General features: G+C 39.9%; 4 protein-coding genes across 12 annotated transcripts; 2 read left to right on the top strand and 2 right to left on the bottom strand.

Annotated features, from left to right (window-relative positions):
• The first annotated feature begins 39,173 nt into the window (after positions 1 to 39,173).
• Positions 39,174 to 58,844, top strand: PDC (phosducin). The gene is made up of 4 exons (XM_080406465.1): positions 39,174 to 39,308; positions 55,330 to 55,413; positions 56,745 to 56,905; positions 57,584 to 58,844. Exons 2-4 carry the CDS (start codon positions 55,353 to 55,355, stop codon positions 58,109 to 58,111), a joined length of 750 nt encoding a protein of 249 aa, XP_080262591.1. The 5' UTR covers positions 39,174 to 39,308; positions 55,330 to 55,352; the 3' UTR covers positions 58,112 to 58,844.
• Positions 58,845 to 62,482: 3,638 nt separating this feature from the next.
• Positions 62,483 to 78,719, bottom strand: ODR4 (odr-4 GPCR localization factor homolog). 5 transcript variants are annotated; one of them, XM_080406463.1, is made up of 14 exons: positions 78,597 to 78,719; positions 76,806 to 76,940; positions 76,244 to 76,375; positions 75,770 to 75,865; positions 74,603 to 74,709; positions 73,883 to 73,919; positions 73,624 to 73,764; positions 72,905 to 73,000; positions 72,328 to 72,393; positions 70,903 to 71,031; positions 70,136 to 70,226; positions 69,124 to 69,309; positions 64,576 to 64,668; positions 62,483 to 63,507 (listed from the first exon to the last, which is right to left on the bottom strand). In XM_080406463.1, the coding sequence occupies exons 2-14, from the start codon at positions 76,902 to 76,904 to the stop codon at positions 63,440 to 63,442; spliced, it is 1,341 nt and encodes a 446-aa protein (XP_080262589.1). In that variant the 5' UTR covers positions 76,905 to 76,940; positions 78,597 to 78,719; the 3' UTR covers positions 62,483 to 63,439. The 5 variants fall into 5 exon arrangements, with proteins under 5 accessions (XP_080262589.1, XP_080262590.1, XP_080262588.1 ...); XM_080406464.1 differs by lacking the exon at positions 78,597 to 78,719 and adding an exon at positions 78,345 to 78,558; XM_080406462.1 differs by lacking the exon at positions 78,597 to 78,719 and adding an exon at positions 78,160 to 78,180.
• A 49-nt stretch (positions 78,720 to 78,768) lies between these two features.
• TPR (translocated promoter region, nuclear basket protein) lies at positions 78,769 to 121,434 on the top strand. 3 transcript variants are annotated; one of them, XM_080406447.1, is made up of 51 exons: positions 78,769 to 78,992; positions 80,582 to 80,686; positions 81,184 to 81,257; positions 82,609 to 82,705; positions 83,061 to 83,164; positions 83,876 to 84,040; positions 84,762 to 84,854; positions 84,978 to 85,058; positions 86,736 to 86,823; positions 87,341 to 87,481; positions 88,461 to 88,552; positions 89,362 to 89,559; positions 90,198 to 90,305; positions 90,829 to 91,055; positions 91,738 to 91,901; positions 92,225 to 92,364; positions 92,450 to 92,598; positions 92,902 to 93,064; positions 93,538 to 93,672; positions 94,438 to 94,578; positions 94,742 to 94,910; positions 95,405 to 95,571; positions 96,535 to 96,687; positions 97,394 to 97,510; positions 98,595 to 98,798; positions 98,889 to 99,073; positions 99,520 to 99,667; positions 100,063 to 100,200; positions 100,932 to 101,063; positions 101,324 to 101,454; positions 101,830 to 102,040; positions 102,411 to 102,557; positions 102,960 to 103,158; positions 103,890 to 104,095; positions 104,828 to 104,889; positions 105,836 to 106,044; positions 106,356 to 106,628; positions 107,445 to 107,593; positions 108,444 to 108,527; positions 110,239 to 110,439; positions 111,785 to 111,916; positions 112,460 to 112,550; positions 113,024 to 113,208; positions 114,018 to 114,086; positions 115,299 to 115,390; positions 116,018 to 116,124; positions 117,504 to 117,599; positions 117,790 to 117,946; positions 119,502 to 119,620; positions 120,168 to 120,266; positions 121,220 to 121,434. In XM_080406447.1, the coding sequence occupies exons 1-51, from the start codon at positions 78,842 to 78,844 to the stop codon at positions 121,273 to 121,275; spliced, it is 7,104 nt and encodes a 2,367-aa protein (XP_080262573.1). In that variant the 5' UTR covers positions 78,769 to 78,841; the 3' UTR covers positions 121,276 to 121,434. The 3 variants fall into 3 exon arrangements, with proteins under 3 accessions (XP_080262573.1, XP_080262572.1, XP_080262571.1); XM_080406446.1 differs by having other exon boundaries at positions 115,281 to 115,390; XM_080406445.1 differs by having other exon boundaries at positions 78,786 to 78,992; positions 115,296 to 115,390.
• Positions 121,435 to 121,441: 7 nt separating this feature from the next.
• On the bottom strand, positions 121,442 to 141,088 carry PRG4 (proteoglycan 4; the record flags this gene model as incomplete). 3 transcript variants are annotated; one of them, XM_080406448.1, is made up of 11 exons in its annotated part: positions 121,442 to 121,578; positions 122,560 to 122,685; positions 122,888 to 123,067; positions 123,933 to 124,089; positions 124,883 to 125,022; positions 125,344 to 125,430; positions 126,568 to 130,458; positions 132,510 to 132,629; positions 135,458 to 135,577; positions 137,918 to 138,040; positions 140,344 to 140,464. In XM_080406448.1, the coding sequence occupies 11 exons, from the start codon at positions 140,462 to 140,464 to the stop codon at positions 121,475 to 121,477; spliced, it is 5,169 nt and encodes a 1,722-aa protein (XP_080262574.1). In that variant the 3' UTR covers positions 121,442 to 121,474. The 3 variants fall into 3 exon arrangements, with proteins under 3 accessions (XP_080262574.1, XP_080262576.1, XP_080262575.1); XM_080406450.1 differs by lacking the exon at positions 137,918 to 138,040 and adding an exon at positions 141,021 to 141,088 and having other exon boundaries at positions 121,467 to 122,685; positions 135,458 to 135,574; positions 140,344 to 140,442; XM_080406449.1 differs by lacking the exon at positions 137,918 to 138,040 and having other exon boundaries at positions 121,467 to 122,685; positions 135,458 to 135,574.
• Positions 141,089 to 144,075: the final 2,987 nt, after the last annotated feature.

The raw sequence follows: 144,075 nt of genomic DNA, 5'->3' as shown, positions 1-144,075 counted from the left end.
AGCTACCAAAACTGCCAACATCCTCAGCCCTAAGTCTACAAATCACTTAATTGCTATAACAATATTAATGCCTGCAGTTGATTACAGTCCACTAACTAGCAATAACTTCACCTACAGCCTCTTACAGGCTTCAAACATAGCGACTATGAATGCTCCTAGCAAAGAAACAGATCCCCTCCTTCCGGACACAACCACAGACATGAAGAAGTCCCATGGTTTGGTTCAAGTGTTCAAAAAAAGTAATTGCACATTGTGAACTAAAAAAATGGGAACAGCATTTAGAGGCCAGGGGTATTATTCTAATTGCAACCATAATCATACAGAAATTTCCTATCATAGGTCCTGTAGCTGCTAATAAACCAGTTTCTGATGAGGGGCAAGCACAGATGAAATACAAAAACCAGCACAGAATCCAAAACAGACAGGATCTGCCAAAATTTTACGCTCCCGCTGCCCCAAGCTATGATCAATTTGATCCAAATAATTTGACAGATGCCAGTCCAACCTATTCTTAAAAACCTCAGCAACAGAGATGCCACATCCTTAGACCCATGCTTTGCTTTCATCAGAGAAAGGCACTGGAGTCTCCTGTTGGAAATTAAACCCTCAACTTCTTGCTCTATTGCCTGTGGCCAGGAAGAAACAGCTCATTCCCTTAATCCTGCAAGAGAATTTTTCAGACTAGAGGACATCTTTCCTCCAGACTGCAGAAGCCTGTCCCCCATAAAACACAACTTAAAACCAAGTGTATGGAACTGAGTCCGTAAAACATAGCTTAGGAAAGCAGGACTATAGTAACAGAAATCAGGATCCCCCATTTCCATTGAAAAAAGTTCTTGGTTCAAAAATTTTCCAAAGCAGGGTGTTAACTAAGCCTTTTTCCATTTTTCTTTGGTGATCAAAGGTCTCCAGACATTGCTCATTCCTGCCAACAACGTCTCCACTTTAACTGAGCCAGACCTTCTCAGGATCACTCAGACAAAACATCCTAAGCACCCCAAAGGGCCCTATCCACCAGTCAACACCTAACACAGCACTAGGCGACAGCCAAGAAGCCACTTTGGGAGACAGCTCAGGAAAGGGGCCGGCAGTGCCAGGGAAGGGGTCTGACAGCACCACCAGAGCCATGGACTTACCCCTCTACTCAGGGCTTCATAATCCTGTCTTCTTCTTTAACCTTTATCCCAGAAACACGTTACTTTGCAGATCTCAACCAACGGGCACACCTAGGATCAAACACAAACCAGGGCTGAAGCTCCAGGGCTGAGCTTAAATGGGCTGGGGTCACGGGCAGGGGTGAGGGAGGCCCCAGCTGAGGCCACCCAGCACCACGACACATGTCACCTGTGAACATACTTATTAGCTGTTAAACTCAGCTCTTACAGGTGTTTCCATCCTTCTCAATATGTGAGTTTTCTTAACTTAAATGTCCCATCTGTGTTAGCCGTTAAATACCCTATAAAATCTTTCTTTTCTTGAAAACATTTGCTGCACCCATAAACCTACTTTTAATTGTATTTGATTTGTCTATTAAAAATCTTCAATGTTATGCTTCAATCATAAAACAATAGTCACAGATGAAGAGCTACCCTTAAGTTGAAATGAAGCTTTCAGGAAACAGTTTCCATTTAAGAAATGTTTAAAAAAAGAGCACTGGGAACAGAAAACTTAATAACATGCTTTGCTGCACTGTTATTTACTGTGCTTGAGTCTCACAGGCAGCTTTACTGGCTGACTTGTCTTCAAAGTCTGAGCTAGTCTGAAGTGACCCCTCACTTCTAATGGGCTCATAAAACTTCAAGCCAGCAGGTTCATGTTCCATAAAAATCAATCTGCCTTTGAAGCACTGTAGGAGCATGTCGTCTTCTTTATCCTTCACCTGTGCTCGTGTCCCTGGCTGGCAGCATCCATCCTGATCATCTTGCTTGAACAGGTACTTTAAAAGCTCCTTTTGATGAGTGGAGGTCTGCAGCTCTAGTGAGACCCACAATAAATCACCTGCATGCAGTGGCTTTCCTTGGAGGAAATACTCCAAAGCAGTGATCAGCTCTGTTTTCCACAACTGCTGAGGCACGTAGTGGCACCAACGGAAATGTCGAAGCTGGTGGTCTGGGGGAGACCCTTAGGAGAAGGAGACCTTGGGAGGCCCCAGTGGGACTTCTCTGAACATAGCCTCAAAGCTAGGTCAGGTTGTGGTGAGCCTTCCCAGGTGAAGCTTTTAACATCTCCGTGGATGGAGACTGCATTGGTGTCCAGTGCTAAACTATTTTCTCTGTGAAAAACTTTTCCCTTATGCCCAGATTTTCCCTGTTGCTGTGTGTGCCTGTTGCCTTTTGCCATCATGCTCTACAGCCCTGAGGACAGCAAGGAGTTCTTCCGTATGTCCTCTCTGTGGCCCTCTGCACCCACTGTGAGCAGCTGGCACCCTTCTGAGATGCCTTCTGCTCCCTGATGGACGAGGGCTCCAGCCACAGCAAAGATCTGGGAGTGAAATGAACGAGACAAGAGGAATGTGCTGAGCTGCACTGGAAGAGACACTGGCAGCTATTACCATGCCAAGACAACGAAGAAATATTTTCCAAATTTTTTCTCTGTGTGTCATCTTTCCCTCCAAGACAGCCAGGGTGTTTTCCTACTCTTCTGAACCACCTACAAAGTTGGTGTCTCCAGTCACGCTCTGCCACATGGCTTACTCTAACCATGTCTTCCTCTGCCCTTTATACCTTTTTTCTATTTTCCTGAGCTTTCTCTGGCTTCACCCAGGAAATTTCTCTGAAGCATCAAGAAGCATGCTAACAAATGTGGGTCCACAGGTGTGCCCTCACTGCAGGGCACAACCACAAAGAAAGGCTCCAGACTTACTCAAAAAGTCTGTCTCCCACCTGAATCCAGCCTTTGACTTACACTGCTGACAAGTTTTTAATGTATCTTATGTGCCCTGCAGAGTGAACAGGCCTGGGTAGACTGGATTGGCAGTAGAGTCCAGACCAGTTACCTACATCCAACTGGACACCAGCAACAAGAATAGTTGGTACAGAGTCTTGATATAGTCTTAGAACCTACATTTTTTGTTACAAATCGCCTGGTGTTTTCAAGGTGTGTTTAAACCTGCTTTAAAAGCAGTTTTACTGAAATGCAAAAGGAAATTAGTCTTTAGCAGACAAAAAAGGTGGCTGCATCCTATATCTGGAACCAAGCAGTGGAGCAGCTAATACTTCCCAAGAGCATTGGGTCACCCTTGGTACAGTTCAATCCTCTTGCAACTATTTGTAACTCTTAATAATGTCCATCCAATGTGCCTGTTTTATCCAGAGCTCTGTATATGAGGCTGACTGCGTGTGTCTGAACCATTTGTTGAGGTAGTCCCACACAAGCTAAACAATGCCACAGGTATAAGAGGGACTTTCTGGAAACCGATGAGTCAAGGGGAGTTCATGTGCACGTATGGAAATGCAACTTCTGGGCAGTTTCTCAACTTCTATTAACAAAGCTCAGATAGGCCCCGATAAAATGGTGCCTCCAATGACCCTGCTAAAAAATATGCTGTCCGGTGACTGCTCAGTGCAGCACCTGCCCAACGGTGTTTGGGCTTGAATCCACTGAATGGCTGTGTTTGTCTTCTTTAGAGATCCATTTCTAGGAAAAAAAAAAAAAAAAAAAAAAAAGAAAAGACAGCAGGAAAATAAAACCTCTTTTGCACACATAAACCAAAGAGATAAGTCTTTCGCTCATTCTTGCACTAGTTCAGCACCAGTTTTCCCCTCTCATTTTTAAAATCAAAAACAATAAACTCCTTGAAACTCAGGTTTTGTTTAGCTTGATGAAACAACTAAGGAAACAAATTCATCATTAAAGCTGCAAAGCAGGGCTGGGCAGAATACTCATCTTCAAATATTTGAAGACTTAATTAGATAAACACTTGAATTACTTAAAAAAGGGATTAAAATTACGCTTCATAAGGAGAAGCAGAGGGGTCAAGCTGGAATATCAAATGATTCTTTAGCAATTTAATAAATATTTCACTTGTCTTTACTTCAGTGTTAGATTTACCTAAATTCAAGACAAACGTCATGATGACCCTGGAAATCAGTCGAGAAAATCAACAGGATGCTGGGAAAATACAGGTATCATCTAGCTGTGTACAGAAAGCCTGGGGGCCAAGACGCTAGCCCCAAAAAAAGTCTTGTGAACAGCGTGATCCAACATTTGGACTAGGTAGGCTCCAGAAAGGAAAGGGAAAATATTCCCTCCAATTAAATCTACATGTAAATTAGTTGATGTCAGTCCTGAAACTAAAACAACGCTGTATGCCGCAAGGCATGCAAAAGAGAGCAAGCTCAGAGACCAGGCACAGCGTCTGGATTGCCCCCAGTGAAATAGCTGCTAGATTAGAAGTAAAGCTGGCCGAAGAACGGGGATTTTGTCTCATGAAAATAATATGAGGTTTTGACATTCTTTGTGAACGTGCCTACACGTGTATGTGTGCATGTCCAGCTCGGTTTGCACATGTGCCGCGTCACGGCCCCCCGAAAAGGCAATGCACCCACAGCTGTGGGCACCTCCCAGTTGAGATGCTCCACTGGGTTGTTGGGAAGTTGCTCTTCCTTCCCACTGGGACTGGGGATATGAACCTCCTTCTCTTTTCTTTTACACAGCAAGGGAGCCAAATGCATCTTCCAGTTGCTGGGAATTGTATGTTATTGATTTTTTTTTTTTTCTATTTCTACATGAACTTGCCAGATCCTCCAGCCCAGAGGGTCCATCAGGAACCACACTGGCTCCTCCCTACCTATGCACATATTTCCTTTTGGAGGAAGGTTTTCCCATTCCTCCCCATCTGTTCATGGAGAAAGATGGTGCACAGTCCCAAAAATCTGGTCCAGCCCCTGCACACATTTGGGGAGTGGGGCTGGATCCCACCTGCCCCACAGGGAGCACGCAGAGTTATGGCCACCCCGTCGTGTGACCACAGGGCTCATCCCACTTTTGAGGCACTTCCTGAGGAAGCTGCAAAGGATCCATTTACGAGAATTGAGCACCATTGAAAAAAATATCCCCCAATTTTTTTTCTCCAAAAGCAATGTGCTGCCTGCTTAGCTGCACTCCACAAATATCTGCCCACCAACATGTGGACTAATAGGCAAAAAAGAGAAAGAGGAAATTCTCCAGGTTGCTTGAGTTGAGCGCAGTGATCACTGTGAAAAAAGTTAATTTCCTGAATGACAACAAAGCTTCCCATGCCTATGTTCTGAGAATTGGTTATGAAGAAAACCTTCCTCAGAAAGATTTCCAGAGCAGCACTGCATTCTGGAGAAGTGACGGTGAAGTTCAGAGGCATGTAAAAGTTTTGTGCTACACAACCTCCCTAAGACACTGAAAGCCAGGATTGCTTTCCTGGCCTTAATGCTGCTGTGCAGTGCAAACCCCCCAAAATCACTTCCTCTTCATTCCTCAGCTTCAAAGTTGCAGCATGGAGCAACACCAGACTTCCTTGTGACCCCGTGGGGACCTACACAGTGGTACCCCAGTGCCACTGCACCAAGCTGCATGGATGGAAACAGCTCTTGCATTTTCTGTAGGCCATGATGACATTCCAACATTCAGAAGATTTTAGCGAGGAGATAAAATGCAAAAGATTGGGTTTCCACACAAAAACTCGTTTGGAGTTGTTCACCTTGTGTTGCGGACTGTTCAAAATGCCAGGGGTGAACAGGTTAAACAAGGGGAACCCAACACAAGCTCCACAGCCAGGGCTGTTTCAGAAGAGTTTAATTATTTTTTGTGGTTTTCCCTCAAAATCCTCCATCTGAAGTGCAGATGATCTGCAATGGCTTTATCCTGCTTTGTCAGCCTCTTCTCCCAGAGTGAACAGTGCAGGATATTGCTCTGATTAAATCCATTCCACTTGGTATGAGCCTCTGGAGGTCATCACTGAAAGTATATCTTTCACTTCTACTTTCAGCCTTCTGGCTAGTTATTTAATGGATTTATTTAACTTACGTCTGTTTTTAACTGTAGCTCTACCTGACCTTGCTGGTGATGTTACCACATCATGGTGAAAACAAGGGTTTGCACTTGATGTAAGAATTGTAAAAGCAACGGTCCAAAAGCCAAAGGCTGGTGTTTCATTTATATAGCGCAAGGAATACAAACCCTCCTGTATCGCTCATCCATCGTTCCCAGTCATTGCCTCCAAGTTATGACATTGCCCAAACTCCCCATCACTGCAGCACTACAACTTGTGTGGTTTGTGTTGCCCAGAGGAACACACCTTATACAAAAAGGATTTTTCATTAGACTAATTAAAATTCTGAAAGTCAAATTGCAGCGTTCCTGTTTGTCCTGTTACAACGATGCCAACATAGCATCCCTTGTCCTGTGCTGGCTCTCCTCTGCCGGGGTCACCGAAGAGCCCAATAACCCCTTGCTGCCACTAGCTGTCGGCTGAGAAATACGGCCGTGTGACACTGCTGCATTGTGAAGCCAAGCAAAAGCTACCACAAAGCCAAGAGTGGTCACCTGGTCTATGGAAAAATGCTTCTGTAACAGAGCAAGCTGAAAGCAAGCTCTGGGTGGGACGTGGTGGACCTGGATGAGACGGAGAGGTCGGCCAGTGCTTAGCACGATGCCTGTTACCAGCAGAGGCAACTGCACGTTGAACTGGGCTATGAGAGCTCATAGGAACAGAAAGGTCTCTGCAGGAAATTCCTCGTTAAAAATTCTCTTACTGACTCGTTACGCAGGGCTGTAAAGGCCAGAGGGGAAAGGGGCTGAGGCTGTCCCTGTTAGGCTCCATCTGCAATCAACAGAGGTTCTAAGAATTGCTGTTTCAGAGAAAACACGTTGTTTTGCTCTTTCCAATTCACAATAACAAAGAGACCCATTAAATACAGGCATTATGTGGTTGGTTGGGTTTTCTGTTTTAAGATTTTATTATTTTTAACTTAATGATGCATGCTGAGTAGCGTGTGATGGCCCAGATCAGCCAAAGACACCAAGAGAAGCTCTTCAGATAGCAAAGACGCTCCAGCCTGTACTATTGGCTGCCTTCCTTTGTAAAACCTAACTAGATGAGAATGGACAGTCTTAAAACACATGATCATAATAATGAGAAAAACAACATTTCATTGCTGCCACCAACACATCACGCAGAAAATAAAAAATATGAACGTGAAGAATTAATATATTGAACTCCACCTTTTCAGTCTTACATGAGTTACCTAAAACTTTTTTCTTCCTTTGTAAATATTTTCTGCAGAGGAAAAATCCAAAATATTGTGATTTCACAGAGGGGGGAAAAAAAAAAAAAAAGAAAAATTGATCAAGACAGGTTTTAGCAAACCGATTATTTCAGTAAGAAATTCCTGGCTGGGTTTTGAGGTGGGATTGTTAGCAGCCCTTGCATTGCCCAGCTGGCAGGTGCACCCCGGTGCTTTGTGTGGCTGCCCCACGTCCTGCCCCGTGACGCCCTGTGCCACGGCCAACACGCCAGCCCTGGCTCATCAGTCTCGCCGGTGGTGACCATGGCCGGCAGGACAGCGCTGGCAGAGCGCAGGGCAGAGGCAAATTGCAGACCAGCCTGATCCCAGGCATCTTCCTTCCCACTCATCCACCCCCTTCACGGCCTCTCTCCCGCTGCTGACCATGTCCCTGCCTGGGCTGCCAGCCCTGCCAGCAAGCTGCGGGAGGGCAGGGTTAGCATCAGAGGCTATAATTAAACTTCAGAGCTCCGTGACACCACTCTCCAAGCATGTCCGACAAGAACACCGCCACGGGCCCTCCAGTGTGGAGCGGCTAGAGGCAGATGGGTATTTCTGATGGTGCCTCGGAGCGGGACCAGGCTGCGCGGCAGTGAGCCCTGCTGACGTACACAGCCCTTCAGCAAACCGCTGTCATTATGGGCTGCCGAGACTGTGAAGTCAGAGCAGCGCTGGGGGTGGGTGTTATTTTATTTATTTATCTTATTATTTTAGGGTGGTTTTTTTTCTCCTCAAACAGAGAGTGTGAGTCTGTCAGGGAACAAGGCGCATGGTTTTCAAGCAACCCAGTTTAGCCCAGGACATGCCTCAGAACAGTTTGATGTGCGAGGCCACTCACAATTGTAATTACGTTTCTTAAATTTATGTTTGTGTTCCTTGTGGCTCTCTGGTTCTTTCACACATCTTGGACCAGAGGGGCAGGTAGATGCAGCTCTCTGTATGCACAGCAGAAGGAAGGGGAATATAAATAGACATCAGAGCTGGGTTTTAGCATTTCTGATGTTTACCTGAAATACTAACAGGGGAAAAAAAGGTGTCTGTCATCACGTTTTGCTCATAAATGGCTCTTTTCTGGAGAGGGATGGCAGAGGAGTGAAACAGGTTCATGAAAACCAGCCCATGTATCGGTTTCTTCACTTTCTTCCACACCCCAAAGAAATGTTACGCATTGCCCTGTTTTTGGCCCATTTCTAGGTGTTCTGCGAGCGCGCACAGTTCATCTTGGCCAACCTGAATCAGCCAGGAAATCTTGTTGAAAAATACTTGTTCCCTCAAAGTCCTCGTTTCCCACGTTATGCTGGACAAACATCATCGCATCCTGGTGCTTCTCACACCATCCCCCTTCATGGCCCCAGCAACAAGGAGAAGCCTGTAAAAATGCAAATAAGGCCATCAGGAAAGAGAGTTTGTTTTCAGTTCATGTTTTGGGTGAAGTTTGCAGTTTAAATCTATGCAATTTCTTCCTCTTTTACATGCTACCCTGCTGAAATTCGGGAATCATAATGTGCAATCATTTCTAAGGGAGATAAATATCACACGTAAAGGCAGTGCTTTTTAGTAACTTCAGTGAAACAGAGGCAGGAAAGTAAGAAATCCATCTCAGTAATTAATTTCTAGATTGATACAGTCTAAATATCAGCCTAAGTACCCAGTGGTCTGAGGGGGTAGAGGTAACTGGGCAATTCAACACAAGAAATAAAGACTCCGCTGCAAATGCTCTCCCCCTCCGCACCATGCGGTCTGCAACCACTTGTACACACACCATGTAGTCAGCACATCATCATCATCATCCCACCATGAAGGTACTTTTCCCTGTATCCTTGTGGCCACACCGCGCTGTTTGGAAAGGCATGTGTGACAGCCAGGCACGCTGCGCTGCCTCTGGGCTGGCTGCACACGGGCTTCTCCGCATGGGGCACCGGCATTTCCCTCAAACCACAGGCTGGAGTCCAAGGGGACAATTGTGAAAACGTTTTGTCATCCCCAGCTCTGCCCCAGGCTGGGAATAGCTCGCATTACGGAATTCAAAGCGAGTGATGAAAAAAAAATCAGCAATAACATTTTATCATTCCTAGCAGGCAGGCTGGGTTTTCAGAGCAGCCTCCTGCCCCTAGCAGTCAAGGCTCAGACTGAGTAACTCCCATGACGGTTCCCCTCATCCCATTCGTGCTATTTTTGCCGGTCAGGTTGCCTGCAGGACACAGGCATCCTGGAGGACCAACCCAAGCACACAAACTAGCAGCTGCCATGCATTAACCAGTCTAGAGAGATGAAAAGGCTGATAATGAGACCAGAAGTTTTCTGCTTTTTTTTGTTGTTGTTTTTTTTCTGTTAACTTCTCTGGGGGACCATTCACTCTCTAGCAAGTAGCACAAAATGATCAGAGAAGACAGAAACCTCAGGATACCAAAAAGCCAGTTTCCTAGAAAACGGTTGAATGAGTATTTCCTTTTTTATATACTGGCCACAGAAGAGAAGTTGTCTGGACAACGTTTTAGGGAAAGAAATGCCTTGGACTACACAAGCCTCATAAGGTTTTGGATAGACTGTGCTACAGGGGCAGCACCATACTAGTTGGGAAGGTGTATTTTTCCACAGACACCAGTAATTCTGGCTGTGGTGTTCCACCTGCCCCCTCTTCTCCCTTCCCTTCCATACTTCAGCAATCCTTGTCTCTGCCTCATCCCCTGTCTTTCTCTCACTTGGGACACACCAGCTCTTGAACCGTCTCACCTCCTGGTGCCTTTCCCCAGCGCAGCCTGCATACGCATCCATTAAGTCAACTTAAAACTTAAACTAGCCCTGGAGCAGACTAAGAAATTTCAGAAATCCCTGTTCCTAGATGATCAGTCAAGAATCTGTAGCAAAAGAGCGAACTTGTTGCTATAATGACCTAATTCTGCATTTGCTCCTCTTGTGCCTATGGAACATGGTACAGATTTCCAGGACCAGCTTCAGGTAGATACCAGAGGTCCACCTGGGCAAGGAACATGGATGAAAGAAGCCCCTTGTGTCTCATAGGCGTATGTAGAAGGTGTATGTGTCTCAGACCCCAGCGCACTCCTCCCTACACAACTGTTCCTGTTCCCAAATGAACAGGCAAGCATATATGAACGCTGTTTACTTGGGGACACAGTAAGTCAGGCAAGTTGTGTCTCTGCTTTCCCTCCTTCCTCAAAAAAGGCTCTTGGCTTCTTGCCCATCTTCCCTATTTCTTTACGCTTTATGTTGATGTGTACAATGAGGGGGGTGAGGAGCTCCTTGATTTCACTGTTTCTGAGCAACTAAGAATGGCGTATTTCTGCCCCCAATATGAGCAAGAACCTATTAAATCAGATATATTTTAGTATTACTGTGGCAGAATCTGGTATCTGTCTCCTAGGGGAATGTTTTATTCTTATAGCCTTCCAACAATTTAACTGTTAAACATGAAAATGCCACTCCTGAATCATGCTGGAGTTGAGGCAAATAAACAATGTCTTACATAAAGTAAGAAAGTCCAGAGGGAAGCTAGCGTGAGTAGAAAGTAAACTTCCTTATTATTCAGCCCATCTTGCCTAACTTTTTAAGAAAACCTTAAGAACCGAAGCTAAAATGGCAGAATGATCTTATTTCCTGTTGAACGTTTACTCTGTCCAGCCACACAAGGGCTGTGTGCGGCTGAGCATCAACGCAGACCACTCCGGCTTGCAAAGCAGTGCTAACGCTTGGCCGTGGCTGCTTCACATCGCACAGGGAGGCACCTCGTGCATGTACAGCGCTCATTTGCATACAGCCATGTCAACAGCGATTTAATGGTGTCACCATTTTAACACCCTTTTCTTCTCTCCTACCAGAAAACTGAGTAACTCCTTTTTTTTTTTCTTCCCCCCCCCCCCCCCCCCCAGTGGGGTACATTGCTTGCACACACCTCAGCAAGCCATTAGAGCAAATCCACTTACCTAGCTTGCATCACTGCGTCAAGTGTGAGGCGTGAAAGTCTCTTTTCAAAGCCATTCAGCCTACATCTGCACACTGGCCTTCTCGCAGGCATGCACACGCCTGCAGGCACCCCCAGTGCAGACTGCCAAAAATAGACTGCAAACACATTTTGAGTGTCGCATGGCAGAGCTGGGTTAAAATCAGGAGCAGTAAGATTTTCCTCTAACTACAGGATCTGAGAGAAGCAGGGCTGGGGAGGTACTGTTCTGCTCCAAAGCCAGGTGCTACGTGTGGAGTGCCTGGAAGCATCTCACCTGTTGGGGATGGAACATCTCCCTGTCTCTGCTGAGCTTCCAGCAGCGCGCTTAGCCTCTAATTTGAGAAAGGAAAAATACAGTCTGGCATTCCACCCTTAAAATACAGCCCACTCATCTGTTATGCCAAAGCTAGTGTTTATAGTTTCCCTCAAAAAAGGTCAGCGAGTGCTCTGCAGCACTGCGCAGCGTGGGGCTGGCTGTCCACCGGGGATGTCAAAAAACTCACTAAAACGGGAACCAATTTCTACACAGAAGAACCATAATACTGTAACTCACAAAATCTGCCTCAAAGCTATGGATTTCCTCCTTCTGGTGTTAAGCAACGACAGAAGTCCTCTAGATCCCCCGTGACATCCTCTACAAGCTGGACACCCTGCTGAAGCCTGCAACTCACAGCCAAGGCAAACGAAGCCCTTGTGACGTAACCATCTTGAAAAGCTGCATTGAGGAGCAAATTTTCTAGCACCACTTGAAGAGCAGAACAGCCTTCCTGTACAACCATGGCTAGAAACGGACGGATCACAGGCTGTGTGCATGGTCTCACCGGCTAGCTGAAAAAAAAAAATATGTTTAATAGTAAAAACTTTACAATCTTGAATTTAAAGGGGTGAAAATGGCAACAGTAATTTGCTAGAACAGTTCAAAATTTCAGTTTGGAAAATGCAATTTGCCTTTCACTGTGACTAAAAAAAAATAAAATAATAAATTTGGATATACGTCTCCACAAGGCTCTCATCACTGTGCAAAAGATTCACTGCACATCATCATCCTCACTTTTCCCCTGTAGCAAGTTGAGACGTGCAGTCATCCCAGCCAGCGAGCCCAGAAAACGCTTCGCCACCAAAAGCTTTGGTCCGGGGCACTAGAATGCTTGAAGGTGAAGATCTACCTTGGATTGTCCGCAGATCAAATGAAACCTGGCCTTGGACTAGATAACAGAAGCTGTGGTAAGACCCCCACCACGCTTCCTACGGCATCTGTGTTTTGTTTGGATCATGACAGAGCTTATCCTCACATTCCCACACTCTTCTGGGGACAGAAATGGCACAGTCTGTCTATGCTGAAGTTTCCCAAATATTCCTCAGTTCCTGTAGACCCTTGCCCGCCACCATGCTGGGCCTTACAGCCAGCCCCCAGGATGCACGGTCATTTCCCATTTCACCTTGCTTGGAGAGTCCCTTTTCCACTAAATGTCATTTTTTTTTTTTCTTCAGTCTTAGCATCAATCAGGCCCTTTCACTTTGTGAAACAAAGCCAGGAGGGAAGGGCTCCCAGCCACAGCTCATCGTTTCCGACAACTGTTGACTGCTTTGGGGGTTCTTCGGTTCCTCTGGCAGAAAATCAGTGTAATTAAGTGTTAGCAGTTTGATGAGGAAACCTTTCCTCACACTGGAGGTGGGAGTCTTCACCAGCTTCTTTCTCTCACTTTTGACAAAGCACCAAAGTCACAACATAAAAAGCCTTGGAATTTTCCAACACTTCTGTTTCTTTTAAAGACAAAAAAAAAAAAAAAGAGCTTTTTAGGAAAAAATATTACTGTAGTCCCCAGACATTCAACACGCAGCTAGAGGAATAATTTTTATGCTTCGCTCCAGTGAACAGCTTGTGTCTCAATGGTGTTTTTGGAGGGAAAAGTATCACAGAAGATTAAATAGATATTAATTGAGATTAAATAGATATAGCTGTTGTAACACAGAAGACACAACCTTAACTTGCTGCCTCTTGGCTAGCTGACATCACATTTATTGAGGCAATTATGCTGGAAAAAGTGGCTGAGGGAGGGGGCTTGCTTTCTGCTTTCTTTGCTGGTTTTGGTTTGCTTGTTGGTTGGTTGTTTTTTTTTTAATGTTCTCACTTTGGAGGCATTTCCAGAGCTTTTTCTCAGCAACTGGGAATGGGTTCCCAAACCTTTGGAAAAGAAAACGTGGAGGAGGGCTTGCCTCATTCATGGATGCTGGGAGCAATTGTTCTTCACACGTGGTGGCTTTTGAAGACAACAGTCCACCTGAAGAAACCCAGGACTTTGCACTCCTGCTTGCCTCAACCCTCTTTCATCTCACAGGACCCACAACAGAGCAGCACAGAAAGCCAGGCTGTCACCAGCTCCTCAGCAGCAACAAGAAGAATTCCTGTGATATTTTGAAGAGCTCTCAGAAATACATCCCGTCTCTGGTTTCTCTTCTGCCTTTTGAAGTTCCTTTCCTCAGCCTGAAAATTCAAGTTCATGCCAAGTTCACTCTTTATTTCAACATACTGACCTCAAGCCAGGAAGCACAGCAGGAAGGATGGACAGTGCTAAAGCACCACGCCACTTTCACATTTCCCAGATTTGGTGCACAACTGTAAAGACGACTGCCTGCAGCCTCTGACACCCTTGCTATCATACACAACTTAATCTTCAACTGTAATCTTTGTATGAATTTGACGGAAGGTCCAACAAAAATTTGTTAATATGAACATACAAATAATTGGAACATGCCTCAAATTTCCCAGCAGTTCCAACAGAAATGCAACTCAGCAAAAGCAGTCTTTTCACCAAAATGTGCAAATCTTGGGGCGGGGAAATCAGTTCTGAGTTAGCATTTATGCTCAAAATAGCTTCCCCACCAGCGTTATCACTCAGAGCAGCAGCCAGCTCTTTGGCATTCTCCTGCCAGTCTAGCCCAAGCTTTCTATAGAAACTGTTCAAAATGTTTCTATAACTAAGCATTCTGTGAAGCAAGAATTTGTATACCTTTTATACCATGAATTTATACTTTCCATATTCCATGTAAGGTATGTAACCCATGGACTGTGCACTTGGCTTTTCTTTACTCCAGCCACTTCATCACAGTGTCACATTAGAAGTACAAATGACCCAAAAGGTAGAGCACATGTTTAGAATACAGAGATCTGACATTCAAGTCCATGTCTACATAATACAGGAAAACTCCAACAATGTTTGCTGCATCCCTAGATGGAAGATGAAATTTTTCGAATGCAGACACTTGCAAGGGGTGGGAAAATGGATACCGCTCTTCTGAATCTTTATGACCAGATACAGACAACTATAAAGATTCAGTTGCATCCTCCATCTGAAATACAACATACACAAACAACAAGCCTGAGAGAACAAAAACTTTCTACCCTCAGGTTGTATCTCAGTTGTTAATTAACACCATGCTTGCACCCAGGGACTCTGCCACATTGCAGCCTTTCCTATGCGATTCATTATCCCATATAATTGACAGTGTCTTTATGGTCCTTATTTCACCATAGAAGATCTGCTATCTTTAGTTGTGTATTGGCATGGACGGTGGTGAGACACTGGAGCATGTTGCCCACAGAAACTGTGGATGCCCAATCCCTGGAAGTGTCCAAGGGGCTTTGAGCAGTCTGGTCTAGTGGATGGTGTCCCTGCCCATGGCGGGGGGTTGGAACAAGATGATTTTCAAGCTCTTTTCCAACCCAAGCCATTCTATGATTCCATATGCTACCGATTGCAAATTTGGCTGTAGTTAATAGGCATGCAACTGTTTGTTGCTGGTGAAATGCAATGAGCTTCCACCTCCATCTATTGGTGGAGGAATTAAGAAAAATTATTTAAGTGAAATTTAAGAGCTGTCATAAATGCCCAGAAGGGCAGAACTCATAGCGAAGGAATACGAGATCATCTCAGCAAATAGCTCTGTAATTCTTCAAATTGATCAAAACTCTTATAATCAAAAAAAAATCATGAGAATTGCGGTTTGGTTTGAGGGAGAAAGGAGAGGAAAGGATGGCTCTTGGTTGGGTATTTAAGACCAAGCAAACATTTGTCTGAAGTTATACATCTCCAGATTTTACATGTAAAGGGTACGCCGATGAGTGGAACAGAGACATTTATCAGGGCAGAGAAAGCAAAAGGTAGCTACTGTGCTGAGCAGGAGGGGCTCCTGGAGGAAACTAGGGAAAAATATAGACTTTCTTTCTGGTTCTTCACCTGGTGTAATTAGGAAGCAGTGTCATTTGAGGTATTTGCAAGCAGCTAAACGGAACACTGGATTAGCTTCAAGTGTTTTTTGTTTTGCTTGGATATTCTTTTTCCCCATCTGAAACAGAAACTGTAATGAATCTAAGAAAAAGAAACCTTTGGGAAAGGTTTGCTCCAGCATCTGATAACTGAAAATTCAAAGTTTCTCATTAGCCAATATGTTACTCCTATTTTATAAAGGTGGAAGACAGGGAACAGAAGCATAAGAGCTCTTTTAAAAATTTTCACAAAGTCCCAAAGTGACAAAACGAAAGAGTTAATACAGCTAGGCAGAGACCCTAAAAATCCAGTGCCACCGTTGTGATGGCACATTCAATGATCTGAACATTTTCAGCAGTCCAAGCTGTTCAGTGACCACAAAGTACTTGTATTAAGCTTTGGAAAACTGCTGAGAAACATTTTTCAAAGACAATGAGGGGTTCACCCAAGGATGGAGCAGCAGATGTGAACAAAACCAAGTCCCACAGAAAACCAGCAGGTCGTTTCCCTGGGCTTCCCTAGGAACACAGCAGACAGTGGTCTTAGGGGAGCAAGAGAGACATACAGACTGACATAGCCACAGACTAGTTGTGACAGGCTGTTTTAAAAAGAACTATTCCACTAAGATTGTATTTTATAGATTAAAGGTGCATTTATTATTTATTAGTACTGAAAAAAGATCAAAGTCAGGCTGCATACCAACTGCACCTCAGCTGTGACATCCAGCACTCTGGGATGGTGCTGACCAAATTCATTTTCAGTGTGATTTAGAGTTCTAATTATAAAATCAGGTACCTTATAAACCGATAGTCTAGAGATTGCCTAGTTCTCATGCCAGATAAACTAAACTGCTTGAAGAAAAAAGGAAGGCCTGCCAGCAGTCAGTTTGGAGCGCCTGGCAAAACAGATTAGGCTTGGTACGGAGGTTTTAGATACCCCATCCCTGGAAACGTTCGAGGTCAGGTTGGACGGGGCTCTGAGCCACCTGGTCTAGTTGAAGATGTCCCTGCCCATGGGAAACCTTTAAAGGTCCCTTCCAACCCAGACCATTCTATGGTTCTGTGATTTTATGATTCTATGATGATTCTGTAGATCTTCTTATTCCTTTTCTAGAATACCCATTTCCACACCTGACACTTCTATCTCGCTCCTGAGGTGTCTGGGAGAGCACCAGACTCTTTGCTGCTCTCTGGTCACAGCGATCCATCATCGCAGAGGACAGCAGAGGCCACACCACAGAGAGAATGCCAGAGCTGACACACACCCATGTCCCGATACAGTCTTGTAGCATTTCTGGCTCTTTCTCCCTGCACAGACTTCAAGAGTACCAGCTCCCATTGCCACTCAAATAATTTTGTCCTCTGAAAGGTCTTACGTTGCATTTATCCTCCAAATACCCACCTGGAAGCAGCATTCTGCCCTTGACTTACTGACTTGATTTCATCACTATCCAACAACTCTGATTTTGCATATTCAAAGCAGAAGTTCACCCCAATGGAACTTAAAAGTTCTTCAGGGGAAACTACTGAAAGTAACTTCTTTGCAAAATGACCTGCCCAAGATTTAATCTTCCTCTATTACAATTACTTCTGTTTCATGAGAAAAAACTCATAAAATTGTTATAATTGATGCTAGCTCAAACCACACATTAATTAAGGAATGAAGGAATATTTCTATTAATACTGCTTTTGTAATGCAAAGTCTATCTCCTGAAATGAACTGCAAGCAACTAAAAATAGCAAAATGAAAAACCTTTGGGGCAAGTATTGCCTCTGAAGTATAAACAGCTTCAGATTTTTAGTCAGCACGCAAAATTGCTCTGTTCTAACCCCTTCTGTTTATAAGCAAGGAGCCAATAGAAAATAAAATTGTAATTAAAATCCTTGGAATTCATGCTGGCAAGCTATTTATTAATATAGTCATTTTTAGACGTTGAGTTAGCACAAGGATACCACTGTTCAAGCTTTATCACCGTATCTTTTAATTCTTCTGTTTGCATTTGGCTCTTCCAACCATTTCCAAACTTATAAGCTAGTGAGAATTGTTTTATTAGTGAAGCATTAAGGTGCCCACACAAATATTTTGCCTCAAAGAGTCTTTTTTTTTCCCCCATACTTCTGAAGAGTTTCTTTCCTAATTCACTTATTTTATGTGTGGCAATTACACAATTGCTTATGCAGTTTATTATTTTATTTTTCTTGGGATACTTCTAAGAATTACAGCCTTTTCCAATAAAGACTTTATTTTTCTTTTCCTTTCTATTAATAGATTTCCAACCAATTTGGATTCAATATACCCATATATTGTTAGCAAAGTGGAATCTTTTTCCAGCTGCAAATACTAGCTAGAAATGCATAACAGAAACGTAACTGCACAAATGAAAAGACAAAGTCATAAAATATAAAACTTTACATATCAGATAAAAATTAAGTTGAAGTGAAGGCTGCTATTCCAAAACTAGAGCTTTGTGTAAAAGATGTTACCCCAAAAGTAAGCAAAGCAAAAATTTAAAAAATAAATTAAATTAAATTTATTACAAGGAAATAAATAAATTTTAAGTCCATTTTAACATGAAATTCACATACGGTAAGACATAGAAAAAGAATAGATCTACTCAGCAATTCTACTTATGCCTGCGTTTGAGGCACAAAGCCTCAGTCCCAAACCTCACAGACATATATGAAGTCTTTTTCCACATTTTCCCCTCTTACGGTATCCTTCCAGGGCAGCTTTGTGTTGTTTTGGTGTACAGACTTCACCCTTCCTGGGAACAAGACATAAGGATGAAAATTTCTCTGAGAATTTTACAGATCACAGAAAAGAATTTTGGTTCATAAGGAATTATGGCTAGAAAATAACAATTTTTAAAATGTTTTAACACTTAAGTTAGGCAAAAGATTGTCATAAATTGAACAGGGAACTTGAACGATATCTTCATTATTCCACCAAAAAAATTGGCCTGATACCAGGAACAGAATTCCACAAAGGACTTGCTTTTCAATGTCTGAGCAAAGAAAAATGGGTTTTGCTATGAACATGTGGGAAACTGAGTAAACTCCGAAAGATGAAACGCTGCAATTTTGATCACAATACACTATCTCACTTAAAGAAAATGAGGTTTTCTCATCCCTGTTTCCCACAAAGAACTGCCTTAACTATGGAGCGAAATCAGCGTGACCACAGCACAGCGCACTTGGTCAGGATTAACTTCCTCTGATGAATAAGGTCAGAGTCAGTCCGTCCAAAACGCTTAAGCAATCAAAGGCAAAATATAAAATAAAAATCAAGAGACTATATTCACTTCTGCTGACTGTTATGTATAATTCATACTCAGTGCGTGAATGCATACTCAGTGTGTGAATTTACACATACTCAGCCCAGTGGGATCCCTACCTTGGAAAACCTGCCAGAAGGTTGACTCAAGAAAGAGATTTTGGCTTAGGAGAGTTAAAGAAGAAAATATCATTCTCTGCTCCTACCAGGTAAAACAATGAAACAAAGGACCTGTTTCAGCAGATTGTGTTAGGAAACACCCTTATCAAATCATATCAATAGGCCTTTAGACAATTTTAGGGTGATTAGTGGTAAAGGAAGTTGATTCTTAATTTCTTCTATTCTTCCGCTCTCAGTCTAATAGTGAGGCTGTTAGTAACTATCCAGCCTTCAGGTAAGTACTACCAACACATTTCCATCCATTTCAATGAAGCAGACAAGAAACGTGCTACCAAAGAAGAAAATTTGAAAACTTTACTTGCAGCATGCTCAAGATGCTATCGATACACTACATATACACATCATATAGCAATGGCAGAAATATATGTAAAAAATTATTCTACTGTTAAAAATATTCTATAATTTAACACAACCACAAATAGTTGTGGTTCAACTGAAAAACTTTTTTTCAGTTCATACCTGAAAAAAACAGCAGTAGGTGAATCAAAATTTGATGCAGGTTTTCTACACTTTACAAATGTGAATGGCATTTGGTGTTAAAGATTCACCATGAAACCAAAAGAGGAATAAAGGCAGCTGTAATGAAATGGACGTGCTCTGTGATGCCCTGGGACAGTCTGGGGTCAGAGTCCTGAGAAGCACACCATCTCCTCGCTTCTCTCTAAACTTCCATCAAAATCAGTTTCTGCCTGTCTGTAGGGAGCACATGAATAACCTACTGCTGAAAACTTATCAAAAAAATAGGGATGCTTCCAACGTTGTTCTCTCAGTGGTGTTTCTAGACAAAGTAAAGATGCTCAAGCTGGCCGCATTAGTGGCTGCTTCTCGGCGATGAGGTCTTTACCATATACACACAGAGGCCATAAGGAAGAGAGAGGAGCAACAGCGGGTGAAATACAGAGCAGCGAGGTTCATTTTGAGATACAGCGTCAGGAAACTGAGACAAGATTATATATGGATGGATTATGCCAGGAGGAGGCTTCTGCTCAGGCGAGCTGGTACCTGTGGGTCACCAGATCTTAAGGACGAGGTAGATTTACTGGCTCTACAAGGGGAATCCACCTGGTATAGGTGTCCAAGACACCTACAAGCAAAATACCTACCACAAACAGTAGCAGAGCAACATCCATTGTGCACAGTGGCTCTCTTAACACCTGAAAAAAGTATCTATAATAAGATAGGCATTAAAGTAAGTATTTGGGGAAACACGTTTACAACCAGAGTAGCATAAATGCCCTTTGCAACCTTTCCTCGCTGAAAAATATAACTGGAGTAATTTCGTCTGGTATTAAAACGGGATTTGCTACGTTTCAGGGAAGGAATTAGAGTATAAATCCTTTTAAGTTACACAGGAGATGGACATGGAATTCATCACACTGCTTTATTCATGTCTTCTCCCACATTCCCTCTCTTTCTAGTTCTTCCAATTTAAGTTTCACATTCAAATAACTGCAATTATGGAACAATACAATCACAGGGTGAGGGCGTGTTCTGTCTTTAAACAAGGGCGAAAAAGAAGGATCATTCAAAATCAAATAAACTTATGCAAGCAATTAGTGCGAATTCCTATAATCTGGGATTATTTCTCTTTGTTACTATTCAGCTGCAACAGGCTAGTCAGAACAGGAATTTTCCTTTTTACTGGTGTTTTTCAAGGTGTCTGTACGGACAGCCGAAAACTTATCACAGTTACCAAAGCTGTGTTAGGATTTTAAGAACAATTTAAATTTGTTAAACTGGCTGAAGTTTAGACAGAACCAATCTTAAAACCAGCAAGGTGGCCATTTTACTAGTTCTCTTGTGCAAAGTTGAGTGGAGATTAAAAGAATTCCAAGACATGACATCTGAGGCAGACTGAAATTATTAGGAGAAACAGATTTATGTTCAACTTATTTCCATAATAGCAAACAGCCCTCTGGCTGACATTTCAGAAGATTCAGTCCATAGTCTCAAATTCCTTTGACTTGGAGACATATTTTAGGAAACAAAGAGTGATTAAACCCAGGTTTCCCGTGCGAGTGGGATCCATTCAATCACGACTGCAGCGCCACAATTTCCAGGCATGGGCCACTCAGCTCAGAAACACTGCCTCGATGGCTTACTCACCTTGGGTAAAACATCAGGGGGCAATATGGTCTGGACAGCCGATGCAGAGCTGTACACCTACAAGATCCCGTGAAGATGCCACCATGCTGTCGGTTTCCCTTGCCTGGCACGCAGGAAGGGGCAGCAGCACACCTCCAGGGCCGCTGCGCATCACCCACACACCAGTACCCAGACAAACCGCCAGTTCGTGTAACTGGGGATCTTTCAGCCTCAGAGCTGAAAGCTGGGAGCTAGAAGAGGGTACAGCTATGCCTGTGCCATGTTTTCTGAATCAGGTACAGACACCCCAGCAGCAATGAAGAATGACCATTTCGTTTGGTTTCAGACATGACGCTTTAGCCCTCGATAAGGTAATTAAACGTGAGCCCTGGCAGTTCAGTATTTGTTTGGAAGTGTTCCATTAGTGAGAGTCGTTTTGAATAGGTTACACTCATAACGCATAAAATACATGAAAACAGAACAAAAAGGTAACAAAAGGGAACCCAGCACCTTGAGCTTAAAATGCCGTTTGCTGAAGGCGTTGCTATAAGCTGTGATGGAGGTCGTGTCTCAGGTTAGGAACACGGTGAAGAGAACAGAAGCACCTGCATCATGCCTATGATTCTTCTGATGACAGCTGTGATGATTGATGGAGCTTGCTCAGCCTGCCTTGGCTACCCCCCCCCCCCCCCAAACAAAAAAGAGGTTCAACGTCAAAAGGAATAAATAAATGTTATTAATAACTTAAATTTTATTAAGGTATAGCTCACCTAGCTACGTTTAAAGCTAGGACAAAAGTCAGACCTGGAAGTCCTAAGGGACTTCTATTAGCCATTAAGGCTCACTTTGCAAAAGCCAGAAAGTGACAAGCCACAGGAGACAACTAGGAAGCATCGGAGGTTGTCCAGTTACATCCCTGTGGGACTAACAAGAGTAGGACTTGGAACTGCAACACATCTCTCCAGGCAGTCAGAAATTTGATCACGGAAACGTTAAGGCACACATGGATTAAAATCAGTTGCATCAAACATTTTAAAAGATATTTCCCCCTGCCTCTCCATCAGTAACCCTTCCGCTATCACATATTTAGAGATACCTTTTTCTAATAACATCACTTGTCAGATAAGTTATAGAGCAAAATGAGCAACAGTAAAACATTTATTAGAACTATGCTGAACAGGGAACAGACTATCTACTGTGCCACAGTAAGACAGATGAGTTGGACAGAGCGGTCCATACATAAACACCAAAGATCACATTAACTCTATTTTATTAATCACTACTACAGTAAAATTCACCTCCTCGTTATGTTCTTTTCTGTCTCTGGCTGTTAAGGAGTTCAAAGCTATCCTCTTTAAAACCTGTTAATGGTCACCACCTGGCTTGCTCACACTAGACTCTAGAAAATTTTGAAAGATACTTTACATCATATCACCCTACTAATTCCAAGAAGTCAAATGAAGACTTTTAGAGAAGACTCTAAAAATGAGTCATCAGGTTTGGGTCCATCATCGTTGTTTCCAGTCAAAACATTTCAGAAGGAAATTACAGCAGCCAAGGTAATCAAGCACGGAGCTCTCGGGGTGGGTATTTTGACACCTTAAATTTCACCATGGAAATTTGTTCTGCTTGAATGAATCAGTAACCTGGAAAAAAACCAAAATGAGTAAAAAAAAACTACAATAGGTGGTGATTCATTTTTTTACTGTCCAGTGGCTACGTGCATTCATAACATGCTGAAGGACCCACTGGGAAAAAGAACACTGCAGCTAGCAAGGGCAAGAACCCTCAACTAGCATATGCATCAGCAAACGTGTGACACATCCACTGGGCTTCAGAGTTCCATCGTTGAAGTGGTGCTTTGACAACATAGTGATGAGTACAGTAGGAAAATAAGGGGACAAAGGAAAAAAAGAATATCTGAAGAAGTCATCTTTTCACCACAGGAATCTCTTCCTAGGCATTAGCCAATATGTTTTACTCCTCAGGATGATGTTAAATTTTAAACATGGTGAATAACCGCGTCTAGAGTTTTTGCAAGCCCCCATTTGGCACTTAATATGGCAAAATCTTTCATTTCAAGCCTGGAACAGAGTACAGGTAGACATTAACTTATCACCGTGGAGAAACCTTGTGCTGGCCAGCAAGACACAAGGAAGCGAAGAGGCGTGCTGTCAGTAGGGACGGCATGGCTCCCTAATGGCATCAACGTCCAAAGCAAAAGGATTTACCATTTTCCCTAACAATACCAATGATATTGTACTAGGGAAGGAGAATTCAGAGAATCACTTTTGTCAGAGACAAGTAATCATTCTACATGTGCTTTGCTTGTACCATTTTGAACCCACATATTCTAAAGTGCTTACTATTGCAACAGAGCCTGGTTGTTTTGTATCATGACATGAAAATACAGATCACACCTTTACCACACGACATAATACAACAGCAGTCAGCAATCAGGTCTTGCAAACATCCGCCTGCCAAAACATCCAAGGTAATTGCATCAATCACTGGCTCCATATAAACAAGTTCATGGTTGGTGGTAGCGTGGGCTGACGACTGTCATGAATTAGTTTGCTTATGAGACAGTGTCTCAGTCTACAGACGACAGCCACATCTCCTGCAAATCTGCAGAGTTTCACTGATCTCATCAAAACTCCATCTATTTTGGGCTGAACTGGACCTGCAACCAGACGCATGCAGCGCAGGGACAGGTGGTGCTCACAGGGTAACCAGATGTGCCTGTTCAGTCACGTAACACAACTCACCACATTGTGCTATAACTTAAGCCAGTTACCAGCGATGCCAGGGGCTGCCAGAGATCACCGCAAGCAGCCAGTGTTCCCTTGCAGCATCACTCTCCCTACCTGTTGCCAAGATGGAAAGAGAATGGAGGAGGAAGAAGATGTCTTTTTAAAGTGTTTGCTCTGCTTTCAGTTGCTCATAAAACTGATATTTTTATTACATCTGGAAAGAGCAAGCTACATTCATTTCACCTTAAGCCTTCATTTCCCTTTCAACCTCCTTTGAGGTACTTGCATCATCTGCACAGTATTTCCTTATTAGCTACCTTTCACTGGCTACCTAGAAGTCCTATTGCTTCTAAGGATTATCTCTCTGCAGCACAAAGTCATTGATATTTGTCTTGAGATAAAAAATTATCACTTTTTCATCTAAACCAAAAGTTCACACTTTTCTCTCTCCATGTAGTTCCTTCAGCACATCGTTTGCAGGCTCTCAGCACACCCGATCCAGTGTGATGCTGATAGCTCCTGTTCAGCTGATACGCTCTTCACTAGTCCTTTGAGCGTAACTGTGAAAGTAGCTGAATCCTGACTTTCCTCTTGCTCCTGTTAGAAGTGCAGTAAAGGAGCAGTATGACATTAAACCCCCACCTCCCTGGTCTTCTCCATTCAGAGCACCCCAGCATGGCTATATAATATTTTACATATCCAGCTTCTCCTTCACACACGCAAATACCCATGCATATCCTGGCGAGACATCTCTGAATGTATTTACTTTACTTAGGATACTCTGGAGTTCAGCTGTACCTCGTGAATCACTATTTATTATACGAGATCGATGATGTATAGCATTAAGCATGTTACTCTCTCATCTAGCAGCTGATGACAACGAACTTTTAATTCATCCATTTGATTACGTACACCAGGATTTCTCAGAGGAGGCTAAGGGAGTTAGGTGGTGAGATCAGTGGATTTTGATAAGAGACTCAGCACCAATAATACACACACATACTCTTTGGTATGCCCTAACCAGACATTTTACAAACAAATTCCTATCGCTTATGTCATAGGCTTCACATGACAGCTACATAGATCATACAGAGCACAGAAGTTTAAAAAGGCAGCTCCTCCTAATATCTAAATCTCGAGGTGGCCAGCGGCCAACTTTTCCTAACCAAGACAGTGTCAGATGAAAGGCTACCAAAACAGACAATGCCATCGCACTTGGGGATCCTACTCCAAGCTACACAAGAGTCTTGACCATGTATGTCCTTCTGTCTTGTCTATTTTGATTTTAAGCTCTTTGGGCAAAATATCTGGAGATCTGATCCAACCCAGCAAGATTGGATGCACAGAAACATAAGCAAAATGTATATAGGTACATATGAAAACTAAAGCCCTCCAAACCTTTTCCCCTCCTCCTGGATAGCAAGTATCTTTCTCTGTGGAAGAGAAACCAAGATTGAAACACTCAGGCTGATTAGCCAAGCAATCATTATTGATAAAGTGACAATGACCACAGCAATATTTCTCAACATTTCCCTGGATGCATTGTAATGCAATTGACAACGGAAGAAATAGTGCCAGGACTGATTCCAGTATGCATTTTTATAACCTTTTCAGAAAGCTGCATTAGAAGGACCCCTGTCAGGTATCGACAGGACCATTTATAAAATTCTATAAAATATTCTTGACATTCAGGACCGTAGATTTTTAAATAAGTTAGGTAACCAAGGATATGTTCGGAAACTTACTTTAAATTGTTTTCTTTCCTCGGCTCCAGCATGTAACAGCTCAGCTAAATAAAACATCTTGATACATTCTACAGCTGAAAGCAGCTTGCTGCAGTGGCTCAGGGGAGGATTTCTGAGCGGGGGAACACGCCACTCCCACCATTTCCACTGTTCAGGAAAGAAGACTTTGTGAGAAACGTTCACAAACACTAAATTCTCACACAGAAAAGCTAGCTCCTGTAAGTGTCCTCCCACTACCAGTGAAAATAAAGTAGTTGGGTTTGTATTATTTTATATGAGATTTTTTAGAACTGCAATGTTGTAAGACAATTTTGACGAGGCTGCAGCACTGGAACAGAGAAGTTCCAAACCAAACCCTTAGAGGCTTATGGAAAAGGAGAGAGCCCTCAGCACAGACACGTTATCACATAAATCAGGCAAGAATGGGAGCCAACACAAGTATAATTTAAGCAATGCATTAGTTCAAATAACAGAGAAAGTGAAAGCCCCAGGAGACAAAGAAAGCAATCTCTTTCCCTTAAAATTTGGAATGTGCCAGATTAGGGCTGCTGGGCTGATCAAAATCTTAGCGTTAGCTCTTGATCAATTATTGTGCTCTCTACCAAGAACCACACACTCTGAATTCCCAAAGCAAAACTTAATTATATCTTGCCTCCTTTTCTCTTAGATTAAAAGCAATACATTTACACAAGATAACATCCAGCACATCTGATTGTTGAGCCAGTTTCTCATTCTAATTGAAATAACCTCTTGTGCTCCAATGTTTAATGAATAAATTCCCAAACCTGTCTTCTCCCAACACAAATCTGCCCTATATTTTTTGCTGTTACAAAAAAGCAAATGCTGCATATCCAGGAAAAGGGGTTAGTGAAAGGAATATTCAAGACCCTTGCGAAGGGGAGGAAAGCTCCCCAAAAGACAGTCGCTCTGATGAGAAACAATTCACCCCAAGAAAGACTGTAAGAAGTTTTCACTCAACAAAGAGCTGAGCCACAATGCAGGAACCAGAAAATGAACATAATTTTGTCTGCTGCAACAAAGATAGCACAAAACGGAGACGACTCAGTTCTGCTGCCCAGAGTAGCGGTAGGAGGGTTGACAGGGTACTGACCCAGGCAGGCAGTGGGACAGATCAAGAACTCAGGAGCTACCATCATCATAACATCAAACCAAGTCCTCAAAAAAGACTACAGATGCCTGGGTGCTGATGTGAAGGCTATCATCAGCCATGTCCCTCCTCCATCTCCAGCTCTCTCATTACACCAACACTTATATAAGCCAAGAGCTTATATACCAAAACTTATACATACCAAAACTTAATGGATGCCAAGAGCTCCCTTGGATCGCACAAGAATGGGAGTTCGTACAATCTGCTACAGGAAGGAAAACTGGAACATAAACAAAGGAAACATGCTTGAAGCTTAAGTTTACAGCATGAAACCTCATGATCTGCCCTTTACCCTTAGAAAGCAAAATTAGCACATCGTCTTACTCCAGACTCTCTTTGTACTGTCATGTCTTGAGCCACAACTACTTTTAAACCTCAGTCCTGCAGAAGAATCTGCTGTAGTTGACCTCAACACCTACAGAAGGACTTAAGCAAGAGATAATAACTAAGAATCTAAAAAAAAAATAATTCTATTTTTGCAAGGAGGGAAGAGTTACTTAAGCAAAACAAGATCAGAGCTTATTGATGTAAGCAGAAGATTACCATTAACACATTACCAAGATTACAATTAATGACTTGCACCATCCTCACGGTAGTTGAGCCTCTCGTGATGGTCTGCAGTTGAGAGCACTGTAGACACCCCATAAAACCACAGCACAGCATGAATCTGCTCAGAGCTTCAAGATGGAAGACTTAAATTCAGTTTATGTCAGGCCTAGCAATTCTTATTTTACAACAGTGCTTAGGTTCAATAACATATCTGTGAAAATCTCTCTTCTTCCTCAGCTTTTATGTCGAAAAAAAATATTTTTTTAAATTATTATAAAAATATTTTTTATTTTTAAAAAGATATTACTACATCTTTCATTACATATTTTTTCTATTTTATATAATATATTTTATATTGTTTTCTCACAACTCAGGTAGGAAAGTACTTGCACAACCTGAGACTGAATTCTGATTTTCTAGTGTCACAGATTGCTTCTTAGCAGGATGGATGTCACCAGCCACGGGTGACATCCTTGGTAACAGGCAACATTGGATCGGATCATGAGCGGGTGTAAGTGACAATCCAGACTAAGTTAGACCCCGTCATGACTGAACAATGCTTTTCAAAAACATCTCGTAAGCAAGCAGCACATAATGCTTCTCATCTATATATCTTGATGGTTTCATCATCCCAAGTCCTACCACTTCACCAACATGAGAGAAGCATAATTTGGAGGACATTATAATGAGCCTGAAGCCACCCAAGTATTTGTAAAAGGTATATATAATAAAGCACTAGCACAAGCCTTGCACCCTGTGTGCAACACGCTCCCCTGGGGGACAGACCTCCCCTGGTCTGTTCAAACTCAGATGGACTCTGCTTGCTCCGACAGACTCCAGCAGGAGTGATCCCTGAACCCCGCTCAAGGATGGCTGACAGATACAGATAGATGTAAACGCCTTTCTTCGACTATATGATATACAGGACTCGAGTATAACCTTGTGCCCAAGTTAATCTGAGCAGGTTCAAACTTACCCATTCTGAGCAAATCTAGACATTATTGCCTGTGTATATAAACCTTTATTTTCTACTCTCCAGCTGGCAGGGACAGCATCCTACTACTGCTTTTTAAAACCCTCTAAATAGAAAAATGAGACCTAGAGGCCAAGAGCCAATAATAGATTTTGCAGGTGAAAGCGTTGATTTTATTCTAATGACTTTTCACAAATGTCCAAGAAATGCTGTAAATCAATCAGGTGGCCATCACTAGCCCAGAAGCATCACGAAATGTTGCTGTCACTGCTAAGAAAGCTTAGGGGACACAATCAAGTATAAAAGCATTTTGAGGAAATCCCTGTCTTTTCAGGAGAACATGGTGTATCAAAAAAGACAGAGTTGTTGGGTTTTTTTAATTTCCTTTCTTAAGATGTTTTGTTTTGAAGTTCTCCTCTGTTGAGACAATGAAAAACTAATTGAAAAACCAACACACTTTGCTTTCATTTTTAAGGTCTTTAGGGTTTTGGTTTTGATCATAGCGTTGGGAAAAATGCTTACAACACTGACTTCTATTGAATGCGATAGATGAACTGATCAGAACGATCTTGAAAAAACATAGAAAAGCATCATTAGAAAAGTATGACTCTGAGCCAGAGTTTATCTTTGACATTCCTGCCACCTGCACTAATTCCATAGTCCAGAAACAAAGAATCTAAGCACACAGAAAAATACCTGGCATTTGCCATAACAGATTTAAAAATCCAGGACAGTGGTAACAGTTATTTAAAGGAAAATGAACAGTTTGTACATGGTTATTCTCCATGTCCTTCACCGCAGAGCCTCGTGGAACATACTCTGTTGGAAAAGTTTTGTGTGTCTTTTTTCTGTTTCTTTTAATAGAAAAAGTCTCGTACATCAGCATCACAATGCTGGGCACAGGTGATGCCTCACTGTGCTCACGGTTGCCAAAAGTCTGCTGGCATCAGCCAGTGAATGTACCCGGTGCTGTGTCTTTCTGATGGGGAATTTACTCACCCAGCCAAAGAGGAAACAGATTTGCTTACTCAATCACATGCACAAAAAAGGAATTTGAATCTCAAATACCCAAAACAAAGCATGCACAAAGGATCTAAAGTCTCAATAATTCTTTGCAACATTTTATCTAGGACCACACATGAAGAAGGCACAGTGTCTTCAGATAACTCACCGCACCAAAAGGGCAAATATTGACTGGGAAAGTAACTTTCAATAAGTTAAACTACTTCTGTAATTTTTCAGATCCTCCAAGGAAGCAGAAACAACTCAGGAACTCACATTCTGCCATACCAGAGATCTGTCGGTAAAAATCTAGGACAGAAAAAGCACAGAATTTCAACTCCCGGAGGACATTTTTCAGGTCTGGCGTTCGGGAAACAAAATTACAAGATTACTTATCCACTGAAAATACTTGGGTGGAAGTTACTGAGACACAGTAACCATGGAGCCCAAATTATGCCATTTTTTACTGTCACTTTCCAGAGTTTAACAACATTACACTGCAGCGCTTTTGCTTCCAAGACATGGACAGTGCAGCAAGCTGCCAAGAAACATCTTCCTGGACATAATGACCACTTGACCTCCATCTGAGGAGGAGCGGCTTAGCATAATTAAACTCTTCCATGACGCAGGGGAGGAGACCTGATGACCAACAGAGGGTTCCTTCCAAATTTCTTTCTGTGATTACACGCTGATTAAATACCTGTGTGTATCACCAGCGTATTTCCCCATTTTGCTCCAGATTCACTGGGCAGGCTTGGATCTGCATCACTTTATGATCCAGCCCTATATCAGGACCTATGAATAACTGCCCGTCTCCTTTGTGTGTCTGCCCAAGTCACTTCCACTTTTTTTCCCCCACCCCTTTCCCCTGGTGTCATAAGAATTTACTCTCTCCACGCTATAATCATAGCTCTTGCACACAGACCTCCCACCCAGCCCCTGCACGCAAGGAGCCAGCACGAGCTGTCTGACGTTCCTGTGGTATATGCTCCAAAGATCTGCCAAAAAGATGCCCTTGATAAACAGCAACCCCTCCCCCACCCCGACATTGTCACAGGCAATTAGAGTTTCACTGCTGCCCCTGAAATTCAACTTTAAACAAACTTTGGAGGAGCAGCTGGCCATCGTAGCGAAATCTGAGAAGGAGTTTAAGGAGACCAGCAAGCACTGCACCTCCCTTGCTGTTAGAAACTCTTTGTTTGGGTTTTCTTTAAAACAGGCAAATAGGAGAGAGGTCTGCAAGGCCTGGGGTCCCAGTGACGTTGCTCAGAGGGTGGCTTACCATCCAGCCAGCGTGGCGCTCTACCACATGATGCAAATGTCCTGTGACCCTTGGGGACATCACCCAACGCAAGGGGAACCAGACAGCCTGGCACCAGGAAAGAGCTGTCTCAGTTGCAAACGCTTTGGACCAGGAACTGTGACATCCTGGGCTCACACTGGCGGCCTGCAGCCAGCTGTCAGCTTAACAGTCGCCTGCGTGGGAAATCAATAGCTACACGAGATTACTTGTGCTGCCTGGACTCTGAGGGGAAAACCTCCTATTTTGCTTTTTCACTGAACCATGCGTTGAGCGCTGGTTAATCCCTGGGGAGGGAAACAAAGGCATGCAAGCTGACCACAACCGACTGCTGAAGGCTTCTGAATAACAGGATGACGGACAGGTCAGTTTACTCGATTCCGCTTTGAGCTTGACCCTTTTCTCCATCAAAATATTTTGGTTCACATGTTCACAACAGATTTCTGTAATGCATCCTTCCCACCCAGCCCATGGCAAACGCCGCGGGACTCCCAAGTTGGTGACATCCTAGGGGATACCATATTGATCAGTTTGAGACCATCTGAGGAATCTGAACATACACAAGTCCATGCGACCCAATGAGATACATCCCATCCTGAGGGATCTTGAGGGATCTGGTTCTCCCAGATGTACCCAGGTCCTGAGGGACCTGGCAGATGTAGTTGCTAAGTCACTCTCCATCATACTTGAAAGTCATGGCAGTCAGGTGAAGTTCCCAGTGACTGGCAAAAGAGAAACATCACACCCATTTTTAAAAAGGGTAAAAAGGTGAACTCTGGGGACTACCGACCACTCAGCCTCACCTCTGTGCCTGGTGAGATCATGGAACTGATCCTCCTGGTAGCTATGCCAAGGCATACGGAAGGCAGGGACATGATTAGATACAGCCAATATGGCTTCATCAAGGGCAAATCTTGCCTGACTAATCTGATGGTCTTTTATGATGGAGTGACAGCGCTGCTGGATAAGAGAAGAGGAAGTGATACCATCTATCTTGACTTCTACAGGGTCTTTGACATGGGTCCACACAACATCCCTCTCTCCAAACTGAAGAGATATAGGTTTGATGGATGGGCTGTTTGGTGGATAACAAATTGGCTGGATGGCCACATCCAAAGAGTTCCAATGGCTCAAAGTCCAAATGGAAACCAGTAAAAAGTGGTGGCCCTCAAGGCTTCATCAACAACATAAACAGTGGCATCGAGTGCACCCTCAACAAGTTTGTGGGTGACACCAAACTGAGTGGTGCAGTTGACTCACTCGAGGGAAGGGAAGCCATCCAGAGGGACCTTCACAGGCTCAAGAAGTGGGCCCATGAGGACCTCATGAAGTTCAGTAAGGCCCAGTGCAAGGTCCTGCTCATGGGTTGGGGAAATCCTCAATATCAATGCAGGCTGAGGAAGAAGGGATGGAGAGCAGCCCTGTGGAGGACTCTGGGATACTGGTGGGGTGTCAAATTGGAGATGAGCTGGCAACGTGCACTCACAGCCCAGAAACAACCGTGTCCTGGCCTGCATCAAAAGAAGCATGGCCAGCAGGGTAAGGCAGGTGATCCTCCTTCTTTACCCCAGTCTGGTGAGACCCCACCTGGAGTACTGCATCCAGCTCTGGAGTCCCCGGCACTAGAAGGACATGGACCTGTTACAACCAGTCCAGAGGAGACCATGAAAATAGTCAGAGGGCTGGAACACCTCCCCCATAAAGAAAGGTTGAGACAGTTGGGGTTATTAAGCCTGGAGAAGAGAAGGTTCTGAGGAGACCTTATCACAGCTTTTCAATAATTAAAGGTGGCTTAGAAGAAATATGGAGAGAGATTTTTACCAGGGCCTGTAGTGACAGAATAAGGGGTAATGGTTTTAAGCCAAAAGAGGGTAGATTTAGATGAGTTGTTAGGAAGAAATTCTTCACTGTGAGGGTGGTGGGACACTGGCAGAGGTTGCCCAGAGCAGCTGTGGGTGCCCCATCCCTGGCAGTGCTCAAGGCCAGGCTGGACGGGGCTGGGAGCAGCCTGGGCTGGTGGAAGGTGTCCTTGCCCAGGGCAGGAAGGGGGGAACCAGATGAACTTTAAGGCCCCTCCAAACCCAAACCACTCCGATCATATTGAGGAGTGGCAATATGAGGGACATACATCAGTTTTAGGAAAAACATATGATCTCGTAAGGATTAGCTATATAACAGGAGAATTGCTTCACTTACCCTGTCAGTTGCTATTCAATTCGAACAAGCAAGGCTACCACCAGTAACGAAAGAGACAGAAAAGTCTTATTATGTAGCAACAAATTAGTATAGAGACTGCAAGTGCGTTGTTGAACTGCTCCCAGCCTCACCCTTCACCCATTGTTCTGGTGCCCACACACCCAGCCAGCAGAAAGCGAGGGGTGAGGGGAACGTTACTGTGCCTTAGGTAAGAGTGCTCCCTTCTGGCTACGGGGCTGAAAGAAGAAAATGGGAAGAGAAGTGATCTTCATTTGCCTAGACCTAGACTGAGAAAGTCAGGCATCATATTGTCCTATGCACTTAATTAAAAAAGATAATAATATTTAGGACATACATGCTGGGCGCAAACAGAGTGTTTCAACACTATCAGAACTCTTCACCCCACTGCCAAGACACTTAAGGAGGAAAAACACTTTTTAAGGAGGGAAAACAAATATCAGAACAGATGTATAAGCACTTTCAGCTGAATATTTCCACCAATATATTTCCAAAAGCACTAGTTAAACCATGCTTTCCACAAGCATTTCATTAATAATCTATTGTTCACATAAACTTCACAATCAATGCAATACTAAGTACTACCAAATTAAGTCAATTGGTTTGATTTTCATAGAAAAATGGTCACTCTTCAAAGAGGGATTAGGCCAACTTAATTAAAGTTTTATCAACAAGCATGAAACACAGAAATTCAGATTGTTTTGCAGCCAAGCATGCTGCTCACATCATTTCCAGCCATCACACTTGATGAAGCTAAGGAATGCTTATTTTAGCAAGCAAAGCTCCCCTGTCTTGATATGACAATCTAAGATTTCTATCTGACCAGTAAATTAATTTAACAGCTCTGCTTAAAAAGCATTTAGTTAGGTAAACTGCAATGCACACAACCTAGGGGGTAGCTTACAAACGCAGTTGAGACTATAACTAAGTGTGGTGCGATCCACACAATGCTTACCTCACTTTCCGTGTGAAAGCATACAGAAACTAACTCAAAGTAGTATTTTTTAAACATGCCTAGGTAACATTAGCTATGGCTCATGTAAAGAACATTTGAGAAAACAGACTTTACAAAATACAACTTGCATTTGTTGTTTGTTGAGTGACTGCTTTTATATGTTCCTCACCTAGCACTCACTCAGACCCACTCTACAGACTTTATTTCTCAAGTTATCTTCCATAATCTCAGGCAACTAGTTCATGTAGTAACTCTTATACAGCCACAGCCATTTCTGCCATTGACTAATCATGGTAGACAGGTCTCGGGGTAAACAGGGAGAGTTTTGTTCTACAAGCACATCACAAACCAGTGAGTGACTGCATTAAATATATGTAAGATGATAACTACAGATACGGTTCTCACTCTAAATCATCCTCTATTCTTCTTTTAGATATGTAAATGTTATGAAATGTTAATTTATTGGATTTTTTTTCAATACCATGTTTGATCTTTTAAAATATGTTAACGATAGCAAAGCATAACGATGTATCAAAATACATACAAACATTTTCCTTCTCAGTCACATCTTTAGAAGCTCAGAAGGGATCAATGTAACGTTATTAACCTGGGGAAACGGGTAGAAGCAGTTAGGTAAGCCAGCTGCTTGTGATGTGAAACCTACAGCTCTGCTTTGCAAAGGCAGACACCGACCTCTATGGGCAACATGAAATGGTGCAAAACAGAGTGCTGAAGAAAGGCCAAACGTGCACAGACACACAAAACCCCCAAACAACCCCCCCCCCAAAAAAAAAAAAAAAAAAAACAACCACCACAAAAAAAAACATTCAAAAAGCTTTGTACACTTCTGTAAGACCAAGTCATTACACTGGAGCAGGACACGGATAACTATAAGGACCCTTTCTCTGGAGGCGATGATGAACTTCAGAAACAATTACACCCCACACCAAAATGGCTTTCATCAGTTTTCCATTGTCCTTCAGCGGAACAGATTTTGCCTACAAACAGGCTTAGTTCGACATACAAAGCACTACTAATACCAAGAGAACAGCATTCAACAGAACCCCCCAGCGCTTGAACCAATTTGTATTGCAACCTTGCACATTGCAGGTGGTCCCGAGCCCCCCGGACAGGGAAACATGGGTGGCTCAACTGCATGCCAGCATTTGGGATCCTCCTCGCCAAGGTTATGACGATGGTCCAAGTCCCTGGCCCTGGGGCTGCATGAAGTATTAAGAGTGGGCAACCGGGAGGAAGGAACCGATGTCACAGTGCCGGAGGATGGCCGGTTGGGAATACGGCTTCTCCTCATCTCTCTTCAAAGACAGGGCACTGCCAGCAGGTGCAGAACCACCACACCTGGAAAAAAACCAAGACACAAACTGCAAAGCCATGAAATGGCAGCGCATGGCTGGGTAGTGGGGAGATGGCACGAGCCTCCCGCAGCAGCGTGAGGAACGCCAGGTCGGGGCTGCCCCCCGCACCTGCAGTGCTACTGCCCAGCTGCAGGAGCCTGTTCTGGCCTCTTCAGCAGAAAAATAATTAAATGAACCAAAAATTTGAAAGTTTGCTACACCTCAGAACTGCAACAGGAAAGACACTGCAGGTCTGTGACAAGCGGGACACAGGAAACATATTGCTCCTCTTCCTGCTCTTAATTTTAATCTTCCTTAAGTTAATGACAAGGACGCAAACAAACGGAGTTTTCCTAATTGGTTTAGGATCAGTGTCTGTGCCAGGATTTAATCCATCTTTTTGCAACAAAGGGCTTTTTAAGTCAATGATGAACAGCTGTAATTTTGTAAATATTCTTGCAAGTACAAATTCTTCATCATTAAATATAAAACTATCATGAAATAACACTAGTAATCGATTTCTTAAATAGATATTTTTCTGAAATTGTGGCACATGCATTACAGCTTGCTAGCAGAGAAAATTTTAAATTAAAGACATTAAGGGCATTGAAGTGATATCTCATCAAAAGTAAGGAGGGAAGAAAAGAGAAAACCTAAAAATTTAAGAAAATTTGCCAGTTGTAGAATATCGTAATTTGTTTCAAAATGGCATTTTTAGGCCTTAAAAAGCTTTTCAGCCATGCTAATTTTAAAGGCTACCTCCACAAGGCGTACTGGGAATTTTTACATGGTTTTTATGTTCCTGTGACTTGCAGTAGGGAGAAGCTAGAGGGTGATGGAGTTAAGTCGTAACGGAGTTAAGTCATATCCAGGCCTTGCACTCAAATAATGCTGTCATGGAGAAGGAAGTTAATGCCCACAGTCTCAAGTTGTGAAAATGGATGAAACAGATAGAAGTAGAATGTTAAACATTTAGAAAAAATTATATTCAACACTGTACTCGAGTACTAAGTGGTCTCAAATCTAATGTGACCCTCTATCTTCAAAGTTGACAAGTTTATATTTAGAAATCCGCCGCTTGCCCTCTTTCCTATATGTACCTATATGTATGTCCTCCTCCTGGTAGGCCCTGGAAAAGCTCCATCAGCAACTGCATTGCTGAATTGAATTCTGTCTACATGATGCTGCCTGAAAACAGCGATATTATATGTTTTAATAGGGTATGAAACTTCTTTTGCCCTTTGGAACAGAGCTAAGTGAGCTTCCCAATTTAATGGGATCTTCCATTAAAAGTTAACAACTATCTCATAAAAGACATTTAAGTATCACGTATGGAAGTGAAAGAAATGAAGCACCTCAAATCTCTGACAGCTAGTGCACGTCAGGTACGAAACAGCTCAGAGCAAGCACAGCAAATAGAGGCATAATCAAGCAGGAAACAAAAACACGTGAACAAAGAAATAAACTTCTACATAAAGGCTAGAAGTTGGGGGGAAATATCACTGAACAGGAATGTCTAATTTTAAAAGGAAATAGTGTCATTTCTGCTTCTCAAAATTGTGAATTTGTTTTAATTGGAGCACAGTGCTTGACAGCTGTGCCCCTTATTCCCAGTGTTGCTGTTACCAGGATAATATCCCATCAAACCTAGGTTAGCAGTCCCGGCATGAGGATATTTCCTCCTGGGCAACATCTGCAACTTACATTTTAAGACACAGGAAAACCTATAATAATGTGTATCTCTGTCTTCTGCAGCAATAATCTCAGTGAAGAACTTTTGCAGGTCCTCAACACGTTTACAATGTTATTTCTAAGGATGAACCAGCCTTTAATAAGAAATTGAGTTTACTGATACAGGGGCAAACTTATTTCTGTTGCTTTTCTCAACAATCTTATTTCTAAGGAAACAGTGAGCCCTTCTTTCCAATAATTTTCAGCCAATCCTTAAACAACTGTTATACCATTAACAACTCAATCACAGAACAGCTGAAACTGGAGGCACCTCTGGAGATGGTACAAGTCTAACAGCCCTGGTCAAGCAGGGTCAGCTACAGCAGGGTGCCCAGGACTGAGCAGTTGGATTTGAGCATCTCCAAGCATGGAAGCTCTGCAAGTTCTTCTTCACTAGTGTTCAACCACCTTCATGGTAAAAAAAGTATTTTCTTATGTTCATAGGAATTTCCTGTGTTTCAATTTGTGTCCATTGCCTCTTGTCCTGTCACCAGGCACCACTGCCCAGAGTCTGTCCCTTTATACCCACCCATCAGATATTCACAAACATTGGTAAGATCCGCCTCGAGCCTTCTCCTTTCCCAGCTAAGCACGCACAGCTCTTTCGGCCTCTCGTCATACAACAGATGCTCCAATCCCTTTGCCACCTTTGTGGCCCTTCATTGGGTTCACTCCAGTAAGCCCACATCTCTCCTGTACTGGTGAACCCACTGGACACAGCACTCCAGATGTGCCCCTCCAGCACCAATACATGCAACAGCGGCCTCACGATGACATGGGCCAGCTCCATCAGCACTTGTGAGTACACCCCATGTCCCATGGACTTGATTACACCCAATTTGTTTAAATGTCCCCTAACTTGATCCTCCTCCACCACGAGGAAGAGGAGCCTTCCATAAGCCAGAGCTTCTGGGCTCAGGAGGATGTGGCTTAATAAAGGCTGGTCTTAATGAGGACTTAGACCTCTGGTGAGCTTTCAGTCTTCTCAAGGGTTACTGCTGGGTGGATAAAAGCAGGACTGGCCGTTGACTGAGAGCTGGTCATTATCACTAATATTAGTCACAAATTACACAAGACCTTGGTTAACCCAAGCTACTAGATGGCCACTGCAGCAAGCCCTTCAGAGCTAGGTTTCCAGAAGCTCTTGGTACCCTGCAAGTCTTGCTCACTATATGCATGGGGCAGTAACCCTTACATTGCACCTATGCAGCACATTGTCTCTATATACGGGGGTTTTAACTGGGTCAAATTTGCTGATTTTGGTGCAGCAATAAACTCTTCATTAGCGCTGCATAAGCACTTTGAATGAACTGAGAGCTAATGATGGACTGAACCTATGTGGAGCATAAGAATGCTGTTCACAGTAATTTTTTGGATTAGCTTTATCCCAGCATGCATTATGAAACTTATAGTGGGATAAACCCACCAGCTAATTCTGGGTCTGAGAGGAGAGCAAGAACTTGAAAAGAAACATGCCACCAGAGAAAGCAAACAGCTTCAAGCACAGGAGTTTCCACCAGCCTATGGGGTGTTGGTGGCAGCATTTCCCAGTTCTCCTTGACTGTACAACCAAAACGAGACACAGGCTCAAGGGAAGGAGGACTCTCAGTTAAGGTACCTCATTACACTCGGGTCATTTCCACACTGCCTCACCAGGAGGTAGCATGGACACGGAACCCAGGGCCCCCATCCCTTCCCCACCTCTGCTGGTGTTCATTATGTGTCAGCATTTCCACAGAGCCACCCTCCTTCAGCTCATCTGAGCAACAGCACACGTGAGAGATGGGACCCTTCTTGGCTGCAAAACATCCAACTGTGAAGAGCACAGCCACAGGTGTTTAAATAAAAGCCTGCCATTTAAAGCTGCCCTGGATGTAATGTTTCTCAATGCCACATATTTATATATAGATAGATAGAGAGAGAGAGAGAATGAGAATAAAATTCTCTCTCCTTTTTTCACATGCAGCGTGTAAGTACTTAGATTTTTAAATTAAAGAGTAGCTAGGTATGACTGGGTGAATTATTTAAGTATTAGCATCATTTCCATGAATAGTTTTATCCTTTTTATAAACAGGAGTCCTATCACAATTCAAAAATATTTAAAAGGCCATCAGGGTTGTAAGGGTAGCTTTCCTGAGTACAGTAACGTGTTCTTATACCATGCTTATAATCCACCTGTATATCTTCAGCATTTTTAATACACCTTGCTCTGCAATGCCAACGTGCCATCTGTATCTCTTCCTCAGGCTCAGTTGTTTTTCTCCCTTCCCAATTATAACTATGCACTAAATCCTTTAAACCTCTATCCAGTCTGCAACTTCATTGGCTCAAACTAATGAGCAGAATTTTCTAATTCCCTTACGGTAATCCTATTACCTGTCCAAAGCTATTTCTGCAAGGGTCATCATTACACAGAAATGTAAATCTGAGACCAGGTCTATCTGTGGTCAGTTGTAATCCAGCTGCTCTCCTGCAAGCCACCAAGGACGTTGGTCAACGCTTGAAAAAAAGCGGAGCTGAGCAACTGAGCCTCTCAGGTAGAGTGATTCGTGTGTCGATTGCCTTTCAAGTTTTATTTTAATAGAGAAATAAAATATGGTGTTCCAAAAATGGCCACAGCTGCTAAAATTTATTAGCAGTGTATTAAATGTTTTAATAGATACACGTACCTGATACGGTCTCTCAGAACCACCTTACCTTTGGCATCTGGCTGAAAAGTAGCTGTTGCGACAAAACCTAACACCGGGTTTCCAGCTATGAACCTGGCAGGCTGTTTGGATTGAGCTGAGAATAACAAGTTGTAAGAGCTGTCATTGCTAATGCTTTAAATAAATAGAGGTTTCGCTCTAGCATGGGAGTAAGTGGTGCTTCACTCCAGATGGAGTCACTCTGGGGAAGAGGAAACTTATTAGAAATCAGACCCCAGAGCTGCTGACAGCGTGTGCTCAGGCTATCAGAAGTGATACCTATGTCTAATTTAACAGAGCTTTTATTTTTCTTGCATGGAGGCCTCTATTTGATTTTGTTGTTGATTTAACAAAATGGGATTTCTGCTCTTTTGTCCTATCTTTGAATGTTAGCCTGTATATAAGAATCTGCAAGAGAATATAACCATGCCATTTCTTCTGTCTGCACTGGGGTAGAGTTCTGTGCTCTGGTGAGGGGTGAGTGGAGGGTTCCAACGTCTGGGATAATCCCCAGAAAATTTCCTTGTCTGGGTCTATTGTTTTCAGAACCTCCAGGAAACTCTAAATCCTAACTTTAGAATAAATACTACTTACCCAGGTATCTAATTTCAGGCTCAGAATTGTTTTCTTGCAGAAGAATGTTTTGGTAAGTATAAATATTGCTGTGAAAGAATAATAAACAAAATGTACTGGACAAAAATTTTGCTATGAAGGTGGTGCAACAGCATCAATGTTAGGCAGGCTGCAAGTATGTAACTAAAGGTATAAAAGATGTGTTACATGAAAGATGAAGAAAGTGCCCCCTGCCTAGCTGGGAGCCAGCTTTGAGGACAACGTGCCATTGGCAGCAATGGAAAAAAAAAATAAAATCATCAGGACCACAGTTCAGTAGAGATACAGAGATTGCTGTACTTACCCATCAGTATTCTGCTGTTCTTGGTGGCATGTCTTCATCATTTGTACTCAGATTTGGATTTTGGCATAAGAACAGCTATATTTTTTATAGATATGTCAGTCTTTAGGAAATAACCATAACATGAGCAAACAAAGAAAACTTAGTATATATAACAGTCCACTAAACCCCCATTTTCTGATACTGAGCGATTGCTTTCCACAGCTGAGATCCCCAGAAGGTGAGCACGCTGTGAATTGTGTAGGTCTAAGTGGTCAAGAAACCTTGGAGCAAAACTACATTTTTGGATTCTTGCTTCCAACCTGCTTACACAAACAACATGATCTTTACAATCCACCGCTTACAAGTTTTCTGCCAGTACTTGAAATTTTTTTGACAGGAGGGAACAGTCTGAACATAAAGTCACTCTTCTGCAGCTGAGATAGATCAGATTGCTAGAATTATATATGAATAGTTCATTCTAATTCAGAACGGGATTTTAAGCTGATCTCCATTATAAATATTAATGTCTAATCCTAGCAATTTAATTACAGCATGGCTAAAATCATGGGGAAATGCATTAGGGAATGAAAGATAATAATCAAAATAATACAACTTGAGAGCAAATGGCATAGCTAAAGATGATTACTATACACCAGTATAATCAACTATCAGTTTCCAGTAATAAAGGGAATTCATCACTAGCAGCAATGGATCTTGAAGTCATCACAGGGTTCCCTTATTCCTAATTTACAAAGTGCAAAAACTCTACAGGTATTTTACACCTCCAAAACACTCATGATGCCATTTGTACATATCTTCCTCTCAAATGCAAAGTTTTGTCCTAGGTGAGTTACACTATCAAAGGACACCCCCGCCCCTCCCCTGTCTCCAAAAAAAATAAAAAAAAGGTGCACTAATTCAGAAAAAAGGGTCTGTGATATCTCAGCAAGGAAGTATTTTCAATAAATATTACACTAGACTGGATTACAGGGATTAGTCAGGTCAGTTGTGCAACTAACTGCAATTATAAGAGGCTGCAGTTCTCACTACATGCAAAAGCTGTGCAATTTCAGAATAGTCTTAAATGCAGGAGATGCAAGAACTTATTAAAAAAAATCTGCATCACCCTTAAATTTCCACCCTATCTTTTAAACCTAGTCTTCCTAGACCACTTTCAGATAGCCAGTGGTATAAAACCAGAATAACACAAACCCATATTCCACAAGCCACCTTGTTGGTGGACAGAAAACCCTCCAGAGACTGTAGAGCACTACAGTTAGATACTGGTGAGCAAGGAGAGGAAAGAAAAACCAGACTGCCACAACGATTTGGTATGTTTAACATGGCAAAAAGATGCAGGGAACTCAGCCGGAGAGCCTGGTAACTCGCTTTCAGTGCTATCCCAGCTTAAATTACATAATAGGTTTCATTTCAAGGCACATGGCTAACCATAGTTAGATGGAACTACAGCCTTAATTCCCAATATAGTGAAATTTTCTTACCGATTTGAATGTAAACTGCAACACGCTATAAATCAACACAGAGAACTGTTATATTGCGTTGAATGCACACCACAGTTTTTGCCTTTAATGTTCAATGCCTACGGAGTTCAAGAGAAAGCAGCAGAGCAATTTTCACAGTCGGTATCCAAGAACAGAGCAATTCTGATTCTGCCGCTTATTGGAAGTTCATATCAAAGAACTACAAGTAGAACAACATAAAAAGAAAAAGAGAGAAATGGGGTCTACCCAATATCAGGTATAAGAAGAGTTGGCTGTAATTAGGGGAATAGCACTTTCTGGGTAAAAGAACAAAAATGAAAAACAAAACAAAAAAATCCCTTCCAACTATTTAAACTGAAAGACTTTGTGAATTCATGTCACCTCTTGCATTAATTCTTTTTTTAAGCTGAAATGAAACATTTCAATTTTTCATCAGCATTTTCATTTTGGACAGATATGCAAGATGAGGGCAACAAGTAAAACAAGTATGATAATAAGCCTGAAAGATATCTCCATACATTTACCTGCTAAAACAAGGAACTGGTTTTGATGACCCAGAATCCTTTCCACTGTATCAGCCACAGGTAACAAAGAGAATGAAGGAAAACACAAGAAATTGTAGTGGGCAAATGCCGTATAGTTTTCCTCACAGCGTTCAGAGGAAGAGATTGCAACATTGCAGGATCTGTGGTTCCTGCAGAGAGCCCTAAGCTGGACTTTAATGCGCCACCTCAGCTGCTCCAAGCCCAGTAAAACTGCTGGCCAACAGGTCTTGCACAGAGCCAGGTGAAAATATGTTATCAAAGTTGTTCTTAACAAAAACCTATTTCACCAATTTTTTTTTTTTTTATTATAATTGTCTTGACAAGAACTTCCACAAATGCAATGCTTTGGTTTGAAAACATTAAAGTAATACATTCAAAAGGCATCTTGAAATTAAATTTGTTCATATTTACATAGCCTTGCCGTTTCAGTAATATAACAGTCATGTATAATATGACATAATTATAATATTCTTAAATTATGCTATTTATGCAATATCTTAAGGAGAGTTGCTTTGCACAGAATTAAATATTTTAACTTAATTTGAGATGAAAGCACAGTATAATAATGTTTTGTCATTTTGACACGAAGTATCACATGGAGTAATTTTGGTGCTGAGTCCTGTCCTTCATAATTGCTGGAATCCTATTAAAACACTTGCCTCCAGCGGGACCCAAAGATAACCGTGCAGTCCCATTTCTCCTTTTAGCAGGGATACCGCCTAGGCTTAAAGCAGTAAAGATAGCAACCGTTCCTTTTCTCACACATCCCTTAAGGCAGGCATTTGTTATTTTTAAATAAAGCAAACAGACTGTTTTGAATGAAATTATGAGATAAAGCCTTGCATCTCACCTCTTCGAAAGCAAAGAATGATAAAATGCCTCCACTGACAATTTTAAGTTAAATCCAAGCATACCAATGCTGTTGACCATTAAGTTCAGTGGCGTTGTCCTTTGAACCCTCAATGACATGCAAAACCGGTTCTGAGAAGACCTTAATTCTTTCTTGAGAAGGGATTCCAGAAGGCAGCATTTGGCAGCTGCTCACCTTCGTTTTCTTGCATGCTGGATGCTGTCCTAGTTTTTGTTACATATCATATTTGGTCACAGGCAAGAGGCACATTTGAAAATACAGCCTAACTAAAATTAACCTTGCTAAGCCTTCAAACAAAGAGGATGAAGTAAACGCTCAGAAAGAGTTAGGAAAAGTCAGGCTCCATCAGATGAGGAAACATGACAGCCATTGACCACCAACGATCTAAATATAATGCAAAGCTTTAGACCTGGGGGACTTCCTCAGCGCCCATGCTACAGCCACCTCCAAGCACCCTTTGCTGTTCAGGAGACCATCTCTCTCAATGAATGCAAATTTTTGTTCCCATTATCATGCCTGTACCCTCTCAAGATTAGTTAAGTTCAGTAGTTCATCCAAAAAGGGTTTCAGGCCACTGAGCCAAAGTTGTCTTGGAGACGTCAGTAATCCACAGCCTGCGGTAAACAATGCGCTGAAGTGGCTTTATTCAGATCTTACTTAGATGACTTAATAAATCATTTTAGAAAGTGGCTATTTACTTAAAATACAGTAGCAATCATTTTAGGACTTTAGAATTTTATTATACTCTTCTGTTTAGTCTGAATGTTGATGCATCGTCCAAGACTCTCCTACAATACAGTAGGCATCGGTATAAACTTGCTGTTATACAGACCAACCTAGTCCTTATTGACTGTTGAATATTTAACTGAATTAAAATTTGATTTTTTTAGAGAGCTTGTTGAAACACATCAATAGATGAGGTTCGTGCAAACTGATTCACATTTGAACTGTTCTATTGGGATAGTTATTGCTGTAACAGTCATTTATCATGTAAATCCCAAACCCCCTGACATCATGGTAATCTGAAACAGCATTTTTTCTTCTTTGATTTATGATACTCCCTGGTTTTGTATCTGAGTTTAATTCTCCCAGAGGGAGAGTGAGTGCTTTCACATGCATTCACATCTTACTCTTTAACAGTGGAGAATCCATAAATAGAGCCCTTTTAAGTGCTGAAGCCACACCAAAAAGCTTTTAGACACCAAAATAATTAGAAAAAAAATCCTAGAAAAATCAGATTTCATTACTTCTAATGCTCACAGAATCCCTCTCCTTTCCTAAGTACAGCACAGTGCATATGGATGCTGCTCCATCCGCTTCCCATGCCGGCTGCAGCTAATGCCCCAGCTGCAGTCAAGTTCCTGCAGCAGCTCAGGTTTAACCAAACGTTACAGTCTGCTGCATACACAAATCTGGAGGGAGGAAAAAAACCCACCATCAGAACACGGATCAGTACCTCGTTCTTACTTCTCTTGATCCTATAGCCAGCTGCTGCAAAGAGGAGAGGTCAGGACCTGGCTTAGCTTAGCACGTCAGCCACAATAGCAACGAGCCAGGACCGCTCCGATGCTTTGCAGAAGGTACCTAAATCCTGCAGCAACCTCCTACGAGACAAGACACATGGCGTTCAGACACTTACCGCTCATTTCCTATGTTATTCACTAGAAACTCACACTGTTGAGTATATTTTCCACTTACCCTTAAGATTAGCACTGAGGAACCAAAGGAATTCAGACATCTCAGCCCATAGGTAGGACTGCAGTATCTGCAACAGTTATTTCTTGAGGTTTGTGTACGCATTTTCATATCACACAGGCAATAGTAATTCTTCACCTGGGCTTTGTTCCAAATTCTGTCCCTAGGAGGTAAATTGGCATTGGAGCCCTGTGCTGGTGTGCAAATCCTGCTGGTGTGCACATACAAAGCAGATGAAATGAATCAGAGGCATTTACAGTAAGATCTCTTCTGATAAGACAATTTAGTTCCCTTCATTTTCTTTCCTCCCTTTCCCCTCCCGCCAGCTCTCCCCTAAGCAAACAAGCTGCCTGCTACCTCCTGCTGCTTGTTACAACAAGCCCTCTTCTGCTGATGCTCTCTTCTCCTGCTCAGATGAATGTTTGACACCTTCAAGAAAAATACACTGTGAGATGGCTGCAGCCAGGCTGGCTTCTTACGAGGTGATACAAGTGTAGCCCGACCACGGTGAAGGCTAAAATATTTGGAATCAGTTTCAGGATAGAGCCATGGCAGTCCCTGTGAAGGAGTCTTAGAAACGACTAACTGCACACAGGAAAACCGGGCCAGAATTTGCACTCTAGTTTCTACATTTAAAAAAAAAAAAAAAAAAAAAAAAAAAAAGCAAGTTCCAGGGAAAGGATTTACTATGCTGTTTTTCTGAGCTATGTGTTGGAGCAGGATAAGAAAAGCATCTGTTTTAAGCCATTGGCCCTTTCTCCAAATTATGACACTTGTTTACACATTCAGAAAACCTTGTGTAAATGCCTTTGTTGCTGCACAACTGCAACCTGAGTTTGCTTAATTTTGGTCTACAAAGGAAGCAAAACCATTAATTCTAATTTTATGCAGTTTTAAAAGCCACATGTAAACATGTTTAAAATTTACCTGGTGCAAGTTCACCATTTATTACTAAGAGTCAATCACAGGGTCCAAAGAAAAACACAGTCTCTGGAATGACACCAGTGGCATAAAAGAGCTGTGCAGGAAAGGGATAAGCCCTGAAGCCATGGACCTGACGTAACCACTGCAGGAGCTACAGCTCTCCAGGGGTTTCTGTGGCCACACAACATTGTCCACATTGGCTTTCATCTGATCAATAAAGGTAACACGAAGAATACGTTCCTACTATTGCTTTTAATTCATGCCATTGTAGTTGCCAAAGGGATGTCAGGATGATACACAGGAGACAACGTTATTTCTGATACCGCAAGCAAGGGGTCAGGCGATCCTGGAGCACACTCTGTGAAGCTGCAGCTGACTGGAACAGGACTGAGATGCCTGTCATTTAATTATTTTATAAACAGTTACTACATGTTTTGGTAAACGATCAAGTAAAAAAATAAATAAAAATTCTCTTGTAACATCCAGCTGGCAACAGCTTTACAGTTCAATACAGGAGTTTGGGGTTTTTTTCATCTCTTTTGAATATAGCGAACCCAATCCAAGATTGTCATCATCCTCCTGACAGTGTTTTTGCTGCCTTTTGGCAAACACAGGTACACCACTTCTACATGTGGATCTTCCCGTTCAAGATAAATATGGAAATCAAACCCCCAGACTAGCAAGTTTCACTTTCTGCTCTGTAAGGAGAAAACAATTTGGCATCCAGTACCTGCAGATCATAGCTATTGTGTTAGTGTAAGTGTTAAGAAAGAAAAACCTTTTAAATTTATATCTCTACACACATAAGAAACATTTGTGGATGGTTGGGAAGAGAGATACAGAACCATAGACCCATCCCATCTTTAGGCAGTGGCTCTTCCCACATTAATAGAGTGGCTGAAAGCTTTTAATACAGAATGAATATCTGCTTGATAAAAATAACAGACAGGAGAATGGGCGAGACACCAGCCTAACCCAATCATCTACGTTACACAGCTAGTTTCTCCAGCCCAAGACAATGAAAGACACCTGAAAAAAGCAACACTCATTTTCCGTAAAGCCACATTGAGGACTTGCTCCCTGCCATTGGCTCGATAAACTAAGAAAAAACAGCTTCCCATTGCGGTGCCTTAAGTTAAATGCTTGTAACTAGATGATGCGAACCACTGAATCAGTCAACTTTTCTAAAACACGGAGATGTGCTTGGTGGAGCCTCAGGACACTTCACCAGAAGGATAAAAAAAGGGAACGGAAGCACAGCAAGCAGCCGGCAGTCACAAGCAAGCCTGATCTGCTTGGCTCTGCCAGTCCTACAGGACCAGTTAGTTCCAAGGCAGCAGGAACAAAGACACAAGAAATCCTTGAGAGCACAGGCTGAAGATAGCTCCTTCATTGATGTTCCTTTCCTTACCATAGCACAGTGTTACTTGGTCTGTTCAGACTTACTTTACGCCCAAATCATCACCACAAGACGTATGTAAATCTAATTAAGCTACCAAGAACTTAAATACTCCCCATCAAGAACTACTGCCCTAGCTTGCCCAAAGCATTTAGATGCTGCGCTCTTTTCCTTTTGCACAGGGATGTCCAACCAGCGTGAGTAGGTCCAGCTGCAGAGAAAGGTAGAATTCAGTGTCAGAATTGAAAGGTAATATAACTTTTCAAATCATGGGAAAGCAGCAAACAAGATCTTCACACATCTCGGAAGATGCATGCTCAGAGAAAGCCAGGAATGAAGAGTACATTCGTTTGAAAGCTGTCATGAACAACTTTTTTTTATTATTAACTCCTTAATTCTCTCAATATTTGAGAGAAAGACTGTTTAGGTAGAGCCTGCATTTATAGGGACCCTGTCAGCCAAGGTCAAGCCTGCTTTTTGCTAATAATGATAACGAAGGGTAGATACAAAGAAAGCAAAAGCGAAAATTCCTACTGATTTTACAGTTACAAATACACATTTGAAAAAAAAAAAACAAAAACAAAAGAAAACCTTCAACCAAGCCAAGAAAATAAATGAACCAACCCACATCAGAATTAAATATTATCATTTTGGAGCCAAATTATTTTGCTGTTTTCTGTAGGCATTTTTTTTTTTTTGGCATATCCAGAGCCTTAGGAGGCATTCTTGGTCAAAACCTACCTCAAACCAAACACTGGATTTTCTCCCAAATTCACAAGTTTTGATTTCTCCCAGCCCTCCCCTGCAGGCACCTTTTGTTGTTTTTTTTTTTGTTTTGGTTTTGTTTTTTTTTTTTTTTTTTTTTTTTTTTTTTTTTTGGATAGAAAGCAGCAGCAGGAGCCTGCTCAAAGTCCATACACGGCACTACTTCTAGATCTTTAATTAACATCACAACAAATTTAGGCTGCTTCCCTTTTCCATAAAACGCTGGCCATCAACCTCCCTAAATGCCTGTCTCCAGTCACTGCTAGAGTTACATCTCTGACATAAGTGATTTTTGACAAATTATAGGGATTATATGTGCTGCTAAACATCTGTTGAGCTTGGGGAAAAAAAAACCCACCAACTCTCCCCCAGGGTTCTGCCATTCATCACGCCTTTGCTAATGCCACCAATAAACCCCAGCCAAATTGTGAAAGACATGTTAATTCCAGCAGGCATACAGATGTTTACTTGGGGTACAGAAATTAAATGTGTATTCAAACATTAACTGAAAACTGTCCTGACTTTCAGAGTACCATGATGAAATGCTCAATCCAACTGAGAAATTGGGCCAGCCATTGAGGTTAAACATGGATTGAGCTTCATGCCCTTAAATATCTGCATTTGAAACGTTGGCTGTTCTGTTTTTGCTTCTAATAAACATCCTCCTCCTCTTCCGTCCCGCTTGATATAGCCAAGTTTTTTTTAAAAAAGCTAAATAAATAGGTTTCCTGACAGAATAAAAATGAAAAAGAAAAAAAGAAAAAATTCATCACAATGGTAAGAACTATGTAACTGCTCCAATACGTAACCTGCTCCAAAAATTCAAATCCTGATTTTTCAAAAGACATTCACCATGTAATATAGAAAATTAAGCTTTTTCAAATAAAACATGCTGGTTAATGAGAATTGAAGTTTGACCTTATTAACATCAACTATTTTTTTTTTTTTTAAGTAATAAAACAAGTCCTGTTTTAAAATACCTACATTCTGCTTTTCCATACAAAACATAGTGGTCCTGTGGTAGAAGTGAAGCTGATTCATGTAAAATGTTGAGCTAATTTCCCATTTCAGAATGAAATACAGAAATGTGCAATCCATAAAAGATGAATAATTTCTGGTGCATAAGTACAGCATAAATTTTGAAAGACTGGGGGAAAAAAAAAAAAAGAAGGGAAAGGGATTTTTTTTTTTTTTAATTCCTATGATTTTTAACCTAACACAATGCTGAAGCCTGGGGTAGTCACACAGGGAATTTCCTAACTGGCAAAGCCTTGAGGATAAATGAATCTTGGACTGCATCTATTTAAAATGTCTCCTTCTCACAAATAAAGAACAGTAAAGCAGATAGAGTGAATAATCCAATCCCATCCGTCAGAGTGACCTGTGAAGCTGACAGCTTTCTACGTCAGCCCATCCTGGTTTGTATTTTCTTCCTATCGTATGAGCCCTTCTTCAAGCAAATAAAGTCCCATTCCAGTGTTCTGAAATTATGTTTCCGCCCCAAACGCAGTGATCTAATCACTACATGATACACTACGGTTTTCCTTTAGGTAAGCCCAGGACATTTCCATTTACCCATGTAATAAGCCTGACATCATGGATCTGGGTAACATAACGCCGGTGCAAGCGCTCAAAGTAGGCAGCGCGGAGCCCTTGGGTCTGGATTTACCCCCCTCAGCGTAAGGGACCTGGGGTCTCTGAGTGTGAAGGGAGCTGCAGGGACCCTGTTTGTGATTAGCAGCTCTCTGGCTCGGTGCCTGGCAGTGATCTGCTCCCAAGGACGACTAAGATGCTTATGGCTTTCAGCTCCCTCTGCAATGCTCTGGCAACAGGTCTGAAATTCTGGCCTCCGACCTTGACATCGATTTTGCTTACATAATGATGCCGCTTGCAGATCTAAATGCATACTCCTCCAAGGATGCATGGCGCTCTTGACCCGCGCCCCCCCCCCCCCTTTTTTTTTAAAGGGACTATCTGCAAAGCACTTGGTTCATTCACTAATGTGCTCCAACCCCCTGCCCAGTCTCTTCTTCAGAAAACGTGCATTTTGACAGCCAGCAGGAACTACACAACGTACAGAATATAGCATGAGGAATGAACAGTCTGTTGGAAGCACAGTGCTTCGTATAGCAGCTACCAAAGAGCCATGGCTGAAGAACACACATCCTAACCATGCAAACAGGCATTCAACCCTTTCTGCTGGTGCTGCAGTCACACCCTGCAGTACACCAAAATTACTGAGAAGGCTTGAAGTGTCATCAGTGAGCTCTGGACTAGGGCCCTTGGAAATTCGTCACGATTGCTAGCAGAGGAGGATGCCTACTCTCCCAAGAGTACGTGCAAAGCTTCACACACAGAGGACCCACTCGATTCTGCCACACTGGGACATTTCCACTGCCTAGGTGGGGGTGAACAATGCCTTATTCCATTTCCATGTTATTTTACCTGATTCCCCCAAATTCTAGCAACCTGATCATTTAAAGCCACAGCTGCTCCTTCTCTTGGCTTGCTTAAGCAACTGCCCATCTGCTGGGTAAGTTTGGTGGCCATTATCATTTGATGGAGGGGACAAGAATAAACAGGGAAGGTATTCCACATATGGATACCAGGAAAAACAGGCAGAGAAGCAAAGTTCAAGTTAGCGCTTGGGTAGAGGAAAATGCTGTTAAAATCCAGACACTTCTTCCAAGAGGCAAGGGGACACTCTGGGCACATGTACCAGTGACCAACCACCCATACATAGCTCAAAACATACATGTGCAATCACATCTTGCTGGCAAAGACCCTTTGCTTTTCATTATTCCACTTCTGTAAGTCTCCAAATTTTCATACTTCCCAGCTCATTAGCAATGTCCCACCAATTGCAGGGGATTCACAGCATGCTGCTCATTTATCATCTTAAAGCCAAACACAGAACATAATTTTCAGCAGGATTTCACATACACAGAACAGCAAACTTGTGCTTACAGCATGTTTATATTTTGTGAAAAAATATTTCTCATGTTTACTTACTGGACTAGCAGCAAAACCTCAAAGTTAAGAGTTTTGTTTATTGGCTTTCTCCTTTACAGAATGCATCTTGCCTTCTACAGTTTGTTTAGAGATTTTTTTTTTTTAATTTCCCTGTCTTCTTTAGCTATAACTTTCCACTATTTACAGCTGCAATATATTACAAGGACTAAATAAGCCTTCATTACAAATACACAGGTACAGTGCTTTCTTCCCAAGCTACCTTAGAAATTTAATATGCATAAGAGAAAACAGTAATAACAAAAATTAAAAAAAGTCATTTTGGGTAAACAGATAACTCTCTGTAAAGGCCAAAGGCACAAAATATTTGTTACTAAGCAGAAAGTATTCTTTCGTATTGGATAAAAAGAAACACTTTACTAAATGGTCATTTCTACCCTGTAGTAAGGCTGACCCATCTGGCCTAATGACAACAGAAGGGTGAGCATCAGCAATAGGAACTGCTATTCATGAGCTAAACAGATCCAAAGCTCATAGAAATTAAATGACAGCTTCAGGCATATACTTGAGGTTTAGACTTTTTTCTTGCTGAAGTGACTTTTGGGACACAGAAAGGTCTCAAACCTCATCTATGTAGAAACTGTCATTTTTGCTTTCTTCACTCAGAAAGTCTAACAAAGACAGGAAAGTAAATAAGTTTCAGAATGATCAGACTCTTAAAATATGTATGTGAAGTCACCATATGCGTAACAAACTATGGTCTAATATGTTGATGATCTGCAGACCATCTAAGGAAAAAATTTTCTCTCCATTAGCACTTTTCAAACAAAAACATTAGGAATCGCTTTCAGTTGTCAAAACTGATGGCAAAAGCAATATATCTTCTAACTCAGCAATACCCCTCCCCCTCCAAAGACTGCTGCTCATCTGGCATGTCACATGCTGTTAAAACGGTGCAAGTGAAAACTTGAGGTCAGTAGCAATGCAGCTAGTGTCCTAAAAGGTTTGTCGGTACTTCCTTAGAACTAACAGGCACAAAGAGCTTCAGTGACGACATTTATTGTCACTTCACCATCACTGCCCATCACCCTGCATTGCTGTTCGACTTGACTACGCTCTCAGGATATTCTGCTCTCATCCCAAGCAAATACTTAGCAGGATTGTGAGACTGCACATTCACGTAAAAAAAAAAAAGAAAAAAAAATCAGATTTAAAAGAGTAAGAAATCGCTAAGAGATGGTTGCAACGGTCAGGGATGTATGTTCTCCAGCATGCATCCTGCTCCTGTCAAATGCAACCATCCCCATGCAGTTAAGTGCTGCCTCTGACCTCTGTGCTTCATGATGCTCTCAGGCTGACAGGTTTAAGGGGGTTGTATTAACAGATTCCCTTAATGAATTTCTAGAAGACAGCACTGTCAGTCAGCTAATTAGGACCCACTTGCAGCTGGGTGCGCCAACACGAGCACTATGGTCTGTCTGTGGGGTTGCAAAGTGCAGCTGCTCTCACAAGAGCTGCTGCCTGGCACAGAGGACAGCTCTGGCTGTCCCCACCACTGGGCACGCTGGATTTCAGCACACCTGTAAAGCCAGGGAGGTGGCAACTTTAGATCTAAGATACCTTGTGACGGGTCACTACAAACTGCTCTGTGACACTATCTGCTTTACTGTCTCAGATATTACACATTGACATTGCACTTGCACAACATGCTCCAGAACTGGTAGCACCCACATTTCTGCAGATATTGAGAACCTACTTTTTTCTTTGGGAAATGCTGCTAGCCCAGCATATAAAAGAACATCACCCCCCCCAAAAAAAAATCCAACAACCAGCAACAAAAGAACTCCATCTAAACCCTTCACAAGGATGTGGGTGGATTTCCTACCCTAGTGATTACCCATTTTTGCTCACGCACTAAATGCAATAGCTTACAACTTTTTCCATTGCACTTTTTTGAAAGGAAGAGTATGTATCACAGAAGAGCCAGCTCATCCTATAACTGAACTTCCCATGGATCACCTTGCAGCTACATGTCCATACGCCATTGTCCTCAGGTGCCTAATTGGGAAACACCTGGCTTGGAGATCCTAATTCTCCTAGCACCAAGATAAGAACTATAAATATTTGTAATTCCACTGAGCGGAAAGGAGAACAGTTTGAACTACTTGCTCCAGGCGCACAGGCTGACTCAGTCACAGAGCTAGGATTAAGTTTTAGGAGTTCCCCACCCCCAGTTCCGTGGTCAGCTTACCAGCCTGTGCATTGTCAGGGCTCTTGCCTCATGCCACACTGCAAAAGAATGGTGAAACACAGCTTTCCATGCTGTTATGATTCACCTAAGCTTTTCAGATTTATTAGGTACAACAGATCAGTAATAAAAACTTTATGGAAAGCTTTCATTTGTTAAGCAGTTGTTTCTCATCTCTAATGCTTCACCAAAAGCACGGTCAGTTTTCTGGTTTGAGCCTGCAGAATGCCTGTTTCATAGCCTGTGTTTAGCCCTAAGAGGCACTGAAATGGCTATGAAACAAGAAAGCATACAGAGACTCAAACCCTCTTTCCTCATGGAACAAAGAAAATCCTCAGCATCAGCAGATAGAAGAGCTTTTTGAAGATGTCCATGCAAGTCACAGGAGTGACCGGGAATGTCAGTTTTGCCTACGTGAGAAGGGATTACTTCTATACTTCTATTTCAGAATTGACTGAATAGCAATTTATCCAGTAATTTGGATCTGTGCACTGACAACAATCTATCTACAGACCTATCTACAGAAAGAATTTTATATACTTTATTAGTATATATTAAATTATAATGCAGTTTTGCAGTGCTTCCCACAAGTTTTGATTAATTGCCATGAGTACACGAATGCAAAATTTGCACATTTACTAATCAGCTTTAGTGCCAATACACGTAAGAATTGGATTCCTTGTTTCTTGCTCAGCTGTTATTTCACTTCATCCCTTGATGCTGGCATGTAAAAATGAAGGTGCATTTCCTCCTGTTCATACATGCTACAACACTAACATCACTGTAGTCTAATACACCAGCAGCTTTTAAATATGGCATTCATGGCGTGGTAACACCTCAGTGTTTGCTTCAAGACAGCACTTACTGTGAAGTCAAATAAAGTTTACCTTAAACATCCAAACAGCTATAACTGGCCTAGACTAAATGGGAGCACTCAGATCATCTGCCTTAAGACTCACACGGACAGTGACACTTTATCACATTAGAATCACAGTTTTTGACTAAAAAGAAAACCCGTGACTGATGTGCAACATGAGAAAAGACTCAGAGCAGAGCTCATGCAGTTGGCTATGTAATGTCTATCAGCAATGCAGTAAAAATGCATGTGAAGAATCAGTATTTTCTCCCCCAGTATATGCTCCTGAAACAAGTAATTGATCTCAAGACAGCTGCAGGAGCCCAAGAACATTTACTGTGACTTTCAGGAACCAGCAGAACATCAGCCTGACCTTGAGAACTTGATGCTTTGGCCAAACCCTGCTGCTCTATAATGCTCTGATGCCACCCAGCTGTGCTCATCTTGCTGGTGGGAGCACACTAAGAGAAACTCTACTCCTTCCTCAAAGAACAACTTCACCCCTCAAAAATGCCACTGTAAAAGATAAAAAGGGTGTTGCGTGAGTACCACTGTATCGCAGTGCCCTGTAATTGCCACCTGACTGCTTGGGTTGCCTTATAGAATGGGTGGAACAAGAAAGCGATTTTCATTTATAACCCACATCAATTTTTCTGTTTTGTAATAAACATGGCCCAACCAGTACAAGCAATCTAGCCGCAGGGTGTTCAGAGGTCTCTCGCCCAACAGGTTCAAATACTTGGCTCCATCTTCTGTATAAGATATTAACAGTTCAGACAACTCCTAAAAATAAATACTTACAGCACTTGGAAAATTAATAGGTTCCTGATTCCAAGGTGTATTAAAAAAAAAAAAGAAAGAAAAAGAAAATCCTCACTACACTTTCCCATTGCAGAAAGTTTTACGACTACTATTTCACCCATGTTCCCCAATATTCTCTGATGACTGAGAAGGAACAGTATAATGAAGAAAACCTCACCTAGGCACTTCCAGTAAGAATCAGGCCAGACATCTTTTTAAAGAGATTGACATACGTCCTAATTGCTTTTTATGAGACTATGAGAAGGACTACAATTATCGCGTGTATTTTGATCTTCACTGACACCTAGCAGCTGCAGGAAATTACACACCACGCTGTACCCACTGTAAGCTTATCCATTTTCTATCCTGTTCTTAACTGTTCTCCTTTTTTAATTTGCAGCATCTCCTACTCCAGCCACCAAGATGGAAGAAAATGCCAACACCAGCTTTGAAGAAGATTTTGAAGGACAGGCGACACACACAGGCAAGGAAACTAACTGTATTCCTTTTTTCTAAAAATAAGCTAAAGTGACCCTGTTCAGCCAGGATGCCCAGAATTCGGGTAAATCCAATTGGTTTGCCAAATCCCTTGCACAGCAACATAGGCTCCAAAGCCAATAAGAATGTAGTTTGGAGCAGAGTGACACCCCTCAGAGAAGGGCAGGTGACACCAAACTGATCTTTGTGCCAATCCTCCTCATACCCGAAGCAAATGGCAAACACAGAAGACACATGAAGAAGCCACAGTGCAGCTCTTGTTGGTTTATTGCTTCAGTCATAAGCAATGGCCTTTCTTCCTCTGGGAAAATAAAGAAGAAAAAACAGCAACAAAACCCACACACACGTTAGATTTAGCTTATAAGGTTTCAATATAAAGGCTGAATTACTTTTTCCTTATTCTAGAAGGAACATTCAGTGCTAAAAGTGAACCTATAAATCCTTTTGGCCAACACAGCATAGCATTTAAAAGCATCGTTGCTTGGAATCACAATTCTTTTTAATCCAGCACTCAATCACCATGATTTTTATGAGCACCGACATTGTATTCAGCTCTACAGGCAGGTACCACTATCCCACCCCACCAACAGGTAACTATATGGCAATCATTCCCTCCCTGTGCTCAGAGGGCTTCTTTTTCTGTATGCTATAATAAATGTAAATCTTGTAATAACTCTTTCTGGGGTTCTTTCCCAACCAGCCTTGCTGCTGTTGGCTAAGATTTTTATATATATATATATATATATTTAGGGACTCACTACATCCACACCTAAGCTTCAAGGTAGTTTTGGAAATTGGGCTACTGTACTGTTATTGCTATGCCAAGAGGTTCAGGCTAATTCCTGCTTTGAAATCTTGTTTGCAAAAGAACAAGTCACCTTCCCTTTTCACCATGGGGTGTAGTACTTTTAGCCACCACCTCAAGACACTGAAATTTAATCCAAAACAAGGTCCCAGCAACCACATCTCTATCACAAAAGGAAAAGCTGCTTGCCTAGCCCCTTCTAAAGTTTCCACAGAAATAAACGTCACCTCTGAAAACACCAAAATATTCCTTTGTTATGCTTTATAATCTAAGGTGCATATTAAAATGTTTCGTTTTGAAAAGCACCATGGGAATTTTGAAATTATTTCCCACACACCCATTTCAATTTAACTGCTCTAATTGACCAGCTCCAAAGACCATGACCTGCATTACAATCAGAACTACCACAGCATTCTCCTTAGAGGTTACACTTTCAAACCAGCAAAGAGCAGTAACTCCTTAAAACAGCTTCTTGCTGCAGCCAGTTTCTTTTCTAACTTCATCTCTCTTAGGGCCCAAAGGCGTGATCAATGACTGGAGGAAGTTTAAATTAGAAAGTGAAGACAGAGACTCCTTATCCTTGAGCAAGAAAGAAATTCTTAGACAAATGTCTTCACCACACAGATCTTTCAGTAAAGATGATAAACAGACCAGAGAGAGATTCTGCCGTAAGGTAAGAGAAAGGCAAAATAAATTAATTTTCATTCTATATAAAACATACCAGTCATAAGCTGGAAAATCTTGAATTTGCCAGACTCCGTTCCTTTGCAGCTTAGCAGAGCTCACACAATACAGACAGGACAAACACACCTGCAACCATCTACCTCATCCTTCCTCAAATGAAGGCTAACCAGTAAAATAAGCAGTGTATCTCACAACAACAGATCACGGAGTTCAACCTTTTTTTCCTCCCTTCCTTGCCTCAATGCTCCATAACCTTGGTTCAGGCAATGGAAAACTTTTAACATGTTTAAAAACCTACTAGACAGGATAGAGCTCTGAGCCTGAATGTCGCTCATTACCATTCTGAAACGGGGAGGACCCAACCCCCCCCAAACCACAGGAATTATACTTTGACCCCACTATACAGTCACTGGCAAAATTCCCACCAACTCTGGAAGATCCAGAAGTTTTTGCCAAACTGTCTTCAGTACCATTGAGCTGACATGCAAGTGTTGAGACAGGATGTTCACCTGTCTCTTGACAAGACCATCCACAATCATTGTAGGAAGCAACTTCTCCTCTGGCCAAGCTTTCAATACAGCGTTCTTCAGAGAACAGCTTAGCCCCGTCCTGTTTCTGCACCAACAGATTACCACTTACTAATACAACATTCTCTCAATATTCACAGATGAGCATGCAGGAGTATGAGTTAATTCACGATGAGCAAGAAGATGAAAGTTGCCTACAAAAATACCGCAAACGCTGCATGCAGGATATGCACCAGAGGCTGAGTTTTGGGCCAAAATATGGTTATGTGTGTGAGCTGCAGAATGGGGAACAGTTCCTGGAAGCCATTGAGAAAGAGCATAAAAACACCACTGTCATCGTCCACATTTATGAAGATGGCACCAAGGGCTGCGATGCTCTCAACAACAGCTTGACCTGCCTGGCAGCTGAGTATGCCACCGTGAAGTTCTGCAAGATCAAGGCCTCCAACACGGGGGCCGGAGATCGCTTCTCAAGCGACGTGCTTCCCACTCTACTGGTCTATAAGGGTGGGGAGCTTCTGAGCAATTTCATCAGCATTTCTGAACAATTCAATGAGGAGTTTTTTGCTGTGGATGTGGAGTCTTTCCTAAATGAGTATGGGCTGCTACCTGAAAGGGAGCTTCCAGCACTGGGAAATGGCAACACAGATGAGCAAGATGTTGAATAATTAGTCCCCACTCTCTCCCTTTCCTTTTCAGTATGTTATAAATCAATCTCAGTAACACCCATCTCATTTAGAGAAGACTGTCTGTGCTAACTTATTTGTAAGATACACACATACAAAAATTGTTTAACTGTTAGCATGTGAATTTTACTTATAACACATACAACTGGCAGTCCTGTACATAATTATTCCTGTGCCAGCCGCAAGTAATAGGAAGAACTGGAGATGATACTCGTGATCTCTAGGAAATTAAGGGGAAAAAAAATAATTAAAAACTGAGGCCCAATGCCCGCCTCCATGAAGCACAAGAATAATTTCATTTCAACAGTAACAGAACTGAACCATCCCTCTACACACACAAAAAGCTGTCTCTTGGGCTCTGGATTTATTGTGTCCTGTCTCCTCAGATTCACTGTTACCAATTTCAGTAGGAATGAGATCTCACACAGCAGTTTTAAGGACAAACAAATAGCCCAAAGCCCTTGCATCCCTAAATGGCTTAGGTATCTAGCACATTATATTCCGCTTCTGCATTTATCTGTCAAAATTCATGAGAATACAGAAGTTAGACCAGAACTTCTCTAAGTTTGCCATTCAAACAGCTAACATCATCAGCTAATTTCAGTTCATTGTTGCTCCATATTTTGAACATAACATTTAAAATGTCTGCAAGTTACTGAAAAAGTATACTGTAGTTCTGTATAACTGAATAAAGCTTAACAGCTCTCAAAACCTGCCATTGGAAGTGTGAAATATATTGGTAGCACATAACCTTAAACTTAAAAATATGAAATATTTGTAAGCATTCATTAGACATTCCCCAAACTCAAAGTTTTAAGATTTACTAAAGGGATGCTGTTGAAAACTACAATTTAACTATCCATTTGAGAGGCAGACACAGGTTAAACTCACTATAAACCTTCCTCTTTCTGTAGTTCAAAAAAAAACCCCTACCTCCTCCAATTCTGATACAAGACAACAAAACATTAGAAACATTTCAATTACTACTTTTATGTACTAGCAAAGCTGAAGGCTGAATTTTACTGTGAGGTTAGAAATCTCTCTCTCTTACTCTGAGGACAGAAACACCAGTATCAACTGCAGACCATTTTGCTGATAATATTTGAGCATATCAAGATGTTAAAGATGATTTTTAGTACTCATACGACTCACCAGTTTTTATTTGATTTGATAGTTTCATGTTTTGCTCAGTTTGGAGTGGGAACTTTCAGTTTTGCTTCAGGTCAGGATGCCACCATGGAAATGTCACCCTGCAAAATTCTGCACATGTATCAGTAAGAATTCCAAATTGAGTGGCCAGGAACAAGGAGACATTGCTGCAGTGATATAACCCACACGTTAAAAGCAGGTTCTTACCACTCTTAAACACATTTTTTTCTCCACTTTTCATTCACATGGAAAAATTCACCAGAGCAGCTGAAAGTGACAATATTTTTCAACAGATTTGCACAACAAAGTAATTCTACTCAAAAAGATTTGGCAAATATAACCCTGCAAAACATTACTGAAAAATTAATGAGATATACTTTCAAGTTAAACACAATTTATGCCTTGTTTTAAATAATGTTAAAAAAATATCTTTTTTGACTGTCCAATTTTAGGGACTATCAAAATGCTACTGAATTTCTACTTTTAATATTGTTTTGCCATGGATTAATGTTTTAACAGAGCACTAGAAACCTCACCTCACGTACACTAAGCAATACCAAAGAAGTTCTTTATTGCCTCTTAACAATGTACAATCTTCTTTAACCTGTAAGACAATTCCTGATTTCATTCCACCAAAATATCAAATAGCATCTTCCCAAAGTTTTATAATTTCTATGATGCAAATTTCTGAATGCAAGATTGTCATTTTTCTGATGGAAGTCCAGGTGGAATAAAGCTTTTCCTTTAGAGCAGTCCTTTTTCCCCTTACTCAAGCATGATTGTTTACCCCTCAGCTAAATTCACCCTCACCTTAACATTCCATTTGCATCAGCAGGTCAAATCCCCAGAAAGCTACCGCTTGCAGATATACCTAACATTATGACAATCTGATGATCTTATAACAGGTTATGTAGAAAATAATGGATTATCTTCCATCACAAAATTAACCATTTACTAATAGCAGGACAGTATTTGTCTTGTATTTTTTGATGACATGTTTTAAAGAAGCATGACAGATTTCTGTCCTCTACACACCAGAAAATCTCCACATAACTGCTGGGAAGCTAACGTTCTTAAGAACCTTCCCTCTTTATTAAACTCGGTGCAAAAGTTACTAAGCTGCACGTCAGCAGCCTGATTACATATGCTTCATTTCTTTGAGGAACCAGGCTGAAAGCAAAAATACCCTAACAAACAGTAACCATCACAGAAACTACATTTATAGCTAATTGTAAGAAATAAGATGACACTCCAATTTAAGTCAGATTAAGCATGCTTAAGCAGGATTTCCTTCAACCTGTAATTTAAAGAAAAACAAGAAAGTGAAAGCACACGGTTGATGCCAAGCCTCAACAGAAGCTCATGACTAATGAAGCGACAAATAAAGCTCTTATCACAACCGTATTTCTGCAGAATTAAAAAAAACACCTTAAAAACAAAAAGCAAGACTTGGCTCAAACATTGTACTACTATGCAAAGATTCTCGAATAACAAGTAGTAAATGCTTCAATAAGCACATGGGAGCAGCCTCCCTGCTACCCTCTGCTACAGTTAACTCTTCTTTTTGACTCAGTCACAGGGACCAAGCATCCTGATATCCTGATGCAGACAGAAATGGAGGAGGTAGAAACCAATTATCAGTGGTGTCACTGCTCAAACTAAAACCAGAAACTCTGGCAGATGCATGGCTGTTAACAGCATGCCAAATGCTACCCCTCAGATGTACAATGAGGCTTGTAATTCCTCACAAGACCACTGAGGCTTTCTAAAACTACACAGCACTGACAATAAGGTTTCTGTAAAGTTATTTCATAACATCAATATTAGAACTACACTTAAACACTCAGATTTTCAGATGTGGAAGTCCCAACCATTCCTCTAGACTCTTACATATGAAAATAAAAATACATCTGCAGTTCTGGATACAAATTAACAAAGCTCAGTTTCTGTCATGATGGACTTTTCACAAACTGAAAGATTCAGATCATACAGGTAACAGGAAAAGGATAAATCTATATGAAACCTGAGCAAAAAAAAAGCTGTAGTCAAGACATTACTTTTAAAAGGTTGATTTCCCTTTTCCTTACACACACCTTTTGTTTGTCTTGAAGAACTCATCTTCTTACGTTATCATTGGCTAACAGTGCAAAAAGGATGGGAAGCAAAACAACAATGAAATCCCCTCTTGGTTAGCTCTGTTAATTCTTTTTTAAAAGAAACAAGAACCTGCTTGCTTCTACATCCATTATTTCCTCACAGCAGGATGACTGGAAGGCTCAATCTGTAGAAACAAGTCACATTACTCATTTTATAATTTTTTTTTTTACAGGGCTAAATTATTTTCTTATTGCACAGATGGTAGTTCAATGTATTAAAGCAGAAATCTCATCCAAAGCAACTTCTTTATTTGTGTTCTTCCAACCTCAGACGGGAAAATTAAGGACTTCCACAGATCCTCGATACCTAGTTAGTTATAAACTGAAGGATTATTTTGACAGTCTGTAATAACACCATAAAGAAAAGTATAATTTACTAAACACTGAATAAAAAGTTTGCAGAGGCAGGGAAGAAAAACAGAATTCTTTGTTAGGGAATCCATGGAATAATACCTCCAAACAAACTCACTTCTTACACCATAGGTGCTAAACAAGAACTATTAGAAGTGTGTTTCATGACAATTTTCTTCTCTGGTGTAAGATATTTAGCATCTCAAATGTTGTACTTCACTTCTATGGCTGAATTTTGAGTAACAGGCACCCCTAAAAGCATACCCACACCCCCACAGGGAAAAAAAAAAAAAAAAAAAAAAGACAAACTTCTTTCTTCTCATTACTCCTCTGCTGCTCCTTCTAAAAGACTTTAGCAGAGCAATTCTTAAATGAAACACATCTGGTTTACATGGTACAAAATTCATGCCATTGTCTGGATAGCACTCTGAGTCCCCTGGAATCAACTGCTTCTGCATAATGCCACCTTATCTATTGATTCCACCCACTGGCACAGAATAACATGCAGCAATAAAACGTGCAGCAGCTGAAAACACTGCCCCCATTACAACATTCATTTTCCTCTGAGAGGCCCTACTTGAGCAATACTGAGCACAAAAGATAACACTGTCCAAAATATAGTTACAATGCTAAAAGCAGCTGTTTTTCCAAACATGTAAAAACAGGATATACAGAGAAGGCAATAGTATTTAAGACATATCTCTCATAGTTACCTTTTATTAAAAGTATCACAGTACATCCTTGATTATGCTTTAGAACCATATTCTTATATTTGTTCTTAGTGTTCCAATGGCTTTATACAAAAAAGAAATTTGCAGTATTAAAATGCCCTGAATTCTGGAATTCTTTTCTATTGTAGTTCAGATCCAAGTAAACATCACATTTGACATGACTTATCTTCATCAGCCTTACTAGAATTCCTCCCTCCTCCTGCTCTCCCCATGGCAAGTAAACAATGATGTCATCTCCTAACATACCCAAGAGTGTCTCTCATAATGGAAAGCTATAGCCTAAAAATCCTGACCAGCAAACAATTTTGACAACTTGCATGTAACTGCAAGATAATCCACAAGGGCTGCCTAGATGTAGCTGTTGCTGTAACAGTTAATATTCCCTGCGTATGATCAAATGGAGCTGGACAGAGAAATCCTCATCAAGAGTCACCAAGTAAAAGGTGGCATACACACATCTCAGAAGTTCTATGCATTTTATTGGTTGAGTTCTCCAGGTCTTGAACGAAGGTATTCACAAGCTGAATTGGTCTCGTCTTGAAATACTAGAAACTATTTGTACAGCTATTATGCCAATTAACCAATATTTTGCATTGGAAGAGGAAGTAGGAAGAAAATAAAGGTTCTACATTTGCTTAAGAGATCTTTCTAGAAAATACTCCTATCATTCATTTATACAGAGCAAGAGGATTAGTTTCTTGTAAACCTGACTCCCCTTCTACTTGATACTCTAATCACATGTATCTACTTGATATAGTAAGTGCATGCTGGAACAAGGTAACTGAACCTACCATTACAATTTATATTGCACATTAACTGGTGATATATAGGCAACAATTCCCAATTACGAATATACTGAACTCAGATGTTTCTTTCCACCTTGTAACCGGCCAATACTTCCATGAAAGTCCAGTTGCTTGAGTTTAATCACTGAAGTAATTGAAAGAGAAGATCGATGCAAAGACTGCAACAGCAGCTGCTATTACCACACCTAAAATAACAAAGGAAATACATTCAGTGAGTGGCAAGGGCAGCACAGTCACCAGCAGCTAGGGTGTGGAAGGCAGGGTCAAGGTGAACAACACACAGGAGGAGAACCAGTAAGAGCCACCCCAATAACTATTTGCCACTGCTAAGCTTAAATCTAAAGCTACAATCCTTGGCCGTGTCCTGGCCCATAAAATAACGCACTGATTCTGCACTACTGTTTAATTCTAGGAATCAGAGTAGGAAAAATAAATTAAGCACGAAGAAACGAAAGCTATTGTTTTTCTTTTCTGTGTGGCACTACGTCTGCTCTGTCAGTCTGTGTAGCACAACAGTAATTTTCCTATTAACACACTTGTTACTGATGCAGTTGAGAAGACAACACACAAAAAACCCAAAACACCTGAGTGATGATTCAAGGGAAAACATTTTCACATCCAAAGCAAACACGCATTTGCTGCTAGTACTCTTTAATCTTCCAGTTGCTATGTTCCACTTCTAAGAATTAATAGAAAACAAGTTACTGTTTTGTTGACTGAAATGTAACTGTATTTTAATACAAAAAGACAGAGTAAAACTCACAGCAAAGAAAACTGTACTAAGCGCAGACAGATACAGGAGAGCTAGACAAAGGAGTATCATGAGAAGCTGTATTTAAGAGAGTTCTGTGGCTTGTGTTCCCTGAATTACTGAAGCTGACAATTTGCACCCAAGCCCATATGTATTTGTCAGGTTCAGAAGATTAGTGAGTCACTAGCTAAATTATGGATGCCTACTTGACAAAGCCATTCAACTGTGGAGGTTTTTTTTTCAAGCGTGGAATTATAGAAGCAGTGGCTCTCCAAAAAAGAAATAAAGTTGCATGAGCCTTTCGTATTGACTTGTAGGCTGAATGAATGCAAACACTGGTTTTGTTCCAACAGCAGGCTATAGTTCTTTCTCCCCCAGAAACACTCTGTACCTACAATACTGAAATAGGGACTCATTTTGGAAAAACACCGTATTAGCAGTACTGAAAAGGGTCCATTATAGTTTATGGATTGCCACAGCAAAGATCAGAAAAGCAACATACCCATATTTTGTTGAAGTTTCAACAGCAATGTTGCTTTTGTCAGTTGTTTCTGTTGCGTGTCATCCGTGCGGTCTGCGATGGGACAAATATCAACTGCATGGAAATCAAATGAAGAAGTAAACATCAGGTGAAAAGTTGTGTTTATAGCTGAATTAATGCAAAAGCTCAAGAACTTCATATCAACACCTGTTTATTGCAGTAGAAATGGTACAGTATCAACAGCATAGTACTAAATTATTCTATATGGCTGGAAGGGTAAAAATAAAGATAAAAAACACATTTGGGAAGGAGTTCCTCTTCCAAAACTCGTTTTCCACACCTTGCTTCCCGAATAACATACCCAACCCCCTTTACAAAAACAGGGGAGCATTTGACTACTCAGGGAACCACCAAAATGAACTTTCCAAGATCAAAGTTTTCCCTTCAAATCCTTCTGTCCGGAGTTCAGGCTACAAGCAAAATGCACAGTCATTGAAAGAGTGCGCCCAGCATCACTTCCCTATCCAACAGCCATAAACGCTTTTTTTCAAAGCACAGAAATTCCTTTTTGAAGATCCCCTGAAGTACACTTTCAGAGAAGGCATAGAGGACACACTCCCCTTTGGAACTATTACTAAATCCTTAGACTGCTCATCCAGGATCTGAGAGAGCTTGACTATTTCCAGACTGATGGGATTCAGACTCGTATCTATTTCCTTTCCAAAGATTTCCCTAATCACTTGGCTATATCCAGCTTGTTAGGGAGGGGGAGGACAAAGAACAGGATTAATCTCGAGTCCTCCAGTTGAACTTGTTCATTTGTTCCACACAGAGCAAGCATGCTTTGGACTGCGCAGTTCATTGATAAGGCTACTTGATGGTGGTGGGCCAAAGGCCACCCATTTGCATTCCTGTTCCCAGGATAGTTTGCTAAGGCATCACTTGTCAAAAGTTCCGATTACAATCCAGTAGCTACTATTGCAGACATCTTCTGTACAAATAAACAGTAACAGGAAGTGTTTGTGCTATTGCAGTGAGACCCGTCTGTCTTCAGAAAGAACAGAATGGCCATGCTGAGATATGAAAAGGCTAACAAATTGTTCTCCTTCAGAAGATGAAGGAAAGCCCACTGCAGTACCAGATACCAAGTTTTAGCAGTCCATGGAATATTATCTAAATTAAAACAGATCTCCCATCTCCAGAGTGAGGTTGTCAATCGCCTATAAATTACAAATTCTATAATTGAGTAATAAGGCACACCCCTTGTACGATTCGCATGACAATGACTCATGGAAAAGTACTTTCTCATATCATTAGCTATGCTGGAAACGTATAATCTAGATATGTGATCAAAAGGTTGCTTCTGTCAGCTGAGTCGTGCATGATTGTCTTCAAAATCTTCCTAAGTCAAACTTGCATAAGATCTGTTGTTACACAAAAGCACTCAAACTAGATATTTAGGACCGAGCAATTTTAGGTGTCTTTAGCAATTTTTATCCCTGAACCCACTGACTTTGCATAGGATGTACTAACAGCAGAACAATTAACAACTGTCTGATAGGAAACTTTATAGGATAGCAAGATATATAGATATACACACATACAGATGCATACATTAAGCATAAATATTGTTTTGAGATCTCTCTGCAACCTGCACATACCTGTAATAAAAATAAGGACACAGCATTTCAATGCAAGGGGTGCTTTTTTGAAGAGAAATTATCAAGTATGTCTTAAGCCCAATCGTCTGCAATGAGGTTGTAGTTTCATCGTTATTTTTTCTGTGCAAGGGAAAACACACCCTCATCTGGCTAAAATATGAGCAGAAATCTTCAACTAGAGTCAAGGAATTATTAATTGTTGCAAAATAGCTTTTTAAGTACCTTAACTAGCACAGTAAGTGCACTGCATTCTCTCCAAACTACAACAGTTCTCAATTCCCTAAAATATCATCCCACATTTAGAGAGGCTGACCACATTTCTTGGGTCACCTTTAAAGTCTAGATTCAGCAGGTGTCTTTCTCTTCAGTTCTGATGAGCAAGCAGGACAGTTTGTGACTTTTAAGTTTCCTTGCACTTTCATAAAAACTGTTGCTCTTTTCTGAATGCAACTTTTGAAGCTGCACATCAAGGCAGCAATGTTCACTTGGGGGCTGAGGGAGGCCAGAAGAAAGAGGAAAAAAGAAAAGAAACATCCTCAAGCTATTTAGTTACCAAAGGCATTTATGCCATTAAGTTATGGAAGACTTGTACGAGAAGCAGCTGTAGTATAAACACCACACAAAAGCAGATGCTTTCTAGTACCAATTATATGAATCCTTAATACTTCATTAATTCTTCAATTTGCTAACAAAGATGAAGAAGTGATTACCACTACTGACGTCTTGTTTATGTTTATCCACTCAGGGTATTTAACACATCACCCCCACTCACTGCATCAAGGAGGAACAGGGATTTAGTAAAGCCAATCATGAATGCAGAGCTTTCAATTGCTTGTATTAAAGCACCAAATACCTTGAACCTACAATGTTAGATCTATTTATATCTTTCAATTATAAACAGGTCAGTTTTTACTTTCTACTTTTCATGCAACAATTTTAAAGCATGATCCAGTAGTGACCTCACTGGAGAGTCGTACAAGGAATCGTGAGAATAAAACTAGGAGACAGCAGCAGAGACCATACTAAGCAAGCACGTAGAACTGACCTTCCCAAAATACCTTTACTTCATATATTTTGACTAAAGGCTGATTAAAAAAATATTTTTTTTAGCTATACTGATTAGGTCCTCTTCTTCTTCAGTGCATATTTCAAAAAGCAACAAAAAAAGAAATTATTTCAAAAGCCTGGTCGTGTTCTTGAATTTTAAACTATTCTTTTTATTGGCAGGCTTTCCCCACAACTTCATTATGGATAGCGTTTCCAGTTAATTCAAGGTTGGTGCTTAAGACCAGAGGAATCACGATACACACAGGAAGACTGATGTCAAAATTCACTACAAACTAATTTTTACACCATTACTCAATATTGACTATTATCAATATAGTGCTAAGCTTTCAGAAACAACCAATGCTACCCAAACTGGAATGATGTATTGAAAATGCCTTTACACAAGGGAAACCCCAAATTCTCATTATGCCACAAAAACACATTTGCAGCAATACTTAAGACATTTCATACCAAAGTACCAATAAAAATCAAGTTCCAAAATTAATGCTTTTCTTTACAACACAGAACACTTCTCTTACACAGTTAACAGGTCTAATTTCCAAAACAGACTTCCTGGCATTCATAAAAGCATTAACTAACCTGTGATTTTAATAAGCTACAGGTTAACAATGTCGTAACAATACCTGTCAGAATTGAACAGCATTGTGCTGATAGCATTACTACTACTATCACTAAATTAACAGAACCCATTCTATCGGCAAACTTTATGGTATTCACTGGGACAAGACTAGTCTCATTTTTTTCTGAGAGTCTCTTTGTACGTTTCCCCCTCTCCTCTGCTATGCACTCACTCTAATTTGCCTTTTTTTTTTTAAAAAAAAAGAAAATAAATCCCATACAACTAACTCTGCAACCAGCAAGCTATGAGACCACACACTCATTTTGTGAGCTACTCGGACATCATTTTACATTTATTATTGGCATCAATCTTCGTGATACATTGCTGTTAGTCTAATTGTGCATTCTTCCTACCTCCAGATCATGTATCTTTACATAACCAATAAAGCCAAACTGAATCATTTCTCTCCCTCCCACGCCTATCTCACCTGCTACTACAATATTAATTTGCTTCCCTAAGTTATAGTAATTCCTTAAAGCTCAGTAATAATTAGCTTTGAGATTTTTAAAGTGGCTTTTATAATGCAAGAGAGATTTTTATTGGCTTTCCTGTTTTTCTGAAAGTTCTTGAGCTATGTACATCTTTAACTTCTCAAGATTATTGAGTCAGATTCAGAGCTAACAGGTTTAGTTAAAGCCTGGGGGAAGCTGACTAATTTAGAAAGACATAAGAATTTATGGCTAGCTCTGAAATTAAGAAACTCTCCAAGGAAGTAAGTAGGTCAAGCAGAATATCAGTAATCACAGTTCACCCTACACACACAGCAAGCTCATGGCTGCATTTCCCAGTTTTTGTCCCAAATTACAAACATGAAAAAGTGTTCACAGTTCTTATCTGAGATTTAGTGTTATTTAAAAAGAAAATTAATTATAAAACTAACTTGCAGCTTGCATTCATGTTGATAGGTGGGGGTGGGGGGAAAGGGGAGAAATCTCTTCCATAAGGTCACAGGAAGTATTATTAGATGCATTTCAACTACATATTTGACTCCTACACTGAAATCAAAGAAACTGACACAGAACTCCACAAACTGCAAAAATCCTTACCATTTTTCACAAGTATATTTAAACTGTAATTAGACTGATACAAACCCTTAGAGGCTGATATGAAGTAAGCCAACTTTATGTGTATCTGTATCTAGATAAAACTGGCTTAAGCCATTGGTCAACATTTTTGTAATCCATGATGCACTCTATCCTGGTTCTCAGATACTGTATTTACCTGTGCTCATTTCCTCTGCTATATGGATATTTTCAGCTTGCACAGACTGATCCAACATCTCAACAAAACGTTCCTGAATTTCTCCAGTGGCCTCATCACCAAACTTATAATCACTGAGCATCACAGTGGATCCAGCAACAGGGACGAACAGTCTTTGAGGTAAGACATGATATTCCCTCTCAAAATCTGAAAGAAAAAAGGGAAAAAATACCATCCAAATAAAGGCTTTGCCAATTATGATAAGATTCGTCATTTATCTCCAACCATAAGATAAAGCTATTGCAAAAGAACTGCTCAAGGTTGCCATGTAAAAATGCTGTTTTCAGGCATGACTTGCTGATACTGTTTTATCAGTTTTGGCTGCTATTAAGATTGATTAATATTCCTAGATTAGTCTCTCCAGAAATATCTGAGACACCTCCAAAACAGACCATAAAATGTTAAACAGACCTTTTTTCATGTTTAGAATTACTAGCAAAAGACTGCAGATAAGAGCATACGCAGAGCAGCATATGGTTTCAACACCATCAAGGACTGCAAACACTTGGCTGCTTTATGCCATACTTAAAGCCACAAAGTACGGGTGCCACCTAAAGACGAAACTGAAAACAAGTTTAAATCACGGTTGGATGAAGTTGGCCGCATTATCCTGAAGGAAAGTGCAAGTTACATTAGAACTTCAGTGACAAGACTTTCCACTACACAATTTTTAAAAATTGCAAAATTTCTGATCAGTGAGAAAGAACCACAAAATGCAATTTTAGCTGATGAGAACTGAATACAAACTTGGTGTGAAAGCTGCGATACCAAAAAAAAAAAATTAAAAAAAATGTATCTGAACTTGACAAAAATTATCCAGATTTAAGAAAAAGTCAAGGCTGCCAAACAGAAATTGTGCCATTTGCTTTGCATCCTGCTCTAACCATACTGAAACTTCATAACACCAGCAGAATATTCTACAAACACCAAAATTCAATGCAAATGTGAGTGGTTTTATGTTTTTAATTCCTACTTTTTTTGTGATGTCCTTCATTTATAATTAGATCTTCAAATAGTATTTCACACCGATCACTCAAGGTATTTATTATGTCTCTTTTCAAAGCCTGCAAGGACAAAGTGAAAACATCAGTAATATAATCAGTATTTGCAAAGATTTTGACTAAGTAAGAAAGAACAAAAGAAGTCCCTCATGGGTTTAACCTATGTCAAAAGAACAGTTTTTCCCAGAAAATAAAAACTCTAAAGAGAATTTTTAAAAGTCCAATAAAGAGAAGCTAACATCAAACAAACTAATACCAAGAAATAAAGCAACAAAAGAAAAATGAAAAGCTGTGGAAAATTTTAGTATTCTCAGGATAAGAACTGACAACTTCTAGACATCACGATTAAAAACAAATAAAAATAATCACAATGCATTGACTCAATAAAAGGGAAAAAAATACATCACTGAATAAATGTGTATTTTCCCTCTACACATGAAAAAAATATAGCCTGTAACCTTCTCTTAAAAATTAAGAAAATTCTTCAAACCCTAATCACTTTGACAAGTTATGCAAAAATACACCAGAGAACAGCCTCAGCAAGAGGACCTTTTAGTAGTGAAAAAGGGACTGGATCCACCACACACAGAGATGGTTTCTAAAACAATCCAAATGTTTCAAGGGGATGAACATTTTGACACCAGTTTAGACCACGTCATTTTGGTAAAGGAAAACCAGTATGACAAGTTTCATGTATTTCAGAAAACTGTTTCTGATGAACTAACAACCTTTTTGCTACCTGAATAGCTTCTTTAACTTTTGGCTTGTTGTTATGTATGTAGGCTCTGCATTTCACAGCCCCTTTGAGATTTATGGAACCACTGCAGACCTGGACTGTAGCTGTCGATCTATGACTTGAACCTTGGGACTGAAAAATAAACATGTTTCAGTTTTATCTTGTTACCAAGGCACCTACAGCATGAGTAACAAAAAACAGAACTAGGAAATTAATAGCATACCTTAAGTGTTTACATATGACGTGTTTCCCCTCATAGTTCCTAACTGATTTTATTTTTTAAGTTTCTTAGTTAAGACTGACAATCTCTCTCCTTTTCCATTATGGAAAGTGTGTTTACTTTTCCAGACATTCCATTCTTGCAATTTAAATATTTGTGTCCATAAGACTTCAAACACTTCCCAGGCAAGTGGCTTGTGGCTAATATTAGTATAGCAATCTAGAAATCTTTTTTAAATTATTTTTTGAACAATGAAGTTTGTTATGTTTACTATATAGTCAGCATAACCTAGGGCATCCTGAGACTCATTTCCTCAGTACTAAATTATAAAAGTGGTCACATTTAGAACTGTATCAAACATATATATATATTTGCCCTAACTACCAAAGGATAAGGCAACATGGGTATGTGTAACTTCCACATGAACTGCATAAACTACTTTGCACCAAAATAAAAAGCTTTCCTTTTTCTGAAGCAATTTACCATTGGAACAATGTAACAACTGAAGAAGCTGAGACATTCACCAAGTTTTAAAATGCCATTTTATACATTTCTAAAAGTCTTGCTAAACAACTTTAGAGAATCCAGAAACTACCTGACAAAACAGGATGGTTTGTGCTGTGCAAGAAGCCTACAAAACAATGCCTGGACACATTTGGACTTTAGAACCTAGACTAGGGCACCTAATTCAGCGTTCAGGCCAGCATAACTTCTGGTAGAGGGGAAATTCCTGACACAGACCCAACAGCTCCAGACTATGACTCAGCTCACTCCTAAAGTCTCACTCAAAACTAGTGACTGAGCATCTGACAAAAGTGTTCAAGTAAATGTCCATAGCAAGTTGAAGTGCAGGGGAGATTCTGAAATTCAAAATGATGCAAAGTCACTTTGAAATCAATGTACATACAGCTATCCTGCTGTCAAATGAATTAGTCTGCAGGACTTCATTTCTATAACCAGTTGTTCAGATTTTCCTTGCAGCTTTACTGTGCAATTCTTAGACAATTACACCACAAGAATTTCTAAAGACACAAAATATGCAGATCTGTCCACAATTAGTTTCACATTCAATATCTATTGGGGAAAAAAAAAGTCTTAGGATTAAGTAAGATGAATTTCTAGACAATAATTCATAACGTTATTTTACTTTTTGTTCTATCTTATAAGATAACAGCCAGGTTACACTTCACAAACCACTAAATACTTACCAGCTGTGTCAGAACCTTGACATCAGAAGACTGGGAGCTGGACTGAGTATTTCCCTTTAACTTTTTCTGAGGGGGAAAAAAAACCATTGTGTCATGAAACAGAAAAAAATAAAACTCCCTTAATCAAAGCTTCCTCACTGTGGTATAAAACGTGCCCTAGTTTACAGCTTTTAACAGAAAAATGGCACATAGAAAACAGCCATGAGAATATAATTACAAAACTAAAGGGACAGATGAATGCATCAGCTTAACAAGGTGTTTCTGCTCTTCGTTAAACATTTAGACATACAGAGATATCACCACCTACATTCACACCTTACTCAATTTCTCTAATGAGGAGATAGCGTATAGAAAAATATTTAGTCAGACTTCAAATGTCATTATTGTGTTCACGTTGCCAGAGGAAGAAGAGGCAATCTGCAGCAATGAAGATGGAAACACAAGTAGTGTATTAGCTCCCCAAATTAGGCCAATTAGATCAGTAAATACCGTATAGAAGACATCTCAGTCAGTGCTCACGCTGGAGGTCCTAACTACACATCTATTAGAGTTCAATTCCTTGTTGTTCGGTACTTACCTGCCCTTCTAGTAATTCTGCATCATCATCTTTGACTTGTCCATTGATCAGAAAAACACTGTCTTCTATCTGTTTTGACCATCGATTTAACCCATTCTTTAAAAAAAGGTGAAAACACAAAAATCTCATAAGGAGGAAGAAAGAGAATTTCACTAAAAGAGCTGGACAGTATCATGCTGAAAATTCTAGAAATACATGCTCAACAGTTACTCCGAGAGAGTTTTAGGCTCTAAAAAAACTGCCTAAAAGTTTTTCCAAAGTTAAATCTTAAACCCTATGCGTTCAGAATATATCCATTAACAAACAAACATTTTGAATTACTGAAGTGCTACCCCAGGGATCTGATTTTTGTAGAGAGTGGATGCAGCCTATTTAAAGTCAATTCATATTAAAAGCACCCCACACCAGTTATAATTGGATGTAACCTTTCACTATGTGAAGCAGATAGACTTTAGTTGGAATACTCATAACAATTGCTAAATAATTCTGAGCAAAGGAAACTGCCAAGACTAAACACAGCAGAAGAAAAGCTATCCACATTTTTTGTACTGTGAGTGCTTCACTGTAACTTCAAATTACATTTAAGAGAGAGCTACCTGCCAAACATTCTCTGCTGATTAGTCCTACTCCTCTGCTCACACTCCTCAAATCTTTCCCTTATTTCAACAGAAAGAGTAGCTTAGAGACCAATTACAAAATTGGTGCAGCTGGTTAGTTACCTTTGTATTCTTCTCCAAGTCATGGTTCGGTGAAGTAGCAAGAAGTGGAATGTGAATATTAACATTTACAGTGCAGTACAAAGCTAACCAGGAAGCAGATAGAGCACTCTGATACTTCCAATCTGCTGGTTTAGCTGAACTCTGAGAGCAGAAAAAGAAAGCAATAAAACACCTATACAAAACACTGTATTAGTCAACTAGATATTTTTACTTGTCATGCATTAAAAGCTGTATATGACTTACAAGATGATGAGCTTACCTTTGGATCTTGCACATCATAGGTTCGGCAAACTACTCTTTGCTACTTAAAGAAAAAAATCCAGTGAAAAGCAAAAAGACAAGTAAAAACAATTTGCAATTAACCTTGTCCTTTACTTCTTCGTTGAGCTAATTTATGCTCTGAAGAAAGTTCTCACATTTCCTTAGTGTAAAAATTTGACTGTAAACTCCAACACCATAGTGAGGCTGTCCCATCTCTTACAGATATACTAAGATCAATATGTATTCATAGGGAGATCTACCAATTTCCAATTTGTCCTTGTTTCTCTCAGCTCTAAGGAAAACCCTTGCTTTCTCTCCTTGTATTACCTCAACAGACCCAGCATTCTTCTGCAGTGCCAGTATGGATCCCACATGCCTGCTGTTTCCCCACTTCCATTTAAGAATCATTGGTAAAAGCAAGCTCAAGATGATATGCAGTATTTCAAATGTTTTGTTCAGTTATGCAAATCAAAATTGACTGGGGAAGGCCTAATTTGATGCAACCACAAAGACAAACATAACAGTAAGAAATGATGGAAATTTTGCAAGGGTAAGAGGATCAATAGTCTACTCATTGGTGATTAGAAAACTTCATGCTTTCAAACTATCTGAACTCAAAGAACTTCCTCTTCCCAATACATCCTTTATTCAGAAATCATTACAGAAAAGAGGTTGGGGGTAGGAGTCTCAATCAATAAAGCTTGTTCATAAAGGATACTTTTTTGTAGCAGAACAGATTTGAAGAGCTGCTCTGTCTGAGACCTCCTCCTCCGCAGGTTTCCAGAGCCTTCTTTTAGTCAACGATTTTTCCACTGAGAAGATTAGCTAAAGATGAAAAAAGTATTACGGATTTTTCCACAAAAACAATGAATCACAATGTCTGGAAAATAGTCTTGCACTAAAGTTCTAAATCCGTGTGATACCATAACTATTTATAAATGGGAAACACAGCTTACATGTCACCAAAATGTCCCGTCAATAGACCATTCAAAGATTCATAGGCAACTGTGCCAGTGAAAGTTGCTTGTGAAATCTTAATTCAGCTTCCTTATAAACTGAACCAAGTCACACACATTCACATATTCAACTTGTATGATTTTCTCCTTACAAAAATATTACAGCTTTATGCCTTTCAGTTAAGGAACAGGAAAGACAGCTCTGCAAAATAGCTACTAATTAAACAAACCCGAATTTTAATTCAGCAAACACTGATCACCTGGACACAGTTCACTTTTTTGGACCATAGACTTCAAAACTTACTCATGTTTAAATCACTTATCATGCTTACCTTACAAAAACAATAAAATGAACCTACCTCTACAGAACAAACTAATGTGGTCCAAATACTGTAACAAAAATGCATTTTAATGTCTGTCAGACAGTAGCACATTCTAAGTAGTTTTTAAACATAACCACACATACCCAAGTCAAATACCACTATTTCTATACAAGATACTCTTTTTTTTAAAGGAATCTGAGCTATACGTCTTTGAATGTTGTAAACATCCCTAATCAACAATTCATTCAGACAAAAAAAGATAACGTACTGCCACTACTAACACTTGTGCCACAAGGATTTAGCTTAATATAAACCTTGAAGATGTTTCCCTTAGGCCAGAATGTTCACTTTCAGAAAATTCAGTAAGATTTCCTACTGCAGTAACAAAAAATCACAAAAAACAAAGTTAGCAAATACAAGGTGTAGTACAGCTCCATAGGACAGCTATTTCTGAGGTTTCAGTCTCAAAACCACACATAAAACCAAAATATTGTGCTTTTAGAAATAAAGCAACAGTACAACCATATATACTCAAGTCAATGATAGGAAATTACTCAGCTACACCTGTAAAGATATTCTTGTCTTTCCACCAGGAAGTATACTTACCTTGCGCAAAACATTTTGACAATCTTTTGATAGTTCTGGAGTTGCAATAATAAATACACCAAGAACTAATAAGCCTCCAGGAAGCATTCTAGAAACCTTAAAAATAAAAATTTAACATATATTAATAGGAATCAAAGACCTAGCAACCATGTAATTTATCAAAAACTTTTAATGAGACCAGTATGCATGCAAAGCAGAAATGAAATTCGCAGGCCTGTTTTTCACTTATAGGTTCCTCTGAAATATAGGAACACATCTTGCAAATTTTCTTGCTATCAGTCCTATCAAATCTCTGTTCTATTGCGACCTTTGAAAACAATACAAGTATTTTGGCTTAAAATATCTTGCCTAGCCCAGGAAGGTTCTTTTACTTTGAGAAAAAGGCTTGAGATTACACAAGTGAGAAGACAGTTTCTGTCAATCTTATCTCCCTTCTGTTCCTCCCACCCTCTACATTAACTCATATTGTTCTACCTGACTGGCATGTGCAGTTATCCATTCTTCATCAATGGATGCCAGTTTTGAAAGATCAATGTTGTCTTCCTTCTGCTCTTCCTTTGGAGGTGTTCGAACAGCCCGAATTACGTAGTCTCTTTGTAGGGAACACTTTCAAAAACATCAGTATAAGCAAATAGATGTTGATATCAAGTCTGAGAATATACTGCATAACATATTAACTATAAGGGCTGCTTTATACTAGGTATTGTTAAACTCTATAGCAATCTACTACAAAAATAATTCCTTCATTAATTTTTTTTTTGCCTTTGCCTTAAAGCCTTGTTTAGTGGTAAGTTTTATTTTTATGATTTTCTTTTTTATGTGTCTCATCTTTCACAAAACTATTTTAAAAGACTCAAGCAGTTGGTTGACACTGCAGATCATTTACAGAAACCCCTTCTGTTGTTATTACCACCCTTCTGCATTATACAAGCTCAAAGTGATGTTAACAGACTTATCCCAGATAATTAGGGCCAAGGGATTTTTCCCCCTGTTAATATGAATGAATGGAACAGACTTCAGATTATTACACACTTACCTGCCCTATTAACAGGCCAGTGACATAAGGCTTTAATTTTGTGCTAAGGTCTGAAAGATAATGCCCAATAGCTTCCTCAACAAAGTAAGTTCTACCCATAGCTCCAGGTTTAAGACTAAGTATTGTAGTTTCAACCTACAAAACAAATGTATAAAGTCAACGCAAATATTTATACTTGTTACATGAAAATATGTCTCACACAAAGATCCTGAATACATCAATACTTTGTCAACAAAGGCTAGTTAAGTAGCTATATGATCTCCAAGTTTGTTTTTTAACTGAAAAAACATAACTCGCTAAACTAGAGGAAGTATGTGACTTATGTGAAAGAAAACTATTTTAGATACCTGCCACTTAAATGACATAGCAAGTCACACAAGTACATGCTAGGCAAAACAAAACCACCAAATCATTTAGCTTGGAAAAGACCTCTGAGATCATCAAGTCCAACCATTAATCTAGCACTGCCAAGTCTATCACTAAACCACGTCCCTAAGCACATTATCTGCATGTTTTTTAATACCTCCAGGGGTGGTGACTCAACCACTTCCATAGGCAGCCTGGTTGAATGCTTGACAACCCTTTCAGCGAAGAATTTTTTCCTAATATCCAACCTAAACCTCCCCTGGCACAACTTGAGACCATTTCCTCTCATCATATCACCTGTTACTTGGGAAAAAAGAGACCAACCCCCATCCCACTACAACCTCCTTTCAGGCAGTTGTAAAGAGCAGTAAGGTCTACCCTCAGCCTCCTTTTCTCCAGGCTAAACAACCCCAGTTCCCTCAGCCGCCCCTCATAAGGCTTGTTTGTTAGACCCTTCACCAGCTTCATTGTCCTTCTCTGGGCACACTCCAGCATCTCAATGTCTGTCTTGTAGTGAGGAGCCCAAAAACTGAACACAGTATTCGAGGTGTGGAATGTCTCCAAGCAACAATTTCTTTCTGTGTCATGTTTCATCAGATACTAAAATGTAAAGTGTGCATTCTTCCATTCACATTCCTCTTTGAGGGACTTGCTAGATTTCACACTTGTACTTAAACATACCATGCACAACTTTCATTCCAGTTCCTAAGGCATTAAAAGTACAGCATCTGAGGACTATCCAAAAGCCATCTTTACAGCTCCCATCAGTAGCCACACACACTCCTCCCTACCATGCAGATCTGTTTTGAAAATTGCTTCGTGCGTTCAGGTCTTTCACAAACATTAACTATGAAAAAACCAAAGCACATGGTGAGGAAGCAAAGGGCATCCTGAGCCTTTGCAAAGGTGTCTGCTGCAGACAGTGCACAGAGACGGCAAAGCTGAAGCTCTAGAGCAGGGCGAGGGGGAAGGCTGTTACGCCCCGCACCTCACCTCAGCCCAGAGCTGGCCCCAAACCACCTCTGCACTCGCCCGCACCTGCCCTGCGGCCCGGCCGCGGCTCAGCACTCTCTCCCACACAGGTGCCCCAGCGCCTCGGGCCGCCCCCACCGCTCCCCGCACTAGCCTGCCGGGCGCTGCCGCCGCCGGCTCCCCAAGCTCGGCGACCGCCACCTCAGCACCGCCGCCGCCTCAGCCGAGCCCCGAGGCGGCCACCGCCGCGTCACCGGCACGCGCCGCTCGCGCCCCGGCACAGGGCGGTGACGCGTCCCGGCCCCGAGCGCGGGAAAAGGGCGCGCAGGGGAGAGCTGGGCAGCAGCGCCACCATGCTGCGCCTAAGGGAAGCGGCGGCGGCACCGGCTCCGCGCCTTCGAAGGAGGAGCGGCCTCGTATCGAGCTTCGAGACGAAGCCTTCGGGCCTCCTACCCCGGTTTTAGCGGCTTCCGCACGCCAACAAGCGGCGCCAGCCTCACTCAACGAGGCCGAAAGGGCTCCGCTACCGGAAGCGGAAGTGCTTTGGGCGCGCGGCTTTCGGCCTGGAAAACTCCCCTTCCCATGGTCCCGCGGGGCACCGCCCGCCCGCTCGCGCCGGCGCTATCGCCGCGCCTGCGCCCTTGGGCGCGCGGCGGCGGGTGGCGGGTAGGCCGGAAAGCGCAGCGGCGGCTTCCAAGATGGCGGCCGTGCTGCAGCAGCTCCTGGAGCGGGCCGAGCTCTCCAAGCTGCCCAAGCCGGTGCAGGGGAAGCTGGAACGCTTCTTGGCTGATCAGCAGAGCGAGATTGACGGGCTCCGAGCCAGGCATGAGCGCTTCAAGGTGGACAGCGGTGAGTCCGGGGCGGGGGAGACTGGGAGAACGGGAGCGGAGGTGAGGGGGCAGCGGGAACGGAGCAGGCCCTGCGCTGCGCCGTGCGGAGGAAGCTGTGCTGCCCAAGGCCTGAACGCTATTCGCTCGCCCCGGTGCCCGGGCCGAGGTAGCGGGCCACAGCCTGGCTGGGGCCGGGCCGTGTGCTCCCTCCTTTGACGCGCTTTTGGCCAGTGGCAATGTCGTGGTTCGTTCTGAGGAGAGGAGTGAGGGAGGTAGAGCTGGGCCTGACAGGTCCTTGTCATCGAAACCCACGGCATGTCCCTGGGCTGGGAAGGAGCCCTTCAGCTGAAACCAGGTAGGGTTTTGTCTCCGACTTCCACTTGGCAAGATTATTATTATTTTTTTAAATCCTTTGCAAAAGACTTTTTAGGGTTAAAACTATATTCAAAATGGTCTTACAGAATGGCATCTCATCAGGTTTTTAATAAACACTGACATACATCAGTTTGCTTCTATCCTCGTTGTGGAAGAGGAACAGTGGTTTACCAAGCTCTCAAATATTCTTAGGTTTATACTTTTTCTGTTAAATTGCACATTGAAGACCATAACCTTTCTGTAAAACACTTCTGACAGAATCAACATTTTTATGTTGGATTTGCAGGTTATTTGATCACAGAATAATACCAGTAGAGAACTGGAGCAGAAATGAGAGAAGAGTGTAGATGAGTGTAAGGGCTGGGCAAGGTTGTGAGTATGAGTTAGTTCCTGGGTAACGAGGTGACAACTTCTGGTGTGAACTTCTAGTCTTCCTTCAGCCTTTCCACCTCTATAATGATAAAAGTTTTACTAATAATAAAGTGTGGTGTAAATTACAGTAACCCATGGATTTTAGCTGGTTAGTCTCTTTCAGGTGCATTCTTATACGTGTCTGGAGTGGCAGCAGTATTGAAATTATAAAATATGATAAGAAGCATAAGATAAAAAATTTTCAGTACTTCCTTATAAGTCCACTATGCCCAGGAGTGAGATTAGTTCTGCTTTTATGAAATATTTTATAGTTATGCTCTATGACAAAGTTAATGTTTCAGATAACCAAAATTTAGATCTAATTATTTTTTTCAGCGATGTGGGCTACGCAGCGTAAAGAACAAGAGTTCATTTTATGAAGTCTTAATTAAAATTTTTCTAAATCAAATCCCTTGATGCATAGAGTTATGTGGATTTTACTGTGTGTGTCTAGAAATACGCTACAGGTAAAAGAAGTTTTAAGATGACAAGACCACACTGCATAATTGTGCTGATACAGTGTTCTCTATCTACATCAAAAATGTTAAAGAACAGTTATAATTAATTAGGCTGTATTTATGGATCATTTCTGGAAAGACATCGTTTTTCATGCTAACAAAATATTTTAAACAGTGTTAATTCAGTAGGGAAATGCATTGTTTTGCTTGCAAAAATTCTTTTTTCTTAAATCTGTTGTAATTATTTTTAGATATTTTCTTTATAAATACTGTTCTTTAATAAAGATGTCCATTAGTAACTAAGGATCCTTGATAAAAGTGAGAAAGAAAAAAGTGAAATTGAGATAACATTGTTATTTTGCAGAACAACAATACTTTGAAGTAGAAAAGCGTCTGGCTCAAAGTCAGGAGAGACTTGTAAATGAGACACAAGAATGTCAAACTCTCCGTGAGGAGCTTAAAAAACTTCGTAAGTATAACTGCACATTCTTAAGACTGGACAGGATGTTCATTCTTTAGTCCAGTGTTATACGGAAACGCTTTAAGTTTTAAATAGGAGTCAAAAATACATCCACGAGCTACATTTGTTATTTCTGCATTTAGAGAGAGGTTTTGTTTATGTGTTCATCAGCTTTTTTTAAAAATGAAATTTTTGCTGTAATGAAAGAAAACACCTTGCTTTCTGATTTTTGTAGTGATAGTACTACAGTGGGTCACGTATTGATCTTCACAATAAATGCCTTTGCTCTGAGTGCATTAGTTTGTTGTAGTACTTCCTAGTCCATCAATAGCGAAGCCTTGAATTCCTCTCTCTGTGTGTCTTTTTTTTTTTTTTTTTTTTTTTTTTTAATTTATGGGGTTATTTATGTTGTTAAAGGAAATTTTGGCTTAATTGCATTTGGTAAGTGAATTATGTCATTATGTTTCAGTGGAAATCCCTCACCACTATTTCTTCTTCTCCAACAGATGAACAGTTGAAATCACTGAATGAGAAAAATAAAGAACTTGAAGCTGCTCAGGATCGTAATGCAGCCATTCAGGTACTGGAAGAACTTGTCAATAAGTTGAAAGACTTTTTGGTTCACCTGCCTCATTGCAGAAAAAAGTGCAGTCAATTTCCAAACTGGACTGATCAGTATCAATACAAATATGTACTGTTGTATGTATTTACATGTCCATATGGCTGTGTGTACAGGAAAGTTGTGTGGGTTTTTAAAGTAAATGCTGGTGTTTTAGCAAACTGAATTACAGGTGACCATACGTTGGAACAGATGCTTTTATTTCAGTTTGGATAGATTGTTTCATTCTAGCTGAAACCTGTTAAGTGACGTTAAGCTGAACCTCAAAAATTGGACAAAGGTGTAAAGAAGAGTTCTGTTTTTTCCTCCATCTTTTCCCATGCTCTGGCAGTTTCCTTGCATTACGCTCAAAAGTTAGGGGGTTGCAGAATGAGTCACTTCAGTTGACAGACCCAGCAGAACACTAATCCTGGAACAGGAAGTAAAAACATTAGTATTATGTCCACATTCCCATGTCCACAATGGGAAGACAAATCTGGTTGTTTCCCCAGAAGGGCTTACCTGGGCCTAACTGAAGTGGTTTGTATTGACACCTTAGAATGCAGAGGTAGTATACTATAGCCTATAAATGATCCAAGTTTATTGACTTTGATTTGATTTTGATACTGATTTTTTGAATGTGTTCATTACTTGGTTACTCTGTTACCTCTTTTATTTAACCAGACAAAACTGTTGCAGTGAAGTCAAAGGTGTCTTTCAATGAATACTAAAATTAGATGCAGTTCTAACTGTTGCTTGTTTTAGATTTCTGTTAGGCCTTCAGTTTTTCATCTGCTCTAAGTTCAACAGTTTTTGTTCTGATCTTCATTCAAATACAGCTTAGTACCAGAGGGAGTCTTTTGGCAATCTGGACCTCTCTGCCAATTGAAAAGCAAAGGCATGAAAACTACCTGTTCAGTGTGCTGGTCTGACAGCTGTGTGATACTGCTTTCATCGTTGCTGTCTAATCTTATGTGATAGTGGCATTTCACCCTTAAGCACAAAGGGCCAGCTGGACGTTGGTGTCAGAGTGATTTATGGGGAAAGAAATATTAATTGAAATGTGTTGGCTATTAGGCACTAGAAGAAAGAGGTACATTAATCTGTATTTGTTTAAATTACATACCCCAGCATGGTAGAAAAAATGAAAGTAGCCATTAGTTTAGACTGATTCAGCTGCCCACCATGAAAGCCTCTTATCCCAGTTTTCAGTTGGCTAGGGTAACTTACTGTGGTTTGGCATGCCTCTGTGATGATAAGTATAAATAGTGACTATAAACTGGTACGGAAGACTGATCACATTTCTTTACTGCTCTTTTGCAATTTTTTTCAGAGCCATTTAAGTAGAGAAAAAGAAGAACTGGAAGCTGAAAAGAGAGATTTGGTTCGAACAAGTGAAAGACAATCTCAGGAAGTTGAACATTTAAATGGTATAGCCAAGAATACTATAACAAAATGCTTCACAAGATTTTGCTAAATAAAAGGCGTGCTTGAACAATTGAATTGGTATGGAATATCCAGTTTGTATAGGCAGTACCAAGTAACGGATTAGCAGGAAACAGTATTTAGAGAAAAGGAAAGAAGGCAGGAAATTACATGCTAATTGCAGAAGAACACAGCACTTTGATGCTTAGTTTTGCACATGTAAAAACATACAGTATCTTATTGCACAATATACAGTTGCATACGTTATGTCTTGCCTGTTCTCATTTGTAAAATTTTGTTAAGCTGAATAATTAAAACCTAAACAATTAGCATTTGTTAATACTGATATCCCTCCTCCAGAGGATGTTAAACGCTTAAATGAAAAACTTACAGAAGCAAACACAGAAAAGGTGAAACTTCAGTTAAAGTTGGATGAACTTCAGACATCAGATGTTTCCATGAAGGTGAGTAGTACTTTATGTGCGTAGTATGTGTTAATGTTCTAATAAGTAGTTGTTCACATGTGATGTAATCATCATTTTGTTATTACTGACTTTGAAAGTAGGTCGCATGTGTTCGTGTTATTTATCAAAAATTATTTCATTGTAAAATTGGTGGCTGTGACTGAAAGTGAGACATTTATAGAAGGCAAGGGGACATCAAGTTGGGCAAGTGTGTCCAAGCTTCTGTTTGTGGCAATGGTGGCTGCTCCTACCCACTAGGAAGAAGGACTACAGGTCCACAAGGGCAGGTAGAAAGGAGAAAAATAATTACTTGTGAACATGCACCATTTCTCTGAGGGCAGAATAAACTCCATAAAGAGCTGGAAGAGAGGAGGAAACGAGATGAGGAAGAACTTTTGATTTATTTCCTTTATTATTTTATTTATTTCCTTTTTTTTTTTCTCCTTAATTTATTTCCTTTAGCTACATATTAATGTAGTTAATGTTCCTATGTAATGGAAACTTGGAGGAAACTAACTCAAGTTTCAAGAAGTTCTTTTAGTTTGAGACTGCTTAGTATTACCAATGTAATAAGGAACACTGCCTGTCATTTGGTGCTATTTACCAGATTACAATACATTTTTGCTACTCCTACTCTGTTGATAGTACTTTGATTAGCTGCTCTATTTTCTGTGGAACCAGTACAATTACACTGTGCAATTTTCTTTTTAGTACCGTGAGAAAAGGTTGGAGCAAGAAAAAGAACTACTGCAGAATCAGAACACGTGGCTGAATGCTGAGTTGAAAACCAAAACTGATGAACTTCTACATACTGCCAGGGAAAAAGGCAATGAAATCTTGGAGCTTAAATGTAATCTGGAGAACAAGAAGGAGGAGGTAGTGCAATTACTGAGTGCTTTTGACGTGTCTTGTAAATTACACCTCCTGGTTAACTATTAAACAAAAGAAAGTACTTTAATAACTGTATTTGAGTAAAAAAAAAAGTTTTGCAATTAATAAGGAGTTGTTTGTTCTTTTAACTTGTGATTTTTAAGGAATACATATAGTTACTATTACCTAGAATAGTCAAAGATTTTAATGATAAGCTAGAAATTTGGGAGTCACTGATAACAAAGCTATGCAATGGTATAATGCTATTAAAATGTATCAGAATACAGTTATTAATAAGGGGAAGGGGAAGAAAGATCTGACTTAACATTCTGTGCAGAGCGGGGTGATTATATTTTTGTTTTTCTACAACAAAATAGGTGGCAGTCAGTGGCCATATTTTAAAAGTGCTTGGGTCCAGTGAACTTCTGTTTGCGTACCTTAGCAGTTTCTCTAAAAACTGTGACAACTGGTCAGGTTTTCTGTGGCACATTGCACCACTGAGGCTTGTGGGTTTATTTGGTGGGTAACTGAAGCAATCTGGGGACTCTCACTTTTTAATTTAGCTGAATGCATGGGAGCAAAGATTGTTAGAAAACATAACCATTTGTGCTCTTTCTGGAACTTTCATTTTTTTTAAAGTAAAAGGCAATGAGCTGGGTATTTTCCAGAATAAACTGGACTGGAAATACAAATGTATACATGGTGTTCTCATTTATTCTTTGAACAGGTTTCCAGAATGGAGGAACAGGTAAACGGCTTAAAACAGTCAAATGAAAATCTTCAGAAGCATGTGGAAGACCTTTTGAATAAACTGAAGGAGGTAAGACGACTTGAAGTATATGTGAAAGTGCATTACAGTTGCTTTGACAAGTTAAAAAACAAAATATGGAAAATAGGAATAGTGGGAATGCTGTCCTACCCTGTCTCTTCTTTAATTTACTAGGCAAAAGAACAGCAAGCTAGTATGGAGGAAAGATTCCACAATGAACTGAATGCCCACATAAAATTATCCAATTTGTATAAGGTGAGTTTATTGATTCTGTTATAAGCATATATTAGTATTACTTGGGGCTGAATCTTGGTATTAAATGTAATGCAGGCCACTTTGGGTTCCCACCCCCAGCCCAAAAAATATGGATTTGGGGAAGGCTAATTTCCATTGCAAATGGAAGTGGAGGTCCAGTACTACAACATCAAGAAACAGAATGCGGAGAAGCAGCTGCTAGTGGCCAAGGAAGAGGCTGAAAAAAATTACAAATAAGCGAAACACCCTGTTTGGAAAATTTCATGTTGCTCACAGCTCATCTCTAGATGATGTTGATCATAAAATCTTAACCACAAAGCAAGCTGTGAAACATCCAAATCATTTTTTTCTTTGCTGCTGTCTTAGGCAGCATTTGAAATCTTATATTGTTTGGATCATTTTGTAGATTAAGCAAAACTGTGGTTAAAATAGTAATTTTATGCTCACTGTATTGAGGCTTCATGTTGTATGAATGTTGTTATGTCTTACAACCACATGGGGTTGTAATAATATGACGTATTGGGAGGCAATGATTTGTATGTAAAATAGGACTACACAAGAGATTTTTCTGAGTTTGGTTAGTAGTTCATTTTGAGTAACACTGCAAGTGTTAATGATCTGATTAAGACACAGCTGGATGTAATGTATTGTGTCAAATAAAAATTACTTCTTGAGATGATGCTTATTTTTGTCAGCTTGAAGAATGAAAAATTTCCTGTAGCCTATTGACTAAGACAGAGTCAACTAGCGGAGAATTGATTGCTCTTCCGTTCACACATACTGGATTCATGGGTTAATGAGTTCTGTTTCCTGAGTTAACTTGCTTAGATACCTACGTAAACGTCCTACCATGCTTAATTCTGAGTTCTATGTCAATACTTTGTCTGATTATATGTAAACTGATACCCCTTCCTTGAACAGCAAGTCAGTAGCTGACTTTTCCAGACCGTAATGCTTTACCATTTACCTTTTAATATGGTTTTGTTTTGGTTGTTTTGGGTTTTTTAATCCTATTAATTTATGCTTTTATTATAGAATCATTGATTTGACGGGGCTTAAAGTTTTGTCTTCTGCTTAACATAGTTTGCTATGTAGTTGCGACTGCTGACATATTTGTCTGACCTGATATTAAAAGTTGAGACTGAGAGCATTAAAAACATTGAGTGCCCTCCCATGAGAGCCTATTCTGAGACTTCACTGATTAGCGAAAGTTGAGTCATCTTTAGTTCAGTTATCACTAATGGGCTTTCAGAATTGCTAAGGTATTGTACAGTCTTGCAGTTGTGAGATCTCTAACTGGAAGCAAAGAAACATAAACTGTTTATATAGGATTCCCTAAAAATACCAAATTTTACAGAATGATCAAAATTGAGCACTCGATTTTTCTCCAAATTTTCTGTAGTGAAGCGAAGGAACAGCACCAGCTATAATGAGCTAAAGGGTGTGCATTGTATTTGGATTTGTCATATCACATTAATGTCGGACACTTCTTACTCTCAGCTGGGCAGTTTGATCAAAGTGAGACTTAATCCAGGTGGAAGAAGAGTTGTACAGTTTAGGTGAATCCTTTAGCATTTTACTCAAAGTGCATGTTCATAATTTTTGGTCAGTTTGAGCTTTGTTATTAAAAATATATTTGCTATATACTCAAAAGGTTTAAAAAATGCTTTTTTGTAGAGTGCTGCTGATGACTCGGAGGCAAAGAGCAATGAACTTACAGGAGCAGTGGAAGAGCTGCACAAGCTCCTGAAGGAAGCAGGTGAAGGTAGGCTGTGAGTGAGAACTGGCAAATGAAGCAGAACAGTTGTACTGTTTTGTAACTACCTTGATTCATTGAAAAATAGGTACTGAGTGTTTACGAATGTAACTTCATCAGCTTTTGGGCTGGTGGAAACATCAGTCAGCTGGTAACTAAAATATCATGTGACTAGTTGACTTCACCTGAGTGGGGCGGGAGAAACTATTTTCAAATATACCAGGAATTTACTTTGGATTTTGATGACAGTGTCTACTTATGCAACATATGTTTTCAGTTTAGTGTCTTTGTTTAGATTTCTGTTCACTGATAAAAGGACAGTTCGTGTTTTAGCCCTCTTCTATGCAAGGGTGATAGGCAGCAGTTCATGGTTCTGTCATGCTACTGAGTTTTCTTATCAGCATGAGCTTCTGCAGATCATGTAAAATTAAAGTAAAATTTAAGGTACATATGCAGATTTTGAACTTTTTAAAAGAAAAAAGTAAAAACTACAACACAGCAAATTACTTGTCTGATTTAATTTTAGCTAATAAAGCAACCCAGGAGCATTTGGTTGAAGTGGAAGAGTCAAAAGCTGTAATGGAGAAAGAACTGAGAGAGAAGATCAGTAAACTGGAAAAGGAGCTGGAGAATGCTAATGATTTACTGTCCGCTACAAAGCGCAAAGGTAGGGATAACACTGGAACTAAAATACATAAAGCCTTGGCATTTCTGTTGTCTTGCATGGAAATACTATGCTGAATTTCTGTAGGAAGTAAGTGCATTAATTAATCCTAGGTCATTTCTAATCATGAATTTTAGAAGCTTGTGTGTGTGTGTATATATATGTATGAAAATACATACCTTTGATTTGCCCACTAAAAAATACATTTCTATCAAAATGTTTTTTGAAGTTCTATTGTTAATCTGACTTACTGTTTCAAAGAAAAGCGAGAGGAAGCATTTCTGTAAGGCTGAATCATCATGCTTTTAATGGAGAGGGGAGTGGGGATGACCAACTATTCTTATTTTCCTCTTAAAAAAAAAAAAAAGGCACCGGAAAACAAACCTCTGTCCTTCAATTTCTATTTAACATTAAATCTTTCTCAATATTCACTGTTCTAGTTCCATGGGGGTTTTTTCATTCTCAATTTTCACTGCTCTGTTTCTGTTTGCTACATTTAAGTAATTTCTAAAGGAAAGAGAGCACAGCGGGAAGGAACAGAGAGGCATGAAGTATATTTGGTGTGCCTCTGTCTTAAGTTAATGAAAGTAAACCAGTGCTCTGCCACTAAACCTCCAGCAGTTTGCTAAGAAATCTGATGTTAAGCTTTGCTGCAGTTGTTTCAATTGCTTACATTCAGAATTTATCTACATTTTAAGTCTTAATAGCAAAAGCTTTTCATCGTTTCAAATTATCAATGTCTCTGACTCGTTTAATATATGGCATGGAAAATTGTGTATCATACCAGTCACTTGCACATGTATATTTATAATATAGATTACAGAAAGCTCTTCAACCAGTAACTTTAAGAGTTTAAAATAGTCATTTAAAATACAGTAGTCATAAAGCACAGAGGTGTACAAAGACGTTCTTTATATTAATGAAGAATATGATGAGAATTATTGCAGCTTTTTAATGGTGATTGGTGGGATTATGTCTTCAGGAGCCATATTGTCTGAGGAGGAGTTGGCAGCTATGTCTCCCACTGCTGCAGCAGTAGCTAAAGTAGTCAAGCCTGGAATGAAATTAACTGAGGTAAGTGAGCAGAAACTTCAATTTCAAGGCCCTTGAAATGCTAACAGAGATACGCTAATGATATAAAGGTGCAGGCTTCATTCGCTGTTCTGGATTTGGTGTAATACGTGATTGAAGTCGATGAAATCTTTTCATGTATTTGAGCTAAGCTATTGGGATTTTTTTAACATACCTTACAGTTTTTCTTTAGTGGATCAAAACATTATAGGGTTAAGTTCTTTTTCTGAAAGAAATTATTTTGTGCACATAAACTTATTTTCTGTATGCATTCTTGCCAGGAGGGTTTTTTTTTGCTTATTTACATAATCTTTTAATTTGTACTGCTGCTCATTTGGCTTATACTTGCAGAAAAAAATTAACGATAGGTCATAGATATTCTAGGTTTTCTTTACACTTCTATTTATGCAATTTGCATTTTCATTTTGTTTTTTATTGTTCATTCTGGCCAGCCATTAAATTACTGTGTTCTGTGCTTGCTGCTTTCTTCTGTAACACTAGCTTTGATATTTCTATTATCTTAAACTTGCATGTTTTGTCCCTTTTACATAGAACTCTTTTATTGCGTATAGTTGCACTACAAAAGTTTGTGGTTTTCAAATTCATAGGGATAACTCTTTGCCATGGTATGAATCCTAAAAACACATTGTTGTAAAATTCTTAACTTGTTTCTCTGAATTAACTAGTTTAGAATTGTATAAAATTATACTACCTTAAGGTATGAATTGTAGAATTACTTCTTCTTTAAGAGGTCTGTGCAGGTGTATCAAAACCAACCAAACAAAAAAAGGCAAAACAATCTTTTGTTGCAGCTCTACAATGCATATGTAGAAACTCAGGATCAGTTGCTTTTGGAAAAGCTGGAGAATAAGAGAATCAATAAATATTTGGATGAAATAGTGCAGGAGGTAGAAGCCAAAGCACCGATCTTAAAACGTCAGCGTGAAGAATTTGAACGTTCCCAAAAAGCTGTTGCTAGTCTGTCTGCAAAGCTTGAACAAGCTATGAAGGTCAGTATAAAGTAAAAGGGCATGTAAAATTATGGGAAAAATGGATTTTTAATTCCTTACTGCTAATAGCTTTTAGTAAACGTATAAAATGGATCTTTGAGTCAACCTTTATTGTGGGAAAAGATCTGTTGAACTTTCTAGCTTGCAGTTTATTGGACTGTACAAAGTGTTTTACAGAACCAACATTTTCGTATTTTTTTATAATGAAAGCTTAAATGTGTTGCTTAAATAAATAAAAAGCTTATATTTTTAAATTAAAATAATTAATTAAAGCTTAAATAAAATATATATTAAAAAAGATTTTTTTTATATAATGAAAGCTTAAATGTGCTGTTTTGCAATCTGATTTTCTGAGAGCAGAATTCTTTATAAACAAAGATTAGTATTTTTCTGTCCAAAGAAATAGAATTGGACTTTAGTGCTCACTTCCCATTAATTTTAATACCTACACTAATACAGCATGAAAGACCGTGGCTTTTGGTTTCTAAATATTTAGAGTTTAACCTTTGGAGTGTAACTTTAAAGTAGTAAAGTGCAGTTTGATTCACAAGGCATGTCTCTACATGATGTTACCCCTTTGGAAAAGAATGTTTCTGTGTTGGATTGCTATCTGTTTCTTAATGTTTGTATGCTTGCAGGAAATCCAGCGATTGCAGGAGGATGCTGATAAAGCCAATAAGCATGCCTCTCTGCTTGAAAGAGAAAACCAGAGACTGGAAATACAAGTAAAAGATCTTTCACAGCAGGTAGGACAAATGTCACTGTGGTTAAATGTACTATTTACAGTTTATTTGTTAATACGGTGCTGTATTTGTGAAGTTTACTTGGAAGTTGTGTTCAGCCACAGTCATGTAGGCTTTGTTGTCATAAGAGCCTTAGTGATGTTAAAAGCTTCTCCTTAGGACAACATGGTATTTACATTTTTGCTTACAAAACTGGAGTAAGTTTAGCTGGACAGAAGTGATGCTGCTTTAGGATAGTATTGTTAAACATCTGACATGGAAAGAAACCCCAGGCTACTTTGATTGACTGGAATATGCTGTGATCTGTTCACAGAACTGAACACAGACTATCCACTTCTGGTCTTGATGTGGGTTCCTTTTGTCAAATTGTTTTTCTATAATGTAATTCTTACCAGGATTTAATGATTGTAATAGTTTGCATATTGTAGGACAAAAATACTGAATTTCCAAGTGCTTCAGTATATTGTTTTTCAGAGTGAATGTTTGAGTCTGTGTGCAAGTCTTACACTATAACATTCTCTTTCAGATTCGTGTACTTTTAATGGAACTTGAAGAAGCTAGAGGCAATCATGTGATTCGTGATGAAGAAGTGAGCTCTGCTGACATCAGTAGCTCTTCTGAAGTGATATCTCAACATCTAGTCTCTTACAGAAATATTGAAGAACTTCAGCAGCAGAATCAGCGTCTCTTGGTGGCTCTTCGGGAGCTGGGAGAGGCTAGAGAAAAAGAGGAGCAAGAAACAACATCATCTAAGTCAGTTTTCCATTCCTTCTAGTAAATGTTTATACTAAGTAGTAACAGGGATTTATTCAGATGCTTTTTGGTTTTTTGCTTTTGATTGTTACTAATTGTGTGCATATGCAAGTGCATATATGCTCATGCGCAGCTATAATTCATAAAGGCAAGTTGTTATTAAACAACATTATCTTCGGCTTTAGATTAAAATGGCTTTATAGCTATGTATCTTGTAATATTTCATCAAAATCCAAAGTAAAAATAATTTTTTATTGGTCTTTCAGTGAATGTGTTTTCACACAACAGATCTGGTTTATAGAAGAGATAAGTTTGATTCCCATTAGCTGGACAAAAAATTGAGTATGTGCATACCTAATTCACTAGCTGTTAAGCCCACAGATAATGTAATTTTGTATTAAGGGTTCTTAGCTTGATTCTCTGCTCATGCTGCTGACTGTTTTTTGAAGTTATTCACATGAATAAATTGCCTCTATTCTGCTTTTCATGGAAGAGGCCTACTTTCTTTGTCATCTACAAAATAGCAAGCCAAATGCCAGTCTTCCTTTAAGTTTCCTCAAAAGTCTCAGTGCTTAACTTTCAATGGGGCAATAAATGTACACTGAAGAAATTGTGACAAGAGGTTGTGTCATCTTGGTATGCCTCACTGTGTATGTTACTGAAAACAACTTGTTGGTTTCAGAATTTCTGAGCTTCAAAGCCAGCTTGAGGAGGCTCTCAATGAGCTAGAAAAATTGCGTGAATCACGTCACCATCAGCTGCAGCTTGTTGAGTCTATAGTTCGTCAGCGTGATATGTTCCGCATATTGTTGGCACAGACCACAGGAGCTATCATTCCTTTGCAAGGTAAGCTTCATGTTTCTGCACCATTGGAAAAAAATGGAATTGTCATTTGCTCTGAGTTTAGTCACTTCTGTTAATCTGGTATTCAGCTTTTACCTTTACTCACTGGAAAACCCATGAATTTGGATTTAGACACATAATTTTATAGTCATGACTGATGTGTAGTGGTGACTATGTGTGCTCTGGGAGCATATTGCAGATACAAAGAATGAGTTGCTTAGGAGAGCCCAATACTTTCCTAGCAATAGTTTTAGTTTTAGCTGTATTTCAGTGCAGATATATGATCTTCTGCTTTGGCAAGGATTCATTCATTTATTTCTTTTCAGCTTCAGGTATGTTACCAGATGAGATTTCTCTTACATCTACTCCAAAGCGCCCAAATTTGCCTCAAGCCATGTCAACTCCTGCTCCAGTATCAGTGGCTGAGTCAGTGGAGACTGTGGAGGCTAAGGCTGCACTTAAGCAGGTATATTTTTCAATAAATACTGTAGAAAGCTATCACTATTTCCTTTTACTCTTGTAAGCACTTTAAAGTCTGTTTTTTGATGCAGTTGCAGGAAGTTTTTGAGAACTATAAAAAAGAAAAGGCAGAGAATGATAAGTTGCTGAATGAGCAAAATGAAAAGCTTCAGGAGCAGGTCACAGACTTGAGGTCACAAAATGCAAAGATTTCCACACAGCTGGAGTTTGCCTCCAAACGGTAAATCAACTATTTAATTTCATTGTCGTATGTATGTGTTCTTTATCAATAGAATCACATTGCCTGCTTGGTATCATTTGTTCAGGAAGAGTTGCCAGTTAAACATTAGTATTGTCTTTTCTGTTAAAGAGCACAAAGGAAGTAGTGAAGGTGGGGTCAGGAATATACCTTATAATCGAGTGAGCCACTTATGTGAAAACTGATGCACAAGAACATGAAACATACAGCTGTGTACATACACCTCTTGCAATTAAACAATTTAATGTGGCAAACATATACTTTACTTTGTTGTTCCCTGTGAAGTTATGAAATGCTGCAGGATAACGTTGAAGGCTATCGTCGAGAAATAACATCTCTGCATGAAAGAACCCAGAAACTCACAGCAACGACTCAGAAGCAAGAGCAGATAATTAACACTATGACTCAAGACCTGAGGGGAGCTAATGAAAAACTGGCAGTGGCAGAGGTTAGTAATACAGTGTTTTTATTATACTGCTAGATATTCCAAGTTAGCACAAGAGTTTTTCTTATTATTGTCATGAAAGCTGTCAGAACTTGAATGTGTGGCTTTTTGAGTGCATCTGCTGTTAGATTTGTAAAAGATTGCGTGCGTGTATATTTGGTGCATACACTTGTAACATTCCAAAAAATACCTCAAGTACTGAGTGAAGATGTAAGAACATTCTGAACATGTTTCAGTTCACAGAGAAAACAGAATGTGGTTAGACAAACAGTTTTGTTCTTACTGTTCTTGGCTTAATTTGCATGAATTTTAACTTACAATCTTAAAAGCTCTTTTTATAAATAGTATTTATTTATTATTTAAATAGTATTTAGTATTTATTATTTAAATAGTAATGATCATAAAAATAATACTAAAATGAACGGACAGACTTGGGATTGATAACAAAGTTCATGTTATTGTTTGGTGTCTTAAAGGTGAGAGCAGAAAACTTAAAAAAAGAGAAGGATATCTTGAAGATGTCAGATGTGCGTTTGACCCAGCAACGTGAGTCTTTATTAGTTGAACAAAGAGGACAGAACTTGCTACTTACTAATTTGCGAACTATTCAGGTATGTGGTATTCCTATGTCCAAGTTTGGTCTGTCTTTAAGAATTTTCAATAAATGCCCATCAAAACCAAAATCCCAATTATGGGATTGGGTCTTAATGTGGATTTTTTTATTTTTATTTTTTGTTAGAAATTAACACTGAACATAAAACATTTAAGCAACCTGAGCAGCTTGTTTAAGCAAGTTTGTTATTCCTATCCTAATTTATGATACTCTGTTATTTACCTGGGCAAAGTCCTGGGAATTTTGAGTTGACAGGAAGGGTTTTCACAATAAAATGGAACCAAAACACATTAAACAAAATGAAAGGAAAAAATCACTACGTTAATTTTTCTGATAGCAAAATTAACCAGTGCCTGCCTTGGTAGTGTATTTTCTTAAGGTATATTTACTGTTACAATTCTGTGTCTTCTATTGTAAGTTATATTGACTCTTAGCATATAAATACTTATGGTTGCACATTTTATCTTGTGACTGAATTCTATTTCTGTAGTAGATCTTTTCGGTTAGATTGCATGGATAATAGATTTTCTTCCAATAATACTTACTGTGTCAATAGTTTTGAGATTATTTTTTTTTTAACAAAAAGTCATACATTGTAAGTGCTAATTTTCATAACTTTCTGTATCTGCTATTATTGCTTGCTCCCTGCAGTAATTATTTTGTGGATGGGAGAAGTGTTTTGACAACTTGAAATGCTGCAGTAATTTAAAAGAAAATTATTAAAGTGTGTTGTAAGCATAGTGCATTATGCTCTTTTTATCAGGGAATACTGGAGAGGTCTGAGACAGAAACAAAACAAAGACTCAATAATCAGATAGAAAAGCTGGAGCGTGAGATATCTCAGCTGAAGAAGAAATTAGAAAGTGAGGTGGAACAAAGACATTCCCTTACCAAAAATCAAGAGGTAAGTATGAATATGCTAAACTTGCTTAGTGAAAATAAAGTAACAGTTGCACGGCTTCTGCCAGCTTACGGTGCACTGTTTTTTCATATGAGTAATTTCTAAACATATTTGGTCTTTGTGCCATTTGTGAATAATTACAAATTTAAGAACCTTGTGTTTTCAGGTTCACATCCTGGATCTTAAGAGGCAACTGGAGACTGAGACAAACCGTCACATTAACACAAAGGAACTTCTAAAGAATGCCCAGAAAGAAACTGCGATGTTGAAACAGCAGCTTAACAATACGGAGGCTCAGCTAACATCACAATCATCACAGAGGGCTCCGGGGAAAGGTAAGACATTTTTCTGCATTGAACTTCTGTTAAACGTTGCTGTCTGCAGAATGGTGAAATTCATAATTGATAGTAGTTTAGAATTAGGAGGTCAGTCAGCTAAATAATAAACCTCTTCATTATTACAATCACATATTCAAATGAATGATAACCCGTATGGTTTGTTGAAGTAAAATTAATGTCCAAGCAGTCTTTTACAAAGGGGAAAAATAAAGCAAAACTTGTTAAAGGAGCCCTTTTAATTTTTTTTGAAAGAACTTAAGTCTATTAGGTTACTTTTAAATACCCTTTTTTTTTTTTTTTTTGTCTGACTCAACAGTGTTTATTGTAAGCTGCTATTTTGGTTAGGGCTGACAGTTTTATTTAGGGAGATTTTGTAACGGTAATTGCTTTTTCCATGTTATTGTCCGAAAAAGACTTCAGTTTTCAACAGAACAGTGGTTAAAAAAAAAAATTTAAATTCACTGGTTAATTAATTTGTTCTAATATTATAGGTCAGCCTAGTACAAATGAAGATGTGGATGATCTTGTAAGTCGACTAAGACAAGCTGATGAACAAGTTAATGACCTGAGAGAAAGACTCAAGACTAGTTCTAGTAATGTGGAACAATACAGAGCCATGGTTCTTAGTCTAGAGGAATCCCTTAATAAGGAAAAACAAGTAAGTAGTTACCATTGTTTATTAGAGCAAAAACAGAAACAAAATTAATTTTTTTGGGTTTGATTTGTTGTTTTTTTTCTACGGTACAGTCTGTAGGATTATGGGAGGAATTACAAAAAAACTAAAGTTAGTTCAGAAGGTATTAGAATATAATTTAGTAAGACCATATTTTAGACAATTTTATTGAAAACACTTTTAGCCATGGAAACATTAAAGCTTTTTGCAGCATATTTAAAAAATGTATTATAAGTTTGACTCAGCTGTATTCTGCCAGTGTCTTCCTTTGAAAGAGGAGAATTGACTTTTAAAAACTCTTCCTTATAACCCTGTGATCAGTGATTAAAAATACTAATTAGCTCAATCAAAAGCAGTTAAGTTCACACCTGCTTCAGTAAGGTCTTCAGTGATGCCAAAGAAAACTCTGTATGTGGTGTTTGTGGGAAAAGCTTAAGAGCGACCTGATCTGTTGTACGCTCCACTGTGTTAATAGTGAATGAAGCTTGTTCTTTCAAGCTGTTCAGCGTATCAACATAAGATAGATTGGAGAAACAGAATTCCCGTTTTCTAACTGAAGTTACAGCATCGGTATACAATGGAGCACTGCTTATCTAGTATCCAAGTTCTCTGCCTGTGTTCTGTTGCTATAAAAACTTTGTAGGGGCTTGATACGCTTTAATAATATTGTAGATTCTAGTGAGTAATAAAAAAATACACCGGGTACTGCACATTTGAGTGCAGTCACCTAAAACTTTTAGATGTACCATATAAGGTATTGCAACTTTGAAGGAAAAAACATAATTTCAATGCTATTTGTGATTCTCCACATTTTTAGTGGTGGTGTTCTAAATGAGATGCTCAAAATACCTATTCTGGCTTTAAGTTGTTAATAAAATAGTGGCTTCACATCAGAATACTGTATTTAAAGGAAACAAAATTAATGTCTTCTGATGAATTTTAATGAAGGTGACAGAGGAAGTTCGTGCAACAGTTGAAGCTCGTCTGAAGGAGTCTGCTGAGTATCAAGCACAGCTAGAAAAGAAGCTGATGGAGTCAGAAAAAGAAAAGCAAGAACTTCAAGAGGAGAAGCGTAAAGCTGTGGAGAATATGGAACAACAGGTACGCACTGAATGCCCACTCCGTTGTAGAGACTCCTTTGTAGAGAGTCCCCAGGAATGTGCTTTTACATAATTCCCTAACCTTCAGTTTGCTTTCACAGTATAGTAGCGTCCAAAACTAAATCTTTTAGGATGTACGAAAGACTAAATTTGTGAGAGGTTTCCAAACACGAGTAGTGCATTAACCTTATCACTTTGTTAGGGGGGTTGTGTATTTAAAGCTGTCACTATCTTCCTGAACTTTGAGCACAATTTGCAGAAAAACATGAGTAAAAACCTTTGAGAAAAGTTTCTGAAAACCCTTTTTGGAGCATGAGCCAAAATCAGATTTGTAGCATGCACATCTCTTAAAGCCAGAATGGTCTGTGCCCTTATTTGTCTGATGTATATTTGGGCTCTTATTGTGGTTGAAAGAAACAAGATGACTGCAACTAGAACTACTGCAGGCCCAACTCTGAAAGAACAGTAACATGTTTTTACCAGGAAAGAACTCTGTATGTTAGTAAGTCAAAATCTTGAAAGCATTTATCTTTTTTAATGCTAATTTTAATCTAAAAATAATAAAATAATCATGCTTTGGTTCTACATTATTCATGACTGTCTACATTCAAAGCCTTGCAGTGTTCAATACTCCATAAAATACTTTGCCATTTAGTCTTGGGTTTGTTCTTTTGTCTTGTTGTTTCCTCCCTCCCCCATCACTGTAGCTATCAGAACTAAAGAAGAGTCTGTCAACCGTGCAATCAGAAGTTCAGGAAGCCCTTCAGAGAGCCAGCACAGCTCTAAGTAACGAACAGCAAGCCAGACGTGACTGCCAGGAACAAGTATGTTGGTAGCATTTGCCTACTTTAGCCAGAGGTAGCAAATATTATGCTAGTTTTTCATTTTTTTTCAGTTAAACTCAAAATGTTTTTTGAAGGTAGTACTGCTAATCAGAGACTTGTGGAGGCAAGAGCACATTCTCTATTTTGTGAACATCTGTTTATTTAATGCTTCATTTTTCTACCTGACCAACCATAGTGGTAATATCAACTAAAGTGACTTTGAATATAACAGTCATGCTGCAAGCACAGTTTGTGTCACATTTAAGAAATAGAAGATGCAGTGTGTTACTGTTTCTAAGTTCTGTTTCATTATGTAAAGAAATTGATGGGGGAATGTAATTAACTGTTTTTAATTAATTGCTACCTCCTGGAGGGGGGGTGGTGCGCAGTGTCAAAAAAGAAAACTGAACTCTCATAAGACAATGGAGAAAATATCTTTCTAACCCAAATGTAATTGTTGTCTTTTAAAACTATGGGGCAATATGATACTTGGCAGCACCTGATAAGATTGTTTTGTTACCAGCTGTTTTTTAATGGAAATCTACTTTTCTGCAGGTAAGAATTTCAGCAACACTGACCAGTGTAGAGGATGTAAAAAAAATGGCTGTTGTTTAATACAACCCAAAATTTAGTAGACGGGCATTTCCATTTTTTCCAGCTAACACTATGCCCATAGCCTTTCCTTAGCTTTTTAATGTCATGCAGTAAAATATCTTTGCCCATTCACATGCAGAAGTAAATAGTGGAGGTTCTTAGATTAATACCTGCCTGTTAATCTGTGCAGCATCTACAGCAAGAGGTTTGATTGTAGAGTAACTATAGAGTGTGTCCTCCTGCTAGCCATTCCAGGAAAATTATTCCAAATTTTAGTTTTGCTTAAAAATAATAATTTCTTTTAAGGGAACTATTCTAAGCTTATCCTGCTTTTGTTGTTGTTGTTGTACTTGAGAATGACAGAGGTTTTGGCCAGTGCTTTTCTTATTGATTACTGGTTACTGATTTTGTCTAGAACTTGAGAATCTCTTTGTACATATCGAACATATAACATTAAAGGTAACAGTCTACTTTTAACATTTTTCTGCAGGCAAAGATGGCTTCCGAAGCACAAAATAAATATGAACGGGAATTAATGCTTCATGCTGCTGATGTTGAAGCATTACAGGCTATTAAAGACCAAGTTGCCAAGAATGCAGCAGTAAGGCAGCAGCTAGAGGAAGCTGCTCAGAAAGCTGAGTCTGAATTGTTAGAATGCAAAGCCTCCTGGGAAGAGAGAGAAAGGATGATCAAGGTATGATTGTTTTTATGGTTTCAGTGGATTTTTTTCAGTTAACAGAAATTCGGCCACAGAATTTACAGCCATTGAATGATTTTGTTGTAGGACGAAGCTTCAAAGCTTGCATCCCGCTGTGAAGATTTGGAAAAACAAAATCGATTATTACACGAACAGCTGGAAAGTCTGAGTGATAAGATGGTGACTTCGATGAAAGAAGCCATGCCAGCTGCAGTGAACGTTTCTCTCAATGAGGAAGGCAAATCCCAGGAACAAATCTTAGAAATTCTTAGGTAAATTTAGCTCTGGGCTCCTTCTCTTGGTGATTATAAATCAGTTGCCAAATTAAATAGTTCTGTACTACTTTATATTTGAAGGATAATTTATAAAATTTAAGCACTTTTTTCCTAGGTAGGAGGTGGTTGTACTACGTCAGTAACTAATATAGATTTCTTTCTACTCCTAGGAAAAAAATGTGAGTTGGTTATGACAGGAAGCTAAATGAGATTTTAGCAATTGTGATTGGCAAGAAAGTTTCATAGATTTTTTTTTTTCCTCATCGTGGTTTTTAGGGGGTCTGTATAGATTTTCAAGAATTTTCATCTACCATTTTCTTTTTGGGTCTTTCTGAACCAATTTCTGTACTTGACCTTTAGACATAAGATGCTTTGACTTAAAATGCTTTGCCTTGCATTTTCATTAATGCATCAATGATGTGTTGTTCATTTTCTTACTGCAGATTTATACGTCGAGAAAAGGAGATTGCAGAAACTAGATTTGAGGTGGCTCAAGTGGAGAGTTTGCGTTACCGTCAGAGAGTGGAGCACCTGGAAAGGGAACTGCAGGAACTGCAGGACAGTCTCAATGCTGAGAGAGAGAAGGTGCAGGTAAGGTTGGATATTATTGCTTATGATTTCAGTAAGTGAAGAAGGCTGTTCTCTATGGTCTACTCCCTGTATTTGCTGCCTGTGCCCAAAAGTGAAGTTTTGGAGGAATCAGGTGCTTTTAAACTGGGGTTGCTGTATAGCCAAATGGGGGATCTTGTTCAGAGTCCTGTGAAGCAGTGTGGCAATTGCAAAGTCACATAAATAGGGAAAATACAGATAATTTCTCAATTCTTTCCCCATCTCCTATTTCTTAAGCGATACTTATTTTGAATGTACATGTGAGATAATGATAATTATGCTATGATAGATTTCCAGGTTGGTGTAATGCCAGATCCAGGTAAATGTGTATGCATATGCAAGCAAAAGAAATGACTGAGTTAAATCTTTTTCAAAAGGTAACAGCAAAAACCATTGCACAGCATGAAGAATTAATGAAAAAAACTGAGACCATGAATGTACTGATAGAAACCAATAAGATGCTAAGAGAAGAGAAGGAGAGGCTAGAACAAGAGCAACAACAAATTCAAGCAAAGGTTAGTGCTGAGGCTGATGTAAATTTTTCAGATATTGAAGCTGATGACTTAGTGTTTGGGTATACCATTGCTAATTACAATAAATACATGATTTAGATTGTGATTATTCCTTTACGTCATACACGGATGAGGAGGCTTTCCATTTAGAATTTTAGAAGACATTAGTCCACCTAGAACATTGAGAAGTTGAAAGTTCATTTTCATTTAAATTAAACTAAAAATCATTTTATCCAGCATTTTTCCTTGGCTGGAGGTATATTAGGAACAAGGATATTATCAGCAGATAAATGAAAAACGAAACAGGATTACATATAAAGCAGACCACAGCTTTATTAAGAGTTTAAAAGGGAGAAACAGCCTCCTCGCATTTCTACGCATCAGTTATTTTAATGGAATCCAGTGCAGCATTGCTTGGCTTCTAACATGTAATTAATAATCTGTTTCCTGTACAAAAGTACAAAGAATGAGAATCTAAGATTGTGAAGTTGTACATATTTTTTTTTTCCTTTCTGTAGGATCATCCCCTGCTCTTGCTCCTCATCCTTCTCTCTGCCCCTAGCTGGCCACTAGAAGGCAGAGAGCTGGAAAAGAATTTATATCATGACTTCTTGAGGGTGTTGATTTTTCTCTCTCTGTCCCTTTTACTATCATTGTTCAAGATCTACCATATTCCATTTCTTTTAGTCTCATAAGATCCAGGAAGTTTAATCCCCAGTTGTGGTTTTTTTCAGGTACGCAAGCTTGAGGCGGACATTCTACCTCTACAAGAGTCTAATGCTGAACTCAGTGAGAAAAGCGGAATGTTACAGGCGGAGAAAAAGCTGTTGGAAGAAGATGTTAAACGTTGGAAAGCCCGGACTCAGGTGGGGAATGCGTGTTTTCAAAGATGGTTTGGGGGAGGGGAAAAACCAAACTAAAAAAAGCTTAAATTTTCTTAAACACAGCAAACTAAGAAATGTATTTGAATTATGAAGCATTGTTTATGCAGCTTCAAAATAAGCTATTCTAATTCGTAGGCATTCCAAATCAAAATGCAAAAGGAGTAGCTCTAATTCAAAGAGATCTTCTGGATATAACTGCATAATCATCTTAAAAAATGCAAACTATTTTCTCAACCTTTCAGCATTTATTGAGTCAACAGAAGGACACTGATCTTGAAGAGTATCGGAAGCTGCTTTCAGAGAAGGAAGCAAACACCAAGCGTATACAACAGATGAGTGAAGAAACAGGCAGGCTTAAAGCAGAAATAGCCAGGTGTGGTATAAGTCAGTTGGTAAAAAGCTTTGTGCAAAGCAAAGTATTTTAAACAAAGCTGTATCTGGAAGTTTAATTTCTTAACTGTCTCCATGTAACTATGAAACCTTTGGTATTCTTACAGTGGCTTGATAAAATGCAGGTAAAGTGAAGTGAGGATTGTTTTGGAAGTTACCTTTTTAGCTAAACTCAGTCTAAACTAATGTACTGTAGAAAAGTTTGTATTCTACAAATACTTATTTGTATTGCAAAATCCTAGAAAATGGAATTCACTACAGATAATGCCTGTGATATTACATAAATGATCAATTTTGAAACGTATGGATTATTTCAAAACATTTCATTTGCATCATCCTCTAATCTGTTGTGATTTAGAACTAATGCATCCTTGACTACAAGCCAGAATCTTGTTCAGAGCCTGAAGGATGAAGTAAGTAAAATAAGAACGGAAAAGGATACTTTGCAGAAAGAACTAGATGCAAAAGTCGCTGACATACAAGAAAAAGTGAAAACTATAACCCAGGTCAAGAAAATCGGGCGCCGGTACAAGACCCAGTATGAAGAGCTGAAAGCACAGCATGATAAGGTAGATATAATTTCTTTGCAAACAAACAAACAAGCTTATTAAAAAAGAGTGTGTTTTCATCTAGAGTCATGCGTAATCTAGCTAATGATCTTCACGTTCCCTTAGTACAGTACTGTATGAATACTTACCTGTGAAAAGTAGAAAATTACATCATTTATTCTGCTGTTAGCTCAAACTGCCACAAATCATGGTCTACACATCACTTAATATTTTGCAGTATTCTTAATGGAGTTATAGTGTTCATTAGAAGTTCTGTGTTTTGCCCAGATCTTTTTTAAACTATCAGTTTGCATGCAAAAGCAACTTGTGAAAGAAATTACATCCTAATCGAGTAGTACCCTTCAGCCTGATACCGCTTAACATATTTCAGATGGTTGCTGAAGCATCAACTCAGTCTTTTGTAGAACAACAAGAAGAACAGGTTTCTGTCCAGGAAGTACAAGAGCTGAAAGACACTCTCAGTCAAGCTGAAGGGAAGACAAAGGCTTTGGAGGCTCAGGTTGAAAGTTTACAAAAGGTAAGAACAGTGAACAGTTTGAGACACCTAAACTCTACTGCAGTCTTAAAGGTGTAACCGTGTAGAATGTGAGGGTGGTTTTCTGTGTGTGTGCATGCACACATGAATACGTGAAGTGACCTATTTGTGCCTCTCTCTTCTTGGGAACAAGGGACCTCAAAGCTGTTTTAAACCCTGTGTCTAGTGTGTCTCACATTGTTTCTTGGAATACGTAATTAGGAAAGAGAATGCTAATCTTTCAGCTGTTGCATTCAGAGAGCGTTGGACTCCCCTATTGTTTATTAGGCGCCTTTTAACCTTAGTACAGTGGCCAGCCGATACTAGGTTCTGCGAGCTTGTTAGGCTGTGTATTTGCCAAAGTAGCTGGTTGTGGCCAATAGTTGCAAGTCTCTTTCTCCGTAGACTATAGCAGAAAAGGAAACTGAAGTCAGAAATCTTCAGGAGCAGATAACACAGCTACAATCAGAACTTGCTCGTTTTCATCAAGATCTGCAAGAGAAGACTACACAGGAAGAACAACTCAGGCAACAGATCACCGAGAAGGAAGAGAAAACTAGGAAGACCTTGCTTGCAGCCAAGCAGAAAATTGCACAGTTAGCTGGTATTACAATATTATGTTTTTCTCTATCCTTAAGGTGTTGCCTTCTGTTTGAGTTTTTGATTATTCCTTGTTGCCTTCTGTTTGAGTTTTTGATTATTCCTATGAAAAAGCATTTAGACAGGATGCTTGTGTAAATATGGCCTACTTCATATTTTACGTCAGAGTTTTTCCTGGATTAGATGCTACAGGAATTGTTCTATAAATTAAGTTTTAACTTCTTCAAAAGATGATACAAGTATATAACTTCGCTGTACACTGGAGGTAAAAAAAAAGTTTTGCTTAGTTTTGACCAGCCAACAAGATAAACACCCTTTTTTTTTAATCCTTGTCTTGATTAGAGCAGATTGACACTACTAGCAGCTTAGGTAATTCTCCCCTTCCCTAAATACACAAGTGCAAAACATAATGCCTCCTTTATTTTTAACTGATGTTTGGAGGAATGATGGTTGTGAGAGCATGCTGAAAACATCTTGTTCTCTTGTGATTACTTCTTCATTTAATTTTTTATTTATGTACTATATATTTTTCTATTTTTTATTTATTTCATTGCAATTAAATAGAAAAATGGCATGCAAGAGTTAAAATTGCCTCTAAGAGCTCCTTTGATAACTTAACATTTTTAAGAATTCAAGGTACTTCAGTAACCTGTTAAAACAGCCAGGTATTCAGCATGCAGGAACTTAGTAGGCAGCTTTACAGTGGCAAAACTGAACTCTTTCCTATTCGATTAGGTACAAAAGAACAGCTAACAAAAGAAAATGAAGAGTGGAAGCAAAAGAGCAGTTCATTAGAAGAGCAGAAGACTGAACTGGAGGTGCGGATGAGTGCACTCAAATCACAATATGAAGGTCGAATCTGCCGTCTGGAAAGAGAACTTAGAGAGCAGCAAGAGCGACACCATGAACAGCGAGATGAGCCACCAGAGTCTACAAACAAGGTACAAAATCCTTTTAGCTAGCTGTGTGAGAGGAAACAAGCAGCTCGCAACTCTTGTAACTGAATGAGGACAACCGCTGTCAGTACAAGCACCATTGGCTGATTGGTTTGGTTTTGTGTATACAGTAGTTAATAGTCAGAACTACTTTACCTGAAGGTGTTATCTCTAAACATCCTGAATAGCATATTAATATGCTGTAAGAAAATTCTTATCATAGGACTCCTACGCTTGAAAACAAACAAACAAAAATAATACTAGTGAGCCCAACAAACGGTGCACTATTCAAATTCCACTGTCCCCTCATTTTGGAAATACACAAGTTAGCTTTAGTAAGGATTCAGAACTTAATCTAAAAGTTACTTCCTGCCATAGTCAGAATTACTGGTGCTAAGAAGCATGCAGTTATATCATTCATTGCGAATCAGTCAATGAACGATTTGCACTCTATTGTCTTTTTATCTATGCGTTCAGTATAATGGGTCCTAGCTGCTATTGTCTCAACAGCTTCAGAAAATACATGAGAAATTACTGAATTGCTTTACATAATTGGTATGACTGATATGATTTGATTTGGAGAATTTGCAATAATCATGGAGTCTGACTAGGTACACTTAACAGTCGTTTCCTAACAGACTTCTTTGCAAAGATAGATCTGTCTGGCTTAAGTGTTTTATCAAACTGCTTGTTGTTTGGTATGTCCATGGCATGATGGTTCTGTTTCTTACTTAATAGGTCCCAGAACAGCAGAGGCAAATCTCACTCAAGTCTACTCCAGCTTCAGGTGAAAGAGGAATGTGAGTTGAAGGGTTTGGGAGTTTTGCAGTTTCTGTGGTTGGTGTTTCTTTCTCCTGTCTTTATCTAGTTGCTGCTTTTTTTAGTAAGCCACTGACTTTTCTCAATTTTTCTTAAGCAACTTTGAAGATACTGATTGACATAATGTTCCTCCTGTTTTCCCAGCTATATTTAATCAATAAAGCTTTTAAGCTGTTAAATTGTCATATTAACCACCAGGAACATGGTATCTGGGAAACATAAAAGACATTTTAAAATCTTTCAAGATTCTTGAAGTTGTACAGTTAAAAGACATTTTAAAATCTTTCAAGATTCTTGAAGTTGTACAGTTTTTTGTTACTTTTAACCTTTTTTGGATGGGGGGGCAAGAATCTCAAACATGAGAAACAGACTAAATAGGTGGTAACTAACATAATAATGATAAAATAGTCAAATGGCTAAGCTCTGAAATGGGAAATATTAAGGTATTACTAAGTCCAGGTGAGAAATTCCCCTCAGTTTTTATGACAGCATCCTTTTGAAAGCAAGGCTTTCAGAAATGCCTCCTAAAATTTGGTTGATCTTTGTCTCAACCAGGAAATGGTGTTGCTTTCTCTGTATTGAGTGAATCAGTTAGCTTTAATGCAAGATGTATCACTGCAATAAAGACCTATCATGGCTAAGCACTACGTCTCTTGATCTGCCTACAGATTTCTAGTTGATTACCTTTGAAGAAACCTGTCAAACCTGTAAGCTGGACAAAATGCTACTGATGGCATAGTGTGTCTGTCTGTTTTCTTTTTTAACTATAAACAAATTTTGGAAGACAATTCATTATGCCCTTGTCAAGCTTTTAAATTTTAAACCTTTAAAAATTAGTATTTCTGGCTATGATAATATATTTACATTTGGTATTTTTAAAATCTGCTTTCTGCACTACCATCGTGAAACCAATACCCTGTTTTTCAGTGCTAGCACTTCAGATCCACCAACAGCAAATATTAAACCAACTCCTGTTGTGTCAACTCCAAGTAAAGTGACTGCTGCTGCAATAGCTGGGAATAAGTCTACCCCAAGAGCCAGTATCCGTCCAATGGTTACTCCTGCTACAGTCACTAATCCTACCACTACTCCAACAGCCACAGTTATGCCTACAACACAAGTGGAGACTCAGGAAGGTAAGCATTTTAGAATAGCGTGAGGATCTACAGTAATCATAAATGCTACCTTTGTCTTGAAACCTTGGTGATCACTAGTTTGAAAGCATCTCAGATAGTTTTATTTTCCCTGCATCTCTTTCAATATGGCACTTCTATGACCACTTCTGTGGCAACAAAGTTCATCATTCCTCAACTGAAGATGGGTATAAGTGATGTTAACTCAATGTGCAAAACATTGAAGCTGTTTGTGTAGGGCATTCTGAAATGGAGTATGTGAACTGTGCTAGATAATACGAAGACAGTTGAATGTGCTACTGTTTGCCTTTCAGCTATGCAATCAGAAGGACCTGTGGAGCATGTACCAGTCTTTGGAAGCACTAGTGGGTCTGTGCGTTCCACCAGTCCTAATGTTCAGACATCTCTCTCTCAGCCCATCTTGACTGTTCAGCAGCAGACGCAAGCGACTGCTTTTGTGCAGCCCACTCAGCAAAGTCATCCTCAGATTGAGCCTGCTAATCAGGAGCCATCCCCTACCATTGTAGAAGTTGTACAGAGCTCTCAAATAGAGAGGCCTTCCACTTCTACAGCAGTGTTTGGCACAGGTTAGTTTTATTTTATAGGCCTGCCTTTTTGAATAGTTCCTTTTAAGTAGCTCCATTTGGACCCTTGTCAAACCAGGCCTAACTTCAGTGAAAGAATTTGCTCTTCCCCCCTCCCTCCCATAGTTTATTGCACGTTTTACAAACTTCTGAGGTTTGGCTCTTTTCTTGAACCTTCAGAAATGGTACCTCTGAAATGCTGTTCTCACTGCATTCCTTAAAGCAGAAAATAAATATTCACGTGTTTGTTTATCTATTCAAAGTAGCATTGGGGTTTAACACATTAAACCTTGCTGCCTCTTTCCATGGTACTGTTGGAGTGAGGTTAATTTTAGGAGTCATGAGTAAGCTCTTAAGCTGCAATATATAATGTAGAGAAGAACTCTAAAGCTACTCAGTGTGATATACTGTTCTACATCTGTTTTTCCCTACATAATGTAGATTTTGGTGTAGGGCATTTTTTCCCCAAATTATGCTTTTGTAAACTACTTTTTTGTTTGTTTGTTTCCTGGCTGATACTCTTAAACTTTTAGGTGTACTTATCAAAAGCAAAGATGTTGGAAAAAGTATTTTAGTTGCACCCTGAAGCTTACATTTGAAGTCAGTTAGGTTGTGAGTACAGGTTCAAGAGCATAAAGCTTGTAACAAAAGGGGCTAATATTTTCATGTCCTAGGAAATGGCACAAGGTGATTCTATCTGATTCTGTGTGTTGTCATTCAATGCAGAAAAAGAGTCCATCTTCCAGAGAAAAGCACCAAACCTTTTGATTTTTCTGTTTTGTACATTGTTCTGAAAATAACTGAGAGGCTGTCTTTAAGTTTCAGCTACCCCAAGTTCTTCACTGTCTAAACGTCCACGGGAAGAAGAGGAGGATAACACTGTGGAAAACTCAGACCAAATTTCGGAGGAAACAGTGGATGTACCTCTTCCAAAGAAGATGAGAAGCATACAGAGAGTCGGACCTGAGGTTTGCAAGAACATAAAATGCTACCACTTAGTCTGTCCCTTTGGAAGATTTTAATGGGAAGAACAAGTATATTACTTCAAAAGCAAGTCACTTAATTTTTAATGTGACTTTATAATCTACTGGGGAGGAAGCAATTATGTTTGAGTATTGTAAAAGGTAGAGGTTCTACCAGTTGCAATGAATTACGCGAATCTCGGTGAACTAAGGTGGAAGAGAGAGGGCTATATCCTAGCACTGAGGAGGAGGAAGGTAAAAAATTTTTCATGTGTGGCCTGGAAGGTCATTATCTACAGTTATTCTGTAATAAAATATGGTGTACTTGAGATGCCAGGGAAGCAAAGATGAGTTTGACGGAAAAGCTTGGAGGAGGTGGATGTGAAAAACTGGTGTGAGGGAATTGGGATGTCCTGCAAAAAATAAATCAACTTCACAGAACCTCACAGCAGGCAACTCATGAATAGTGTTAAGGAAGTCAAAGGCATTTTATTAATTCTGTATGAAAGGGATGTTGCATAACAGAAAGGAGCAAGATTGTGTGAGAACATTATCACTTAATTACCTGAGAAAATGGAGGTGGAATGGGAAACCTTGAGTGTTTGGTTTTGGTCCTGAAAAGATTTAAAGACACTAGGGTCCAGTGGACTGCACCAGGGAAATTTTATTCCTCTGGGGCAGAGAGGTGGGGTGCTAGATAAAAGCAGAGCTGAGGAATAATAGTAGAAGGGGAACAAAATGTTGCCCATAATCTTTGTGGAAAAGATATTAAAAAAAATAAATCTCAAACATATTAAAGAACCAAACTTCAGGGCTGATGATGTGTTTTAAACAAGAAAAATGTATATTCTTTCAGGAGGAAGTGACAGCAGAAGAGAGCACTGATGGTGAGGTAGAAGCTCAAACATACAATCAAGACTCACAAGACTCAATTGGAGAAGTAAGCATATTCAAAAAAAACCCCACCTGCTATTTCAGCAGAAAGAGCTATTTTTTTAGGTGGCTTTTTTTTTAAATTCTCAATATTTTTAGAAGTGAAATCTCAAATCGGTGGAAACTACTTATAACCTTTTAAAGTTTAGACTTCCAATGTTTAAGGATAAATACTCAATTTTTATTGCATTTCTTCATGTACCTATATTAAGTAACGTTCAGAATGTTAATGAAGCTTTGCAGTTTTGAATTGTAGTTTGATACGTTGTTTTAGAAATCCTAGTATCTTTAAGACCAGTTTTATGTGGTGAAACTGGGATACAGAGGTTAAATGAGTCACAGTCTTAAAATGGAACTGGAGTTTTCAGTTCCTCGCTTATTCCTTTAGAATACTTCTCTTTGCTTTCTGGCTTTTCTTTTACAGAAAGATTTGACAAATCCTTGAGCAAGCTTGGTGTTAGATGAGACACAATGTGATTAAACAAAGGAAAAAAAAAGTTGATTTTGTTCTGTAAAATGCCCATTGTAGCTGTGTTATGAGAGTCAAATATAAGAGAAAACCATGAATGTAATCTCCTTTTACCTCAGAAATGAGCATAGGTGTTACGGTAATTCCCTAACTAGGCAAAACCTATGGAATCTATTTTCTTCAAGCAACGGTGGCTACTGAGTCTTTAGTCAGGCATTTTTTTACTTTACATGTTGAAAAGGTATGGCAAACATTTATCTCCCCATCGAATCCCAGCTGCGTGCTTTCTTTTCACAAGTATCTTTAAACATTCTTTAATTAACACTTCTGGTACTCAATGTGGTTATTTGAATTCTGCTACTACACAACCATTTGCAACATTAAAGTGACATGTACAGAAAATAACAACCTAGTTGTGGTATGTAAACCAAAAGTCTTGAATGCTACAAAATGTCTACAGTAGAGTCCTGAATAATTTAAGAAGGTTGTTGGGGACTTTCCGTGATGCATTTGTTTTTTGAGGTTTTTTTTAAACACTTCCAGTCATACTTGACAGGTTGGGTTCTAATATTTTGACTATACGTGTGTGCTGAATGGGAAGAGAACTGTTTGCTGTAGCTCTGTGTCTGGCTATTATGTGAATTGCATTACTGTTCCTCCAGACCAAAAGAACTCTTAAAACAGCAGTTCAGAGCTCATGCTTAGAAGAAATAGAGTTGTTCCTTGATCCTGGGGAGGCTTTTAGTTGTCTGTAGTGGCTTGGTGACAGTCATCTGTAGCATTCTCTTTTGTTCTCTCCTATCTTAGTTATTAAGAAACAGCAATAAGTAGTGTTTCTCTTGTAAGTATCACAGTCCGTTTCTCTTCTTCTAAGGGCAGAGTGCTTCCTTAGCCGTCAACAATATTCTGTGTATCTGTATTTGTTTATTGTGTGGGTGTTGCTGAGTAGCTCCTTGGTTATTTGAAATAGATGGGTAAACATTTAGACAGCAGCATTTTATGGATGTGCATGCAAATGCATCATACGTGATACAGCATCCTGCATGATGGCACCCATCGCAAATTGGATTTGGAAAGTGAAAGACAAAATACTTGTTGTAAAGACCTCCATTTGAGGTCTCAAAGTTGAGAGCTAGGAGTGGAAACAGGAAACTTAGAAATACAATGGACACTTTTCTGAAGAACATTTTAAGGATTGTATGTGCTGCATTTCATTTTTTTTTTTCTTCTGGTAATTTGTCTTTTACAGGGTGTTACACAAGGGGAATACACTCCTATGGAGGATAGTGAAGAAACTTCCCAGTCTATCCCCATAGATCTTGGACCTCTTCAGTCAGATCAACAAAACACTTCTTCATCTCAAGATGGTCAGTCCAAGAGAGATGATGTCATTGTAATTGATAGTGATGATGAAGATGATGATGATGAAGAAAATGAAGGCGAGCAGGAAGTATGTATATCATGGAGTTACTTTCTTTATGAACTACTTTATTTATGATTTTGTCTTTGGTCAGACATAAAGCTTACCTGGAAGGACTAATTTAATGAAAAAATATTTTTTGTGACTGTATAAACAGTCTGTATTTATGTAGCCTGAACTTCTAGCATTCTAAAGATACTTACTAATTCAGCTTGATGTTAAATTTTTTTTAAAGTCATAAAATTCCCCAGTGCCTCTAGATTATCAATGACTATTTAACATAGAAGGGTGTCTTCTGTGAGGAGGGGTGGGGGCTGCCCCGTGCTGGACACAGGCAGTTCCAGCTGGCTTTGCAGTGACTCCACTTCAGGACACAGCTGAGCCCATCAGCTGGTGAAAACATGTATAAGAAAAGACAAAACGCTGCATGGCAGAGTGAGTGTGTGGAGCGGGGGAGAAGTAAGTGAGAAACAATCCTGCAAACACCAAGCTTAAAGAAGAATGAGGGGAAGGAGGTGCTTCAGGTATCAGAGCAGATATTCCTCATAGTCCATGGAGGAGACCATGACGGAGCAGGTATTTTCTTGCAGACTGTTGAGAGGAGGATTCCCTGAGGGAAACTGCAGCCCATGGAGGAATAGGCTCTGCTCCCAGGAACCATGGCCCATGGAGAGGAGCCAGTGCAGGAGCAGGTTTATCCTGATGGACGGTAGCCCTTCAGTGGGAAGGATTTACTGCTGGGAATAGTTCTTGAGGGACTGCAGTCTGTGGAGAGGACCCATGGTGGAGCAGGGGAAAAAGTGTGAGGAGGAAGGATTACAGCTGAGAGGAACTGTTACGGATTGACCACAACCCCCTGTTCTTTGTCCCCCCTGCCCTGCTTGGAGTGGGATGGGGGAAGAAGTGGAGTTGCGAATGAGGCAGTGAAGTTGACCCTGGGAAGAAGTTGTTGGCGGGGGGAAGGTCTTCCAGTTTTTGTCTTTGTTGCTCACCATCCAATTCAATTTAAAATAGACAACAAACGAAATTAATTTTCCCCAGGTTGAGTCTGTTTTGCCTGTAATGGTAATTAATAAATGATCTGCCTGCCTTTATCTTGACCCTCAAGCTTTTCCATCTTAGTTTCTACCTTTGTTCTGTTGAAGAGGGAGTTGGGGAGTGGCTGGGTGGGTGTCTGGCAGCCAGCCAAGGTCAACCTACCACAGCAATTGAAAAATACATACATGTACTCTGTGGATAATAAATGGTGTACACCTTCAGAAAGAGATCCACAGACAGAGGTGGTCTGTGTACCACAAAGTACCACTGCAAGAATTGAAATTGTTCCACTACCCTTTCCACACTTCCTTAAGGCTTTTTTATGGTCTTTTCATAGGACTATGAGGATGAAGAAGAGGAAGACGAGGATGATGATGAAGACACGGGTATGGGAGATGAAGGTGATGACAGTAATGAAGGAACTGGTAGTGCTGATGGTAACGATGGATATGAAGCAGATGATGCTGAGGTGAGATTTGTACATTTTATTTATAGCCTGTTAGTTTTCCTGGAATAAATTGGTGGTGTAATGCATCTGCACAGATGTGAATGCTTGAAAGACAAGATCTTAGTGTGAATTCATCCCAGAAAATTGAAGCTGCCAGTAGGTAATAGTAATTTCTGTTATAACTAGTGTTTTAACAAGAAAAATCAACTTTGAATGTTTTAAGAGGACTGAATGAAAATGCAAAGTACAGGAGCCAGCAAATACTGTAGTTGCAAAGCTAGTAAAGCAGTTTCTGCAAAAGCTGGATATCGCGTTGTCTATTATTATTAAGTGGTGATGGCTAAGTTGTTCGTGTTTTTGTATGTACAGATATGCAAAACTTCTGAAATTTCATGAAGTTGCATACATTTACCTGATTTTGTAGATATTAACAGGAATATATTAAGATTTTCATATATTTCACTTTGTTTACTTTCTGAATACCTTTTTACTGCTTTTATATTCTCTTTACAACCTGTAAGTTGTTTCATGCTAAGTCATATTACGGTTTTGTGCTTTTTTGAGGGTGCTGATGGTACAGATCCAGGAACAGAAACCGAGGAGAGCATGGGAGGAGGTGAAAGCAACCAGAGGGCAGCAGATTCTCAAAACAGTGGTATGGTTATTCCATGGTTTTTCAAAGCCTGTGTCTGTAAGAGGGGAAAATGTAAAAGCTGTTATGCATGTGTTAAAATACGCACTTAAGAATATAAGGTGGAATACTAAAGACTGTTTTAACCGGAGTTGTAGATTCTTTTGAAATGTTCTTTTCTGGATTTATTCTACGTACCTTTGAAAACCCTGCAAGCTCTGGTTGCTGTTGAAATTGCTTTTGATTGCTCACTAAATTAATCTCTCTCTAAATCAGTACTTGAATAGTCAATAGTCTGTTCTGGTGCTCGTGTTGATGTAGCTGGCACCAGTCCTTTTTTAAGTGACTTTTGAATAACAGTACTGACCTGTCCCCCCTTTTGCAAGGGTAAAAATCTTCTGTGTTAATGTGGTAGCAGAATTTGAAGATTTGCCTTCATCTTTTCAGCTCAATTTGGAGGTCATGGGTTTACCCCTCTATACTTCTTTACGTTTTAGGAGAAGGGAGTACAAGTGCTGCAGAGTCCACTTTTCCTCATGAAAGTTCAAGAGAACAGCAGCCATCGTCTGCCTCGGAGAGACAGGCCCCTCGGCCCCCACAGTCGCCACGCAGACCGCCACATCCACTGCCCCCACGACTAACTATACATGCTCCTCCTCAGGAACTGGGTCCCCCAGTACAGGTATAAACTCTCTCCAGCAGTTCAGAACACTTAAAAAAAAAATCACTGTATGATTTCTTCTAAATAAAACCTGAGTATTCTGTCTATTGTAAAAATAGATTACATCATTTAGCATTCTAAAAATGGTACTTGAGCACACTGACTTAACATGTCTCATCCTGCAGATATGGCTGAGCAGGGAACATTAAAAGCAGTATGGCATTTATGATGGATTTGTATCTTGAAATTACTATACCAGTGCCGTTTCAGTCAGTGACTGTTGATATTTCCACTACAAAAGCTGTTCTTGAACAGGGTGTAACTGAGACGGATTGGTTTCTGTTGGTCTCTGCCCCAACACAGATTGCACAAAAGAATGTTGCCATTCACTTTCTAAGTTAAACCCTTCGCAGTCAATGCCTGATCCATGATTATGCTTTGATGTAGACCTATAGCTTTTGTAAATGAAAATGTCACAACATGAATTTTGCAAAAATACACTGAAATTATCCTTTACCATTGTGTTCTGTGATCAAGTTTTCTGTCCTCAATAGAAAGTTAAGTAAAATAGTGATGTCACTTGCCCAGAATTTAAACCTACATGATTCTCTTTCATTGTTAGACCAGGCAGCAGACATGAGATGTGGAGTAGCTGCTGCCATGGTCTGTCCTTTAAGAAGGTGTGATTCTGTACTGAGCAGTGTTGTACACTAATGGGTAATTGTTACAGTTACTCATTTAGCCATTATCCATGGCTCTGATTGAACACTAGTATGTTGCTAGAATTCCAGGAAAGCATTCACACTACTACTTTTTTCTTTATTATAAAGAGAATCCAGATGACTCGAAGACAGTCAGTGGGGCGTGGACTTCAGCTAACTCCTGGTATAGGTGGGATGGTAAGTATATGAATCATAAAATCATAGAATGGTTTGGGTTGGAAGGGACCTTTAAAGGTCATCTAGTTCCAGCCTCTGCATTGAGGAACCATTCGTAACTCTTGGGGTTTAGTTTGTTTTTTTAAAGAAGCCTAGCTACTGACTTCAGAGGTGGGATAATTTTTGTAGTCTTGCAGTAAATAAATTCCTCTCTTTAAATTTTGTATTAATGGAAGGCAAATACTAGAAAGCTGCCAGGAAGCCAAAGGTCTTCCAAAGAGGTTGAATTGTTTTTTTCTAAGGTGGTTGTAATTACTTGGTTTTAGAATCAGTCTTTTAAAGAGGATATGTTACTGGGGGAAAAAAAATGTTTCCAGCCTCATCCTGAAGGAATAAGGCTAATTTATGCTTTCTGTCTGTCTCCTTCCTCTAATTTTGAACACTTTATTCAACTTAAACTGTATTTAACAGAACACATGCAAATTAGTGAGGTAGGAGAGAGAGACTGACTTGACTAAAACAGTATCTTTTCTGAGATCAAAGGCATCAGCTCAGATTTTTTGATTCTGCTTGGCTTACATGTACCTGTCATTCAGTTTTTGCTTGGAATTGGCCTCAGTACCTACTGCTTTTGCCTGGACAGTGACAGCACGTGGGAAGGTCCTTATGGGTACTTTGGAGTGAAAGGTTTGAAAGATACGGGAGGAAGCCAGGGAGGTGAAGAGAATGTCTTACAGAAGGTGAGGGAAGAGGGGGCTGAGGTTTCTGGCTTTTAGTCAATGCAAGAACAAAGGACACAGGTCTATAGGGAATACATGACTTGATTCACATTGTGAAAAATCCTGTTATATGGGTACCTTACAGCAGTCCGTATTAAGACAGATGATTCCTGTCTATTTATGAGTGACTCAGCTAAGATTCCCTTGTAGTTAACAGGGAGATATAGCACTTTGACGGTAGGATGATCTCGTGGAATGGATGTCTAAAAACTCTTTGAAAGATGGATGTCCTGCAAGTGTATGAGGTTTATTTTAGTTTGCATTGTTTTGTTTTTTTTAATCTGTATAACTAGCTCAGATTTAGATGTCTGAAATTAGAGAAGAATTTTGTTAGAGTTAAATCTGTGTTTGTTTTGCTGAACTGTGTGGAAAAAGCAAACCAGCCTTTAACTTGATTTGGTAGCAACTGGAAATACATTGTAGGCTCTCATATCAGTCTCTCTTTTTCCAGCAGCAACACTTCTTTGATGATGAGGACAGAACAGTTCCAAGCACACCGACCCTTGTAGTTCCGCATCGTACAGATGGGTTTGCAGAAGCCATTCAGTAAGTAGATGTAAAGAAGAAAAAAGGCTTCTGTTTCTATTTTTCAGTGGAATAAAAATAAGTTTAAGTGAAATGAACTTGTGATTGGAGTAATGTGCTAAAACATGCTAAGTAGTACAGTAGATGACTGCATCTACAAATAAGTAATATTTTTTTAATTATGTATCATAAAACTTAGCAAATTAGGAGGCAGATAATCTCCAATGTATTATAACTTATTGACTTAAGAAGACATCAAACAAAAATATAGGTTGTTCTTCTCTGTTCCACCTCACCCCCACCCTCCCCACTATTATTACCAATAAAAGTAGGAAAAGTTACCTCTGGTTTTGGATTTTGGGTGGTTCTGAACACGTTCAACAATCCACTTAAAATTCTCAGAACTCATAGGATGAATGAGTGAAGAATATTCTGTTCAGAACTGTTTTACTGATTTTTGGATGCATTCCAAATAAGTTTGAGGAGTAATTGCTATTGAATTAGCAGTAGTGTAGCTGTTTTTTCTGGTCAATATTAATTCATTTTGTCTAATGCATAATTTGTTCTCTTGTTTTGGTCAGAAGGTAGTCTCCCCTTGCCCCACTCATTGGAAAAATCACAGGATTCCTTAAATCTTTATTTTGATAGTTCCCCCCAGGTAGCTGGAGTTCCTAGATTCAGATTTGGACCCCCTGAAGATATGCCACAAACTAGCTCAAGTCACTCTGATCTTGGTCAGCTTGCATCACAAGGAGGTAAACCATTTTTTTACTTTCTTTTCCATGGTTATTAGAGTGAAAAACAAATAATGCAGTCAATAAAATGGCAATTCTACTTCAGGTACTCGTTTGTGTGTGGAAACCTGCAACTCTTAAATAATTGTCAGCAGAGAGAGACTAACAGAAAGTGAAAAGGTGTCTCCTGTCGTGGTTTAACCCGGGCAGGTAATTAAGTGCCCTGAAGCCACTCGCTCGCTCTCCCCTCACCCAGAGGAGTGGGGAGGAGGATTGGAAAGGAATGTGTAAAACTCAAGGGTTGAGATAGGAGCAATTTAATAGTTGAAATAAAATAAAAATGAAAGAACAATAATAGTAATAACAGTTATAATGAAAAGGAGGGAGAGGAATGAAATCCAAAGGGAAGAGGGGAAAGAAAACAAGTGATGCACCATACAGTTACTCACCACCTGCTGACTGATGCCCAGCCAGACCCAGAGCAACGATCAGCAGTCCCTGGCCAGTCCCCCCAGTTTGTATGCCAAGCATGATGTCCCGTGGTATGGAATACCTCTTTGTCCAGTTCAGGTCACTGACCTGGCTGTGTCCCCTGCCAGTTTTCTTGTGCTCCTCCAGCCTTCTTGATGACAGGGCCTGAAAAACTGAAGTCCTTGACTTAATATAAACGTTACCTAGAAGCAACTAAAAGCATCAGTGCGTTATCAACATTTTTCTCACACCAAAGCCAAAACACAGCACTGCACTAGCTACTAGGAAGAAAATTAACTTTACCGCAGCCAAAACCAGGACACCTTTAAGCTGCTACTTTTCTACTTGTCATAATGGTTCAAAAAGTAGAAAACTGCTGTGGGTAGGAGCAGCAGGCTTGTGAACAAGAGAAGCTGAAATTTTATGTAGGATGAGTTGCCTGCTGCGCACCAGAAACTATATAAGGAGAGATGAAGTACTGAAGGAATGTTTTTTTAACTTGAGTTTTACTGTTTGTAGCTTTCCTGTAGTAGAACAGTAGGGGAACACAGCAAATGCAAAGAAATCTTTGGGATATATCCTTACCTGCAAAGAGATGGCCAGTCAATTCGTATTGTTTTTGTCATCCTGAATCAGTCCCTTTCCCCTGCATCCCGGTCAGCATGGAATGGTATGCTGTTCTTGGAAGAAACTCGCTGCAAAATAATGGCATAAGAAAAGGGTGAAAGTGAAACAAGTAGTAATGTTTTCATCAAGGTTTTTTGCATGTCATAATTAGCCCTGACAGTAAGTCAAAATGACTTCAAGTAACAGATCTGCATATTTCAGTACAAATTGATGGATTTCATCAAGTGTGCAGAGGGAATATGGCAGTTAATCTGTTTTTTAGCTGGCTATATTAATTGTCACTAAAACTTTCTGTGTCGCAGGTTTAGGAATGTATGAAACCCCACTGTTCCTCGCTCATGAGGAAGAATCAGGTGGTCGTAGTGTTCCCACAACACCATTACAAGTAGCAGCACCAGGTAAGTGGCAGGAAATTCTTAGGCTGCAAACCCTATCAAGAAAAGAATTGGATTATTGTTATTGTAGTGCTTATTGCTATGTCAGGGGCGTTCCATTAGCCCTTTCCCACACCTGCCTAAGATTTCCATAGATTTTTCTGTAGGAAATAAAAACGAACTTGATATTTATTAAACTACCTTTCCTGTACAGTGACAGTTTTTACTGAAAGTGCCTCAGCAGACGCTTCAGAGCATGCTTCTCAGTCCGTTCCAATGGTTACGACATCTACTGGCAGTCTGTCCACCACTACAGAGGCTGGAGCGGGTGATGATGGAGATGAAGTTTTTGCAGAGGCAGAATCTGAAGGGTAAACTATGACTTGTTTGGTTCACTAAGACTTGATGTCATGTTTTAATGATTTGTTTTCATCCAAGTGTGTCTGTGATTCATTTTCAATTTAACCTGTTCTGGTAGGAAGGACAGCTCAAACAGGATGTAATAATTTTGTGAAGTAGTACATTCTGACCTTCTCGTCTAAAACCGAAGGTTTTCTTCCTGATTTTCTCCTTCTGATTTAACATAGCTAATACAAAAGTCTCAGGAAAAAAAAAATCCTTATTTTTTTAAGAATGCAGAGGGCTCTGCAGTAGTCAAATACTGATAGTAAATGCCCCAGTTTTGAAGGACTGGGGTTTGTAGAATAAAGGCTAAAGTATTCCTGTTTGCTAATAGAGAAAATCACTCCTTGTTACAAAGCAAGCATATATCACGAAGTGATTCAGTTAAGGCAGTGAAGTACAAAAGATGTAGCATGAGGGAGGGGAGAAGTAAGCAGTTTTTAAGAATCTGATAGAAAAATGATGTTGTCTTACACTTTGCAAGTGCAGTTTTTACAATAATTGCTGCATTTTGTATTATAATCAAATACATTACAAATCTAAAAGGGTATGAGTTATAATTTTATGTTACATTTTATTTTTGTTGGTTGCATAATAATAAAAGATGTGTCATTCAAAATTTACCGAAACTTTTATCTACTGACTGCAGGAGGTAGGAGGTTTGGTCATAAGAAAATGTTACTGCTGCAAGTTAAATGTGCCACACAGTTTTCTTGATGCAGCACCAGCTTGGACTGCAATAATCTGTCTCCAAGTAGATGGAGCATAGAATGGGTATTCTAATGTTAAGGTCTCAAATTTGTTTCTTACAAAACCATCTAATCTTTGGAGAATTGGAAGTATGTCCACAGAGGAGCTAAATGGTTCACAGAGCTATCCATAGTTTGGAATGGGCCTTGAGCTTGCCAGGAGAGCATGTCAGTCTGTTGCTAGTGTAGGCAACAGATAGTTCCCACAATTTATGAGTTTTACTGTCTTCTAATAGCTTTTATTTACTAATCAAGCTAAATAAAATATATACCAAAAAGTGAGCTGCATTTAAACTAAATTGAATATTTACATTTTTTCCAGCTCTATAATGCTGTTTCATTATGTCTTTTGAAGACAGAGTTCAAAATACTTAGTTATTGTACCAATGAGTGATCTTTAGGCTTAACCAGTCAGTGGCGGTCCCTTGACTTCATTCTTCCCCTGCCTAAACATCCACAGTGCCATCACATAAGGTTTTTTAGTTACTGCCATTAAATAGCTTCTGTGTCTTTCTCTGATATGTTGGATATGCCTCTGGAGTTGGGCGGAATGTCAAGGAAATTACTTTGTCGTTTTTCTAAAAGCCAGATAAATCTCTCATGACTGGGGCTGCAGGGACAGGACAAAACAGGATAAAACCTGTAAAAATTTCTGGGGTAAGACACTTGCATAGGAATCTTTGTGCTCCAAGATAATGCTTTTTTTTTTTTTTCTTGAGCTTTTTGAAATGGAGAATACACTTAAATGTTTTTCCTCCCACTCCTCCTCTTCCAGAATTACTTCAGAGGCAGGCCTAGAGATTGATAGCCAGCAAGAAGAAGAATCTGTTCAAGCATCTGATGAGTCAGATCTTCCTTCAACTAGTCAAGATCCTCCTTCTAGTTCATCTGCAGGTACAGGTTGATTGCTGGAAACAGTTGTTTCATACCATTTCATTAAGTGTGGGAACTTTTTAGACCAGTATCATGCACTGCTGCTAGCCAGGATACGCAAAATGAGATAGAATTCTTAGAGCAAGAACATGTTTTGATGCATATGATCTTAATGGCAAGCAATTTTTACTTGGACTGCAGTAGCTAGAGTAGGCCATAGTAAGAATAATGCTTCAGGGAGCAAAAGTTACTGATACTTTGGTGATTCTATCCACTGGGGGTTTTGATGTCAGATTTAAATTTTTTTCATTCAGTTAAATTGCCAAAGAACAGTAAGTAAACCACTGTCGCTACCAATTTACCACCTAGCGTAGGTAATGAAAGAAGTCCCAAATTTACTACTTTTGAGGCTTTTATTCATATCAGAGATGTCAATGCAATAAGGATGCACTTTCATAATTTTGAAGTAAATTTGAGAGCATAATGCGTATCAAATCATGTAAACATTAGTAGTGAGAAACTGTACTAAACACAGACGTTCTTTTCCTCCATTTCTGTTTCTTTACAGACACAAGCAGTAATCAGCCTAAGCCATTTCGACGTGTCAGACTTCAGCCACCAACATTAAGAACTGGTGTTCGTGGTCGTCAGTTCAACAGACAGAGAGGTAAGTGTTTGTGGTTGCTCAAATTCAGGCTTTTTCAAACAAGTTTTTAGTACTTTCTTACTGTGGAGTCCATCTATGAAACACTACTTACATGCCTGTGTTTGCTCTAAGTCCTTGACTAACACAGCATCCCGGCCCTAGCTTTCAGTGTTGCCCTAAGAGCTCTGTAGTTTCATTTCAGTGTGTTTGAGTATTTTTTAAGATAGGCAAACTTCTTATGTGTGGCACTTGGTTCTGAGCAGTGGAGAGAAAGTAAGTGGCAGTAGATCTTAAACTCACAAAGTTTTAAAAGATTTTAAAAAATAATGTTAGGAGATAAGTTTAGAAGTCTTTTAACAATACATATCAGTTTCCCATTTGGTACATTTAAGGTTTCTAGTTATTATTACACTGATTAAAAAAAAATAAATGAACAAAGTTGTTTATGGAAGTATTACAGATTTTTGTAATGCAATATGTAGTTAAACCATGACAACAAATCGTTTGCAATTTCTCTATTAAGAAAAATCCTTAGGTGCATTTGTGTTCAGTTTGGCATCATTTCAGCACTGTAGAAGACTTGACACTAGCATTGAAATACAGGTATCTGGTATTTTAAAGGAAAAAAAAGGTGAGGAGGTGGACCTAGGATAGGATAGGTTTTTTTCTTTCTAGTCTCTCACCATTTCTTTAGTAACAGAAGTGAGGGACTGAGTTCAAATATGGGAAGAAGGCTATACCTGTTCTTTGGCCCAGAGCCCGAGATAGGATCACAAGTAAACACCACCTATTTGAATGACCCATCTATATCACCAGGCTCCAGGGGAGGCAGGGGGAGCTGGAATTTTCAGAAAGGAAGTGTTCCCCTGCAGTAGCAATTCCTTACAGGACGATGATGAATCACATGTACAAATGGTTGATTAAAAGGGAGAAAAGGATTTCTGTTAATGCATTTGTTTTCTTTCCCAACACAGGTGTAACTCATGCAATGGGAGGCAGAGGCGGCCTGAACAGAGGAAATATTAGTTAAATGATCTGTAAAGTAATTACAGCTGTGTATACAAAAGTGCCAGTTTGCCTGTGCTTGCTTTAGTGTAATGAAGCCAGAGCTTAAAGCAGCATTTTATACTTAGACTTGTGTGCACACATTTCAATGTCTTTATTAATAAAATTAGAAAAAATGTCAACATTCAAATGGCATCTTTTTTCTTAAAATCCTCTGCTGTGCATCACTTGCTAGGACAGTTGTACCAGTCTTTGGATACAGTCTTTCCTGTGAGAGCAGTGACAGGTCTTGCTATTCTTTTGCCAACATCCAAACTGTAATACCGATCTGAAATGAAGATATGTTAGAATTAGATTCCAGAAACTACATTTAGTAGGTGGAAAGAATCTTGAAGTTAAAGCCTTCCTTTTAATTTCACTTAGGCATGAATAACGGATTTTTCATTCCACATACATTTATGGAATTGAGAGGCTGTAACAGTTTGTGTCCTTATTTTTTCTGTGTCCTTCTAGCTAAGTTTTACAGCACTGCTAGTAATTAAATATGTCCCAGAACCAAGGAGTAGGGAGGAATACTCTTACACTGCTAGAACACAGAAATAGCCTTAAGAATTTGGAAATCAAACAAAACGATCCTGCACTGACTACAAAAGCGGAAACACTGGTCTCCAATTATGAATTGGCCTGTGTTAAGGTTCAGAATTAAATCATACTGGCAGAGGCTTATTTTAGTATCCTGTCTTTGGATATGGCTAGTTCTTAGAGCTTTTTTTTTCTGAAGAATCCAGAAAATTCTGAGGAACAGTTTTACATGAGCCTGGCTAGAGGGAAAGGATCTACGTAATGTGGAATCATAAAGAATTTTTTCCTGTGAAGCAAAATGGTTCATGTTCCTCCCCTTTTTGTTTTGTCAGAAACGTAGTTCCATGGAAGCCACTGAAAAAACTATTGTGGTCCAAGGATTTCAGTGTATCATCAATATAATTCTGCATTTAAGTGTCAGGTTTTTTGTCATTTATAAGCCTGAACTCTTTAGAGCAATGTATTCCAACTGGCTAGTTCAGGTCATTGTACCTCATTGCTGCTAGTTGTCCTGTAACCATTGTTTGTTTGGTTTTTTTGATAGAAACATCTCTTCATTACAGGCAACATCTTAATTCTTGGGACTTTTTAGTAATTCTTAAAATTAGTCTTGCAGAACCACAAGGAGTAACCTCACGCTTTAGAAAGCTGAAATACATGGGCTTTTTTTTTTCCCCATCCCCTAGTCTTTTGAGGTATATAGTAACTTGTGTTAGCTTTAACTTACTGTAAGAGAAGGCATAATAATCATAGCCATCTGGCTTATTGTAGTTGGGTACTGATATAGTTGAATGAATAACTTTCGGGAGCCCTCTCCAGTAGGTGGTCATTTTGACTTCCTTATGCAAAATTCCTGCAAGCAAAAGAAAATCTAGGTGTCACAGTTTGGCTGCTGTAAGGTATCATTTGTTTGTATAATCTACAGCAAGCAAGATCTATTGGATTAAAAAACTTTAAAGGTACTACATTTAAAAAACCAATGGAACAGAATGTTGTATTTCAGAAACTACCAAGATTAAAACAGTTGTATAAAAGAAACTTAATAAACAAGTTACCAGTTGGATGTGGGTTGATTCTGACAGTCTGAATAACAGTTGGCATTCTTACTGCACGTTGAAAGCGTCTCCTTATTACAAGTCGTGGGACATAAACTGGGTATCTTATGGTAACCTGGGTTCTTCTTTGACACTTCTTGGCTGGCTCTTGTCTGTACACATACTGTTGCATGTTGCCATCTAAAATAGACATTTAACAAAATTAGTTAAAAAAATCAAAACCCGCAAAAACACCAAACCACCAGCTAGATCAGACAGGAAGAGGTCATTGATACTCATACTACAAGCAGGAAATCAATACCATAATTCTACTACATCTACAACTGTGGCAGCCTTCAGCTTTGTATATTCGTTCCTACATTTTGAGATTAAAAAAAAAGCCTTTGTCTCTAAATCAAACACATTCTTTCTTGTAGATGTTGTGATACCTCCTGCCTATGCTCATTATGGTTATTGTAGTAAGTACAACTCCAGGGGAACTGGTTTTCCTGCCATCATTCCTGTTGATAAAGGAGAAGGTAAGACCATCATTTTAGGCCGCCTGAGAGGAGGAGGGCTGGAGTCCAGAAAAGGATTTGCATTTCATTAACCTCTGCTTTTTAAATTCAGGTAAGAGTTCTCATGTTGGCAGTACATCATTCACCTAAGATAAGGAAATACACTAGTTTAAAATATGAAATGAGAAATCGGGAGGGAGATTTCTGTACATAGTTATGAACTAGTATGATTAAAGCCTTCCCTTCTCTAACTGCTGGAGTAAAATAGTTTTACCACCAGATAAAACTTATTTTAATGTCTACCCACTACAGTGCTGGATTCTGTCCCTCAGTCCTATTTTAAAATGCATTTAAAGATCTGTAAGTACTAACACAATTTTTTAAAGCTTCAGGCTGTTTTTTGACCACTTAGAAATGTAAGTGATGTCAGAGTGTGCTGTTTTTAGAAGAAATATGTCTTTCAGTCAAGAGAAATAGCGTTTTATTCCTGACTAAGGCAATTCAAGCACCTTTTGATCATCTGTGAACAACTGAAGTACAAGACATACCTTTTTTGATAAAATAAACTGATTCTGGTCTGTTGTTGTATCTTGCCACAGGAAGGGTTGCTATTATTTTCCCACTTAGCCCTGCAAATCCATTTGCAAGAGGTTTGGGATAGCCTTTATCCATAACACCGTTAGTGAAACGCCAGTACAGGGGCCCCTAATGATATAAGGAAAAAATGACCTTTAGAGAAAATCCTTTATCTGGAATTGAGCTTCAACACTGACAGAAAAAATAATCTTACCACAATGCTAGTGCTAACTACATTGTAAAACTGACTGGAACCACTCCTACATCCATTAAAAACGGGGAAAAAACCACCAGAACTTCCTAAAATTCCTGCTGTAGTTTTCTAACACCAGCTTTGAGTAGGGATAGAGTTATCTTCGAAATGAACTGCTCATGAGTGGTTACTGAACAAAGTGCTTTGCTTTCTAAATCTTCACAGACAGGAAAAGCTGCCTGAATACCAGACTGAATGATTAATTAGGTTATAACTGTACCATGTCTTTAATGAGGTGTGTGCATTTCACGATCATCTTGTTGCGGGAAGAGAAACATATTAGGGACAAATGCAGGCTGTTTGGGCAAGGGAAAGATATGGTCAGATACCTATGTTTTAAAAGAGTTGTTTTTTTCTGAAGTGTGTCTTGTATAGAAATACAACCTGTCTCTCAGTTCCTCTGTCAATGCTTTCTGTCCTAGTTAAGTACAGGGTGGAAAAGCACTGAATTGAGGTTTTTTTTCCTGACAAGCGCCATCTCACGGCAGACAAGGTGGGGCTGGGGATGAGACCCTTACCTTCACCCAGTTTCAAACCCACCATGCTGGCTGAATACACCGTTTATTCTAGAAAATGAGGGAACACAAGGCTCCTCTTCCACAGCTGTTTTTCAACACCCCCTAGCTGTTTTGAAGCTGATGGGCCCCACCTGCTCCCTGCTCCCTTCACCTTGATGAAGAAGGTCTTGCCATCGCAGTTGCACCTGGAGAAGACGGCGTCGATGGGGCCCGGGATGCCCCAGCCGTCCCTGATGAGGCGGGGGCTGGTAGTTGGTGGGCTCCTGCCGTTCAGCAGCCAGTAGTAGCGGCCTGCGGGCGGGAGGAAGGCGCTGAGGCGCAGGGTGAGGCGCGGGGCGCGGGCGGGAGGAAGGCGGTGAGGCGCGGGGCGCGGGCCGGGAGGCGCAGGGGGGTGCGCGGGCGGGAGGCGCCCCTTTCCGCCCTCAGGTACGCGGCTGCGGGGGGCGAGGCGGCCGCTGCCCCGGCTGCACCCCTGAGGCGCGGGCGGGCCGGGCGAGGGGTGCGGGCCTGGCGCGTCGCTCTGTGAGGGCCTGGGAGCTCTGAAACGGCTCCGGGGGTTGGGGCTGGGCGGGGGCAGGTGTGGGCGGTGGAGGCCGGGGCCGGCCGACCTACCTCGGAAGACAGCCAGGGTGCCGTTCGGCAGGGCCACCATGCCGTCTGCCGGCTTCCCGCTGCACAGGTCCTTCTCGTCCTTCATCGCTGTGAAACACAGTGGCTGGGGTTTGTAAAACATTTAACAAAAATGGCATTCCCTCCCCAGCCCACCCCAGCAGCCCTGCGGCGGCTGGAAGTGGTGGCTGGTGTCGGCTATGTTCAGGCTCTCTGGTCCAGGCATCTGACTGGCACTTGTCATGCAAAGGGCTTAATTATTCGTTTGAGATACGTTCCTGGAAAGCTTGGCTCTCCTCTTTTGGTCCCAGGAGTGCAAGACCAGCTGTTTACATGACCAGGTATACATATCTTTGCTTAGGCTTACCTAAGTACCTATAATTCAGAAAAAGACCTATAAATGCATCAGATGCTATGTCCCCCGTTTAATTTCTTTGTGCTCCAGGATGTTGGCTTGATGTTTCTCCAAGCTGCTCTAGTTGGTTCCCTTCCCCCTACTTGCTTATTTAAAAAGCATTTACGTTTAGTTTCAGTTAAATATAAAGGAAGGATGAACCTGTTCTGGACAAAAATTCAAGTATTTTTTATCTAAAATACTTTTTTTTCCTCTCTGAAATACCTGTCAATATGATTGAAAAAAATGCCCAAGAACATGCAGGCTATATCCGATTAAAATAAATAGTGAGGACATGAAAAATGTTGTGGCAAAAAGCACAGAGGAAAGAGAATACAAAGAAGAGACTCCATGTCTGTCCTATGTGACGTTTTTTGCATCTGACTGCAAAATGCCAGGGTTGGTACCTTGAGTAACAGTAGATACTCACCCTGACTCCCTAGCAATGTTTTCATGGGACTTAGAAATTTACCTTCTTTCTCCTTTACTTTCTTTTTTCTTTCTTTTTTTTTTTTTTTTTTGTTCTGTTTGCATCTTCTGCAGTTCTTACAGCAAACATTTTTCAGCAGGACCAGTTACTGAAAACAATTACTGAAACATGATCATGCAGTAAACTATATGGAGAATGTAATAAATAATACAATTGAAAACTGAGGTACCCATATGCAGGATGCTGGTAGCAGTAGCACTGTGGTTATGGTTGACCACTGGAACATGAGTGCCATGTTCTTGTGGCACTGGATAGAATGATCTGGCATGTCCTTTACTCACGTGTTCTGTTGTGCGCTCTGGTGGAGTAACTGGTGCCTTTGTACCTACTGGAATGCAATTACCTTGTGTTTCTCCAGGTAAAACTGGCAAGTCTGCAGTCTGGATCAAAGGCTTGTTTATCTCGGGTTCTTCTTTTACTGGCAGAGTTTCAGGGTCGGCTGGATGAGGCTCATCTCTTGTGTCGGTAACCTCCTGGAAATGTATAGTTGGCTTGGATGTCCCTTTAGAAACAATAAACATTTCTTCTATTGTGTCTTTTTTATCTCTTGTAGGGGTCTCTCTGGTAGCTTTGTCAATACCAGGGTCCTTTTCAGTGGCATCTGCCATTTCTTTGTCAGGTGTGACGCTAGTTTCTTTGACAGTTGTTACCTCTTTTCTACCAGCTGTTGTTGTCTCTACAACAACACAAATACTACTTGTGCTCTCTTTAGCTGCTGCTGTTACAGTCGGCTTAGTTTCCATAGTTGTATCTCTTTTATTTGTTGTTACAGTCTCCCTGGGTTTAGGGGTTGAATCTGTTTTGGCAGCTGTTGTCAACATAGTGGGCTTGGTCAAGGGTGTCGTAGCTGCTGTTACAGTCGCTGTTCCCGCAGGGCTTTCTTCTTGTTTAGCTGTTAAAGTCTCTTTTTGTGTGGGAGCTGGGGTTGCTTCTTTTTCTGCAGCTGTTGTTGCAGTCTTTTTGTCCACAGTAGTTGCTTCCGATTCAGCTGCTGTAGTGACAGCTTGCTTGGCTGTAGGAGTTGTATTTGGAATATCATCCTTACCTTTAGGAGAGTCATCCGGCTTAGCTGTTATCACCGTAGTCACAGTAGTTGTGTCTTTGGTACTTGTTAAGATGTCTTTAAGCAGAGTAGTTTTGTCATTCTTGAGTGTTGTTATCTCTTTGTTTGCAGTGGTGGTTTCTGTTTTAGTTGTTGTCTCTTTGGTTATAGGAGTCGTAACAGGTTTAGCTGTTGTTTTCTCTTTTTTGTCAGTTATCACTACAAACTCAGTAGTCTTAGCTGGAGTCACTGCTACCCTTTGTAGGGCTGTGGTTGTGACTTTTGCAGTTGTGCTGGTTGCTAGTGTGGGTGCAGGACCTGTAGTTTTCTTCTCTGTTGTTGTTTCTGAAACCACTGGGTCTACTTCAGTTATGGGTGTTGCTTTCCTAGTTGTCATGACTGTCTCGCTGCTTTGCGAGGTTGTGTCTTTTTTAGCAGATATTGCTAATCCGGGGACAGTTTTGGGTATGGCAGTGGTGTCAGGCTCAGTGGCTGCAGGGGTAGTCCCCTTGACCTTAGGGGTGGTGGGAGAGGCTGCCTTGGTCGTCGGTGCCTCTGGGGTTGTCTCTTTAGGTTTGGGGGTGGTGGGAGAGGCTGCCTTGGTCGTCGGTGCCTCTGGGGTTGTCTCTTTAGGTTTGGGGGTGGTGGGAGAGGCTGCCTTGGTCGTCGGTGCCTCTGGGGTTGTCTCTTTAGGTTTGGGGGTGGTGGGAGAGGCTGCCTTGGTCGTCGGTGCCTCTGGGGTTGTCTCTTTAGGTTTGGGGGTGGTGGGAGAGGCTGCCTTGGTCGTCGGTGCATCTGGGGTTGTCTCTTTAGGTTTGGGGGTGGTGGGAGAGGCTGCCTTGGTCGTCGGTGCCTCTGAGGTGGTGTCTTCAGGTTTTGGGGTGGTGGGAGAGTCAGCCTCAGTTATTGCTGCCTCTGTGGCCTCTGGCGTTGTTTCTTCAGGTTTGGGGGTGGTGGGAGAGTCAGCCTTGGTTGTTGGTGCCTCTGTGGCCTCTGGGGTTGTTTCTTCAGGTTTGGGTGTTGTGGGAGAGGCTGCCTTGGTCGTCGGTGCCTCTGAGGTGGTGTCTTCAGGTTTTGGGGTGGTGGGAGAGTCAGCCTCGGTTATTGCTGCCTCTGTGGCCTCTGGGGTTGTTTCTTCAGGTTTGGGGGTGGTGGGAGAGTCAGCCTTGGTCGTCGGTGCCTCTGGGGTTGTCTCTTTAGGTTTGGGGGTGGTGGGAGAGGCTGCCTTGGTCGTCGGTGCCTCTGAGGTGGTGTCTTCAGGTTTGGGGGTGGTGGGAGAGTCAGCCTCGGTTGTTGGTGCCTCTGTGGCCTCTGGGGTTGTTTCTTCAGGTTTAGGGGTGGTGGGAGAGTCAGCCTTGGTCGTCGGTGCCTCTGTGGCCTCTGGGGTTGTGTCTTCAGGTTTGGGGGTGGTGGGAGAGTCAGCCTCGGTTGTTGGTGCTTCTGTGGCCTCTGGAGTTGTGTCTTCAGGTTTGGGTGTTGTGGGAGAGTCAGCCTCGGTTGTCGGTGCCTCTGTGGCCTCTGGGGTTGTCTCTTCAGGTTTGGGTGTTGTGGGAGAGTCAGCCTCAGTTGTTGGTGCCTCTGTGGCCTCTGGGGTTGTGTCTTCAGGTTTGGGGGTGATGGGAGAGTCAGCCTCGGTTGTTGGTGCCTCTGTGGCCTCTGGGGTTGTTTCTTCAGGTTTGGGTGTTGTGGGAGAGTCAGCCTCGGTTGTTGGTGCCTCTGTGGCCTCTGGGGTTGTTTCTTCAGGTTTGGGTGTTGTGGGAGAGTCAGCCTCGGTTGTTGGTGCCTCTGTGGCCTCTGGGGTTGTGTCTTCAGGTTTGGGGGTGGTGAGAGAGTCAGCCTCGGTTGTTGGTGCCTCTGTGGCCTCTGGGGTTGTTTCTTCAGGTTTGGGTGTTGTGGGAGAGTCAGCCTCGGTTGTTGGTGCCTCTGTGGCCTCTGGGGTTGTGTCTTCAGGTTTGGGGGTGGTGAGAGAGTCAGCCTCGGTTGTTGGTGCCTCTGTGGCCTCTGGGGTTGTTTCTTCAGGTTTGGGTGTTGTGGGAGAGTCAGCCTCGGTTGTTGGTGCCTCTGTGGCCTCTGGGGTTGTGTCTTCAGGTTTGGGGGTGGTGGGAGAGTCAGCCTCAGTTGTTGGTGCCTCTGTGGCCTCTGGGGTTGTGTCTTCAGGTTTGGGTGTTGTGGGAGATTCTGCCTTGGTTGTTGGTGCCTCTGTGGCCTCTGGGGTTGTGTCTTCAGGTTTGGGTGTTGTGGGAGAGTCCGCCTTGGTCGTCGGTGCCTCTGTGGCCTCTGGGGTTGTCTCTTCAGGTTTGGGGGTGGTGGGAGAATCAGCCTCAGTTGGTGGTGCCTCTGTGGCCTCTGGGGTTGTCTCTTCTGCACTGGGAGGGGTGGGAGAGTCCAGTTCAGTCATTGGTTCCTCTGTGTCGTCAGGAGTCATGTCTTCAACCTTAGCGGTGGTGGGAGAGTCAGCCTTTGTTGTTGGAGCCTCTGTGGCCTCTGTGGTTGTGTCTTCAGGTTTGGGTGTTGTGGGAGAGTCAGCCTTGGTTGTTGGTGCCTCTGGGGCTGTTTCTTCAGGTTTGGGTGTTGTGGGAGAGTCAGCCTTGGTTGTTGGTGCCTCTGGGGTTGTTTCTTCAGGTTTGGGTGTTGTGGGAGAGTCCGCCTTGGTCGTCGGTGCCTCTGTGGCCTCTGGAGTTTTGTCTTCAGGTTTGGGGGTGGTGGGAGTGTCAGCCTTGGTTGTTGGTGCTTCTGTGGCCTCTGGAGTTGTGTCTTCAGGTTTGGGTGTTGTGGGAGAGTCAGCCTTGGTTGTTGGTGCCTCTGTGGCCTCTGGGGTTGTGTCTTCAGGTTTGGGGGTGGTGGGAGAGTCAGCCTTGGATGTTGGTGCCTCTGTGGCCTCTGGGGTTGTGTCTTCAGCTTTAGGTGTGGTGGGAGATTCTGCCTTGGTTGTTGGTGCCTCTGACGTGGTGTCTTCAGGTTTGGGTGTTGTGGGAGTGTCAGCCTTGGTTGTTGGTGCCACTGTTGTTTCAGGGGTGTCTTTCTGAGCTGTTGTAGTCTCTTTTGTAGTTGTCGCTTTTGTGGTAGTACTTGTAGTAGATGGTAAGCTGGTTTTTGGAGCAGATGTAGTTGATTTGATTGTTGTGGCTGTTTCAGGGTGTTTTGTAGTTGGAGCAGGACTTGTCACTTTGTTTCCCAGTCCACTGTCAGTATCTATGAGAACACAAATATATTAAGACACTGGCATTGCAGTTCATGCACCTATTGTATATTAATTTATTATACTGATCAGGAATAGTTGCTTATATATTGAATAGCTGTAGTTGTTTTTCTGGTCTTTGCTCTTTAAGCTTTCTGTGTAAAATTGCATTCAATTAGCTTTAAAGTGGTGTAAACATTTAATGAAAATGGAAAAAGGAAAAGGATATGTGGAAGCTTAAGTTAAGTGGATAAATTCCAGTTTATGGGCTTAGGTAACTGTCAGAAGATAAATAATTTAGAAGTGCAAAACTAAGGTGGCCTGGGTTAAATATGAATTCCTTTTGTCTGCATGGGACTTTGCAGCAGGTAAGTTTTAAACGATCCTTTTGGCTAACCTGTCACAACTCCAAGTGCAGCGTGACAGAGTTTAGTTCGGTGTTTGTAGGTGAGACCACTGGGTATTTCCATCCTTTTTCATAAAAGAGGAAGCATGCTATAAAATACATTTTTCTAATTAGACATTTCCCTTCTCAGTCTGTTCTTTTGATTTATTCCTCTGATGTTAAATATAACATATTTATAATATGCTTATTATATAATATATATTATGTATAACATTCCTCTGATGTTAAATATACATATTTATAATGTTTATAATGTATTTTTTATATAGATATAAATAATATAATATATTTAAATATAACTCATCCACCTATGACTTGGACTTGGAGGAGAGAGGGAGGAAAATAAACTTTCTGAGTGCAGACACCTGACTGCATCTCCTGCTGTATCTTTATATCTTGTATGGTTTTCGTCTTTGTGACTTACAGCTTTAAGACTCTCCTTACTTGTATATATAGCTACGTTGAGTTAAATTGTTAATATAGCTATATTCAGCAAAAACACCCCAGTAAATGCTTCTGCATTTTAATCTTTCCCTAAGCATTATCTGAAGTTTTGCTGTTTAGTTCTGTTTTTTGCATGGGTTTTGTGCTGTGTTTGATTCTTTTTTTTCTTTTTCTATGATTCCTGCTGTGGTGCTGTCTACCATTGCAACTGAATTTGGCATTTGTTTCCTGAAAATATAAAAAAAAAAGTGCAGCATCTTGTGGTTTGTGGCCAAGTTGTTCAACTTTTGAACAAATCTAAAAATATAAAAAAATTTGAGCTGTTGCTGATGGTCATGGCCTGGTGACTGTTAGCAGCAGCACTGATGCACTCACACTTCAGTGTGAGAAATAATCCATATGTAAATGTGTTGTAGAAACAGTGTAGTATGAGCAGAGCGTTACTGAACAGGTTTTCCTCCCACCCAGTGTGTCTGAAATACTATAAGCCAAGTGAGGTCTTGTTAATGATTATTTGAATTTCCTTAATTTTGTTACATTTAACCCACTATACTGATGGGGTTTTTTTGTAACAAGAAGTTGCCGTAGCAGAAAGGTAAGTACTCAAATTTAAAATTAGGAAATTTAAAAAAAAACGTTAAAATACTGGCCATGATTGATTTCCAGTCTCATTTCATTCTTGTTACTTCAGGTTTCAAGTTCAAACTGATCTCCTGAGTTATCATTTAAAATGCTGCAACAGACTATCAAAGAACACAGGAAAGCAACATGTTTTCCATTGAGAAAAAATAAATTATGTGTTTTCTGAAGCTGCGTGAGGCCTGGCTTGATTAAAGATAGAGAAACCTGCTAGGAGATTTTCCTCTCTTCGTCCTGCCAATTCATCACTGTTCCAAAATACAACACCCTTCCTGTTCCAGCCATGGACTTTGTCCAAAACTGACAATGGTGTGTGACATATTTTTGTAAGATGTGTGTGAAAATCCAATAGAGACACAGGAGACATCACCACACTCCAACATCTGTGCTAAGTGAACTCTCCAAAGTCACTATCCTGAGGTCTAGGTGAGGTAATTAGTTTATAAACTGAGTGGTTCCAAGCTTGGTAACTGTCTGGTAATGTCTCGCATTGGATTTCTATTTCCAGAGCAGGAAAATGGTCTTTAATTTTCCTTCAGGTAACACCCATCCTGTTTCACTCGTATACTTTCCTACCTTCCATAACTTCATGGGTCTGTGTTACTTCCTCTGGCTTCTTTTCCTCATTTTTGGATGACCTTTTAGATGTTGGTTTGTTTGGTGGTGGAGTCTTCGGTGATGGCTTTTGTGTGTGTGCTGAAAGAAAAAGATCTATTAATGGGAGCATTTTTCTTTTTAGGTGCTTGCTGTCAACTGTAAGAAAGTGATTACAAAATTTCAGTGACTGTCTTCCATATAAAGGTAAGTTTCTTCCTATCTATAGGAATTCTTATAGTATTATGCAGGGGAAAAAGAACAAAAATACCTTTTGGGATCCCTAAGTGTTTCATCACAGACAAGTGAAATGTTTTTCCCAGAAGTCTGAGGTGAGGCATTCTTTGCTAACAGCAACTTTGAGATGGGGAAAAAGATGAATTCTGAGTGGTGTTCTATGTTGATGACTTGGGACTAACTCACTATAGTGGATCTCTGAGAGCTATTGTATTAGCCAAGCATTTGCTTTGATAATCTCCTGAAGATATAGTTATGTTGTAGCTCCTCAAACATGATAATTCTACATAAGTGATCATTTTGGAGAGACATCTTAAAGGCAATAATTTCCTTGGAGGAGACAGGAGCTACAAAGCAGCCATGGACCAAAAAAACAATGCAAAGTTTAAGTATTAAGCTAACTTGTAATAGCCTGAGTTTTAGAAGAAACTGCAGGGTCGTGTTCAGATTTTCCAGCTCTAAAGATTGCATGGGATTTCACTTGTATACAGTAAGAGCCAGATGATATTTTTTAAATAATTTTTTAAATCATTGTTGAGTCAAACTGTACAATTGGAAGCAAGACCCTCTCTTCCCCCTAGTGTAGCCTTGTAGAAGGATCTTGTTAGTTGTGAAAAAAATGTGATGGAGCTCAGGGAACCTGCAGAGCTTTTTTTGATACAATTAAAGGAGCTGGTAACTGCCATAGATATGTATAATCAGCTTTTTACAAAAGGAGCAGTATTTTTGTCTCACAAGTTGACAACTGGGGTATCAAAAGAATTACTTTCATAGCAAGATAGTACTCAAAGCAAGTAAGGTTGGGTGTTGGACTATGACCTGAAGGTTTTACTGAGAAAGGGAGAAATTGTAATTGTTGAATAAAATAACTTTGGGAGCTGAATTCACTTTCAGAGGAGTCAGTAGTCAGAGAAAAATGGTTTGATTAGTCCTTAACTTCATGTGACTTTGTATTAAGGGGATAGAGGGCTTCTGGAGGATAGGCAAGATGAAAATGTTCTCTAGATATACATTGTAAACTTAGCCTCACTGTACAGAATGAAGTGTTCAGAAGATGCAGAAACTGCAAAATTATTCCAAGAGGTTTAACAGGTTTCTCAGTTACGCATAGCAAAAATACTAAACTTCTGAGTACAGTGGTAGGCTGGGTTTGCTTTGTTTTGTTTTTTTTTTTTGTTGTTGTTGTTGCTGGGTTTTGGTTGGGTTTTTCCCAAAAATTAATGGCAAAGTTAAGTAACTAAAATACTAGAAGAAACCCTCTAAGATTAGGAGCAGTTGGTTAACTTTTCATTATATTTGAACTGAAGAACAAGTGAAAAAGCTAACTGTCTTTTGTGAATGTTCTTGCCTGTTAAACTCAGCAGAAAGAGGGTGTCAAGCGACCTCAAAGGCAGCAAATTCACCTCAAGACACTTCTAAGACCTTTGCTGTCCTCTAGACAGCCCAAAAATGCTGAATACAGAGTCTACTTCAGTATAAATTACTGTGCAACTGAGTGGCAAACCCAGGCTGTTAAACCAGCACCTGGGGACTGGGGGTGGCTGGTGAAGTGAACCAAATGATAATCTGTAACACTGCTTGTTTGTTAAACTGCACGCTTTGGAAACTGGCTGCCTTGGAGGTTGCCTGGTCTGTGAATGCAGCAACCTGGTGCCAAGCCATGTTTGCCAAGTGTGTTCACAGAAATTAATTTAGGTCTATAAGTAGCAGAAATGTTAAGGACGTGATGAAATTAAACATATTCTGCTGGTGTTTTCTATACTAAATTCAATTGCTAGTGTCATTAAAGCTACATGAACTTGGAACTGCACCTCCAGATCTGGGCCTTTGTGCTCAACTAACAAAACCCCATCAGGTTCTGCAGTGAGGGACAGAATAAAGAAAAGTGACTGTGGTCAGTGTACTTCCCTGAACTGAATTTGCAACCTAAAGGTTAAATATGTATTTTTTTACATTCCTCTTGCTGCAGTGTGAATGTGCAGCCACTTCTGACCAGGCAGATCCTGCAGTTCTTCTCTCTTGCCCCAGAGAATGACCAGAGTGTAGGGCTGCACTTTCCATTTTGGATTCAAGTTGAGGAGGATGTAGGATGTATCTCTATATGCTGCCAGTGACTGCAGTGACCCAAAGCAAGTTGCCTGGAGGTTCAAGTAGTATTATTCCAATGCAGTCGAGCAGGTATTCTTAACTTTTGGATGGGTGGGGAATTTAAGGGAGTTGGACCTTCCTTCACTACTACATTTTTTTTGTAAGAGGAATTAGGCTTTTACTACAACGTGTTATTCATTCCCCCCAGCTGTCATCTTGAATTGATGTTCGTTAAGTACCATGAGTGGAAGTGCACATGGCAAAACCTGGCCTTACATGTATTATTCTGAGTGACAGTTCTGATAGTAAATTAGAATGTGGCTAGTGCCAAAAGAGGCTAATGCAAAAAACCACTTTACCCTCAGAATTTGTAGCTTGGTGGTGCCTTCCAGTATATCTACCTTTATGCATCAACAGAATGTTCATGCTTCAGAAAATGGTGAATTTATTTTTGAAACTAGATTTTGTTATTTTTGTTTTGGTTTTTGTCTGCTAGCTAACTTCTTGTGTCCTAAGAAGCCTGCACAGTTAATGTTCTATGATAATGCAAACCATCTTTGTTTAAATATATCTGGGAAAAGTATAGTAACAAAGAAATTTCTTACCCTCTTTACAGTGTTTCACGTAGTCTGGGCAACATTTGCCATATCTTTCACAGTCTGCATCACAGTCACACTCTCTTCCTCTTTCAAAGGCTTCAAAGCAACGTCCTTTGCAGGAGACTGCTTGCATAAGGCAGAACAAGAGAGTTAGTATTTTTGGCTAGCTCAGATTTAATGCTGGGACCTTTCTACAGTGAAGTAATTTGCTTAAGCTGATATAAAGAACAGCTTCATAAAATCAGGTGGATATTCTGGTCTGATCCAGAACTTGTTTGTGTAATTGTGGGTTTTGGATCAGGCCGTACAACCAGAACTGCACTTTGCCATTGAGTATATTGAGACCATTTAGGATTTATAGTGGAATAAAATATGACCTCAGCATTCACTTTAGCTAGGTCTCATCATAGAAGGTTTCGATTTCCCTAATCAAATAGCAGTTACATCAAGAATGGTATTTAAAATCTGGGTTGGGTTTTCAAAAAGTTTTTCATCAGGGTACCACTTTGCATCAAGAATTATGTGTCTAGCAAAGCATTTCTGAAAACTAATTTGCCTAAGTAGGTCATGACCAAGTGTACATGGTGTCTCTGGGCAAATACTGCAACTTAATAGTGCGAGTGAGTTAATGAAGTTACACAGAGTGACCATTTTAAAAATATTATCCTAGTCTATTAATACAGTTCTAAAATTATTAGTACTAAAGGAGTATTTGCCATGTTTGACGTGATTAATAACCACATGCTTTTAATAGTTCATTATTAGCTAATTTCTGGTACCGTCAGTCACTGCAGTACTGCTGTTTCATATCAAATAATGACCAAATTGTTTTGGAAAGTGTGTGCACAGCTATTACAGACTGCAGAAAAGCATACTTGCTGTATTTTTAAAGGACAAAATTTGACCCTAAAAAATTACATCACATTACAATGTAGTATTTATTAACAATCAGTAGTACCTTTAATAGGTACTTAGTTAACTGCTAAATTGAGGTGATTATGTTAGACCTGAAGTGGATATTTTTGAGGATATTCAACATCTCACAGAACTGAGCCAACAATTAGCTATCACTTGGTATTTCCAGATTTTACCATATGATCTGTTATTCTTGTCCTGTATCTTTTCTGTACATAAGTCTCTACTGAAGTCATGGTCTTTGTGGCATGCAGGGCATAAAGTCGTATTTTACAATTAAATCACTGACTAGCAAAATTAAGATTACTTTGTCGGCAGATTCTGAACATCTTTTGACCACTATAGATGTGGAGTGAGTCTGTTGATGCCAGTGGATTCATCCCACATGCACAGGTGAGAATTGTTTTTATTATATGATGTTAGGGCAGTTTTTATTCATAAATGATGTCTGGCATTTCTCTAATTTAGTCAGTATCAATCACACACTAACTGAGCAACAGCCCTTAGACTGCATCCTTTAAGGATGGTGCCTACCATCCTTGCCTGAATTCAGTGATTTAGGGCAGAACAGGGAAGACATCTTTAAACATTTTACTAAATATTACGTTCATGCCAGAGTAACGTCAGTATCTAGCCCACAATAAATAAATAAATAGCCTATATAATTAAAATATCTCAGTATGTACTTTCAGTTATGAAAAATGCTCATGTCCTCTCACAAATCAAACTTAGGATGGGGAAGGCTGCAGTGCGAGTGTTTCCAGTGTGTGTGTCAGAGCAGCGGAATTCACGTTTTAGGGTGTGCTGCATCTGCATTTTTAACAGCACGCAGCCTGTGTTGCTCAATCTAGGTCTTATACCTTTAATCTTACTAGGACTACAGTGTAGTGTAACAAACTGCTGTTACTTAAATTGCTGATATTTTTGACATTTCCAATTCGTAAGAAAATATTTTTTAACTCTCAGTAAAACAGTTTGAAACACCTGTATTTATTTACACTATACAGTTTTGCAGATAAAATAAATACTCATCTGACAGTCTTTTCCACCAGACTCAACATGGTTCTGATCCAGAGTCAACTCCTGTCCATGGAAGGACACCCTCTGACTTTGGATTAGACTCTACAGCCTCCACGCTTCTTAAATTTTAGTTCAAATATCCCATCATTTCTTCCTGGAACGTCCTGACTTGGTGTATACCAATTTTTTGTATAAGAGACAAACAGATGTAGTACAAATGCACTAAGGAGAAGAAAACAAGCAGCAGGTAAACTGTTTCCCCTCTCTTGCCTAGCTCTGCTCTTCTGAAAAGCATAACCCTTTTCTCTGCAATAACCTGTGGATGCACAATTTTCTTTGAATGGGTTGCAAGAGGTTATCACTGAGTTTTTGAGGAGGAGAGAAAAAACACACATGAGAGGAGAACAAGGACACAGTGAACTAAAAGAGACATTTAGGCATTCAGAGAAGAGACACTGGTGTGGTGGGGAAGTTGGAGCAAACAGGAGGGGAAGCCTTGCCAATAGAAACTGGCTATGTTTGGGAACTTACCAACCGTGCAGACTTTCTTGAAGTCAGGGCAGCATTCCATGTAGTGTTGACAGCTAAAATCACACTGGCAGTCATGATCTCTAGAATACCCTTCCCCACATCTCCCTGTACAGCTGGATAAATCTAAAATCACACAACACTGGTGTAAACGTTGCCAAACCAGAATGATACGTAAGGAAATGCTGAATGGCAAAGCAGTAACATTTATCTTTTTTTCTACAGAATGCCATTTCTTCAGTCAGTGTTGCAGAAACTGTGGGCTTGGTTCAACCCCTCCTGAAGGCCTGTGGATCAGAGATTGGCTCTGAGCCAGCTTGAGGACCAACAGCACCGCATGTTCAGGTTAGAGGGGTGTTCTGCTGAGGCTAACTTATCCTGTTCTTCCTGGAGATTAATGAATCCCTGAGAACTGGTTTAGTAGTATGACTGCAGCAGTTCTGGCATCCAGACTAGCCTGTGCAGATTTATCTTGGGCAGTGTATCAGCCAGTGCTGTGTTGCTGTGCAGACTAATTCTCCATCTTGATTAACCCTACATATGGTTATAGACATGCATCTGCACAACTGTACCTGACAGGCCCATTAATTAAGTTTGTTTGGTTTTTACTTTTGGTAACATTCCTCATAATAGCCAAATATAATCAGTTTAGCTTGGAAACTGATGAGCACTGGCATAATAAATACAGGTCCCCAGAGGCATTTTTATTGGAAGTTTTCAAAATGTGTGCCCTCTACATTAATTTTTTTCCCTGAGGACAGAGAGGATTTTGTTATCAACTGTGAGGTTAGGAACACTTGGGATCTAGTCCTGCAAATTTCTATACTTTTTCCTTGTTAATCAGGAGATTATTTATTAGCAGAGTAACATAAAAGCTCATCCCACAATGGCTTTACTGCTAGTCTGCTGTAGTGTTGGAAAATGCTAGATAATAATACATGGTGCAGATTACAGCTGGTAAGCAAGACATCAGGAGATCTGCTTTCAAACTTTAACCATTCAAGCTCACCAAGGGTTTTTTACCTTGTACTGCCAGTTCACCCTGCAACAACTTCCCTTTCTATGTGAAATCTCTACTAATGTAGCATGCTAACAGCTTCTTCTGGAAATGAAACATACAGGACCACAAGCGAAGCGCCCCTAAATACAAACAAAGAAGCTGAACAATCAGCAAGCTAAAACAGAGTTAAGGTAATCAGCTGAAACATTGAGGAACAACAAGAAAATAACAAGAAGTAACATGTAACACAACACAACACTGAAGACAATTTCTAACAGCACACACGGAGTGTGTGTATGTATGAAGGAAGACCATGGGACAACAAATAATTACATAGATTGTGATTTTCAGGAGTTACGTATAATGTTTGTTACCACTTCATTACAATTATATAATGAAGCAGGACTAGAGAATAAACAGAGAAGTTAATGGGCTTTTAATATGGGAACTGAAAAAATAAGTTAGACATCTTCCTTTATGAATATGTGCCCAATATTGCACCCTTCTTCCCTTATGGGGAGAAAATAAATCCAAAAAGTAACACCCTTTCATTCATTTCTTTGTAAGCTATGAAGTTACTCGTGAGGAAAATGCCTAGATGGTTCTAGTTGCTGTTGCCAAGGGTCTTAATTTTTGCTGAAAATAGTGGGAAGGCTCCCATCAACTATAGAGGGTGCGGTATCAGGCTGGTCTGTCCTGTAGGTCAAATCTGACACCTGCTGTGACCTGATGAGCTGCTCGGATAGACAAATGTTACATCTTCTACTATCAGGTAGTAATAAATAATTTTCTACCAGCAAGTATTAAACAATGTTAGCACTGTAACTTGATAACTGCTTAAGAACTATGACACCACAGGACTTGCCAGGCTGCAGGTTCTTCTGTTTTTTCATGACAGTGCTACTTTACTTACAAACAAATTACAAAGATCTGAGAGTAAATAAAAATATGTACTATTAGACAAATAATTGTGAGAGTTTGCCTCTGTGGTAGTAATAACAGTGTATTTAATGGAAAAGCACTTAGCATGGTATAGACATTCCTTTCCCTGAGCCTATTGTATTTAAATATTTCTAACCAAATTATGTGGATATTGTAATTTTAGATTCTTCCTTGAATCATATTGCAAATCACTTAGGCTAAATATGTCAGTTTGAGGGCAACAGGATCTCTGTAATAAGTCTACAGAAAAAGAGGTACGTTCATACTCATTTCACATTATATTCATATTTATATGTTATTCCTCAAAAAAAAGGACTATGCTATACCAAAATATAATTATGAAAATATTCAGTGATTATAAAACTGAATTGCAATGCCCATCTGAATAAATATAAAATTCTAGAACTTATTTTTTTTATAAAGATGCATTCCTAGTATTTATCAGATATCCTAGACACCCTCCCTTTAACTTTGTATGTTACAGTACCTTGGGAAGATACTTCTTGAATCAAGGACAGTGAAAGGATAACCAGGGATATGCAAAGTATGTTCCATATGATCATTACTTTCAGGTACGACATCGTCCCTAAAAAGAAGTAATCTGACATCACTATATGCAATTCAGTTAATCATTCATAGGTTTAAAAATTGCAGTGCCTATCTTTATACATAATACTGGTTTAGTAAAAACATAAAATCAATACTAAAATTATTCAAGGACAAATTTCTAATTTAGAATTACTCCATAAATTCTCTCTTGGTTATTAGTCAATTGGGTGTTTAAATTTTTCAGTAAGACTAGGAAAATTCATTATTAACAAACAGTGGAAGTAATTTTTTGTAGAATTCTATTACATGAAAACTATCGTCACAGTCTTCTCTCTTTAAAATGGATACACTTAAGTACAACAGTTTCTAAGGTTATAATACTGATAAATATAAGCATAAAGTAAAAACAAAACTGTCAGAATGTTAGTTATTAAGCAGCATAATTTTATAAGCCATAATCTGTCATTGAAATATTAATGTTTAAGTATGTCAAATGGAAATTTAGATAAAAGTAAATCTTCTTTCAAAAGGAAAACTTGTCCCGTTCATCATTTTCCTTCTGAAGAAGAGGACTTCGATCAAAATGCTTTGAGTAGAGATAGGTGTGACACTTACCTAACAAAGAATATGTCTGCTCTCAGTGATGTTTCACATGCTTTATATATTGCTTTGTAACTGTGCTGGGGTTAACTAATTAGACAGCTTGTTAAACAACACTGCCAATGACAGCTTATGACAGCAAACTTTCCACATGAGTTGGAAGAGGTCCCAGATGACTAGACTAGCGCAACATCTGGAAAATACTCCCATTAAGAAAAATGATTACAGAAAAAACTAAATAGGGACTTACTAGTCAAAACACATTTTGATTACCGAGTGAAATGAACAAATTGTCCTGAATGCATCTGGAAGGCATTAGCTACTATTGCACAGCAATACAAAATCATTATAGGCAAATGCTGAGTATATTTTCTTTCCTGTCAAGTGTAGCTTAGGTGACAGCCGCTTAAAGTTATGCAGTATTAATCTGCTACTGATGGTGTATCTTCTGCAAAAACTTTTGAGATCTAATTTATACAGTCGTAAGTAATTCGCCCATTCTGCACTGAATATACAGTACTTTTTCCCTGAACTGAATGAAAATTTTGCCAAAGTATTGGCTAGAAATCAAAGAATTTAGTTGAATCTCAAATTTTTAAAATGCGTTATATGTGAAGCATCAGCAATGAATGAGAGAGACCTAAATGGTTTCAGTGGGTTTTGTGTTTATTGATTCCAGACTCAGAATCCTGGGAATAGTTATTTGTAACTCTCTCTCAGAGCTAAAGGAAGTTTCCATTGAAACTTTTAATGGTCTTGACTCTCAGGCTTTGGGAGGGACTTTTTATTCAGAAACTATCCTGAAAGAAAGGGAGCTTTGATACTTACGTCTTACGATATTACTTGAATCCCAAAGTAATTCTGTTATCCCAAAACAATAAAATAAAACCAGTAAAATACTCAGTGATCCCAAGTGCAGAAAGCATGTAAAATGAGCTTGAGTCTCTTAAGGAAAATAATGTAGATGCCTCTGAAAAGGAGTGCATTTAGATGTGTGCTTGAATGTTTTCCTTACTTGGCCCAATGATTGTGCAGCTTCAGTATTTTTATGCTAGCATTTCTTTCTCATTTCTGCATTATCACAATAGAGGCAGTTTCATTCAATCATTGTGGATGCTTCTAATTGCTTTCATATCACAGCCATGCTTTGATAAATTAATTCCAGTCAATAAGAGTGCTTTTTTCATTGCTCTAGGAACATATACAATCATTGTAAAAGTTTCTAGAGTTACTTAGACAAGTGTTAAGTGGAAGCACTGACATAGTGTCAATTAGCTATTCAGGGTTCTCTGCCCACTACCAACCTGCTTATGAAGTAACTATTGCTCTACATTGTGGGAAAGGGAACCCAAGGCTCCGAGATTTTATGGAGTTTGTTCAAGGTAATACACAGAAAAAAATATATATTACATGTCTTATAACAAGACCTTCAGTGCTGTCTTTAGCAGAGCTGACTGTAAGCTTGATAAAGAAACTCTGTGGTTTGAGAAGAAAGGTACCTGTCTATGGATAATTAAAGCCTAGTGAGGAAGCAGGTTTTAGGGTGGCTAAACAGGATCAACATGATGAGATAGGTTTTCTAGAGAAATACTAAAATCCTTGTAACTTAATTTATAAATTCATCAAGCAAAACATTTAAGATTGCATTGTTGAGTATATCCTCACTTTGTTATCTATGATATGGAGGAGGTTTGTTGACTCTTACATCAATTCACAGCCAGTACAACTGTGAGTCCAATTTAATACTGGCTAGTTGCCTGAGGTGAAGAAATATATCTAAAGCAGTAAATAAAATGTAACAGAAGACCAAAATAATTATCATGCTTTTGTTAACATGCTGATACTCAATTAAGTCATAAGACGACAATTAGGTACATACACGACTTGAAAATATGGGTAGTCATGATTGGCTGCTACAATTATTATGTTATGGGTATGTTTGTTTTGGTAGGATTGTATTGTTTCATTTCTCCTACAAATTAAGTTTTTGGATTGTCAGATGTGACATGGGATTGCAAAGTTTGAGTGATGAGAAGGTAATAATTCCGTAAGTGGGTTAACAGGACGCAAAGAGCACTTCGGACACCTTCAAGCAGTAGTGTCAGGATTGCATTGGGATCGTATCTATGCAGGCACTTCACAGCGTGTGATCAGCTTCTCCTGGTCTTCCCTGTATTTTCAGGGATGGACTTTGAAACCCTGCTTTAAATTATTGTTACAGGTTCTGGGTGGTGGTAAGAAATACATTTACAGACACAATCAGAGGACTCATGATGGACAGACTTTACTTGCCGCTCTTATGCAAAGGTTTGTGTGCCAGTGAAAAGGGCCGTAAGGGCAGCAGTGAAATAGTAAGCAGGGAGCTGTGTGTGTAGGGAAGGGTTAGGTGGGGATACATCTCAACCATTTTTGGGTTGAGGTCTATCTGAAGCAGACTTAGAGCTATAAAAAAGGGAAAGTAGAAAGCATTCTGTTTCCTTATTTTTATTTCTATTGCATTTACGGGAACAGGACTCATTACATTTGTGATGAGGAAGTAAAGATACACAGCTTCACCACCCTTTTTCTTCATTTTGGAGCAACATAAGGGACGTAATATTGTGGTTAGCCACCCCAGTTAGAAAAAGAGAACATTTTTTTAATCAGATATTTCATTGCTTCAGTTGGATATCAACTGACCAGTCATCTAATTTGGCTAGGGTTTCAGGCAACATAAACCCTTTTTTAAATCTTGTCACGTGTATCCAAAATCTTATCTGTATTTCCCAACTTCATCAGTGGATTGCATTTTTTTAAAAAGGTGGTGGTAGTGGGGCAGGTAGCCTTTCCCTGTAAATCCTGCTTTATTTATATACTGAGATCATCACAGTTACAGTACTATTATTGTTATCTTTTATTTCTGGATTAATGGATTCCTTACATTGATGCCTGTGACTCAGCTATATTCTTATGCCCTTTCAAGCCCTGGCTTCTTCAGAAGCTCATCAGTCACATTTATGACAGTTTTTTTGCAGTAGTATTGCAATGAATTCTACTGTAGTAGAATTCAGTGGTCACATGGTCACATGCA

Source organism: Falco punctatus (genome assembly GCF_963210335.1).
Source record: "Falco punctatus genome assembly, chromosome: 11".
Classification (NCBI taxonomy): Eukaryota; Metazoa; Chordata; class Aves; order Falconiformes; family Falconidae; genus Falco; species Falco punctatus.
Note: the sequence above shows the minus strand (reverse complement) of the source record. Positions and strands in the feature narration are given on the sequence as shown.

Bases quoted from the DNA above. Each gene is read 5' to 3' on its own strand.
- PDC (XM_080406465.1), top strand. From the start codon at position 55,353: ATGGAAGAAAATGCCAACACCAGCTTTGAAGAAGATTTTGAAGGACAG. The intron at 55,414-56,744 runs GCAAGGAAACTA...CATCTCTCTTAG, and splicing joins AGGACAGGCGACACACACAG to GGCCCAAAGGCGTGATCAAT. The intron at 56,906-57,583 runs GTAAGAGAAAGG...CAATATTCACAG, and splicing joins GAGAGAGATTCTGCCGTAAG to ATGAGCATGCAGGAGTATGA.
- ODR4 (XM_080406460.1), bottom strand. From the start codon at position 78,040: ATGTGCTTTGGTTTTTTCATAGTTAATGTTTGTGAAAGACCTGAACGC. The intron at 74,710-75,769 runs GTAAGTATACTT...TTTCATCTTTAG, and splicing joins GTCAAAATGTTTTGCGCAAG to CTAATCTTCTCAGTGGAAAA. The intron at 73,920-74,602 runs GTATCCTTTATG...TAAGTAGCAAAG, and splicing joins ATCTGTTCTGCTACAAAAAA to AGTAGTTTGCCGAACCTATG.
- TPR (XM_080406446.1), top strand. From the start codon at position 78,842: ATGGCGGCCGTGCTGCAGCAGCTCCTGGAGCGGGCCGAGCTCTCCAAG. The intron at 102,558-102,959 runs GTAAGAACAGTG...CTTTCTCCGTAG, and splicing joins AGGTTGAAAGTTTACAAAAG to ACTATAGCAGAAAAGGAAAC. The intron at 112,551-113,023 runs GTATGGTTATTC...TTTACGTTTTAG, and splicing joins AGCAGATTCTCAAAACAGTG to GAGAAGGGAGTACAAGTGCT.